This window comes from Oncorhynchus nerka, linkage group LG4 (assembly GCF_034236695.1).
Source record: "Oncorhynchus nerka isolate Pitt River linkage group LG4, Oner_Uvic_2.0, whole genome shotgun sequence".
NCBI lineage: Eukaryota > Metazoa > Chordata > Actinopteri > Salmoniformes > Salmonidae > Oncorhynchus > Oncorhynchus nerka.
In genome coordinates, this window is record NC_088399.1 from 48,796,610 (window position 1) to 48,940,329 (window position 143,720).

Consider the following 143,720-nt stretch of genomic DNA (forward strand, 5'->3'; position numbering starts at 1 on the left):
TAAAATAAAAGCCTATTTTTTTCTGTTTAACTGCATTGTTGGAAAAGGATCCCTAAGTAAGCATTTAACTGTTAGTCTACGAAGCATGTGACAAATACAATTTAATTAGACATAGCCTAGGCTACTACGACAACGATTGGAACAAAATATCAGAATTAGGCTGCCTGTCTAAACGCAGCCCACATTTCTTTGAAGACGTGTTGATTTTGAAAGACAGCCGATTTATCCAATCTTGGCACAATATTTTGTTATCTCGAATCTGCACTCTCCAATCAGTGAAAGAAGACAGACGCCCTATTTTGCGGCCGACTGTAATGGGAAGATTGTTCAACCAATTTCAGGACAAAAATTGGCTGTGAAGAACACGGTTTGGCTGCAGGTTTGTTTCATAATAGTTTAGCTAAAACAAATAATCAAAATAGGTTAGTGGTTCGCGTTCAATTATTTGAGGCTGTTTGTGAGTTAACGTTATTTATTTTACATTTTAATCAGTCAGTTTTGGGCTCATTTGGGGACACGCCTCGAACTGTATCGCTAATATTAGCTAGCTAGGAGTCGAGCCTAGTTAATTTAGTTACCCAAACGTTTGCGGTTACCTCCGTTGAGAAAAGTGTAGTTAACGTGGTCAGTCATTCCTCAAGCTAGCGTTTAGCTATGCAAAAGGGCCTTCGTTTTATGCTGTAGTTGGCTAACTAGCGTGAATTAGCTAGCTTGCTAACTCGCCTAGCTACATACAGCGCATGTAACGTTACACATATGGATTTAGCCAATAATCATAACTACCTGGTTAACGTTATCCAGATAACAGGTTCAGACAACGTTAACAGAACCATAACAGCTGACTTATTGACAACAACAACAAAAAATGCGCTAGATAACGCGTTACTGTACATGTGTTTGTGCAGAAGTAGCTAGCTAATATAGGCCTTCAGAGCTACCAAGTAATCTAGTTGGGTGGCAAGCTAACGTTACTAGCTAGATTACTTCCAGTGTTGCCACGCATTAGGTCATTGACTGGCTAACGTTAACTAGCTTTATAAATAGCTTGTCCACATCAGTATTAAGCAGACGTTAACTTGCTAATGTCATCCCTTTCTTACACAACACCCACACCAGAAGTAACTTATCTAGCTCGTTACAATGAGGTGGCAAACTACCCCCTACAAATTGTCGGGCGACTGTAGTGTTAATTTTAGACCCGTTAACATTACATTTAGCTACGTCATCAAGTGGCAACCACTCGTATTTAGGGCGGTGATTTGATGTTTTACGTTAAATTACAGTATAGTAAGTACACTTGTGTATTCTGTGGCACAGCAATAATGAATTAAAGTAGCCTAAAGACCGGCAGATGGCGATATTAAGTTGTGCCATCTTACCGTCCAAATGCATTGTATGCAGCCGGCAATACATTCATATCCTCTGTGCATGAAATTAAAAACGGGGGAAAGTACTATCCTCTGTGCATGAAATTAAAAACGGGGGAAAATGTGTACTTTCCTTTCCCACCACGCTGCTACTGGAGTGGCTAAAAGCCAATGCCGGATGTTTTCAATCACGTTCAGCCAATCGGGTTTAAACTCAGACCAGGGGGTCAGTTCATTTTAAGCAAGCCTGTTGAGTTGGCAGCGTCGCATTAGTGGAAACCAAGACTGTTCTCAAGGCAGTCCTGGATGTAACTAGATATGTTGAGTCCGGGACAATTTTAGCTAACCCTTTTCCTAACCATAATCTAATCGTCCCAACCTGCCACTAATTCTCCTAACCTGCTCCATAAGGGTTTCCTCACCTGCTACGAAAAGTAACTTCTGCTAGTCCAAACCAGCAGACCTGCCCAGAGAGTCTTGGTTTCCACTAATGAGATACAGCACTGCATTAGGTTCGGGGTGGGAAGACTGCTGCAACGTGATACAGAACATTCAGGATTATAATTTAGCTAGGAGGAAATCAAAGCCTATGCTGTCTGAATTGAGAATGTTGTAGGTAAGAAACGGTCCACGAGGGATACGAATGTATTGCCGGATGCATACAATGCATTTGGACGGTAAGATGACACAACTATCGCCATCTGCCAGCCTTTGGGATATAATTTTAGTTGTATGCAGGGGCAAGGCAACAGGTTTGATTAGTGACAGGATTGGTGAAGTCTTGTCTGACAAATCCTCAGTCCTTAAGGGGCATGGTCTTATTTCCATTGTTGCCTCCCCACAGCAGATCCACAGAGAGGAGCCTGTTCACATTTCACCGCTGGTGCAAGACAATGGAGACAGAAATCGAGCAGCAGGAAGAAGAGACCACGTTCAGCAACACTGACACTAACGGTAAGACATGAAGGCTATTCTGTCAGTGCACTCAGCCATATCAACTATTGGAGAAAATCAGTGTTGTCAGTCTTTACAGAAGGGACTACTGGTATAGCTGCATGCTGGCACCATGACTGCATGTCAGATGGCCATGTTTTTTTTGTTGTCCAATTCACTGCTGTTTTGGGAGCAGTTCTGCCCAGTTTTGATCCAGGAAGGGGAGTGGTAGGGGCTGAACACATGCTGGGTGTATGCTGTTGCCTGGCTGGAACATGTATAGGGCACAGTGTAGCATCAGGCTAACGCTCCAGGTTTCTCCCATCAGGTAAACGCCCTGCCGAGGACATGGACGAGGAGCAGGCCTTCAAGCGCTCTCGCAACACAGACGAGATGGTTGAGCTGCGGGTACTGCTGCAGAGCAAAGTAAGCCTTTCAACAGAAATGGGATTTTAGGCCTATTCCTTTTAAAAATCAGAAATTCCTGATAGTCCGCTGAATGATAGACACAACAATCTGACCCATTATTCTGTCCCTAAGTAAAACCCTCGTTTCCCCTCAGAATGCTGGCGCCGTTATCGGAAAGGGTGGCAAGAATATAAAAGCCTTACGCACAGACGTGAGTATACAGAATTGGCATCATCAAATCTTTTCCTCGACTAGGGGATTTGCTGTAAAGCTATAATTATTAGGACTGAGAATTGCTAGGGACCTCAGGATACGATATCACAATACTTGGGTGCCAATACAATATGTATTGCGATTCTCATGATTGTGAGAATTCTGTGTATTGCGATTGGACGTTGCAAATGTATTATTGTTCACCATGTCTGCTGCAGAGACGAGGGGGAGCATAAGGACGAGTTTTGATCACTCACGGAAATAAATTTGCTGGCTTACTACCTAAAAATTGGAGAACAACCTATAGGATGAAATACCAGAGTTTTGACACAGCAGACTAGCGTGAGCTAATGCTACCTACAGTAGCAAATAAATATGTACAATGCATTCGGAAAGTATTCAGACCCCTTGACTTCCATTGTTAGATTACAGCCTTATTCTAAACTGGATTACCCCCCCTAAAATGACAAATCAAACAGTTTTTTAAAAATGTTTGCTAATTTAAACTGAAATCACATTTATATAAGTATTCAGACCCTTCAGATCACTACTTTGTTGAAGCACCTTCAGCAGCAATTACAGCCTTGAGTCTTCTTGGGTATGACGCTACCAGCTTGGCACACCTGTATTTCCTGCGTTGTCTTGGCTGTGTGCTTAAGGTCATTGTCCTGTTGGAAGGTGAACATTCGCCCCAGTCGGAGGTCCTTAGCACTCTGGAGCAGGTTTTCATCAAGGATCTGTCTCCCAGTCCCTGCTGCTGAAAAACATCCCCACAGTATGATGCTGCCACCCCCATGCTCCACCGTAGGGAATGTGCCAGGTTTCTTCCTGATGTGATGCCTTTCATTCAGGCCAAAGAGTCTTGTTTCTCATGTTCTGAGAGTCCTTTAGGTGCCTTTTGGCAAACTCCAAGCGTGCTGGCATGTGCCTTATACTGAAGAGTGGCTTCTGTCTGGCCACTCCACCGTAAAGGCCTGATTGGTGGAGTGCTGCAGAGATGGCTGTCCTTCTGGAAGGTTCTCCCATCTCTGGACTCGAGCTCTGTCAGTGACCATCGGATTTTGGGTCACCATTTAGGTCACTATCGGGTTTTGGGTCACCAAGAAGAGTCTGATGGAGGCCACTGTGTTCATGGGGTCCTTTAATGCTGCAGAATGTTTTTGGTAGCCTTCCCCAGATCTGTGCCTCGACACAGTCCTGTCTTTGTGCTCTACATACCGTTTCTTCAACCTCATGGCTTGGTTTTTTCTCTGACATACACTGTCAACTGTGGGACCTTATATAGACAGGTGTGAGCCTTTCCAAATCATGTCCAATCAATTGAATTTACCACAGGTGGACTCTAATCAAGTTGTAGAAACATCTCAAGGATGATCAATGGAAACAGAATGCACCTGAGTTCAATTCTGAGTTTCATAGCAAAGGGTCTGAATACTTATGTAAATAAGATTTCTGTTTTTTATATTTGATACATTTGCAAAAATGTCTAAGCCTGTTTTCGCTTTGTCATTATGGGTATTGTGTGTTGATTGATACATTTTAGAATAAGGCAGTAACGTAACAATGTGGAAAGAGTCGACGGTTTTGAATACTTTCTGGGTGCACTGTATATGTATAGATATCATATTGTCCAAAAATATTGAGATATGTAACTTTTTTTTCTCCCATCACTAATAATTGACGTTGTATATCTAACATTTTCATAGACATTATGGTATCCAGCAACCCCATTTCTAATGACAACCCTAACGAGCCCTATTAAACAAATGTGGTCCCTGTAATTAAATGGTTTTCCTCTGATAAAAGTAATCTCCCATCTATAGACTGACTGTCATTGTTTGACTTGATTGGTCAAATGGTGCATGTCTGAAAGTTTGAGGTACAACTGCAGCTTTATTTTATACAGTAGTCAGATTCTCGCTTTCCCAAATGGCACATCTATAGGTTGGCTCATGTGGACAGACATGGTTTGGCTCGATTGGACCAGATTTGGGTTCGAGGGTCGTTGGGGCATTCTCATGGTTCAGATAAAAGGAAACGATCCTCCCTACTGAACTCTGAATGTGATTTCTAATGCCCCTTACAGCCTTGAAACTATACCGGACTGTGGCGATGTCCCTTCAACTGGTGTCTCAAAGCCTGAGCGGACCTATAGTCTGTTACAACCTCTATAGCCATGCAGTCCATTTAGCTAACAGTGTGTTGTTGTTTGTTAGAGCTGGCTCAGTCTAGTCGCCGTTGTTCTTTTAAATTTTTTTTTAAAGCAGTATAGTGATGGAGTATAGCGTGTATTCAATTAAAATGTATTCCTTCTCCCCCTCTTCCCTCTCCTTTACTTTTTTATTTTTGGCCACCTTCCTCCGTTGCCCATGTACTGGATCGACATGCCCCTCCTGCGTTGCCCACCTTGACGTTGGCCCAACCTCCGCCCCTGAACGCCCGCCCACCTGACACCCCGGTTGGCCCCGCCCCACCCCGCCGCCCGCCCACAAACGTGCCCCTCCTTAAACGGGCATCTTACTTGACATCATGTGATTGAATGCCCTTGCCCAATGCCAACCTCCACGGCCAATGCAGTACAATGCCAGTGTATCAGTCCCTGACAGCAGTGGCCCAGAGCGGTATGTCCCACCAGTTATTGCCTCACTGCCTGATTAGAACAGAGAAACATGTCTTTGATAACCTGCCTTCTGTTTCATTTTAACATTTTTTTACATATAGAACCCCTCCCCTTCCCCTTTATCAGGAGACGTGTATTGTTCCATTGAATTTTTCTGTCTTCTCCCCCCACATTTAGGTATTTCCATTTAATTTAGACCTTTTTTTGTCACTACAAATGAAGTCACTTGTCCCGTACAGGGGGAGATTTCAAAATAATAATCCTCCACTTTCAGTAGTTCTTGTTGAACTGTTGGATGTTTCCTTGCTGTGATATTATTCGTCTTGAACTGTGGAAAGGAAAGCCAATGATATTTCTCGCTCTGTCCTTCTGGCCCACCTTGCTCCCCCCTACCCCCTGCGCCCCTCCCCCACCCCACTGTTCTCAACATCACTGTTCATGATCTGAGCGCTCAAGCTCCGCCCACTCTGTCACTCATCACTGTCGTCTCTTTTTTCCCCCCCTTGTGCTGCATCTCCCTGTTTGGTTTCTCTCAGGCCCCCATCGGTCCAGACTGCCTGCCAAACCTCTCATTCCCCCCCGCTCCTGTCCGCCACCTACTGGTTACCACTCGCATCCCCCCACCCCCTGCTTTCTTTATTTGTTTCTGTTCTACCCCCGACCCCCTGTCACTATGAGAAGTTTCACGATTGTGATGGCGAGTTTATTCTATCTTTTTTAAATTGCTGCACATGATGGTTAAAAGAAGGCTCCCCCCTGACTGTGGCCAGCCTTGTGCCTCACGTTGTAATCTAACGCCCTGCCAAACCTGCCCCATTCCAATCTTCCTGTCTTTCTTTGTTGAATGTGAGATAAGCGAGTGCATGTCAAGTTGCTCGTATTTCAGGGAAAGCCAAAATATGTACTGTATACAGCAGTCCTCTTCTTCCTTTGCTTTTAGTTTTTTAAACTCTTTGTGTGACCTTCACGTGAGTGTTAGTCTTGAAGTAAGTTTTCTTTTACTTCTGTTTTTTCTTTTCTTTCTGTTTTGCCTCATTACCTGTGGCCACATGCCATTCCCTAACAGGATCCTGAGTGTGAGTGCAGATATTGACACTATCGGAGAGATTCTGCTGAAGATCATCCCTACTCTGGAAGAGGTGAGTCCCCCGCGGCCTCCAAAGACATACAGCACATGTGTAGGTTTGTATTTTTCCGGATCCTCAGTCGAGAGTCAAAGGCCGTATTTGACCTGACTGATCTGTACCTGTTTTTTCCTAGTACCAGCATTATAACGGGATTGATTTTGACTGCGAGCTGCGTTTGCTGATCCATCAGAGTTTGGCCGGGGGAATCATCGGGGTGAAAGGTGCCAAGATAAAGGAGTTAAGAGAGGTAAGATGGGATCCTGTTGTCTGTCATGTGTACACCACTGGTTTCAAAATGCTGACTTGACTCAGTCCATAGTCATGGGTAAAGATAAGCTGAAATGTAGAGTGCATGTGCTTGATCAGTCTTTAATCGTTGTTGCCAACTTGTCCTTAGATGGCTATGGGCAGTGTATTGGAAGATGTATATTATTTCATGCTCAAAGCTGAAGAAGAGTCAAACCCATTTTGAACATTTTACATTGTGTGGGTGTATTTCATGCTGAGCTTCCTCTGTCTCCACCAGAACACCCAGACCACCATCAAGCTGTTCCAGGAGTGTTGTCCTCAGTCCACTGACCGTGTGGTTCTGGTTGGAGGGAAGCCAGACCGTGTTGTTGAATGCATCAAAGTTATCCTGGACCTGGTATCTGAGGTGGGTGAGAGTTCAGTTCTGAGCCAGTGACCACAACACACTCACCCATCACCAGTGTCTAAACATGGAAACTCACTGAAAGTCAGTCACTTATACTAGAATTGTACCGATTTTTAACAGCAGACACTTTTTTTTGTTTTGTTTTACATATTCCATTTACAACAGTTGTGGACATTGTAGTCATTTCAGAGCTACATTTCTTCACAGGGCTACATACATATAGCATCTCAATAGTATTATCCATCTTTCTGTAGGCTCCTATCAAAGGGCGCGCCCAGCCCTATGACCCCAACTTCTACGACGAGACGTATGACTACGGCGGCTTCACCATGATTTATGAAGAGCGGGGCCGGCGGCCCATGGGGGGCTTCCCCATGCGGGGCAGGGGGGGCTTTGAACGCATGCCCCCCGGCCGCGGGGGACGACCTATGCCCCCCTCCAGGCGGGACTATGACGACATGAGCCCTCGTCGGGGACCGCCCCCTCCCCTGCCAGGTAGAGGAGGGCGTGGAGGGAGCCGGGCTCGAAACCTGCCCCTCCCCCCACCACCACCCCCAAGAGGAGGGTAAGGAGCTTAGCTTCCTTTTTGTTCTTTCATTGACTTGTTTGTTTATGGCTACCTCTTTTTTTATCACATTCAGTTACTCCGTTAAAAAAATCTAACCGTGTACTTTCCCTGTGTGTAAGTGCCACAGCTTCCCCACTACTGTTAGGAGAAATCCCTGAGATGATGTATATGACTATGTTAACGCGATCATATGGCCCTAAGTCATACTATTAGACTAGTCCTTAAAGTCATCTTTAAGTTCTCAGTTCCACTGAGTCATGTTGCCCGTGTTGTTTGTTTGCAGAGGGGACCGGTTCTCCCACCAGAGTTATCACGGCAACATGGACGACAGACCAAAGTAAGTCATTTGTGTAAAAGGCAGCAACTGCAAAAGTGGTTAGGGTGAAACTTTTCCACTTCTCCAAATCAGCATAGTTTTTTGGAGAATGGAGCTCTCGGCTGTGGAGTTGAAAATGTTGGGTTTACTCTTCTGTTGATTTAATGGGCGTCAATATGATTTTAACCATGGCACAGTAGCTATTCTGTCAACATGACCTCTTTTCCTATAAGTGGATGACTATATGAACACCACATCTGCATCGGTGTCCACCAATGAATACTGATTCTAAAACAAGTTGTTGTGGCTCTTCACACTCTCGGGTGGCTAAACGACAAGCCAAGAAGGACTTGTCACACTTGTGTTGTATGGACTTGTCAGCCCGTTGGTTTGGGGGACACTGTCTGTCCACTAAAGGTGGTAAACTGAACCCTCTCCATCTCATGCCATGTTAACCCTGACAACCTCCCATCTTATCGAAGCAGCGACAGGAGAGGAAGACCAGGAGACCGCTACAACAGCATGGTGAGTGACCTCGGCATTTATGTGTTTGGATAAGGGTTTACGCATGGTAGAGCGAGTTAGTCTGTCAATTGCCTGGTGTTATAATAGTAGGCAAGTCGACACAGTTTGGATTGTCGTAGCTACTCTACTTATGGAAATGGATTGGTATTGTTTTCCTGTTCTAGTGAAAGCACTGTGGTTTGGACACTGTGGCGCTGCTCTTCAACGAGCGAGCGCACTGGTTAGGCCTCTTGTTGCCTGGCAACAGTTGTCTCCTTGGTTACCAAGGAGCAACTGAGTACATAGTCTGGAGCTGCTAAACTAACAAATGAACTTGAGGTGAAACCAACGCGATTTCCGGGCAGGGTTGGTAGGGTCGTACCAATAATGTACATAGTCGAAAATGAATAGGGCAGCTAAGATTCATATGCGCAAATTATGGAGCTCAATCTTAAATGTAAACTAGTATTGACTTGATGTAGGTTTCAGTGTTGTAATAAGCTTCTCATTTTGTTTTTCTCTCTTCCCCATGTCCTGCTGAATACAGAGTGGTGGATATGGTGGTGAGTCTCCGCTCTTCCACATTTACTTTTGGTCATGGTAGTCTCTACCCTGTTTGAATGTCTCTTAGGTCGGTGTAAAGACCTTTCTGTCCAGTAAGCACCACCAGCTCTCCCCCTGCCCTTTGTCACCCTGTTGGTCTATGTTGTCTGTCAGCCACAATGTGACGTATTGTTATTCTTTTCCTCCATCTTTTCAAAGACAACAATTCTTCGTGGGAGCCCTTTCAGTCTGGTGAGTGAAAAAGGATCACATTTGTATCATGTCTCATTTTGTTGCTTCTGTATTTTGTTGTAGTTTTTATAAAGGGAAGACTTTCCCCACAACAGTGGATAAATTCTAAATGATATCTCTTGGTCTCTCCAGGTGGCCGAGGGTCATACAGTGACATCGGGGGTCCCGTCATCACAACACAAGTGACCATCCCCAAAGATGTGAGTAAAGGATCAAATAGCAGTCCCAAGCATAATCTTACCACCACACACACACACTTCCATAAAATATGTACTGGAGAAAAAAAGAGTTGAGATTATTTCCAATTGATCAGAAACTCCTCACATAAGCCTCTATTCATACATTGTTGAAATTGCCCCTATACTTGGTTGTCATTGTGCCAATCACATTGTTGGGGAAAAGTAACCCTGGCTCCTCACTTGTCGTAGCTGGCCGGCTCCATCATCGGGAAGGGCGGCCAGCGGATCAAGCAGATCCGTCACGAGTCGGGAGCGTCCATCAAGATAGACGAGCCACTAGAGGGCTCAGAGGACCGCATCATCACCATCAATGGAACACAGGACCAGATCCAGAACGCCCAGTATCTACTGCAGAACAGGCATGTGCTAGCACCCTTTCCTCTTCTCCGGTGAAAGCAGTATGGTGGAAACCTATTCAACCCGTCACCTATCAGTGGTAATCAAGGAAGAAAAAAAATAGTTGTTCATGACTAATGGAAATGAAATTGAACATAATGGAGTTTTAGAAATGATTCCTGGGGTTCCTTTATTCACTTTTCCACTGTTTTGTGTTGCAGTGTGAAGCAGTACTCTGGTCGGTTCTTCTAAACAGGAAAGTGGAGTGAAGCCAAACTGCCATGCGCATTCTCTCCCTCAGAGCCAACATTCCCCTGCTTTGGGTAGATGTGCTCTCCCCCGGTCATTTAACACACCATCTTTTAATTAGAAGAAGTTTGGAAATTCTCTCAAAGCTGTTGAATGAATCCCTGTTATTTTTTGCGCTGCTTGTTTTTTTCCTGGATTCTTGTGCTGTTCTGTACTTGGAGTAAACTCATGTGTTCTCTCTCTGCCTCCCCTGAGCCACTCCTCCCCCCAGTCAGTACAGCATGCAGAATGTAATCTTGTTTTGTAAGGAACATTTTATGATTAAAAAAATAAATGTAGGTTCTTTTTGCTTATTTTTTTTTTAACTGAAAGACTAGGTGCTGTATAAAAACTGAAATATACAGTAATCATTGTTTTATTTTGTTGGTTATCTGATGGGGCCAAAAGGAAAAGTACTGTTGATTTTAATTTCAGTGTAAGTTTTCTACCTGATTTCAGATGTTTAACAAGCCACTCATAGGGATTTAGACTTGCTTTTGAGTCAGTTTGTAAGCATTTGTTACATTTTAGATGGGATCTTTGTAGACGCCAGTCAGTTTGCAAGGGAAATGTAGCCTTTCTGTCCATATGAGTGGCATGTTCGCTCTACCCCTGTCTGTAGTATCTGCTGGAAGTCTGAGTAATAAAATCTGTGCCACCTTTTACTGAACGTGTGGTGGGGGGCAGGCATAAACAATTATGACATGTAGGGCTAACGCATCATAATTACAAATGAACTGTTTACTTGCTAGTCGAAACTTGGACATTTCCGACTTGCTGATTCTCTGAACGCTGCACGTGTATAACTAAAACCAGTTAACTATTTAATCTAATATTTTTAAGATTGGTAAAATTAGCCCATAGGCCTATTCTTAAATCCAATATATGTAGGTAGTGGACTGCCCACCGTTTTAATTTGCCAACTAGGTTTCCATCCAATTGGCGACAGATTTTCATGTCAATATTCTAAAATCCGCTTAAAAACAATTGTACATTTCAATGATATTGACCTGTTGCGGATTAAAAGGGTGTACGCGATGACGTAGTTTACATAACTTTTTGTTTATGTACAGAATATAAGTTAAATGGGTTTCTATCGTGTTTACCTCTACTGATGGTTTGCGTTGTAGGCCTATTGCGAATGCGCACTTTGGTCTTGCCACATGCGCTTTAATTCAACAGCTAACAAATACGGTGCGGGTAGGATAGGATAGCCTACATGAGAATATTCTATATATTCAAAAGGCAGCCAAGCCTCGATAAAGTCTCCAGAATAAGACGCTCGATATTTATTGGAAAGTAGCATCGATCACCGCGTGCACTTTCACCACCTTGTGAAGTTAATAACAAATCTGTAACTTAATCTGTAGCCTAAACTGCATTTTTTCAGTCGTAGTGGGAGGACCACACAACATATTGTATAACTAAGTTTACTTCGATATGATTCGTATATCAATATTTCCGTATAAAGCCAAGGCGTTATACCATCGCCATTTCTTGCATCATTCATTTTATCGACCGTCTGGTGTGTGTTGTCGATATTTGGAAAGTTTACCGAAAAATGTGCTGTTATCCGGCCTATCGTGAAATGTTTTATCAGACATACTTTACACTCGTAAAATTGTTGGATGGAAACCTGGTTATAGTAACGTGCTGGCGCGACATGCCCTCATGAGCCTTTCCCATCTAAACACACCCTCCTAACGTCACATGGATCGGGTCTTGAGTGTAGTTGCGTTACGCCGGCACAACACGGCAGCTGCAGCAAGAATGGCTAGAATTGTGTCAAAATAAGAGTCCTCTACTACGAGAGACTGTCCGACCCTCCTTCACTCTCATGGGCCAACACTTTTTAAATTTGGTGAAGATGATTACGATGCATGATGTGGGAAAATGCAAATAAAGACTAGGATGAGTGATGAAGTTGAAGAATGAAGAGGGTGTATGAAGAAAAATGTTTTACATGTACTTTTCTGTGTGGAGCACTTTTATTTGGAAGGCTCTTGCCTTTTTGCTGCTAGGTTCACATAGCCTGTATTCTGTACATCATGAAATTATAAGATTGGACAAGCAAAGGTGAGAATAGAAAAAAATGGAGCAAAGTTAAACAGACTATTTTCAAGAAGACAAATTCAAACGCACCATATTGTGGCATGAGATACTTTTTTTGATATTCCCGTGTAATGATGGAATTTAGTTTTTTATACATTTGTGGCGATATGGAGTAAAAGTCCGCCATAGTCACCCACCACGCCCGGAGTTCAACATTTGGAGGTAAAGATGTGCTGGTATTAAATTATTCATTCTCCCACAGATTGACTGCTACCCAATTTGGCTGCTACTGCATTTCTTTGGAGGACCGCAGTTTATATAAAAAGAAAAGAACGTGGTCTATTTCTGCCAAAGGTTTTTTTTTTTTTTTATCTGTGAATTGCATTTGCGTTATTATTGCGCTTGGCTTTTACTGCCTGTACGGCACTGTACTGAACATTCAGGCTGAGCTGAGGGAAGTATTTTTAGAAATATAAATATCTTTTAAAATTATAATTGTTTTCTTTCACTTTGGGAATATAGGTTTACCTCTTCGACCCGAAAGTAGCCAAAGTGTTTTCAAGGGAGTCATGACTTTGAACTCCATAGGGGCCTGTTGCCTCAGCGAAGAGGGAAAGGAGGCTCGGCGGATCAACGACGAGATCGAAAGGCAGCTTCGCCGGGACAAGAAAGACTCGAACCGCGAGTTCAAGCTGTTGCTTCTCGGTAAACTAAGTTCTGAATCCCAATCAAAGCACTGATATGACATTGAAACAATGTTTAAAATAATGATACATTTTATGACTATCATTGTTACACGGTTGGCTCTGTTATTTCATGTACACGCCTATAATAAACTTGGCAATTATATTCAAATGAGATATTGCCAAGAAAACAATGTTTATTGTTGTGCATTGTCTTTAGTACTCTTTGATGTTTATATAACTTGAATATGTTCACACAACCAGCTCAGCTTGCTGGGAGTAAAATAAATGATAACTTAATGTAAGAATGCTGACAGCAAATGGGCCAATATAGTTTGTTAGGCAACTAAGGAAGTGTTACAATTGCTACAATAATCACTAGGTTGTTAAATTGCAGAGGGGGACACATTTCTTAGAAATCATCGAATCTTGTCATGGATCACCACCCATTTAAATTAGTAGATCAGAAATCTATTCCAGTGGCATACTGTACATACAATGCACACACAGTAGCCAAAACCTCAGACACTTTTGTATCAACATTTAATGGCCAACACAGTCCCTCTCTTCCGTAGCAGGTGACAAATTGCAATTGCTTTAATCTAAATTTAACTTATTAATGAAATTAACAATATAAAGATGACACTATTATAAGCTTAAAATGTGCCTCACTTTCATCAGCAACCTCCGGCTACTGTGTGGGTTAGTGAGAAGAGAGCCACTGCACACATTAATGGTGTTTAAAAGTAGGGATTTAAAAGTGAAACTGAGTTCATCTCTGAGCTTTTTTTCTCCCCAGGGACTGGTGAGAGTGGGAAGAGCACCTTCATCAAGCAGATGAGGATCATCCATGGGACGGGCTACTCCGAGGACGACAAGCGAGGCTTCACCAAGCTGGTGTACCAGAACATCTTCACTGCCATGCAGACCATGATCCATGCTATGGAGACCCTGCAGATCCTCTACAAGTGTGAAGGCAACCAGGTAACCCTTTTGTTGTTTATTCTATACCAACTTTTCCCGTTTATTGTCAACATTTGGTGTTGGTCGCCCACAAGTCTGTTGGTGAGGAGTTTTTGCACCATAATACATTTTATGGACCTGTGTTTTTCTAGACTTTGACACCTTGTAATCTCACCTGGAAAAACTATGAGCATTAGTCATAGCCTCTAGTCTAGAGCAGGGATATTCAACCTCGGGTCTGCGGACCACTAGGGGTCTGCGGAGGTACTGCATGAGGTCCCAAAAATAAAAACATAAAAAAGTATATTCCCCCCAAAGTTTTTATGAATATCGCTAGCAATCACATACTAAACACATTTTGAATTACATACCTACAGTATAAAATAGGAGACTCTTATTTCTAATGATAACTTTAGTTCTCAATTCCTAATATTGAGCGAATTACATTCATTGGAGCTATTTACACTCACTGGAGTACATGACATAGTCTGTTAAAAAGTACCTGTGAGAGCACCAATCGCTGCAAAATAATGAGTAACAATCTACCATGTCTATTAATTTTAAAATGTTGATTAATTCTCCTTGCCATTATCATTCAACTTATTATAAAACATGAAACGTATTTCTAACGTATGATCGGGGTCCCTGGGCCGCCGGTTTGGCTGGGTGGGAGTGCCTGGGCAAGAAAAGGTTGAAGACCCCTCATCTAGGGGCTTTCTGGCAGGTCACATTGTCAGAAAAAACTCCCGACCCTAGCTGTAATGACCAAGCCCATGTTTGTACAGACCTTTTATTCGTTTCTAGAGGCTCTGTGAGGCTTGTAGTAAGGGGTTAGATGATGCCATTATGATATATGTAACTTTGTTTACTTTCTGCCTAGCTGGTGATGTCATTAGTTACTGAGCAGGATGACAGACAAGGTCTTGTAAAAGGTACACGTGATTGACTGTTGGCCCACACAAAGTAGGGAATCTCCACGAGAGAGACAAATATACTTTGCTGACCTTTCTATCCCGTAAAATCTCCATATAATAATCATAGAAATCCACTGCTATGTGCTGCCTGCCTCACACTAACACCCATTTCAATTCTAGATAGGTTTGGGGCCAAGCTAACACAATCCCTTGCCTGCCGTTTACAAGAATGTGATCACTCAGACAAATGCCTCTCTACGTCTCTCAAGTAATGATCTCTTTCCCCTTCTCTTTGTCTTTCTCTCACCTTTTTCAGGGCCATGCAAATATTGTCATTGAAGTGGACGTGGAGAAGATCACGTTTACAAATCCGTACATTGACGCCATTAAGAGTCTATGGAATGACCCAGGGATCCAGGAATGCTATGATCGGAAGAGGGAATACCAGCTCTCAGACTCTGCCAAATAGTGAGTAAAGCAGTCACCATTACCCGCCTCTAGTCTAGACTGCCAAACAGTGACTAGACACAGAGACCAGTAAATAACTACTCCCTAACTCTTGCCAAATAGTTTCCCCTGTGTCCAATACCAGTTATGTTAAGAAACATCTCATTCTCATACATAACAGGCTGTGCAGATTTAGGTAAGCAATGAAGAGGTACAATGACCAGATTGCTTCCTATTGTGATGCTCGGGTGAAAGATTACATATCTTATGACCTCTGTGTTTTTCTGAGAAGTGATATAATGAGTAACAGAACTGTAAACAGAATAATAATGATACTAACCCCAGCCCTCTCATGCCCTTTCAGCTACCTGAATTCACTGGACCGTATAGCTGAGTCATCTTATGTGCCGACCCAGCAGGATGTGCTCAGGGTCCGGGTCCCCACCACAGGCATCATCGAGTACCCCTTTGATCTCCAGAGTGTGGTCTTCAGGTAAACATCCACATAGCCTACTACCTACCATCTCCCTGTCTGGTGAACACGAGTAATCAAGATTATCCTAGAAGATTAAACTGTTATCAGAGGCATCATTTTGATTTACTCAAATACAAATTGACATTGTTCCATGCATAGTAATGGCATTTTAATAACTCATCATAACCCAATAGAAAAAGAGTTTACTCTGTATTCTCTATACCTGCTTGTTGAGCGTTTTCCCCTAAACCTCATCGTGCTGTGCTGCTGTTCTCAGGATGGTGGATGTGGGTGGTCAGAGGTCCGAGAGGCGGAAATGGATCCACTGCTTTGAGAATGTCACCTCCATCATGTTCCTGGTGGCTCTCAGTGAATACGACCAGGTCCTGGTAGAGTCTGACAACGAGGTGAGTTTGGCCATTGCGGTTTCAACAGTCCAAAGCATTATGATGTTTTTAGAGGACATTGTATCAGTCCACGGCAGCCATGTTGGAGCCTCCCGGATAATGCCGACCAATGATAGTCAGCTAAATATTGACCATTTTAAACTGTGCTAACCAACTGTAATGCTTGAACTCGTGAATGGGGTAGATGGACTGCTAAGAGGCAGAAGCATGACATCTTACTCGAAAGTTGGACAAACTCTCTGCCTCTTGCTATCTCTCTATGACTCGCTCTGTTCTAGTGGAGGAGAGGATCAACCGAGAAAGACAATCAACCAGTCAGTCCTAACACAGAGACACATTGTTCCAGCGCTAATGTTTAATAAGCCACAAACCTGTTATGTGAAGATGACCCAGATTTCCCCAACCCCCCCCAGCTGATCTCCATTCATACTCATTCATAGGGTTGGAGTTGGACCTTGCCTGCTCCCAGATCTCTATTTTAGCCAACCCCTCTGACTGTTGTTGCACGACAACTCCGATAGTTGTAGGAGTTGGCTAAATGCACATACAGATCTACGTGTTCTCTTTTTTGGTAACACACCTGCTACTTGAACTGGACTTTGACCAACTCAGGGTTTGCGCTCAGTGTTCACCTGCAGGGGGAGCCCTTCAGTCACTGTAACAAATATTGGAACACACTCGAAGCCTGGCTGTTGCACAGTATTTGCATCATGCACAATCACTGCAAAGTAATTGTCCACACTGACTGTGTAGATCAGTGGGTCCAACACCACCTTGATGGAATAAGAAAAAAATGAGTTCAAATACCAGTAGTCTCTTTAACATTGTGTGTGTGTTCATTTTCTTTACACAGAATCGAATGGAGGAAAGCAAAGCATTGTTCAGGACAATAATAACCTACCCATGGTTTAAAGATTCCTCAATCATACTATTCTTAAATAAGATTGACTTATTGCAGGAGAAAATCTTGTTCTCACATCTGGTGGATTACTTCCCTGAATATGATGGTAAGAAGTCCTTCTTTTCATGGACCTAATGACAAGAGCTTCATTTCCATGGACCAGCTAAATGTGATCATAAGCTACCAATGCAAAATGGAGTAGCATTCAGTGATTGTATTACTGATATAGTGTATAGATAAAAACACCCTAAATAAACCCTATTAATAGCATACTCACCATAAAGTATTGTATATACGATGTAGCCGTCTAACATCATTTACATGACCTTGCCCCTTATGGCCTATAATCGATCCTTGAAAGTGCAATTTGCAAACTCTTTGTCCCTTGTGGCCACAGAAGGACATTCACAAACAATCATGTTTAAACCTCAAACAGCACACACACTGTTCCAGTAAAGGAAATTGGTGGGCCGTACACTTTCAAAGACCCTCCTCTTCAGTCCTGTTGGGCCAATACCTTGTTCCATTAACCGGAAATGAAACAATATTTAATATGTATCGCTTTAGACCGATATAATAGTAAAAAAAAAAAAAAAGCATGTCATAATTTCATGCATCATAACTAATCGTATCTCCTCCTCTCAGGACCCCAGCGGGACCCACAGGCAGGAAGAGAATTCATCTTAAAGATGTTTGTGGACCTGAATCCAGATAGCGATAAAATCATCTATTCCCACTTCACCTGTGCCACCGACACGGAGAACATTCGATTTGTCTTTGCCGCTGTCAAGGACTTCATCCTGCAGCTGAATCTCAAGGAGTACAACCTGGTTTAAAGACTCCAGCCGACAGCAGTTACAGACTTTTAATGCAATCTGCTCCAACAGCTGCAGCCAGAGACCAGGGCCCGGAGCCATAGTACAAACTTCTTCAGTATGACTGGTTGTCTTCCACTACGCTGAAACCCTACTACCCACAATGGGAGTTGAAGACTGCATCTACAGAGCATTTCCATAAATGGCTGGATTATTTCCAATGGATCAACTGCTCACCCCTGCATTTAGTTTTAAACGGGCATCTTTGATTTTGTTCACGAGGTGTGTCATGATGATGAATAATACGGTGCCTTTTTGAGGAAAGATGATTCTGGTGTACATTGAGAGTTATTAGGAACTCTTTGTAAACCATTCAAAACACATTTATAAACAGTGTAAACACACTTCAGATGAGAGTTAAAGTGCTTTGATGTGCCACCTGTCTCTCTGAGGACTGTTGACCCATGGCTCTCTTGTCAGAGAATGTCTGGTTGACATTTAGATAACTGCTATGCAGCTCTTCACCTAATATCCTCCAGCGGGTCACAGTCGCAGTCTATACATTGTTTACGTATTTAAATGAGTAGTCATTCTCTGGGTCAGAGGATAGAATAAACAATCATAATCATCACCTAGGACGTGTAACCTAGCATACAGGTATTATTTGCACAATTGACACATTTTGTTGTTTTTCTATTGGTGTATACATTGTAAGTGGGGCTTATGTGTTGCCAAAATAGTATTACCTCTATTGACTGAATAGCCTGTACTGAAGTGTGAAATCTGAAGCTGTACCACCACATTTTTAGCTGAAATGCTGCAGTTGTAATACTGTACACGTCAACTACCAGTGTTATAACATAACTATATTTGCCCCCGCTAAACAGAGCATCATGATACTGTTCCTCATCCAATAAGGGAATGTTATCCACTTAGACAAGGTCTATCGTTGATCCGTAACATTGCTTTTTGTCGGTCCTTTGTATTCTCAGTGGAGATGTACTGTATTGCTTTGGCACAGTTTCAGTTCAGGGACAACTTTGATTAGCATTATTGAGTCACTCTCTGGTTTCAAGATCCTTTGTGAAAAGGGCTGAAAATGATTCCCCATATTGTGTGTGTCTTTCTCGCGCTCTCTCTCTCTCTCGATATATATATATATATATTGCACTTTGTAAATACAAACTGGTACAGTGACTTCCTGTGTGTTCTCTTGTTTCAAGGTCCCGTAAAATGAAAAGTGTCGTAATTCTTACCTGCTGAATGAGAACGTTGGGTCCAATGACCTGCTTTGAACACATGCGTTCATTTCTTGAATCATATATGTAATATGAGAGTACAAATAAATACTAATCAGAAGGTTCTCTGCACTGTTTAATTTGTGTCAATCAATCTGTCGTTACGTGCCATTTTTAAAGTCTGTTGAAAATAAAGCATATATATTTTGCTTTCTTGTCAAATTATTTTTGGAGCAATGTACATGTTTTGAAATTGTGATGGAATAAATCATTCCAATTTACGCAACATCTTTCTCTGTGTTTTTTTTCTGCACTACGGTGTATATTTGTGTGATTATTGCCACAGAATCTATGGCATAGAGGGAATGCCATAGATGGTGTTGGAGGATTACACTGCCACTCATTGTTTGTCATGGGTTTTAATGTCTGCCTGCCTTCTCTCCCAGCTCATCTGTGAGAGTTAATGCTCTCTAATCCTTTCAGTGATATCCATCTGGTCAAAGACAGCATGGCTGCAGGGAGAAATGTACTGCTACTGATTTAGAGAGCATATTTTCTGTTGTGGATACAATGTTGTTCACATTGACAGGGGCATGTGTGTAGGCCTATAGGATGTGTGTGTCAGCTTCATATTATTTGCACCAAGGAGACCAGGGTGGCTGCTATCATAGTAACACTTTCCTGTAGACTTCATAGGGCTAGGCTACTCCTTTTATGATGTCCTTGTTTCATTGTTCAACTGGCAGGCACACGCGCCTATAAACCCAATGTGTTTCAAATAGCAACAGATCAACCCAGCCTGTGTGGCACTGGTGAGAAACCTTCTCTACTTGGCACAGAATACATGTGACATAGTGGTCAAATTATAAAGAAATATAACATAACTTTTTGTGGGCGGGTTTAGTTTACACACTACTCCAGGTTTCGTTTACTAACCCAGACAGTATAGCCCTAATAGAGAATGTAGCTTCGGTAATTTACCTCACCTTAACTCACTGGCTTTACCTGCACGGTAGGAATGCCACCCGGTCAGACCGCTCAGCTCTTCATACAGGTAGAATGACTTCTGAATTTTGAAAGGCCACCTGTTACGAGAGAGAGGACGTTCCCTCTCAGGGAGGTCGGTTGGAATATAAATCATTTATCCATCTACCTCACCTGAAATACGGACAGCTACAACACAGCACCAAAATGGGCGAATGCTGTATGTCAGCTGAAGACTCGGAGAGACTAAGGATACACCAGGAGATTGAGAGACAGCTTCGCAGGGAAAAGAATGAATTTCACCGGGAGAAAAAGTTGTTGCTTTTAGGTGAGTCATGGCGTATGCTATCATGGGTAATTGGTCATTCAGCGAGACCTACAACTTTTTGCGCTTGGTGTGCCTATTCAACTAGGCTAATTCATGTTGACTGAGTTATGACATCAAATAATTGTTATAGGAATAGCATAGATAGCGTTTCCAACAATTATTTGGATCTTGCTGATGAAAGTGTGTCTTTCCTCAAGTGGTATAGCCTACCACCCTCCTCTGTGCGATGCGCGTTAGTGTAAACCTGGCTATTTATCAGGTATTCCCAAACTGGGGTACGCAATGTCCGCCAAATAAAAATGTGATGAAAAATGTGATGAAAAAAAAAAAAAAATTAAACCCCCCAAAAGTATCTTTCTTTTTTTCCTTCACTTTTTCAAACAGTCCATTTATATTTTCCAACGGGGCTATACACTCGGGTGAGTTTTTTTTCTCGCCTGAGTAGCCTCGTTTCACTGCCAAAAATAAGTAAAAATTAAACAGCGAAATAACAATATAAATACAGGTTGCCAAATAATTAACAATAACAATAATTAACATCCAATCACATCAACTGTTACTCTCTCGCGGGAATTCCACTAATTCCATGTTGCCAAACGTTCCTGCTGCTCTTTCAGATTGTTCAAAAATTGATAAATGGTTGAAAAAAGTGAGGCCTGCGTCCATAGAGACACATACCAGCTCTACTGGTACTACCAGCAGTACTACACCTGCCACTTTCGACTACACAAATTGTTCTGCTTCCACGAGCACATCCAATGCTAGCATCAGTAATTCTACATTTGTTGTTAGCCCAGCTAGCATGAACACTTCAGGAATCTGATGCAGCCAAAGAGCTACTGCCCCCTTACCCTGGAAAGCACCGAACAACAGACATAGACGTTGGACCATCGAAGAGGCACAAATATGACGAGAACTACATTGATTTGTGGTTCACTTATATTGGGAGCAGTGCCTTTCTTCAGCCACAGTGTGTTGTAATGTGCATAAGTACTATCTCACAACTCAATGAAACCTTCACTCTTGCTCCGACATTTAGAAACAAAACATGGCAATTTGAAAAATAAGCCACAGGCGTTTTTTGAGCGAGAATTAGATGACTTTCGAGTAGCAACAGATACCATTAATAAGACATGGCTAGAAGTGTCTTATATGGTGAGCTACCGAGTGGCTAGGACAGGCAAGCGCCATACTATTGTGGAGGATTTAATTCTTTCTGCTGCCGCGGAAATGGCTGGGACAATACTGGAGGAAATGGCCAAATAAACTATACAGACAATGACTTCATCAAACAACACTGTTTCATGACACATCAGTGACATGGCAGGAGATGTTTTGAAACAATTACTGCTTCGCATACAAGCCAGTGAATTCTATGCGTTACAGCTGGATGAGTCAACAGACGTGGCGGGCCTGGCACAGCTCCTGGTGTATGTCCGTCACATTTATTGCGGGTTAATTAAGGAAGACATCCTCTTCTGCAAACCAGGACAATAGGAGAGGATATATTTAAAGTACTGGATAGCTTTGTGACATCAAATGGACTTTGGTGGGCAAGATGTGTTGGTATCTGTACTGATGGAGCAAAAGCCATAACAGGAAGATATATTGAAGTGGTAACGCGCGTGCAAGCAGTTGCTCCCGACGCCACTTGAGTACACTGCAGCATCCACCGAGAGGCTCTTGCTGCCAAGGGAATGCCAGCTTGAAAGACGTTTTGGACACTACATTGAAAATGGTTAACTTTGTTAAAGCAAGGCCACTGAACTCTCGTGTATTTTCTGCACTATGCAATGATATGGGCAGCAACCACGTAACGCTTTTACAACATACAGAAGTGCGCTGGTTATCAAGGGGCAAAGTATTGACAAATTTTTTTTTTTAATTGAGAGATGATCTTAAAGTTTTCTTTACTGACCATAATTTTCACTTGTCTGACAACTTGCATGATGACGAGCCAATCTGGGTGATGTTTTTTCTCGCCTGAATCATCTAAATCTAGGATTACAGGGACTTTCCGCAACTATATTCAATGGGCGGGACAAAATAGAGGCTATGAATAAGAAGTTGGAGCTCTTATCTGTCTGCATTACCAAGGACAACACACAGGTCTTTCCATCATCGTATGATTTTTTTTGTGTGCAAATGAACTCAAGCTTACCGACAATGTCAAATGTGATATAGCGAAAAGCACCTGAGTGAGTTTGGTGCGCAATTAAGCAGATACTTTCCCGAAACAGATGACACAAACAACTGGATTCGTTATCCCTTTCATCCCCTGCCTCCAGTCCTCTACCAATATCTGAACAAGTGAGCCTCATCGAAATTGCAAAAAGTGGTTCTGTGAAAATGTAATTTAATCAGAAGCCACTGCCAGATTTCTGGATTGGGCTGCGCTCAGAGTATCCTGCCTTGGCAAATCGTGCTGTTAAGACACTGATGCCCTTTGCAACCACGTACCTATGTGAGAGTGGATTCTCGGCCCTCACTAGCATGAAAACTAAATACAGGCACAGACTGTGTGGAAAATGATTTAAGATTGAGGCTCTCTCCAATACAACCCAACATTGCAGAGTTATGTGCATCCTTTCAAGCACACACTTCTCATTAACCTGTGATGAGTTATTCACTATTTTCGAGGAACAAATAAAGTTTTATTTGTAAGATAGCTAAATAAAGAGCAAAATTATTGATTATTATTATATTATTATTTGTGCCCTGGTCCTATAAGAGCTTTTTGTCACTTCGCACGAGCCGGGTTGTGACAAAAACTCACACTCATTCTTATGTTTAATAAATGTATCGTACAGTGTGTGTATGGCAGGCTTACAATGATGGCAACAAAATGTTGGGTCCTACATACCATTTAATCGGTCAATAATAGCTCACTTGAAATCATGGATGAACAAAACAATTTCATAGTTTGGTAATCCACCATATTAATGTTTATATTAATTTAACTAGGAAAGACAGATAAGAACAAATTCTTATGTACAATGACAGCCTAGGAACAGTGCTGCCTTGTGCGCCTTGTTCAGGCGCAGAATGACAGATTTTTACCTTGTCAGCTCAGGGATTTGATCTAGCAACCTTTCGGTTACTGGCCCAACGCTCTAACCACTAGGCTACCTGCCACCCTAATCTGGATAACGCTGAGCCAATTGTGTGCCGCCCTATGGGACTCCCGATTACAGCTTGGGATACAGCTCGGGATCAAACCAGGGTCTGTAGTGACGCCTCTAGCACTGAGATGCAGTGCATTAGACTGCTGTGCCAGTCGGGAGCCCAAAATAATAACCTGGGTGGTTTGAGCCCTGAATGCTGATTGACTGACAACCGTTGTATATCAGACCATATACCAACGGTATGACAAATCATTTTTCTTTACTGCTCTAATTACGTTGGCAACCAGTTTATAACAGCAGTAAGGCACCTCGGGGTTTTTGGTATATGGCCAATATACCACGGCTAAGGGCTGTATCCAGGCACTCCACGTTGCATCGTGCATAAGAACAGGCCTTAGCCATGGTATATTGGCCACCTTATTGCTTAAATATAGGCCTACTGTAAGGTAGCCTACTCTATATTTGAAAGAAACAACGTAGCCTCTAAATGACCTTATTTAGAAATGATACATTTAATTCTTTAGAAATGAGTTCAATATCTAGTCAGTGTATCACCTCTATGTTATAGCTACTGCTACCCTGACAGGACACGTTTTATGTCTCTCTGTTTCCATCATAGTTGTTTTCTGTAGAACCCCTAGACAGCTAAATAGGAATGAGTCACTAAACCCCATTCTCCACATATTTGACGGAAACCTGTTGAACCAGTGAGCGATTGAGCTGACACTCAGAACAAGGCTACACCATTTGCCTTGGTGATTTTCAGCCCGGAAAAAGATCAGGAATACCATAAGCATTATTGGCAGAGTAATTACCGTCAGGCAGAATAACAGTGGGCTACATTTTATTGATATTACTGTGTATCTCAGAATGATGTAGTTTCAATGTACTGTGCAAAATGTGTGTGAATGAGTCGTCTACTGATTGGTGAGTGGTCCTTATCATTCATCGAACAAGCTACTTGGAGAGTACCTATGACCAAGAAGCACCTATTAAAAGTCTCCCATCCTATCATTACACGTATCTATTAGCTGAGTCACCTGCATCACGCTTCTATCCGCACTGGGAAAGAACATCTAGCACATTTTCACTCCCTGATCAGCAGATATGGATATGTTGACGAGTGGCAGTAGTTGGTCCCGGTTTGCAGTTGAATGCAACAGTCATGAGGCTAGTAGGTCAACAAGAGAGTGATTATACTGTCCGAATTTCTCACAGTTAAATATGTGTCGGAGGAAACACCGTACGTACGTACACCTAGCGACCTGGTCAGCGTGCACTGCGCCCGGCCCGCCACAGGAGTCGCTAGTGCGCGATGTGACAAGGATATCCCTACCGGCCAAGCCCTCCCTAACGACGCTAGGCCAATTGTGCGTCGCCCCATGGACCTCCCGGTTGCAGCCGGCTGCGACAGAGCCTGGGCTCGAACCCAAGGCCACTGGTGGCACAGCTAGGACTGCGATGCAGTGCCTTAGACCACTGCGCCACCCGGGAGGCCCCCTAAGAAAGCTCAAAAGGTCATGTTAATGGCCAACAAGGCAAAGCAAAGAAATACATGTGGATGAAGTGGTGTTTTTATGTAACATACACCCACATGTTGCACACACATTCTCACACACATTCTCTCACACACACACACACACACACACACACACACACACATATTGTACGTACACAAACACACACATACACAGACGAATGTCTCTCCTTTTCCAGGGACTGGTGAGAGTGGAAAGAGCACCTTCATCAAACAGATGAGGATCATCCATGGGACGGGCTACTCGGATGCAGACAAGCGAGGCTTCACCAGGCTGGTTTACCAGAACATCGTCAATGCTGTTCAGAACATGATCCAAGCCATGAAGACCCTACATATTGATTTTAAAGATCACCAGAACATTGTAAGCAGCTTGTCAACAGATTCAATGGCAGCTTGTGTTATAAATTGGCTTGTTGGTTCACAATATCCATTTCCTGGAACATCTACTCGGTGAATGGGTTTTTATTGCCATGTCTGAAGCTGTCTGTGTGTGTGTGTTCTAGAGCCATGCAGACAGACTGAGCATGGTGAAGGCAGATCTAGTGACCATACTGGAGCCATGGCAGGTGGATGCCATCAGGAGACTGTGGAGCGACCAGGGAATTCAGAAGTGCTACGAGCGCAAGCGAGAGTACCAGCTCTCTGACTCTACCAAATAGTGAGATTTGCCTATAGTCTTCACCGACTTACTCAGACTAAGCTAAGGTAGACATAAATGTACACCTAACAAGTCCCAGCTTCCTGATTTGGCCAAATAGTGAGATTTGTCATGTTTATCGATTTTCTTAGACCAAGCATATATAGATAGATAGATAGCTAGATAGATAGAGATAGATAGACTACTGTTCAAATGTTTGGGGTCACTTAGAAATGTCCTTGTTTTCCTCACTAAAAATAAAATATTAATATGGTCAAAAGAACACAGACACTGAACAGAGGAAGATTGGAAAAAAAGTGAAATGGACAGACGGATCTAAGTTTGCGGTGTTGGATCACAAAGAAGAACATTTGTGAGATGCAGAAAAAATGAAAAGATGCTGGAGGAGTGCTTGACACCATCTGTCAAGCATGGTGGAGGCAATGCGATGGTCTGGGTCTGGGGTGGTCTGATGGTCTTTGGTGGTGGTAAAGTGAGAGATTTGTACAGGGTAAAAGGGATCTTGAAGAAGGAAGGCTATCACTCCATTTTGCAATGCCATGCTATACCCTGTGGACGGTGCTTAATTGGACCTAATTTCCTCCTATAAAAGGACAACTATTTAGGGAAGAAGCAGTCAGCTGGTATTCTGTCTATAATGGAGTGGCCAGCACAATCACCGGATCTCAACCCTATTGAGCTGTTGTGGGAGCAGCTTGACCGTATGAAGCACCCATCAAGCCAATCCAATTTGTGCGATGAGCTTCAGGAAGCATGGGGTGAAATCTCTTCAGATTACCTCAACAAATTGACAACTAGAACGCCAAAGGTCTGTAAGGCTGTAATTGTTGCAAATTGAGGATTATTAGACGAAAGCAAAGCTTGAAGGACACAATTATTTCAATTAAAAATCATTATTTATAACATTGTCAACATCTTGACTATATTTCCTATTCATTTTGCAACTCATTTCATGTATGTTTTCATGGAAAACAAGGAAATTTCTAAGTGACCCCAAACTTTTGAACGGTAGTGTGTGTATATACATATATATATACATATATATATATATAAATAAAGATAGATATTAATACGCACTCCACAATAAGTCAGGTATCTAGCTAGGGTGTTTAGCAAAGTATATGCCATTGCCAATTCATTTTATTGTTATTTTCATGTCAGTTACCTGAGTGATCTGGACAGAATCACTGCCCCCTCATACCTCCCCACCCTGCAGGACATCCTGAGGGTCAGGGTCCCCACCACAGGCATCATAGAGTACCCCTTTGACCTCAAGACTGTCATCTTCAGGTAAATGTCCATTGGAGTAATGGTGTCAGAGCCTTGTAAATTTGGATCTGTGAAAGCTATGTCCTGTAGTTGTCTATGTCCTGTAGAACCCTAGCTTCTACTTATTTAGTCATGTTAGATCAGTGATTACTTCGAGGAAGGGTGGAGGAACTGAGGAATGCAAGTATTCCCATGTCAGCATTTCAAATGACACCCTACAAGTTGTGCCTTATAGGGGGAATAGAGTGTCATTTGACTTTTTCCCCATGTTGTCTTGATCAGGCTGGTGGATGTGGGAGGTCAAAGGTCAGAGAGGAGGAAGTGGATCCACTGTTTTGAGAGGGTCACCTCCATCATCTTCCTGGTGGCCCTCAGTGAATACGACCAGGTCCTCTATGAGAGTGCCAACGTGGTGAGGATAAACACTTTGACTCGAAGGGGCCTCTTAAGTCTCACTATTCTACCACTAACAAACAGAAAAGTAGCTGTATCTTCACACAACAGTAGGCGAGTGTCAAAGTTTTGCTCTTTATATGTGATGGAGTGTGGATTTCTTTCCCTTCCAGAATCGACTAGAGGAGAGCAAAGCCCTGTTTACAACCATCATCACATACCCCTGGTTCCAGGAATCCTCCATCATCCTCTTCCTAAACAAAGCTGATCTTCTAGAGGAAAAGATCTACCACTCCAACCTGGCAGACTACTTCCCAGCGTTCACAGGTTAGTACACTAGACTAGTTAGTACACTGGTTAGTTATACATGTATGTGTGTATAAGCTATAGGCTACTCCAACCTTACAGACGACTTCCCTAAGTACTATTGTTAGTCATGCCTTGATATGTGTGTGAATATCATCTATCTGTCACATTCATAGTTGTGGTTAATTCCATCTAAATTCCAGTGAATTAGAATTCATTCCTAGAAAAAAAAATCCATATTCAAATCAAGCAACAGGAACTGGAATTGACCCCAAATCTAACTGGATTATAGGCTGCATGAAATTATTCCTAAGGCTCTAGTTTAACAAACCTAAAATGCTGACCATACCGCTCATGCGCATGTTGATTTTGTCCACCCACACCAGACGCCATCAGGACACGCAGGTTGAAATATCAAAACAAACTCTGAACCAACTATATTCATTTGGGGACAGGTCGAAAAGCACAAGCATTGTTTCTAGTAATCTCTCCTTTAGGCTTCTTCTTCTTCTTTGTACTTATACTTATTTTCCACCATAATTTGCAAATAAATTCATAAAAAATCCTACAATGTGATTTTCTGGATTTTTTTTCTAATTTTGTCTGTCATAGTTGAAGTGTACCTATGATGAAAATTACAGGCCTCTCTCATCTTTTTAAGTGGGAGAACTTGCACAATTGGTGGCTGACTAAATACTTTTTTGCCCCACTGTATGTGTGGGATCAATATCATGCTAAATGTATTGTGAACACACAGCATGCATTTTGTATTCGTGTATCATGATCTGTACAATTAAGTACCAATCCACAAATGTAAATCACCAATCCACAAATGTAAATCACTTTCCACAAATGTAAATCACTATCCACAAACAAACACATTTTGATTTGTATTTGTAAATCGATATATTGCATTAGATTTTTTTTTATAACAGCAGATAGTCAGGCCATTTCCAAGGGCCTTAAGTAAAATGACTGCCATAAACATTTGCACATAGGAGAGATATGCGCAAACATGACAGCTATTGCAAACCTGCAACTCCATATTTGGAAGCGCTTAGGTCACCTGACCTTTGGCACGGATTTGATGACAAGAAAAATACAAAAAGTTCTCACGCGTAGAAAGCGATTTGTAGTCGTAGAAAAAAGGTTATCACGTCTAGAAAGCGATTCCTGGGGAAACGGTTAGAGGCCTCAGGAATACTTGTTTCTCCTTAATCGTCTGTGCAACATGAGACAGCAGATGGATTATAATCACTTACAATGTATGTCATATCCTTCACATTTAGTGGTGCTATCACACTGGCCAGCTAATTCAACTATTTGGGCGATGAACGGGTGTACACCGCAATAGTGTTGCAAATATAGAGTAATCTAGGGCTAGGATTTCGATTATTTACGTTAGACATACTATGGTTACACATGGTTAACATACTATCATTTCTGCAGCATTGAAAGGCAGGCATCAACATGGTTGAACGAGAGGCTGCCAGCGATTTATAGGAATCGCTTTCTACAAGTACAAACTTTTTTTCTACGACTAGAATTCACTTTCAACGCGTGAGAACTTGTCTTTTTCTCGTTGTCAAATCCCTGCCCAAAGTCAGGTGACCTAAGGGCTTCCAAATATGGAGCTGGTTTGCAATATCTGTCATGTTTGCGAATATCTCTCCCATCTGTAAATCTTTATGGCAGTCATTTTACTTAAAAACTACAACAAAAATACATCGCAAGGATAAAAAAGACACAGCACATTGCCGTTGAACCAGCCTTCATTATAGTAGGCCTAGGGTTAAAGTAGCCTTGAACATATGAATTGGAAAATAAGCAATAGTTAGCAGAAAATTCACTGGTATTCACCAAGGTTCTTATCTCTCATTTCATGATGGGCATGGACACATGTATCCTACGTCATGGAGGGAGTTTTACACAAGTCCAAAATGGGAGCTGAGCTGCATTGCTGAAATAATGTAAGCCTGCCTACAATACATAGGTAAAAACAGAATGTCAGCTCACTGTTTTGCTCCTCTCGAACTTGATATTTTAATAAAGATTTGGAGATTTGCTATTTGGTATTTTATTAGCAAAAGCAACAGCAACAGCTAGTCTTCCAGGGGTCCACATGAAACATGACATAATACAGAATTACATAATACAGAACATCAATAGTCAAGAACAAGGACAGAACTACATAAATTAAAAAAAGGCACATGTAGCCTACATATCAGTGCATACACACAAACTATCTCGGTCAAATAGGGGAGAGGCGTTGTGGCGCGAGGTGTTGCTTTATCTGTTTTTTGAAACCAGGTTTTCTGTTGATTTGAGCAATATGAGATGGAAGGAAGTTCCATGCAATAATGTCTCTACTCTATATAATACTATACGCTTTCTTGAATTTGTTCTGGATTTGGGACTATGAAAAGACCCCTGGTGGCATGTCTGGTGGGATAAGTGTGTGTGTCAGAGCTGTGTGTAAGTTGACTATGGAAACAATTTGGGATTTTCAACACATTAATGTTTCTTATAAAAATAAAAAAGTGATGTAGTCAGTCTCTCCTCAACTCTTAGCCAAGAGAGACCGGCATGCATAGTATTTATATCAGCCCTCTGATTACAATTAAGAGCAAAACGTGTCGCTCTGTTCTGGGCCAGCTGCAGCTTAACTAGGTATTTCCTTGCAGCACTGGACCACATGACTGGACAATAATCAAGATTATGTTATGCAGATGAGTGAGGACCCAACAGCGATTCAACAGAAACAGAGTCTTTTAATGTCCAAACAGGGAAAACATAAATCCTCAATCTTTACAGGAGATGTCCAAACAGGGAAAACATAAATCCTCTATCTTTGCAGGAGAGTCCTCCTTCTAGTAGTAGAGGAGAATTGCAGGGCTAGCGGCAACCGACTGCAGGTCCCTCTGGGTAGGCGCGGGCCGTAGAGGACAGAGACACCTGCTCACACGCAGCATCTGATGAAGAGGCAGATTACGACAGGACGGGACAAGGGCAAAGCAAACAAGAATCCGACAAGGACAGAAGCAGAAACAGAGAGAGAAATAGAGACTTAATCAGAGGGCAAAAGAGGGGACAGGTGTGAGAGAGTAAACGAGGTCGTTAGGAGAATGAGGAACAGCTGGGAGCAGGAACGGAACGATAGAGAGAGAGAGAGTAACCAATACGACCAGCAGGGGGAAACGAAGAGAAGGGAAAGCACAGGGACAAGACATAACATGACAGTACCCCCACTCACCGAGCGCCTCCTGGCGCACTCGAGGAGGAAACCTGGCGGCAACGGAGGAAATCATCGATCAGCGAACGGTCCAGCACGTCCCGAGATGGAACCCAACTCCTTTCCTCGGGACCGTAACCCTCCCAATCCACTAGGTACTGATGACCACGGCCCCGAGGACGCATGTCCATAATCTTCCGAACCCTGTAGATAGGTGCGCCCTCGACAAGGACGGGGGGGGAAGACGAACGGGGCGCGAAGAAAAGGCTTGACACAGGAGACATGGAAGACCGGGTGGACGCGACGAAGATGTCGCGGAAGAAGAAGTCGCACTGCGACAGGATTAACGACCTGAGAAATACGGAACGGACCAATGAACCGCGGGGTCAACTTGCGAGAAGCTGTCATAAGGGGAAGGTTACGAGTGGAGAGCCATACTCTCTGACCGCGACAATACCTAGGACTCTTAGTCCTACGCTTATTAGCGGCTCTCACAGTCTGCGCCCTATAACGGCAAAGTGCAGACCTGACCCTCCTCCAGGAGCGCTCACAACGTTGGACAAAAGCCTGAGCGGAGGGGACGCTGGACTCGGCGAGCTGGGACGAGAACAGAGGAGGCTGGTACCCGAGGCTACTCTGAAAAGGAGATAGCCCGGTCGCAGACGAAGGAAGCGAGTTGTGAGCGTATTCTGCCCAGGGGAGCTGTTCTGCCCAAGACGCAGGGTTTCGAAAAGAAAGACTGCGTAAGATGCGACCAATCGTCTGATTGGCCCGTTCTGCTTGACCGTTAGACTGGGGGTGAAAACCGGAAGAGAGACTGACGGAAGCCCCAATCAAACGGCAAAACTCCCTCCAAAATTGAGACGTGAATTGCGGACCCCTGTCCGAAACGGCGTCTGACGGAAGGCCATGAATTCTGAAAACATTCTCAATGATGATTTGTGCCGTCTCTTTAGCAGAAGGGAGCTTAGCGAGGGGAATAAAATGAGCCGCCTTAGAGAACCTATCGACAACCGTTAGAATAACAGTCTTCCCGCTGACGAAGGAAGACCGGTAATAAAGTCTAAGGCGATGTGAGACCACGGTCGAGAGGGAATGGAAAGCGGTCTGAGACGGCCGGCAGGAGGAGAGTTACCGGACTTAGTCTGCGCGCAGTCCGAACAAGCAGCCACGAAACGACGCGTGTCACGCTCCTGAGTGGGCCACCAGAAACGCTGGCGAATAGAAGCAAGCGTACCCCAAACGCCGGATGGCCGGCTAACTTGGCAGAGTGAGCCCACTGAAGAACGGCCAGACGAGTAGGAACGGGAACGAAAAGAAGGTTCCTAGGACAAGCGCGCGGCGACGGAGTGTGAGTGAGTGCTTGCTTTACCTGCCTCTCAATTCCCCAGACAGTCAACCCGACAACACGCCCCTCAGGGAGAATCCCCTCGGGGTCGGTGGAGGCTACTGAAGAACTGAAGAGACGGGACAAAGCATCAGGCTTGGTGTTCTTTGAGCCCGGACGATAAGAAATAACGAACTCGAAACGAGCGAAAAACAGCGCCAACGAGCCTGACGCGCATTAAGTCGTTTGGCAGAACGGATGTACTCAAGGTTCTTATGGTCAGTCCAAACGACAAAAGGAACGGTCGCCCCTCCAACCACTGTCGCCATTCGCCTAGGGCTAAGCGGATGGCGAGCAGTTCGCGGTTTCCCACATCATAGTTACGTTCCGACGGCGACAGGCGATGAGAAAATACGCGCAAGGATGGACCTTATCGTCAGAATGGGAGCGCTGGGACAGAATGGCTCCCACGCCCACCTCTGACGCGTCAACCTCGACAATGAACTGTCTAGAGACGTCAGGTGTAACAAGGATAGGAGCGGATGTAAAACGCTTCTTGAGGAGATCAAAAGCTCCCTGGGCGGAAACGGACCACTTAAAGCACGTCTTGACAGAAGTAAGGGCTGTGAGAGGAGCTGCCACCTGACCGAAATTACGAATGAAACGACGATAGAAATTACAAACCGAGAAAGCGCTGCAGCTCGACACGTGACTTAGGGACGGGCCAATCACTGACAGCTTGGACCTTAGCGGAATCCATCTGAATGCCTTCAGCGGAAATAACAGAACCGAGAAATGTGACGGAGGAGACATGAAAAGCGCACTTCTCAGCCTTCACATAAAGACAATTCTCTAAAAGGCGCTGGAGGACACGTTGAACGTGCTGAACATGAATCTGGAGTGACGGTGAAAAAATCAGGATATCGTCAAGGTAAACGAAAACAAAGATGTTCAGCATGTCTCTCAGTACATCATTCACTAATGCCTGAAAGACAGCTGGAGCGTTAGCGAGACCGAACGGCAGAACCCGGTATTCAAAATGCCCTAACGGAGTGTTAAACGCCGTTTTCCACTCGTCCCCTCCCTGATGCGCACGAGATGGTAAGCGTTACGAAGGTCCAACTTAGTGAAAAACCTGGCTCCCTGCAGGATCTCGAAGGCTGAAGACATAAGGGGAAGCGGATAACGATTCTTAACCGTTATGTCATTCAGCCCTCGATAATCCACGCAGGGGCGCAGGGTCCCGTCCTTTTTCTTAACAAAAAAACCCCCCGCTCCGGCGGGAGAGGAGGAAGGGACTACGGTACCGGCGTCGAGAGCTACAGACAAATAATCTTCGAGAGCCTTACGTTCGGGAGCCGACAGAGAATATAGTCTACCCCGGGGGGGAGTGGTACCCGGAAGGAGATCTATACTACAATCATACGACCGGTGAGGAGGAAGGGAGGTGGCCCTGGACCGACTGAAGACCGTGCGCAGATCATGATATTCCTCCGGCACCCTGTCAAATCACCAGGCTCCTCCTGTGAAGAGGGGGCAGAAGAAACAGGAGGGATAGCAGACATTAAACATTTCACATGACAAGAGACGTTCCAGGAGAGGATAGAATTACTTGACCAATTAATAGAAGGATTATGACACACTAGCCAGGGATGGCCCAAAACAACAGGTGTAAAAGGTGAACGAAAAATCAAAAAAGAAATGGTTTCGCTATGATTACCAGAGACAGTGAGGGTTAAAGGTAGCGTTTCACGCTGAATACTGGGGAGAGGACTACCATCCAAGGCGAACATGGCCGTGGGCTCCCTAACTGTCTGAGAGGAATGTCATGTTCCCGAGCCCAGGCTTCGTCCATAAAACAGCTCTCCGCCCCAGAGTCTATCAAGGCACTGCAGGAAGCTGCCGAACCGGTCCAGCGTAGATGGACCGACAAGGTAGTACAGGATCTTGAAGGAGAGACCTGAGTAGTAGCGCTCACCAGTAGCCCTCCGCTTACTGATGAGCTCTGGCTTTTACTGGACATGAAATGACAAAATGACCAGCGGAACCGCAATAGAGACAGAGGCGGTTGGTGATTCTCCGTTCCCTCTCCTTAGTCGAGATGCGAATACCCCCCAGCTGCATGGGCTCAGCACCTGAGCCACTGGAGGAAGATGGTAGTGATGCGGAGAGGGGGGAAACGGATAACGCGAGCTCTCTTCCACGAGCTCGGTGACGAAGATCTACCCGTCGTTCTATACGAATAGCAAGTTCAATCAAAGAATCCACGCTGGAAGGAACCTCCCGGGAGAGAATCTCATCCTTTACCTCCGCGTGGAGACCCTCCAGAAAACGAGCGAGCAACGCCGGCTCGTTCCAGTCACTGGAGGCAGCAAGAGTGCGAAACTCTATAGAGTAGTCCGTTATGGATCGATTCCCTTGACATAGGGAAGACAGGGCCCTGGAAGCTTCTTTCCCAAAAACTGAACGATCAAAAACCCGTATCATCTCCTCCTTAAAGTTCTGATACTGGTTAGTACACTCAGCCCTTGCCTCCCAGATTGCCATGCCCCACTCACGAGCCCGTCCTGTAAGGAGAGATATGACGTAGGCGATACGAGCTGTACCCCTGGAGTACGTGTTGGGCTGGAGAGAGAACACAATATCACACTGGGTGAGGAACGAGCGGCATTCAGTGGGCTCCCCAGAGTAACACGGTGGGTTATTAATTCTGGGCTCCGGAGACTCGGAAGCTGGTGGATCAAGGCGGAGATTGTGAATATGTTTCGAGAGGTCGGAGACTTGGGCGGCCAGGGTCTCAACGGCATGTCGAGCAGCAGACAATTCCTGCTCGTGTCTGCCTAGCATCGCTCCCTGGATCTCGACGGCTGAGTAGAGAGGATCCGAAGTCGCTGGGTCCATTCTTGGTCGGATTCTTCTGTTATGCAGATGAGTGAGGACCCAACAGCGATTCAACAGAAACAGAGTCTTTTAATGTCCAAACAGGGAAAACATAAATCCTCAATCTTTACAGGAGATGTCCAAACAGGGAAAACATAAATCCTCTATCTTTGCAGGAGAGTCCTCCTTCTAGTAGTAGAGGAGAATTGCAGGGCTAGCGGCAACCGACTGCAGGTCCCTCTGGGTAGGCGCGGGCCGTAGAGGACAGAGACACCTGCTCACACGCAGCATCTGATGAAGAGGCAGATTACGACAGGACGGGACAAGGGCAAAGCAAACAAGAATCCGACAAGGACAGAAGCAGAAACAGAGAGAGAAATAGAGACTTAATCAGAGGGCAAAAGAGGGGACAGGTGTGAGAGAGTAAACGAGGTCGTTAGGAGAATGAGGAACAGCTGGGAGCAGGAACGGAACGATAGAGAGAGAGAGAGTAACCAATACGACCAGCAGGGGGAAACGAAGAGAAGGGAAAGCACAGGGACAAGACATAACATGACAGATTAGACAAAACTAGAGCCTGCAGAACTTGCTTTTTGGAATGTGGTGTCAAAAAAGCAGAGCATCTCTTTATTACGGCTAGACCTCTCCCCATCTTTACAACCATTGAATCTATATGTTTTGACCATGACAATTAACAATCTAAGGTAATGCCAAGTAATTTAGTCTCCTCAACTTGTTCAATAGCCACACCATTCATTACCAGATTCAGCTGAGGTCTAGCACTTAAGGAATGATTTTTACCAAATACAATGCTCTTAGTTTTGGAGATGTTCAAGACCAGTTTATTACTGGCCATCTATTCCAAAACAGACTGCAACTCTTTGTTAAGGGTTTCAGTGACTTCATTAGCTGTGGTTGCTGATGCGTATATGGTTGAATCATCACCATACATGGCTACACATGCTTTGTTTAATGCCAGTAGTAGGTCATTGGTAAAACATAGAAAATAGTAGAGGGCCTAGAGAGCTGCCCTGTAGTACACCACACTTTACATGTTTGACATTAGAGAAGCTTCCATTAAAGAAAACCCCTTGAGTTCTATTAGATAGATAGCTCTGAATACACATTATATGGCAGAGGTTGAAAAGCCATAGCGATACGTTTTTTCAACAACAGGTTATGGTCAATAATATAATAGGCTGCACTGAAATCTAACAGTACAGCTCCCACAATCTTCTTATTATCAATTTCTTTCAACCAATCACCAGTCATTTGTGTTAGTGCAGTACATGTTGAATGCCCTCCTCTATAAGCATGCTGAAAGTCTGTTGTTAATTTGTTTACAGAGAAATAGTATTGTATTTGGTCAAACAATTGTTTCCAACAATTTCCAAGTGGTCTAAAGAGCCAAACAGTTTATCAACAGTCTTGACTACTTGGGGATTGCATTGGGCAGGACAAAAAAAGGGCCGTCATTGAGAGGAGGGGAGGCTATGTTTGGTTTTTAATCAAACATTTACATTTACATTTAAGTCATTTAGCAGACGCTCTTATCCAGAGCGACTTACAAATTGGTGCTTTCACCTTATGACATCCAGTGGAACAGCCACTTTACAATAGTGCATCTAGGTCTTTTAAGGGGGGTGAGAAGGATTACTTTATCCTATCCTATGTATTCCTTAAAGAGGTGGGGTTTCAGGTGTCTCCGGAAGGTGGTGATTGACTCCGCTGTCCTGGCGTCGTGAGGGAGTTTGTTCCACCATTGGGGGGCCAGAGCAGCGAACAGTTTTGACTGGGCTGAGCGGGAACTGTACTTCCTCAGTGGTAGGGAGGCGAGCAGGCCAGAGGTGGATGAACGCAGTGCCCTTGTTTGGGTGTAGGGCCTGATCAGAGCCTGGAGGTACTGAGGTGCCGTTCCCCTCACAGCTCCGTAGGCAAGCACCATGGTCTTGTAGCGGATGCGAGCTTCAACTGGAAGCCAGTGGAGAGAGCGGAGGAGCGGGGTGACGTGAGAGAACTTGGGAAGGTTGAACACCAGACGGGCTGCGGCGTTCTGGATGAGTTGTAGGGGTTTAATGGCACAGGCAGGGAGCCCAGCCAACAGCGAGTTGCAGTAATCCAGACGGGAGATGACAAGTGCCTGGATTAGGACCTGCGCCGCTTCCTGTGTGAGGCAGGGTCGTACTCTGCGGATGTTGTAGAGCATGAACCTACAGGAACGGGCCACCGCCTTGATGTTATTTGAGAACGACAGGGTGTTGTCCAGGATCACGCCAAGGTTCTTAGCGCTCTGGGACGAGGACACAATGGAGTTGTCAACCGTGATGGCGAGATCATGGAACGGGCAGTCCTTCCCCGGGAGGAAGAGCAGCTCCGTCTTGCCGAGGTTCAGCTTGAGGTGATGATCCGTCATCCACACTGATATGTCTGCCAGACATGCAGAGATGCGATTCGCCACCTGGTCGTCAGAAGGGGGAAAGGAGAAGATTAATTGTGTGTCGTCTGCATAGCAATGATAGGAGAGACCATGTGAGGTTATGACAGAGCCAAGTGACTTGGTGTATAGCGAGAATAGGAGAGGGCCTAGAACAGAGCCCTGGGGGACACCAGTGGTGAGAGCACGTGGTGAGGAGACGGATTCGGTAGGAGCGACCTCTTCAGGTAGGACGCAATCCAAGCGTGGGCCGCGCCGGAGATGCCCAACTCGGAGAGGGTGGAGAGGAGGATCTGATGGTTCACAGTATCGAAGGCAGCCGATAGGTCTAGAAGGATGAGAGCAGAGGAGAGAGAGTTAGCTTTAGCAGTGCGGAGCGCCTCCGTGATACAGAGAAGAGCAGTCTCAGTTGAATGACTAGTCTTGAAACCTGACTGATTTGGATCAAGAAGGTCATTCTGAGAGAGATAGCGGGAGAGCTGGCCAAGGACGGCACGTTCAAGAGTTTTGGAGAGAAAAGAAAGAAGGGATACTGGTCTGTAGTTGTTGACATCGGAGGGATCGAGTGTAGGTTTTTTCAGAAGGGGTGCAACTCTCGCTCTCTTGAAGACGGGAGGGACGTAGCCAGCGGTCAGGGATGAGTTGATGAGCGAGGTGAGGTAAGGGAGAAGGTCACCGGAGATGGTCTGGAGAAGAGAGGAGGGGATAGGGTCAAGCGGGCAGGTTGTTGGGCGGCCGGCCGTCACAAGACGCGAGATGTCATCTGGAGAGAGAGGGGAGAAAGAGGTCAGAGCACAGGGTAGGGCAGTGTGAGCAGAACCAGCGGTGTCGTTTGACTTAGCAAACGAGGATCGGATGTCGTCGACCTTCTTTTCAAAATGGTTGACGAAGTCATCTGCAGAGAGGGAGGAGGGGGAGGGGGAGGAGGATTCAAGAGGGAGGAGAAGGTGGCAAAGAGCTTCCTAGGGTTAGAGGCAGATGCTTGGAATTTAGAGTGGTAGAAAGTGGCTTTAGCAGCAGAGACAGAGGAGGAAAATGTAGAGAGGAGGGAGTGAAAGGATGCCAGGTCCGCAGGGGAGGCGAGTTTTCCTCCATTTCCGCTCGGCTGCCCGGAGCCCTGTTCTGTGAGCTCGCAATGAGTCGTCGAGCCACGGAGCGGGAGGGGAGGACCGAGCCGGCCTGGAGGATAGGGGACATAGAGAGTCAAAGGATGCAGAAAGGGAGGAGAGGAGGGTTGAGGAGGCAGAATCAGGAGATAGGTTGGAGAAGGTTTGAGCAGAGGGAAGAGATGATAGGATGGAAGAGGAGAGAGTAGCGGGGGAGAGAGAGCGAAGGTTGTGACGGCGCGATACCATCCGAGTAGGGGCAGTGTGGGAAGTGTTGGATGAGAGCGAGAGGGAAAAGGATACAAGGTAGTGGTCGGAGACTTGGAGGGGAGTTGCAATGAGGTTAGTGGAGGAACAGCATCTAGTAAAGATGAGATCGAGCGTATTGCCTGCCTTGTGAGTAGGGGGGGAAGGTGAGAGGGTGAGGTCAAAAGAGGAGAGGAGTGGAAAGAAGGAGGCAGAGAGGAATGAGTCAAACAAAACAGGGACAAAACATATGTTTTTTATGTTTCTAAATACGAACTATACAGGCACCAAAAGCACGTTACTGTTTTTCCATGCGCATATGGGCAGTGTGCATCACGGCTGGGTAGACTCTGTTTCTGGTTTCAAAATGAATGCCGTAACCAACCGCGTTACAGCTAAAACCAACTTTTGGTTGGTCTTAAATATCCCTACCTGTGCTGCCTGAAATTAGCACTTCAGATCATGTTTTTACGGACACATCTGAAATATTTCCACCCCTCCCATCTGAGTGCAAGCGAGCTGATATAAGACAGGTCGATTATCAATCGTTGCGCAACAGTTTGAAAATAGCAGAGCACTGGCTTTAACCAAGCCAGCCAGCCAGCAACAGGTTGAAATTTCCAACGAACGTGTGTTTGAACACTAGCGGCGTCTTAATGCCAGATGAAAATAGAGCCCCTAGTGTATTTTACTTACGTTATTTTTTTTCATACATTTCTTCTTTAAAAGGTCCCCGGAAAGATGCAGAGTCTGCTAAGAAGTTCATCCTGAATATGTACAAAGAGCAACATATGGGGCGTCACAAATCCCTGTACAACCACTTCACCTGTGCAACGGACACAGAAAACATCAGAGTTGTCTTCAAAGCAGTCAAAGACACCATCTTCAGAGAAAACATGACTAAGTACAACCTGGGTTAGGGGTTTAGGACTCGTGTGATTTCAGATCTGTATATGGTGCAATTTCACATCCGATTTACAGTTTTGGTACAGACATTTAAATAACTGTGGTCTTGAATTATACGCTTTTTTTTACGAAAACAAAGCCAGGGATCACAGTCATAGCACCAACAGAAGCACATCAGAATTATTTTAATATAATAATTTCAAAACGTTAGAATCGTAACAACTCCTGAACATCTTCCATGTTACAAGATGGATGGTATCAGTAGACTATCCCATCTGTATGACATAACTACTGATGAGAGAAATACCCTGAGGAATGTTGTGGACCCTGAATCTCTGCCTGGGGTTCCTGCCATTAAGAGTTCCTTGGTTTATATTTGTGTTGTAATGTCATGTGTGTGTTTCATATATATGTTTCATGATTTACACTTTCCTTATTTTTTTAGGTCTTTTTAAAACTTTAAATGAATGATTAACTCTAGTCATTCAAAGGATTCTGGAGCGGTCACTAGTTTGTTGTAGTTTGTTAATGTATGTGTTAGCAATAAATCATTCAAATCTACCTTTTGGAGAGTTCTGTCATACTCATTTCAGACAGGACAGAGATAGAAATAGATAAATAATGCATGGTTTAATACAGTAATAGTTTATGATAGCCTATGTAATATAATACAGTTGAAGTCGGAAGTTTACATACATTTAGGTTGGAGTCATTAAAACTCGTTTTTCAACCACTCCATAAATTTCTTGTTAACAAACTATAATTTTGGCAAGTTGGTTAGGACATCTACTTTGTGCATGGCACATTTTTGAGACCTCCACAAGTCTGGTTCATCCTTGGGAGCAATTTCCAAACGCAATTTCCAAACGCAAGTATAAACACCATGGGACCACGCAGCCGTCATACCTCTCAGGAAGTAGACGCGTTCTGTCTCCTAGAGATGAAGGTCCTTCGGTGCGAAAAGTGCAAATCAATCCCAGAACAACAGCAAAGGACCTTGTGAAGATGATGGAGGAAACAGGTACAAAAGTGTATTTCCACAGTAAAACGAGTCCTATATCAACATAACCTGAAATGCCGCTCAGCAAGGAAGAAGCCACTGCTCCAAAACCGCCATAAAAAAGCCAGACCACGGTTTGCAACTGCACATAGGGACAAAGATGGTACTTTTTGGAGAAATGTCCTCTGGTCTGATGAAACAAAAATAGAACTGTTTGGCCATAATGACCATTGTTATGTTTGGAGGAAAAATGGGGAGGCTTGCAAGCCGAAGAACACCATCCCAACCGTGAAGCACGAGGTTGGCAGCATAATGTTGTGGGGGTGCTTTGCTGCAGGAGGGACTCGTGCACTTTTCAAAATAGATGGCATAATGAGGCAGGAAAATTACGTGGATATATTGAAGCAACATCTCAAGACATCAGTCAGGAAGTTAATGCTTGGTCGCAAATGGGTCTTCCAAATGGACAATGACCCCAAGCATACTTCCAAAGTTGTGGCAAAATGGTTACGGACAACAAAGTCAAGGTATTGGAGTGGCCATTACACCAGCTCTGTCAGGAGGAGTGGGCCAAAATTCACCCGACTTATTGTGGAAAGCTTGTGGAAGGCTACCTGAAGCGTTTGACCCAAGTTAAGCAATTTAAAGGCAATGCTACCAAATGCTTATTGAGTGTATGTAAACTTCTGACACACTGGGAATGTGATGAATTCTCACTACTATTATTCTGACATTTCACAATCTTAAAATAAAGTGGTGATCCTAACTGACCTAAGACAGGGAATCTTTACTAGGATTAAATGTCAGGAATTGTGAAAAACTGAGTTTAATGTATTTGGCTAAGGTGCATGTAAACTTCCGACTTCAACTGTATATAATGGAAGGGTTATAATATTGAATATTGCCAGTCACCTCATTATTTGCTTTGTGAATAACCCAGATTGTGTGTTAATTAATTACTGTATACAGTACTCCCAGTTCTTTGTCTGACACTCCCTCTTTTGCACACACCCACTTGCGTACACACACACACACACACACAGGTGTGGCGGTGGCAGGACATTGTGGCAATGAACTTTGTGCCAAACAGGTAAAGCTCCTTTCTCACCCTCTTCCCGTTTAACTGGTGAGACTGAGACCAATAACAGAGGTGAGTGACTAAGCAAACAAACATGCACCTGTCCAAAGAGGATCTCCACAGGGAAAGGTGTTCCAACCATGTAGAAGGAAGGTTTATGGTTTACTAACCAGTGTGTGCGACTATTTAATGCACAGAATATTAGATAGTGTTGATTCTTCAGTGTTACATTTCTAGTGTTGATTCAGGTGGTAAATGAACGTTGTAAGTGTTGGTGTAAACAACCAGTATCAAACCAAAACCACGCCCATCAATATCATATTTCCCAGCGTGCTATATTGAAGGTTGATTTTTTTTATTGCTTATGTCAACAACTATGTTTTTGCATGTACATTGATTGATTATGCCTCTGAAATAAACTCAGCAAAAAAAGAAACATCCCTTCTTCAGGACCCTGTCTTTCAAAGGTATTTTGTAAAAATCCAAATAACTTCACAGATCATCATTGTAAAGGGGTTAAACACTGTTTCCCATGCTTGTTCAATGAACAATAAACAATTAATGAACATGCACCCGTGGAACGGTTGTTAAGAGCCTAACAGATGGTAGGCAATTAAGGTCACAGTTATGAAAACTTAGGACACTAAAGAGCCCTTTCTACTGACTGAAGAACACCAGAAGAAAGATGCTCAGGGTCCCTGCTCATCTGCGTGAACGTGCCTTAGGAATGCTGCAAGGAGGCATGAGGACTGCAGATGTGGCCAGGGCAATAAATTGCAATGTCCGTACTGCGAGATGCCTTAGACAGCGCTAAAGGAAGACAGGACGGACAGCGGTTCGTCCTCACAGTGGCAGACCACGTGTAACAACACCTGCAAAGGATCGGTACATCCGAACATCACACCTGCGGGACAGGTACAGGATGGCAACAACAACTGCCCGAGTTACACCAGGAACTCACAATCCCTCCATCAGTGCTCAGACTATCCACAATAGGCTGAGAGAGGCTGGACTGAGGGCTTGTAGGCCTGTTGTAAGGCATCTCCTCACCAGACATCACCAGCAACAACGTTGCCTATGGGCACAAACCCACCATCGCTGGACCAGACAGGGCTGGCAAAAAGTGCTCTTCACTGACGAGTCGCGGTTTTGTCTCACCAGGGTGGATGGTCGGATTCGCGTTTATCGTCGAAGGAATGAGCATTACACCGAGGCCTGTACTCTGGAGCGGGATCGATTTGGAAGTGGATGGTCCGTCATGGTCTAGGGCGGTGTGTCACAGCATCATCGGAAGCTTGTTGTCATTGCAGGCAATCTCAACGCTGTGCGTTACAGGGAAGACATCCTCCTCCCTCATGTGGTACCCTTCTTGCAGGCTCATCCTGACATGACCCTCCAGCATGACAATGCCACAAGCCATACTGCTCGTTCTGTGCGTGATTTCCTGCAAGACAGGAATGTCAATGTTCTGCCATAGCTAGCGAAGAGCCCGGATATCAATCCCATTGAGCACGCCTGAGACCTGTTGGATTGGAGGGTGAGGGCTAGGGCCATTCCCCCCAGAAATGTCCGGGAACTTGCAGGTGCCTTGGTAGAAGAGTGGGGTGACATCTCACAGCAAGAACTAGCAAATCTGGTGCAGTCCATGAGGGGGAGATTCAATGCAGTACTTAATGCAGCTGGTGGCCACACCAGATACTGACTGTTACTTTTGATTTTGATCTCCTCCCCCCCTTTTTTCAGGGACACATTATTCCATATCTGTTAGTCACATATCTGTGGAACCTTTTCAGTTTATGTCTCAGTTGTTGTATCAGCATCCTGGAGTCGCCAGCATCCTGGAGTTGCCTCTTCACTGTTGACGTTGAGACTGGTGTTTTGTGGGTACTATTTAATGAAGCTTCCAGTTGAGGACTTGTGAGGCATCTGTTTCTCAAACTAGACACTAATGTACTTGTCCACTTGCTCAGTTGTGCCCCGGGGCCTCCTACTCCACCTTCTATTCTGGTTAGAGCCAGTTTGTGCTGTTCTGTGAAGGGAGTAGTACACAGCTTTGTACGAGATCTTCAGTTTCTTGCCAATTTCTCACTTGGAATAGCCTTCATTTCTCAGAACAAGAATAGACTGACGAATTTCAGAAGAAAGTCTTTGTTTCTAGCCATTTTGAGCCTGTAATCGAACCCACAAATGCAAATGCTCCAGATACTCAACTAGTCTAAATAATGCACGTTTTATTGCTTCTTTAAATCAGAACAACAGTTTTCAGCTGTGCTAACATAATTGCAAAAGGGTTTTCTAATGATCAATTAGCCGTTTAAAATGATAAACTCTGATTAGTTAACACAACGTGCCATTGGAACCCAGGAGTGATGGTTGCTGATAATGGGCCTCTGAACGCCTATGGAGATATTCAATTAAAAATGTGTCATTTCCAGCTACAATAGTTATTTACAACATTAACAATGTCTACACTGTATTTCTGATCAATTTGATGTTATTTTAATAGACAAAAAATTTGCTTTTCTTATGTAAATGTGAAATTCCATTTTTTTTATATACATTTGCTAACATTTCTAAAAAACTCTTTTTGCTTTATCATTATGGAGTATTGTGTGTCGATTGATGAGGGGGAAAAAACAATTTAATCCATTTTAGAATAAGGATGTAAAATTCCAGGGGTCTGGATACTTTCCTAATGCACTGTATATTGAATGTCTTGTAAATAGTACTGGCAAGGAATTCATTGTAATTCTACTGCATTCATTAGCTTCCTTTCAACTCATTGTTTCTCTTTTAGCCCTGAGGGATAATAAAACCTCTTTCAGTTGTACAAAATTTTACACATCTCCTCTCAGTTGGCCTCAAATAATAACACTCACACTCACAGCTGCACTGCCAGAGCCAGCTGCTGCACAGAGCTGTAGAAGCAGGTGATTGGCCTTATTTGGAGCTAGCCTGGGTCATGTGACCACAAAATGGTGGAAGCTGTTAGCTTTTTCTAAGCTGAGCATCTCTACCAAGAGCCTGGGAGGAAGAGAGAAAAAGTGTGAGATACAGCTGAAATACATCCATGCTCTAAGACAGAGAAGGACAGAGATTCCTGTGCCCCAGTAGTGGTGAGTAGATGGATTTAATGTGATGAAAAATAAAGAAAAAGGAGAAGAGAGACGTATTTATTTTCTAGAGACAGGAAGAGATAATGGAGAGGGAGGGGCTGCTGTCATCAGCACTGTGGTCCTGTACTGCACTATGTATGAGGTGGCTCAGCATCCTCCCTGAAGTAAAGCAGCTGATGCCGATCTTGTTATACCTATCGTATGCATGCACGCGTGTGTGTCTGTGTGTGTGATTCAGCATCAGCAGAAGCTTATGTAATTCATCATTGCTGTTCAGAAATCAGCTATTCTGATCAGCGTTTTTCTTTTTGTCGTATTTGCTAATGCAATCAGATTTGTCTTCTCCCATCTGAAAAAGAAACCAGGATCATTTTAATGTGCGTGAGTGCACGTGTCGGTTGGTTTACTTACATCTGTGCCCAATCTGTGCTCGAGTAAGCGTGTGGACATTTGAGTCAGCAGATGAGAGACGGAGGAGAGAGAGAGAGAAGGGGCTGCTGATGCTGTAACAGCCTTACCCTCTTCCCTCCCCATCCATCTCTCCGCCTCCTGCTAGAATAGATGGATTATTCACAGCGGAGAGATCTGATGACCTTTATCCTCAACACTCCTTCCACTGCCCTCCCTCTCCCTCTCTCCCCCTCTGCTGTGGTCATTGAAATCATCCCGGCAGCAATGATAGAGACACAGTCCTGACAGTGTGCCTGTAGGAAATGGCTTGCATGTGACTGTGTACTGTACAATACTGCCAACTGAGTTCACTCATTTCTGTGTGTGTGTGTGTGTGTGTATGAACAGACTAACACAAAACACAGTCAGGCTCTCACTGGTACGCTGTATTGAGTCCTAGATTAGGGACTGTTGTGTATGATGATTCTCCACAGCAATGTAGAGGTTGAAGGACCACAGTAGGGGGGATTGTGTCTGTGTAACCTGTCAAAGTTCAAATTCTATTCGTCCTTGTGGTGCGAACCGCATACACACACACACACACACACTTGCCTCTCCTGTGTTTATTGGGTCTGTATTCAATGTCACTGGTCTGCTATGTGTTGTCTTAATGTCCCCCTGGGTGATGAAGGGATGGACCTGGCGTCTCACAGTAAGACGACCTCCGAGGGGGCCGAGGGCAGACCAGGTGAGCCTCAAACCACCGGCAACTCCGTATGGGATGAGGGTTTGTTATGCCGTCATTACTCTGCGGCTGCCTGCAGAACTAAGCTGTCAGTTAATTAGACACACTCTCACATTCACATGCAGCACCATGATGAGGTTAGTTACTCACACAGGCATTAACTCATTCATAATACGTACACACAAGCTACTTACAGCTATATCATGTTAAGGTTAAACTGTTTTTCATCTTTAGCACAGGTTGGTAGCTTTTAAGAGGACAACTAGCCAAAATGCCATAACCCTACACTCCATGGAGAGTATGGAGAGTCAGCAAATGTTAGAAGGCTTCATATATATATATATATATATATATATTATAGAGCCTTCTAACATTTCCACTGACTCCTCCCCTTCCCTCCCCTCTAGCCCCTCCCAATTCGCTGCCCCTGCAGGGTGCTCCAGGTGGCCCGTCCCAGAGGAAGAAGCTCTCCGCCCCATGTATCAGCCTCTCATTGGACCAGAGCGAGGACGACGCCCTAGAGACGCCCGACGACCTTGACATTAACGTGGACGACCTGGACACACCCGATGACGCAGACTATCTGGACTACACCGACAATGAGCTGGACTGGGAGGGTTAGTCAGTCTAGGACCTCCATACTCAACTGGCAGACCGCGGTCCGGATCTGAACCCAGAATGGGGTCAATACGGACCGCGGGTCCCGACACCCACTTTTTTATTAGCTTTAAAATTGCAACATTTTCTCTCCGCCAACAAGAGGGGTCGGTTTGGTTGCAAGGTGGAGGTTTGTTATGTTGATAAATGACCAAATCCATCCAGACCTTTGCCACATAGGAAATTTGTGTCACCGGACATTCTCAAATAGTACTTGAGTACCCCTGGTCTAAGAGTACGTCCCAAATGGAACTCTATAGTGCACTTATGTAGGGCTTTTTCAAACACAGACTAATACACTAAATAAGATATTACGCCACTTGGAAGCTGGAACTTCAGAGCGTCTGCTAAATGACTTAAATGTAAATGTAAAAAAAATGTTATTCCTTATACTTAATTTCTCTGCAATCATATTTCTGCTGTGTAGATTAGAAATCGATTTATAGTGCATCTGGTTTTTGTAATAGCTGTGTTTCTGCCTTTTGCCCCAAACCAGAACCCCCAACAGGGGAGAAGGAGCCGTGCGAGCCGATTCCCACATGTAGCACGGAGGAGGAGCGTCGGGATGGGAAGCTGTGTAGGGCAGTGGTCATCGGAGAGCAGGAACACCGCATTAACATGGAGATCATTGAGCCCTACCAGAGAGTTATCTCCCATGGAGGTACAGGACAGTTCTGGTCGTTGTTCTCCGTTTTATACCTTTATTTGGTTTTATAGACCTTCTCTTGCCTCCTTTCTCTTGATGGTCGTCTTCCATACAAAATGTGTTTTAATCTCATAGAACGTAATAGGGCTTAATTGCAGGATAATACATTAAAAGGGCTAATCAGACACACAGTGATATATACTGATGGCAGATGACAGAGAAAAACAAACAAACAGCCAAACACCACACCCCAGCACCAAGCCTCTCGACAGGGCGCTCTTATAAACTGTTGTGCTGTGGGTCATATGTGAATATTTCTTTACACGTTTTGGGTTTCCTTCATCAGGGTACTATGGAAATGGAGTGAACGCCATCATAGTGTTTGCGGCGTGTTTCCTCCCTGACAGCGACAGTGAGGACTACCATGAAATCATGGAGCATCTCTTCCTGTGAGTTACACCTAGAATCCTCCTCATCCTCAGAGCTCCTGACTTGAATCTATTTCCTTGTCTGAACCCTACAACGTACCCCTGACAAATACACCTTTCATTGAAAAGTTCTTAAAGGATATATTGCATGTTCTTAAGTCTGTCTGTATTCCCCCCCCCCCAAAAAAAAATCCCTTAACCCTGCGAGACCCATCATTGAACTTTTCCTAAATTGCATCCTGTACCGTTCCTAAACTAAAAAAAACAATGTCAGACACTACATAGTGCATCTTCTTAGACCCAGATGCACAGTACCAGTCAAACGTTTGGACACACCTACTCATTCAAGTGATTTTCTTTATTTTTACTATTTTCTACATTGTATATAATAATAGTGAAGACATCAAAACTATGAAATAACACATATGGAAACATGAAGTAACCAAAAAAGTGTTGAACAAATCAAAATATATTTTATATTTGAGATTCTTTAAAGTAGCCACCCTTTGCCTTGATGACCGCTTTGCACACTTGGCATTCTCTCAACCAGCTTCACCTGGCCATAAGACTGCTAATTAGTTCATTAATGGTTACCCAGACTATCTGCACTGACTCTATGCACACTCACAAAGACTGTATAAACACTACTTATAAACTGGGTGTTTCGAGCCCTGAATGCTGATTGGCTGACAGTATAGACCGTATAGCATGGGTATGACAAAACATTTATTTTTACTGTTTTTAATTATGTTGGTAACTAATTTATAATAGCAATAAGGAACCTTGGGGGTTTGTGATATATGGCCGATATATCACGGCTAAGAACTGTGTCCTAGCACTCTGTGTTGCTTCGTACATAAGAACAGCCCTTAGCCGTGGTATATTGGCCATATACCACACCCCCCATGCTTTATTTCTTAAATACACACTCACACTATACTGACACTCTCACACAAAGCCCACACACATTCACTATATATGCATACGCACACAAGCACACATGCTGCTGCTGATACTCTGTTATTTATTTTACTCTTATTATTATCTATCCTAATGCCTAGTCACTTTACCTTGCCTGTATGTACATATCTACCACAAATACCTCATACCTCTACATATTGATCTGGTAATTGTACTCCCTGTATATAGCTCGATTCCTGTGCATTTTATTCCTCATGGTACTATTTTTATTTTTATTATAACTTTTTAAAAACTTCTTCAGGATCGATGGGTCCCCCACGGGACGGTTGAGTTAACGTAAGCTATATCAGCTTAAATTCTTGTTAATCTAACTGCACTGTCCAATTTACAGTAGCTATTACAGTGAAATAATACCATACTATTGCTTGAGGAGAGTGCACAGTTATGAACTTGAAAAGTTATTAATAAACCAATTAGGCACATTTGGGCAGTCTTGATCCAAAATTTTGAACACAAATACAATGGTTCATTGGATCAGTCTGAAACTTTGCATATACACTGCAAAGTTTCAGTTTGTTTTCTTTGTATTTTCTTTTACCAGATCTGAATGTGTTATATTCTCCTACATTCATTTCACATTTCCACAAAAAGTGTTTCCTTTCAAATGGTATTAAGAATATGTATATCCCCGCTTCAGGGCCTGAGCTACGGGCAGTTAGATTTGGATATGTCATTTTAGGCGGAAACAAAAAAGGGACCGATTTTATTATTAACTCTGCATCGTTGGGAAATGCTTGTAAGTAAGCATTTCATGATTAAGTCTACACCCGTTGCATGTGACAAATAACATTAGATTTGATCAGTAGCTTCTGAAACATTAGAAAACTGTCCACTCGCCTGAGACCACACTGGTCCCCTACAAAAGCATATAGTGTAAGTCATCCATGCAAGTACATAACTTTTTTCCCTTGATTTCTCTAAGATGTAATGATTATATAGAAAAAAGAAATAGAGAAACAAAGATTATCAGCTAGAGGTGGTTTTGTAAGTGTTGCAGAAACACAACATTGGGCTTAAAGGGTTGCCAAACAGACATTGGGCCACATTCATATATTGATAGACAAGTTAAAGAGATTGTTTTCCTTCCAAATTCTGCAAATATGGACAACCAAATACTTCAAGACTAACTTTGATCTCCCCTCTACACATTACAATAAATACTTTAAAAAATATATATATGTGTGGTTTATGAGATCAGAATACTGCCATTGATGACCATCTATTTTATGGTAAAGTAGTAAGATAGGAGGTTACCTCTCGAAATGAAGCCAGAAAGGACAACCAAATATTACTAAAAGTAAGTTAGATGTTCTCCATACATAGAAAACCCTAAACATAGTTTATCCTTTCAAAAAATATGTTCTTGACAACAATATAAAATCGGTCGAGTTGTTCAAATATATATATTTTTTTGCCATTAGACAGTGTAAATGCTTTTCATCCAACACACATTTTCCCTAACATTGAAGCCCAATGTTGCATTATTGCAATGTTTCAAGAACATGTCAAAAAATATATTATTTTCATAATCAGAGGCCTATTACAAGTATTTCTGAAGGGTAATATGTTGTTCCTCATTTGGATCTATGCCTGGGTCTCACAGGGTTAAACGGCGATAAGGTTCTAATCTAACCCATGTAGCGCAATCATTCACCATGATGCTCGTCTCTTTACCTTTTACCTGTACGCGTTCTAAATCATACACTCGGTTCATGATTGACGTGTACCTCCCCTACTGTATATCCTGCCTTCAGGTATGTGATCAGCACGTTGGAGCTGATGGTGGCGGAAGACTATATGATCATCTACTTGAACGGAGCCACGCCCCACAGGAGGATGCCTGGACTGGGCTGGCTCAAGAAGTGTTACCAGATGATTGACAGGAGGTCATTTGACATATGGTTGATTTATGGATGAGTTGATGGATTTTTTGTTGTTGTATGGAAAAAGTGTAAGGGGGGGGGAGATAGTCAGGCCCACAGGGTAATATGTGAAAGGATTTACGTGTACTTATTTCCCATGTGGTCAACTGTAATAACATCGTAGCATGCCACATCACACAAATGTACTCAATATAAGAATGTTGATGAATGTTTGGTTTCAGGCTCAGGAAGAATTTGAAATCCTTCATCATCGTCCACCCGTCCTGGTTTATACGGACCGTACTAGCCCTCACTCGGCCCTTCATCAGGTAAACACACACAATAATTACTCTGTTCTAAGTAAAGAAATCTCGGAGCATATTTCATTACACAGGGATTGAAATGTAGCATACATGACAGTAATTTATTGTTGATCAGTCTCTCACATCGCTGTGGAGAATTGTTTTGCCCACTCTTGCATGCAGAACCGCTTTGACTCAGTAACATTTGGGGGTTTTCAAGCATGAACTGCTCGTTTCAAGTCCTGCCTCAACATCTCAATTGGGATTAGGTCTGGACTTTGACGAGGCCAATCCAAAACTTCAAATTTGTTGCTTAAAAAAAAAAGAGTTAATGTCGACCTGATTGTGTGTTTTGAATCATTGTCTTGCTGCATGACTTCAGCTTCAGATCACAGACGGATGGCCTGGGTCCCATTTTTTGACATAGGTCCCATTATGCCTGTCGGAAATCAAACACTGCATTCCACAGTAAGAACCTTATACCAATGGTCAAGCATGGTGGTGGTAGTGTGATGGTTTGGCCTTAACCTTTTTAGTGCAGGAGTTCCGCTAGCGGAACCCCTCGACAACATTCCAATGAAAAGGCAGCGTGTGAAATTCTAAAATATTTTTTAGAAATATGTAACTTTCACACATTAACAAGTCCAGTCAAAGATAGGAGTCACAAAAAGCAGAAATATAGATAAAATGAATCACTAACCTTTGATGATCTTCATCAGATGACACTCATTGGACATTATGTTACATAATACATGTATGTTTTGTTCGATAATGTGCATATTTATATCCAAAAATCTCAGTTTACATTGGTGCGTTACGTGCAGTAATGTTTTGATTCAAAAAACATCCGGTGATTTTGCAGAAATACTCATAATAAATATTGATAAAAGATACAAGTGTTATTCACAGAATTAAAGATAGACTTAATGCAACCGCTGTGTCAGATTTCAAAAACACTTTACGGAAAAAGCATACTAGATCAGAGAATTCTACAGGAGAATGTCAGGCCATCTGTCTGTGAGCTGAAGCTGAATGACAATGACACAAAACACACAATTAAGTCTACACAAAACTGCTTTTTTGTTTGTTTGTTGGAATGGCCTTGTCAATGTCCAGATCTAATCCCAATTGAGATGGTGTGGCAGGACTTGAAACGAGCAGTTCGTGCTTGAAAATCCACAAACGTCGCCGAGTTAAAGCAGTTCTGCCTGGAAGAGCGGGCCATAAGTCCTCCACAGCGACCTGAGAGACTGATCAACAGCTACAGGAAGCGTGTGGTTGGAGTCATTGCAGCTAAAGGTGGCACAACCAGTCAGTGTAAGGGGGCAATTACTTTTTTTCACACAGGGGCATTGGGTGTTGCATAGCTTTGTTTATGAAATAAATGAAGTAAGCATGTACAGTGCCTTGCGAAAGTATTCAGCCCCCTTGAACTTTGCGACCTTTTGCCACATTTCAGGCTTCAAACATAAAGATATAAAACTGTATTTTTTTGTGAAGAATCAACAACAAGTGGGACACAATCATGAAGTGGAACGACATTTATTGGATATTTCAAACTTTTTTAACAAATCAAAAACTGAAAAATTGGGCGTGCAAAATTATTCAGCCCTTTTACTTTCAGTGCAGCAAACTCTCTCCAGAAGGTCAGTGAGGATCTTTGAATGATCCAATGTTGACCTAAATGACTAATGATGATAAATACAATCCACCTGTGTGTAATCAAGTCTCCGTATAACTGCACCTGCACTGTGATAGTCTCAGAGGTCCGTTAAAAGCGCAGAGAGCATCATGAAGAACAAGGAACACACCAGGCAGGTCCGAGATACTGTTGTGAAGAAGTTTAAAGCCGTATTTGGATATAAAAAGATTTCCCAAGCTTTAAACATCCCAAGGAGCACTGTGCAAGCGATAATATTGAAATGGAAGGAGTATCAGACCACTGCAAATCTACCAAGACCTGGCCGTCCCTCTAAACTTTCAGCTCATACAAGGAGAAGACTGATCAGAGATGCAGCCAAGAGGCCCATGATCACTCTGGATGAACTGCAGAGATCTACAGCTGAGGTGGGAGACTCTGTCCATAGGACAACAATCAGTCGTATATTGCACAAATCTGGCCTTTATGGAAGAGTGGCAAGAAGAAAGCCATTTCTTAAAGATATCCATAAAAAGTGTTGTTTAAAGTTTGCCACAAGCCACCTGGGAGACACACCAAACATGTGGAAGAAGGTGCTCTGGTCAGATGAAACCAAAATTGAACTTTTTGGCAACAATGCAAAACGTTATGTTTGGCGTAAAAGCAACACAGCTCATCACCCTGAACACACCATCCCCACTGTCAAACATGGTGGTGGCAGCATCATGGTTTGGGCCTGCTTTTCTTCAGCAGGGACAGGGAAGATGGTTAAAATTGATGGGAAGATGGATGGAGCCAAATACAGGACCATTCTGGAAGAAAACCTGATGGAGTCTGCAAAAGACCTGAGACTGGGACGGAGATTTGTCTTCCAACAAGACAATGATCCAAAACATAAAGCAAAATCTACAATGGAATGGTTCAAAAATAAACATATCCAGGTGTTAGAATGGCCAAGTCAAAGTCCAGACCTGAATCCAATCGAAAATCTGTGGAAAGAACTGAAAACTGCTGTTCACAAATGCTCTCCATCCAACCTCACTGAGCTCGAGCTGTTTTGCAAGGAGGAATGGGAAAAAATTTCAGTCTCTCGATGTGCAAAACTGATAGATACATACCCCAAGCGACTTACAGCTGTAATCGCAGCAAAAGGTGGCGCTACAAAGTATTAACTTAAGAGGGCTGAATAATTTTGCACGCCCAATTTTTCAGTTTTTGATTTGTTAAAAAAGTTTGAAATATCCAATAAATGTCGTTCCACTTCATGATTGTGTCCCACTTGTTGTTGATTCTTCACAAAAAAATACAGTTTTATATCTTTATGTTTGAAGCCTGAAATGTGGCAAAAGGTCGCAAAGTTCAAGGGGGCCGAATACTTTCGCAAGGCACTGTAATTGTTGTGTTATTTGTTTACTCAGGTTCCCTTCAACAGAATCATAGGTTTTGGTTGAAGACCTGATAACATTCAGTATCAAAAATATGCAAAGTAGAGAACATTAGAAAGGGGGCAAATACTTCTTTCACAGCGATGTATATCTTGTTTTGTCACAGCACCAAGTTCAGCAATAAGATCAAGTATGTGAACAGCCTGGCTGAGCTGCAGGAACTCATCCCCATGGAACACGTCCACATCCCAGAGTGCATCATTAGGTGAGCCCAGTCCACCCCCCCCCCCACTCCCTTTCATCCTCCTCTCCCCTCCTCGCCTTCCATTCCCTTCCTCTCCCCCTCTTCCATATCATTCCATTTCCCCTCCTCTCCTGTGACCTGTAACTGACTCTCAATTTATCTTCTGTTGTCAACTCTCATCCCCAGTCTTGACGAGGAGCTGAAGGAAGCGGCGGTGAGCTCAACGTGAGCATAGATTTTTGCCCCTCATTACTATATGGCTGCAGAAACAGAAACTATGTATCCCCACTTCTGTTCTCTCTTAGCCAGACTCCCATTTATCAAGTGATCCTGTTTAAGATCAGAAATGCTTTTATGTTGGATGAGAGCCTACTCCACTGCTGTGGGTTTTGCTCTGACCACTTTCATAATGCAATTATATGAAAATGTGATAAATGCACCTCGCAGCGCATTTGTCATCCACATCAACAAACCATAGATTACGATCATATGATTAATAATGGTGATATATCACGGATGGTAAATGAGACAAGTCTGAGAACATGATGTAGAATTCCAATGAGAAACATACTCATTTGACCATATTTGGCTCTGCCTTCCTGACAAAAGACACATGCATACCATCGATTCAATATGTAGCCCACGACATATTTTACCACTGCACCGTAGATTCCCGTCTGACGTTTATTCTTTCTCTTCCTTTCTTCTGCAGAGTGAGCAGTTTCCTCCAGGGACCCGAGCCGACGCCGGGGAGACCTGAGTGAGTAAGTAAGACCACTAAAGCTACTTGTTTAAGTGCAGTCTGAAGAGAGATGGCCTTGTCTGGCTTGTCTGTCCTTCATATAAACATTCCAACAGTGCATCCCATACGGCACCCTATTCAATATATAGCACACTACCAGGACCTGATCAAAAGTAGGGCACTATAGAGGGGAATAGGGTCCCACGTGGGATGCATACTCTAACATTAATGCCTCTCGTTTCCTTGGCGTCTCTTCCTCTGCAGAGCCGATAAAACCAACGCGAACAACTCCTAGACAAAGTGGCATTCAACAACGGTGGAAATGAATGCTCGTCTCGAAATGGAATGTCACGTTGTTTGAAAACTCATGATTGTCTTGTGTGCTGGATGCAGTAAAAACAGATGTACTGTAAGGTCTATTCCCGTGTGTTTGTGCGACGTGGAGTCGACTATGAAGACTCGCCATATTCCCTGTTAGCACTCAGACGTAGATCCTATGAAGACCACTGTAAAATCCATCTATAACACCTCTGACAGACCAGAGATGAGCATGTGGGGTTTCTTAATGCTGGTCTTTGGGACCCACAGGTTGCACTGTTTTGTTTCTTCCCAGCACTAACGTACCTGGTAGCACACCATGGTCTTGATGATGAGTTGAATAATCAGGTGTGTTAGTGCTGGGTTGGAACAAAAATGTGCACTCATGCAGGTTGCCCAGGACCAGTATTAATAATCCCCACGATGAGACTACTGGGATACTTGACAGTAAATCCACATTACCATGATAGTTTGTGAAGGACATAAATATGATGTGGTCACTCACAGTGCAGTACACACGTCCATTCAAAGTTTTAATGTTGTACTTTGGTAATAATGCATGAGAAGTGGTGAAGCACTAATATTGTCCATCTTGGATTTAGACAAGTCATTATGTCCTTGAGACATCACATCAATGACGGTACGTCGAAATCAATCTCACATATCTGTGACATGCTAAAATCCAATCCCCTTAGGAAACGACCAAGTAACGCGTCTCATCAATCTTTTTTTACATCTGAAAATCATTTGGATCTTGATGAGAGTGTTGGACAGATAAATCCCTAGATGTTTTCACTTTGAATCAATCTGACGAACAGTGGATGACAAGAGTAACCACGGAAATATAATGAATTATATTTGTGTGTAACTAAGTGAATGTGTGAAAACAAGCTATCATTACATTGTGAGAGCATGTCTTTTCAGGTCCTGTGAGAGTCGAGTCTGATGTGTGTGTGTGTGTGTATGTGCGTGTGTCCTGTCAGTGTGTTTCCGTCAGACATATTCACCATCTAGGGCTCTTGTCTCTGCACCAAACAGGATATGACCTCAAGTGGAGGACAGAGAGAGAGAGAAGCGGGGGTCTCTGTGTAAAGCACAATATCGCGTACTGTGTGTGTCAGTGTGTGTGCGTGTTCCAATGCATGCTTCCTCAGATGCTCGGTGGCTCTTTGACCCAGGGCTCTTCTACATTGTGTGTAAAATGTGTTATATGATGGAACACTATATCAATAAATACAACTTTTACTCCGAGCATTGCTCCTGTGCTTTTCCCTCACGTTCCATCTATCCATCTATACCATTGACCTTTCTACCACAACACCAGGGTCATATTCATTAGGGCGTGCGATGAAAATGAGCATTTCTTATTGAATAAGTACAGGTTGTCCCGTTTTCTTTCTTTTGGTGCCGTATCAATGCGACACATTTGTGTCTCTATTAGTGTTATCGCATATCATTTCTTCAAATTCAATTCAACTTTATTTGAATAACAACACAATATTTGCTAATCAAAAGTCAATGACTGCAAAGTAAATTATACAATAGACAAGTGGCAAAACCATAGGTCTGAAAGTGTTAGGACTCCACTCCATCAGCGTCACAGCTGGGTTTAAATGTAAAGGCAGTGTTCCCGAGTTAGCGGAGACTGCGTTCAGGGTAAACGCTGCATATGTCGGCTCAATCGGAAATGACCTTAACATTTATTTTGTGAAATCTGTAACGCTTCATCGATTCCAGACTGAATAGAGCCCGTATTAAAAACTTCAAAACCACCACAATTACAAAGAGGAGTAACACCATTTTGAAACCAATTTTTACGACAAATAGGATATTGTTTTACGGGCTTCATGGTTGAAGCCACACACAAAATAAACCAAAAGACACAACAAAATAAAATATACATTTCCCATAAATGTTAAAAATAACTGGTCATTGACTAGAACATACAGTTTTGTGAATGAACAGCATTTGTTTTAAACACCCCTCAGTATGAAATAGCTATTCATTCTTGTTTTAACTGAATATCGAAGGAGGACAAATAAAATGGATGCAAGCCCGGAGGGAAAGATCTAGTCAGAGAGAGAAAATAAAGAGGTAGAGAGAAAAAGGAAGAAAGAGGTAGATCTGTAGAAAAAGTGTAAAATCACTCATCAGCGAAATGTATAGCTCTCATCATCGTACTCCAGCTCGTCGTCATTATCATTCCCTGGCTGTCCGTACCTGAACTTCCTGTAGACCGTTCCATCCTGACCCATGTACACAATGTCCTCATCTTCGTCCTCATCTTCCTCATCCTTATTCCCGTAGCGCTCAGTGAGATCCACCAACTGGGCCTCGCGGAAATGCCCGCTGGAACTGGCGTGCCCGGCGGATGTGGTATTATGATGCCCGCCACCCAGCTTCTCGTAGCCACGGGGGGCCGTGATGGGGTCGGGGAGGGAGGGGCTCTTGGAGCGGGAGCGCCGGATGAGGAAAACTATGGTACCCAGGCCCAGCAGCAGTAGGATGGAGGTGATGATGAAGAGCGCCATGTTCCCGGCTGACTCCTCTTCATCATTGCGGAAGGCCAGGTTAGTGCTGAGGACGCACTCCCTGTAGACCGGAGAGAAAGACAACAGACGTGATCGGGTGGTTGAATACATGAACATGATACCTGTTACTATAAACTCATTCCAGACCTGGGTTTAAATAAAATCGTTCAAATCCTCTTAGTGTTTGCTTTAACCATGGCTGGATTGCCAGATGGGTGAGGTTTGCACTTTTCTACCTGTTCGACAGCACCAGGTAAGTTCAATCAAGCACAGCTAAAGTACTTTGAATGTTATAGTATTTGAACTCTGGTCTGCTTCATTCTAAGTGGTATGTATATTGGAACAGAGCCCTGAGCCCACCTCTTGTCTCAGTGCAGTTGCAGCATTCTTGCTGCTGCTGCTGCTGCGCTTTGGAATCTCCCTCTACTAGCATGTCGTTCTGACAGCAGAGCAGACAGCGTCCCCCGGCTGTGAGGATGGCATGGGCAGGACAAATGGTGCAGTTGTATGGACCAGGTCCGCGACAGTCCAGACAGGAATCGTCACAGTCCTCACAATCCTGGCCAGAAGACCACAAGTGGACAGGCTGTCACACAAACAGGATGAATCTCAAATCTATTTTCCTTGATAACTCAACAAAGAAACAGGGGGTGAGTCTCAATTCTCTATCCTTGTGTCCTCTTCCCTGCCTCCTCCTCAGAATATTTCTCCCCTTGGACCTTCTCCAATGTGTTTTGAGAAGGAGTCAAGGAGAGAAGACGCGAGGAATCAGCACACAGGCCCCACCTCTAACTCCTAGCCCCGCTACATGCTATAATGCACATGTGCAGATGTGAAAGGACAAGGTAAGTTTAAGTCAAGGGTGCAGAGCACCGGTCCTTGAGAGCCACAAACCTGCCTTTTAACTAGGGGCACATTTCTACCCGGTAACGAGGTACCGTTCTCCAGCCAAACAACACTAACAACTATCGATCAAACACGTTTAAGTTAAATCAGTCATTTAACACTGCACTCATTTCTGTATTGACATCAGGACGTATGCAACTTTTTTTGTGACTCATTGACATCAGGGAGTGTGTCAAGCCTGACATATGTGACTAAAGCACATTATACAGTACAGAGATGGTGAGTGGTGAGTAAATGGGTATTCGTGGTTACCTGTAGCACGGGGTATTGACCCATGTTGCAGTGGGACTCACACATTCCGTCTGACAGCGTGTAGCCCATGTGACACAAGTCACACGCCTGAGATCCTTTTCCTGGAAATATGGGACAATTACAATGTTGGGCACTTGGACTGTAGCGTAGATGGCATGACATTCCAGTGCATTGTTTTTTTTTTCCTGTTGGATTTAGTTAGTCAATTTAAAGACACAAATCAGCTAACAGATAACATTCTGAGAACCATATGTTTCTGAGAGCTTGGTGAGAGTGTGGTTGTCCTATGGTTATTTTGCATACAACTTTCTGGGAATGATGCAGGATAGATGCTTGGCTTCTCAACACGTTTGACAAAAACTAAAATGTTCTTGGTATTTCATTTACTTGGACAGATTTTTCTTAAAAAGTTCAAACGCGGTGACGTTTCATTTCAATTTTGGTCATGTTCTAAGAACATTCTCCCAATGGTTTGACACTAGGAAATGTTGTCAAATAGTTCAGAGAATGTTCATTCTCCTGAGGGAATTTCAATCTTTCTGGATAACGTTTTCTACAGGTTTCCTCACGGTTCTATTTAAAGCCATGTTCTCAGAACATTCAGAGATTATTAAGAAACAACTTTCTTCTGCGGTAATTTCCAGTCGGGCCACACAAATCAGTATTCAACGTCCATCCATGTCTGAAGATGTCAGGGAATGACGTGGAAACCGGCCACTAGGGGCATTAGTGAACTCTGTTACTCTGTTATGGTTATGGTTTTGCTAGGGCATTGTGGGCGGGGATGGCAGATGGGCGTAAGCATCTGCCTTTGGTTCCAAAGGTTGCACCTTCGAATCCTGCGATAGAAAGTTGTTTTTGAGATGTGTTTTAAGCCTATCCCAAACCTTAACCATTCAGAATGAATGCCTAACCTTAAGATTTTGGCGTAAATGCCTAAACTTAACCCTAACCTTAAAACATTTTGGAGTTAATGCCTAAGCATCTGACTCTGGTGCCAAAGATTGCATGTTTGAATCCAGTGATACAAAGTGGTTTTAATTTTTAGGTTTTAGCCTATCCCAAACCTTAACCCTTACCTTAACCATTAAGTTAATGTCTCAACGTAACCTTAAAAACACTGAGAAATGTGATGTTTGGAACAACTTCAAAATGTGAAGAATGTGAACTCGGAGACTGAGAGCTGGTTGGGAATTTCAGTACTTTAGCATAATGTTTTCTGCAGGTTTCCTCGTGGTTCTAGTTAAAGTCATGTTTTCCAGAACATTAAGAAAACTTTCCATAAAAAAAACACAAGAAAACATTATTAAGATTCAAAGAACACTTTAAGAATCATCAACCAAATTCTTAAGGAGCGCTTGTTTCTGTTGAAAATGGGGTCTATTTGAATAGGCTAAAATTAACAGCTTTGAATGAGTAAAAAAAATAAACAATTCTACTGACTAATTCCATGGATACAGAACAGAAGATCAAAAGTTTGAATTTCACTGACACTGTGCCACAGTGAAAAAATAAATGTGTTTGCATGATTAATGCCTAAGCAAACACATTTTCATGTGTCCCATCTGTGCTTAGAGGTTAAAACAATTAACCCAAACTAAGCTAACAGTGTTATTGAAACGTTCTCAGAACGTAATTTAAATACCTTAAAACCACCTATAATTTCCATTCTCAGAACATTAAAAAAACGTCCCAGGAAAGGTTTTGGGAACGATAGTGAAACATTCTCAGAACCCCCCTGCAACCTAAAAATGTACGTTCCCAAAACAGGGAAACATGTTCACTTCCATTCTCAGAACGTTTTGTTTTACCGGTCAGGAAACTTATGGCTTTGTTCCCAGAACCAATGGGAAACGAAAAACATACGTTCCCACAACTTCTAAGGAATCAGATGTGCTAACTGGGAAATCTGTCTCGTCGTTCTCTGTTTTAGGAATAGGTCGATATTCAATCACTTGTGAATGCCAAAAACAGATTGATGTACTTTTCCCAGACCAGATTAAGGCTAATTCTGGACTAAAATGCATACTCAATGAAAAATCTCCATCGAAAGTACCTTTCAGTCCTCGAATAGGCTTAATCTGGGTCCAGGTCCGGGAAACAGCCCCTTCATGATTATGGTAACAAGTATTGACTGGGTTTCAAAGTATCTTGTGATCCAACTGTGAAAAAATGACTCACACACACACACACACACACACACACACACACACACACACACACACACACACACACACACACACACACACACACACACACACACACACACACACACACACACACACACACACACACACACACACACACACACACACACACACACACGTCTCTTGTCCTCCCTACCTGAGCAGGTTCTGCAGCTCGAGTGACAGGGCTCACAGGTGTGGTGCTGGCTGTCCTGATAGTGGCCCTGGGGACAGCTGGAGTGACAGTGTCCCTGTTTCCTCAGGTAGAGCAGTCCATCTGCACAGTTCAGACAGCCATCAGCCCTGCCCCCGGAACACTCACCGCAGCTTGGGTCACACCTCTCACACGTCCTCGTGGTCATGTTTCCATAGTGACTGCGAGACAGTGCAAGTCAGACAGGGACACCCATCATTGACGGTGTGTAGGGATGTGTGGATGTTTAGAAGGGCTTTGTGTGTGTGTGTGTGGGACTGTCTATTTATTGGTGTGTGTGTGTGTGTATGTGGATGTGTGTCACTGTTTCCAGGTGTCTGCATGGGAGATGTGTGTTTTTTTAAGACAATCATTGTTCCAATATTTGCTTCTAATACGCCAGATGTATGTCCTTGAACCGATTATTTTAAAATCCCACACAGTAGAAGTTACAGGCTAATATAGTTGCTAATGGCAGCCTGCAGTACACTGGTCCGACTTCAATTGGAGTTACTCAATGAGAAGTTGCAGCAATGAGCTAGCCTGCAAGGTTACTTCCTGGAGTAGCTCAAACTGTGCATGTTATGTCTCCATAGGACACCATCTTAACTGACATAAGGAAAGTATTCAGACCCCTTTGTCCACATTTTGTTACATTACAGCCTTATTCTAAAATGTATGAAATACATGTTTCCCCTCATCAATCTACACACAATATACCATAATGACAAAGCGAAAACAAGTTTACATTTTTTCCAAATGTATTAAAATGAAAAACAAATACTTTATTTGAGCTCAGGAGCATCCTGTTTCCATTGATCACCCTTGAGATGTTTCTACAACTTGATTGGAGTCCACCTGTGGTAAATTTAATTGATTGGCGCACATCTGTCTATATAAGGTCCGACAGTTGACAGTTCATATCAGAGCAAAAAGCTAAGCCATGAGAGACAGGATTGTGTCGAGGCATAGATCTAAGGAAGGGTACCAAAACATTTCTGCAGCATTGAAGGTCCTGAATAACACAGTGGCCTCCATCATTCATAAATGGAAGAAGATTGGAACCACCAAAACTCTTCCTAGAGCTGGCCGCTCGGCCACACTGAGTAATCGAGGGAGAAGGGCCTTGGTCAGGGAGGTGACCAAGAACCCAATGGTCACTCTGACAGAGCTCCAGAGTTCCTCTGTGGAGATGGGACAACCTTCCAGGACAACCATCTCTGCAGCTCTCCACCAATCAAGCCTTGATGGTAGAGTGACCAGACGGAAGCCACTCCTCAGTAAAAGACCAATGACAGCCCGTTGGGACTTTGCCAAAAGGCACCTAAATGACTCAGACCTTGAGAAACAAGATTCTCTGGTCTGATGAAACCAAGATTGAACTCTTTGGCCTGAATGCCAAGCATCACGTCTGGAGAAAACCTGGCATCATCCCTACGGTGAAGCATGGTGGTGGCAGCATCATGCTGTGGGGATGTTTTTCAGCAGCAGGGACTGGGAGACTAGTCAGGATTGAGGGAAAGATGAACGGAACAAAGTACAGAGAGATCCTTGATAAAAATCTGCTCCAGAGTGCTCAGGACCTCAGACTGGGGGCAAAGACCACAACCGTAAGCACACAGCCAAGACAACACAGGAGTGGCTTCGGGACAAGTCTCTGAATGTCCTTGAGTGGCCCAGACAGAGCCCAAACTTGAAACCGATCTAACATTTCTGGAGAGACCTGAAAATAGCTGTGCAGCGAAACTCCCCATCCAACCCGACAGAGCTTGAGACAATCTGCAGAGAAGAATGGGAGAAACTCCCCAAATACAGATTGTAGCGTCACACTCAAGAAGACTCGAGGCTGTACTCGCTGCCAAAGGTGCTTCAACAAAGTACTGAGTGAAGGGTCTGAATACTTATGTAAATGTGATACTTCAGTTTTATATTGTTTAAAAACCTGTTCATGCTTTGTCATTATGAGGTATTGTGTGTAAATTGATGAGTGAAAACAATTATTTAATACATTTTAGAATAAGGCTGTAACGTAACAAAATGTGGAAAAAGTCAAGGGGTCTGAATACTTTCTGAATGCACTGTCAGTGGTGTGTCCCAATGCTTATACCTGTGTGTTTGGGAAACGTCACAGCAATAAATATGAGTTTTTACGATTTGTGTGCCTTTTGTAGCCTCTTTGAGATATTTAAACTGGGCATCAATTGAACAGCACATTACATGTAACCGTCTCAATCACTCCTGCTCAAATACTATCTGGTCTACTTAGAATTCATATGAAAGGCCATTTCAATCTCAGTCGTGAGCTCCATTGTTATTCAATGGACTGTACCTGTTGTCTGAGGTCTCAATATATTACACAGCACAGAAGACACGAGTGTGAGTGAAACAACACAATATGATGGATGGTCTGCCCAGACTCCATTGGTCCGACGGAGCATGGTGATACAACACTAAAATGTTGTGTTTGTGAGTTGCTGTACATGAGCCACATATACTGGAGTTAATGTTAACTGTTCATAAATTATAGAACTGTCATAAATAATATAAGTTGTTTTGGATCAAATAAAAATGGATCAAATAACTAAGCAACCATATCATACCATTATCTTCCAAAGTCAAAGTGACAACTAAATAACAACGCTATAATTAAACCTTGGTTGGCAGGTGTCCACACACTCCTTGCCCTCTCTGAATAGGTGGTCCTTGCAACTGAGACACTCGTGGCTGTGTCTGCCCATGCAGGTGAGACAGGCTGGGTGGCAGCCTTCACATCTCTGGCTTGACTCATCTTGGTAGAACCCAGTAGGACAGAAGTCCATACAGGTACCATCTACACACACACATACACACACACACACACACACACACACACACACACACACACACACACACACACACACACACACACACACACACACACACACACACACACACACACACACACACACACACACAACATGAAATGGTGGCTCAGGCAAAATTAACAATTTCCGATCACGACGGCTGGCATGGAAAAGTGTCTGTTTGTTAAATTTGCTACTCATGAATTAAACATCTAAACCAGAGGTGTCAAACACAGGGTCTAATCTGGCCGGCAGGGGTTTGAGCAAAAAATAGGGGGGGGGGGAACTAATTCAATATACTTTAAAAAGACTAAAACCAAATCGAAACTGTGTAGAAATGATAATGGACCTATATTCAAACAGTTTCTTGACTGTCCAGCATGCTAATAATTACTAGACAGCCGGGGGAGCATTTTTAATTCCAAGAACGATGGATAGAAGACTATGTTTTAGCCAATGTTGACGGCAAGGAAATATAACACATTATCACAGTCGCCCTCCGGACCCCAATGAAAACCGAATGCGGCCAACACGACAAAATGAGTTTGTCACCCCTGTTCTAAACCAAAAACGACTTTCAGTGACAGTTTTTTCCTCTTCTCTTCTATTCTTAGCATTGCACTTAGCATGGTCTTATCCACAGCTAGCGTAACACTGTATGATCAAGGGTTGAGGAATGAGAATGACTCCACTCACTCAGTATAAAATGGTTCTGGTTGCAGCTCAGACAGTGGCTCTTGCCCGGCCCATTGCACTGCTGGCAGTACTTGTGGCATGGGTGGCATTCTCCAGTGTAGTGGCGGGGGGTGCACCTGTTAACCAGGGGGTCACACTGCCCGTGGGCGTCCAGTCTCTGGCCCTCTCTGCAGCTGGAGCAGGAGCCAGCGTGGGGCCCCGAGCACGTAAGACAGGAGCCATCACAGTCTGGAAAAAGTTGACACAGAGAAACGAGATATCACACAGAAACCAGATACGTCACAGCACTGGGTTGCATGGAATCTAGATGACCTAGCCAAGAGTCTAGATGACCTATAGTACACTGGAGAAGTGCATACTTTTCCCCTTATGGTTGGCTTTCTTTATTTGGTGGGTCACATTAAACTTTCAAAGGGTTTCAGGGGATCTCAGTCCTAAAATGCTTGGGAACCACTGTGTCAAGATCCAAGCCTCCTCACCTTTGCACTGCCCAGTCCTGCTGTCCCTGTAGGTGTGGGAGGGGCAGTTTGGCAGACAGGCTCCGTTGTGCAGGGTTGCCTCTGGGTCTGCACAGGAGTCACAGTCGTCCCCATCCGGACCGTCACACTGGGCACAGTCAAGGTGACAGCGGACACACACGCCCTGCTCAGAGTCCTGGAAGAACCTCTCGGGACAGTCCGTCACACAGCGGCCCTCGTAGAGGAAGTGGTACTCCTCACAGCCTGGGAAGGAGGCGAGGGAGGGAGGAATGGAGAGAGGGAGAGAGAGAGAAATGAGGGAGAGAGAGAAAGGAGACTGATGGATTAAGATAGGGAATTTCTTGTTCCCTGTCTGGCTACCTATTGATTTTTATATTTATTTCTCTCTCTTTGCCCTTTATCCTGATAACGTATGTGACATCAACAGAGAGGTATATTTTCTGGGTGATTTAAATATTGACTGGCTTTCATCAAGCTGCTTCAAACTGTAACTGGTGTCTGCAACCTGGTCCAGGTTATCAGGCAACCTACCAGGGTAGTTACAAACAGCACAGGAATGAAATCATCAACATATATTGATCACATCTTTACTAATGCTGTAGAAATGTGCTTTAAAGCAGTATCCAAATCCATTGGATATAGTGATCACAATATAGTAGCCATATCTAGGAAAACCAAAGTTCCAAAAGCTGGATATAGTGTATAAGAGGTCATAGAAGACGTTTTGTAGTGATACCTATGTTGTTGATGGTGTGTAATCCGGAGCAACCAGATGCTGCACTTGACACATTTATGAAATTGCTTATTGAAGTTACTAATAAGCATGCACCCATGAAGAAAATGGCTAAAAACCTTTAAATCCCCTTGGATTGATGAGGAATTGAAAAATGTTATGGTTGAGAGGGATGAAGCAAAAGGAATGGCAAATAAGTCTGGCTGAACAACCGATTGGCAAATGTACTGCAAATTGAGAAGTCCTGTGACAAAACTGAATAAAAAGAATAAACTATACTATGAAACAAAGATACATGATATAAAGAATGATAGTAAAAAGCTTTGGAGCACCTTAAATTAAATTTGGGGCAAAAAGGCAAACTCAACTCAAAACCCACTGATAGGCATTTACTTTAATTCTTTTTTTTTAATTGGCAAGATTAGCAAATTTAGGCATGGCATGCCAGCAACAAACGCTGCCACTATAACTGATCAAATTATGAAAGACAAGCATTTAAAATTCTGCAAAGTGAGTGTGTAAGTGGTGATTTTTTTTTAGACATTTAGAAGCACAGCATTTACACAAATTACTGATCATTGGCTGAGAGAAATTGAAGATAAAAAGATTGTAGGAGCCATTTCGTTACACTTCAGTGCGGCTTTTGACATTATCGATCATAGTCTGCTGATGGAAAAACGTATTTGTTACGGCTTTACACCCCCTGCTATATTGTGGATAAAGAGTTACCGGTCTAACAGAACACAGAGGGTGTTCTTGAACATAATCCAGGTAGAATCAGGAATTCCCCAGGGCAGCTGTCTAGGCCCCTTACTTTTTTCAATCTTTACTAATGACATGCCACTGGCCTTGAGTAAAGCCAGTGTGTCTATGTATGCGGACGACAACACTATACACATCAGCTACTGCAGTGAGTGAAATCACTGCAACCCTTATCAAAGAGCTGCAGTTCGTTTCAGAATGGGTGGCAAGGAATAAATATTTAAAAAACTAAAAGCATTGTATTTGAGACAAATCATTCATTAAACCCTAAACCTCAACTAAATCTTGTAATAAATAACGTGGAAATTTAGCAATTTGAGGTGACTAAAGTGCTTGGAGAAACCCTAGATTGTAAACTGTCATGGTCAAGTCTGTCCTTTTTAACAACACTATCAACAAGGCAGGTCCTACGGGCTCTAGTTTTGTCACACCTGGTGTGCTGTTCAGTCGTGTGGTCAGGTGTCACAAAGAGGGACCTCGAAAAATTGGCTCAGAACCTTAAATGTACACAGAGAGCTAATATTAACAACATGCATGTAAATATGCATGTAAGCGGAAGAGAGATTGACTTCATCACTACTTGTTTTCTTGTAAGAAGTGTTGACATGCTGAATGCACCGAGCTGTCTAAACTACTAGCACACAGCTCAGACACCCCATGAGTACCCCACAAAGACATGCCACCAGAGCAGAACAGAACAGAACAGTCCAGAACAGATTATGGGAGGCACACATTACTACATAGTGCCATGGCTACATGGAACTCTATCCCACAAGCAGTAGAATCCGATTTTTTTCAAACAGATAGAAATATACACCTTATGGAACGGCGGAGACTGTGAAGAGACACACATACACATGATAAGAAGCCCTCTACACCCACGTACACATAGACTGTAGATATGTGATAGTAGAGTAGTGGCCTGAGGGAACACACTTTATATGTTGTGAAAAGTGTCACGAAATGCAATGTCATGTCATATTGAAATGGTACATAACTGCCTTAATGTTGCTGGACACCAGGAAGAGTAGACCTGTAATTGGGATCCTTAATAAATGACAAATATGCCATCACTACTCTCATCTGTGTGTGTCTCACCTGTGCACTCGCTGTTGGGGCTACACTCCTGGCAGGCTGTGGGACAGTGCTGACACTCCCCGTCTCTGAGCGTGTGTGCAGGCGGGCAGGCCTCCACACACTGGTGTTGGTAAAGAAGGAAGGGCTCCACACAGCTCAGACAGTGGGTGCCATTTTTCTCACAGGAGGCACATCCTGTCGCACAGCCGCGACACACCTGGCCCGCTGCATACCCACTAAAAGTACACAGTGGGAGAGCACAGCAGAGAGGACGTTAAGTTGCACACTGGGGTTCCCGGGATCATTCTCTACCCTTCTCCCCAAAGTGTGCACTCGTTCACTCCCTCTCGTGGACTGGTGGTAGAAGTATGGTGTCAATTGCCTAGACCAATCCAAAGCTTCTAAATCCACAAGGGGGAGTGAGCAATTGGAGTCAATCCACGACATTGTGATGGAGAAGAGCATCTCCGGGAAAGCTGTCATGACAACTGAGAGGGTTTGAGTAGGTACAGTAGAGTTCAGCAGGCACTCCAGTTCTGTAAAATGAAAGATATACACGCCATTTAGATAAAGAGGTGAATACATCACCATGTCATACAATATATCATCATTTTCCACAGCAATGATGTGTGGGGAGAGGAGCAATGAATCATGATCAAAATGGTGTATGAGCCCTGGGTTGGAACAGAAACCTGCAGACTCTGGGAGTTTCTAGGAGCAGGATTAAAGATGGATTTTTTTTTTTACATTGCAGCCTTATTCTAAAATCAATCTACACATAATACCCCATAACGACAACGTGAAAACAGGTTTTTAGAAATGTTTGTCAAATGAAAAAAATAATAATAATAAAGTATTCAGACCCTTTGCTATGAGACTCGAAATTGAGCTCAGGTGCATCCTGTTTCCAATGATCATCCTTGAAATGTTTATACAACTTGGTTGGAGTAAACCTGTGGTAAATTCAATTGATTGGCACACATCTGTCTATAGGGGTTGATGAAATTGTCTGTAGAGCTCCGAAACAGGATTGTGTCGAGGCACAGATCTGGGGAAGGGTCCAAAAAATTTCTGCAGCATTGAAGGTCCCCAAGTAAACAGTGGCCTCCATCATTCTTAAATGGAAGAAGTTTGGAACCACCAAGACTCTACCTACAGCTGGCTGCTCGGACAAACTGAGCAATCGGGGGAGAAGGGTCTTGGTCAGGGAAGTGACCAAGAACCTGATGGTCACCGACAGAGCGCCAGAGTTCCTCTGTGCCGAAGGACAACCATCTCTGCAGCACTCCACCAATCAGGCCTTTATGGTAGAGTGGCTAGACGGAAGCCACTCCTCAGTAAAAGGCACATAACAGCCCGCTTGGAGTTTGCAAAAAGGCACCTAAAGGACTCTCAGACCATAAGAACCAAGATTGAACTCTGGTCAGGTCAGGAGGAAACCTGGCACCATCCTTACGGTTTTCATGTTCTTTCTTCAAGAGGGGTGTTATAGTGCACCGGGCGACGCAAAATGAACTCGCCCATTGTCAGACTCTGGTTACCGGTCCGTATACATGCTCGGCTGCCTGGAACGGCTGCCTAGTTGAACAGCTAGGTATCCAAGTCGTGCAGTACTTGCATGATCATTGAGAAGCAAAATAGCAGTTAGTAGGGCCTCTGCATGGTTAAGACACAGATAGTTTTTTTTGTTGCCCCAAACACAAAACTCAAGCAGGAAGTTGCATGCCGCTGTCTAGACAGCATATCAAACACCAGCAAGACACAGACACGAAGTCTAAGCAGCGATATAAATGTTCATTTTTCATCATCATTGCACGCATTGGCTAAGCAGGAGGCAGACAGGCAGTCTAAGTAGTAGTGCTCTTTTTTCAGGAACTCTGTCTGGTGGCTACGATATGGCAGCAACTATAAAGATAACCCTACACCCTGACACAAAACACTGATTGGTTTTGCGCCAATGCAACGTGTAGGGACTGTATGCTGCTTGTGCAACTGCAATACCCGTCACAGCGGACAGGATGAGGTTGTATAGCCTTCATAATATGTATGTTTGGGAACGTTTGTTCATCTCGCCGCAGGGTTTTTGTTTCCGCTGTTCAGAAATACGAGGCAGAGACATAGGCTACGTCATCACGGTTCAGAAGAGTAAAGAGAGAAACATGAAGGGAGGGGTCGAGTGTGAGCAGTAGTTACATAGTGTGCGTAAAATAACGCAGGCACAGAAATGTGACCCAGTTTCCCGGAAGGGCGGGAACGAGGGCAAAAGCTCCGTACTAGCAGCCACAGACTACATAAAAATGCTATCCACGAGTTCATCTGACTAAGTAGATCAAGGGCCTCTTTGACTAAATCCCGAGCTATCACCTTTACCATACTCATATGAACTCTGACCTCTGGCATTGACGAACACACTGTCCGTCTTGCAGGTAGAGCGGGGCCTTGCGTACCACCTGACAGCGGGTGCAGCGATGCTCGTCCACACACTGCACACACCCCCGAGGACACGGCTCACACACACCGCTCAGCCGGCCAGCGAACGAGCTCGCTGGGCACTTCAACACACACACCTGCTCTGCTGACAGGAACCGCCCTGGGAGGAGCACAGGAAGGATACGGTCAGAATACACACAGACGCACACGCAAGCACGCACACTGTCACGGTCTGCAATCAGGACCAGAACTGAACCAGTGGGATGTGCTTATCTTTCTCTTTTTCGCAGGGTTTAAGGCGACTTCACTGGAAACAGACGAGCACACACTACACACATTCTGACAAATTGACAGGCAGAAATATGGTCAGGCAGACCTTTCGCACAGGTTTTACACTGGCTCTTCTCCTCTCCTGAACACGAGTCACAGGAGGCATGGCAGGCCTCACACTCTCCTTCACCTGCAGGGAAGAACACGAGAAAAGACCAAACAAGTCAATATCATACAGTACCAGGGGATTTATTCTCATAATAATCATAGCCTACAACTAAAGTTGTTGGGATTAAAAAGTTACATTTTCGAAATGGCTTTCCTGCAGCAAGGTGCAATGTTAATGTAACAAACTCCCTCACAGGGTAAAGTGAAGTGCCAAGGTCATTAGCAATCGTCTAACAATAACTTGTGTAATAAAATACATTTCTGAAGTACGCCCTAACAGTGTGGTAACATCCATCTATTTTTCGGTAAATTGATCCTTTAAATCTCACCAGTGAGGAAGGTCTTAACAGGGCAGGAATCCTGTTTAGAGACACACTCCCCCTCTTCCCGGCTCTTCCCCTCCTCACACGACACACAGTCGTCACTGTCGGGACCGCTGCATGTCACACAGTCAGAGTGACACTCTTCACACTCCTGGGTGTCTTCGTCTCCGTAGAAACCGTCCGGACACTCCGGCACACACTTCCCCTCTGGGTGGAACAGAGCACACTTTAAAACATAAGAACACACACACGCAAGCACGCACACACACAAACAAGCACACACACAAACCCCCAACACACACTTCCCCTCTGGGTGGAACAGAGCACACTTTAAAACATAAGAACACACACGCAAGCACGCACGCACGCACGCACACACACACACACAAACAAGCACACACACACTTCCCCTCTGGGTGGAACAGAGCACACTTTAAAACATGTCAAGAACACACACACGCAAGCACACACACACCACACACACACACACACACACACACACACACACACACACACACACACACACACACACACACACACAGTTACACCGACCAAACCCTTACCTGATAAGAAGAGGTCGGTTTCACACCAGTAGCACTCATGTTCGTCACAGCTGACGCACTTTTCATCACACGGCACACAGGTCATCTCCTCCTCTACGCTGAACGTCTTCGCTGGGCAGTTCTTGTAGCAGCCATCTTGGAATCTAAACTCAATGCAAGAAGTTGGTTTGTGTCGTCTTCCTCCCCTGTCACCCATTCATTTACATATCACACACGGAGATATTGACAATTGAGGTGATATTCCATAAATTAAGGGGAGGGGAGGGGGGGTTCATTAAGATTAAAACAAGATTTTTATTCCTTGCTCTACTTACTTGTAAAAGCCGTCAGTGCAGGATAGGCAATGCCTGGGGTTATCTGAGGAATAGAGAAAAAACACACTCAGACATCTTCTCATCCTATTCCTCTCCCTGTGGCCCTCGCCAACCGTGTTCAAACTGTTAGATAGATAGGGTTCACATGGGTAGACTAACTTACACAGTACACACTTCTTACAGCCTTCTTCACAGACCATACAGTCATCATACTCTGGATCCTCCACCTCACCTGTAGAGGGAGAGAGGGGCAGAGACCAGAAAGACAGACAGATAGAGGGGAGCCAGACAAAGAGAGCGAGAGAGAGTGAGTCAGAGAGAGAGATGTTCATGTTCATACCTGTAGCGGCAGATATGACATAAGAACACAACATTCTGGCTACATCTGTCACCTTCTCCACACTCCAGCCGGGTGCAGCCTCCATCAGTGGTGTAGTAGGAGGAGTTACAGCGCAGGCAGTGTGTGGCGGAGGAGCAGAGGTTGCAGTTGTCGGAGCAGGCCTCGCAGCTCTTCTCCTGGGTATGGTAATGTCCTTCCGGACAAGCGTCGACACAACCCCCCTTGTACAAGTAGCGGTCCATGTTGAATTTATCTGAGGGAAACGCATAGGGATGGATGGCAGGCAGGCAGACAGACGCACAATCGTTACACACACACACACACACACACACAACACACTATTAGTCTATTACCGTAAAACATCGTTTTTTTAGTGGTATAAAGTGCAATGTGTTTGTTGTCCCAGAGCCAGAGCACATGTCCACTGGACTGTGTCAGTTAGAATGACAGGTGTCCCTTCCCCTCACCGGTGTCACAGCTGGTGCAGTTGGCAGGCCCTCCATCCAGGCACATGGCACAGGTGTGGTCACACAGGTGGCACTGGCCACCTGACTGGTACTTCCCTCGGGCACACTGAGCCACACAGCAACCCTGATCCAGAGACCTGAGACAATGAGGCAACAGCACCTAACTATTAAACTCCATGTGCTTCCGGTGGAGCATGCTAGCGGTACTTGTACACTTCCAGTCATTGCGCTGACGGCAGTAAGCATTGGCTCGCGAAACTACCTCCAACTTGCTTCAAACTGCACGCAGAGACATAAAAATGGTCTCCACCACGAGTCCATCTGACTCTGAAGAAGTAGAAAAACTGCTTAAATGGCCAGATTCTCGCACTATCGATTTAAAAAAAAGGTGCAATCTGGAACTTTCATTGCCTGTAAAAAGTGCTGGCTCTTTTTTTTGTTGCCTCTAGGCTAATTCTGTTTTTGAATTGCCTTGTGTTACCAAAAGGGAATGTACAGTTACCAGAATGCACCTTTTATATGTAAAAAAAACAAGTGTCTCAGACAGGATGACACAGGAAGAGAGCATTTTATATCCAAGGCTGAACTGTACAGTATGTCACCTGAATCAACCTCTTTGTTATGACATCTGCTCCAGTATATCTATATATTTCTCAGACTATAGACACATCTAGAGGGGCCACAGATGATGCCAATGATGATACAATCCTAACCATAGATTAAAGGGATACTTTGGGATTTGGCAACGAAGCCCTTTATCAACTATGGCCCCTCTTGGTTATTCTATGGTGAAGACTATCAGCTGTGAACCTTCTAGGTGAGTCGATGGTTAGGACTGTATCAACTATGGCCCCTCTAGGTAAGTCTAATGTCAGGACTGTATCAACTATAGGCCTCTAGGTAAGACTATGGTGAGGACTGTCTCAACTATTGCCCCTCTAGGTGAGTCGATACCATTTTTATGTCTGTGTCCAGCATGAAGGAAGTCAAGAGGTAGTTTTGTGAGCCATTGCTAACTAGCGTTAGCGCAATGGCAATGACTGGAAGTGTGTGGGTATCTGCTAGCATGATACCTCTAACTTCCTTCATACTGGACACAGTGACATAAAAATGGCATCCACGAGTTACTCTACTGTAACTCTGTGGATGTATATAGAGGGAGTCATTGCCAAAATCCCAAAGTTTCCCTCTAAAGACATGAGGAGATGTCATTCATTTTCAATGCAGCTAGACGGGGGGGGGGATTTCTATCCAGGCGGAGCGATCGACGGTGCTCATGCATGTGAAAGCCACTCAGCCAAGGCGGAGAAAATAAGAATCTGCTCCATTTTTGGGAAATCTGCTCCGCCCCATCTCTTCTTGTATGGAAATCTCTTTACCTAGAGGGGTCACAGCTGTTATAGTTGATACAGTCCTCCCCATAGACTTACCTAGAGGGGCCATAGTTGATACAGTCCTCCCCATAGACTTACCTAGAGGGGCCATAGTTGATACAGTCCTCCCCATAGACTTACCTAGAGGGGCCATAGTTGATACAGTCCTCCCCATAGACTTACCTAGAGGGGCCATAATTGATACAGTCCTCCCCATAGACTTACCTAGAGGGGACATAAGTTGATCCAGTCCTCGCCATGGCCTTACATAGAAACCATAGACTTACCTAGAAGGCTCACAGCTGATATAGTCCTCCCCATAGACTTACCTAGAGGGGCCATAGTTGATACAGTCCTCCCCATAGTCTTACCTAGAGGGGCCATAGTTGGTCCAGTCCTCGCCATGGCCTTACATAGAAACCATAGACTTACCTAGAAGGCTCACAGCTGATATAGTCCTCCCCATAGACTTACCTAGAGGGGCCATAGTTGATACAGTCCTCACCATAGACTTACCTAGAGGGGCCACAGCTGATACATTCCTCGGACTTTGGGCCTGTACACTTCAGACACGTGGCGTCACATGCATGGCACTTCCCATGGCTATCCTGGTACTCTCCTGCATGCAAAACACAAAGACAACATTTTACATTTACGTTGCACTAATTCAATGTAAATACCCTGTAATATTTTAATACAGAACATAAGTATTCAGCTGTACCTAGCAACTGCAGATGAGGCATATACAACTATATTTGATTTGTAATGAAAGGAAACTGATCAGATTACGTTTAATTACTTCTATGTATAGTTACTTTGTAATAATAATACAACGTGTGACCTACACTAACACAGTAGCTATACGATACACTATCTGAATAGATCAGGGGTGAAAGTAGAATTCATTCGTCGCTGTAAGTGCTGTTATTGTGAAGTGGAAACGTCTAGAAGCAATAATGGCTCACCCGCGAAGTGGTAGGCCACACAAGCTCACAGAACAAGACTGCGGAGTGCTGAAGTGCGTAGAGTGTAAAAATCGTCTGTCCTCGGTTGCAACGCTCACTACCAAGTTTCGAACTGCCTCTGGAAGCAACATCAGCACAAGAACCGTTCGCCGGGAGCTTCATGAAATGGGTTTCCATGGCTGAGCAGCTGCACACAAGCCTAAGATCACCATGCGCAATGCCAAGTGTCGGCTGGAGTGGGGTAAAGCTCGTCACCATGGGACTCTGGAGCAGTGAATACATTCTGTGGAGTGATGAAATCACGCTTCACCATCTGGCAGTCCAACGCCCGAATCAGGGTTTGGCGGACGCCAGGAGAACGCTAGGCCACTTAGTTCCAGTGGAAGGAAATCTTAATGCTATAGCATACAATGACATTCTAGATGATTCTGTGAACTTGACTGGCTTACACAGAGCCCTGACTTCAACCCCATCGAACCCCTTTGGTGATGAATTGGAACGCCCGACTGAGAGCCGGGCCTAATCGCCCAACATCAGCGCCGACCTCACTAATGCACTTGTGGCTGAATGGAAGCAAGTCTCCGCAGCAATGTTCCAACATCTAGTTGAAAGCCTTCCCAGAAGAGTGGATGCTGTTACTGTATAACAGCAAAGTGGGGACCAACTCCATATAAATGCCAATGATTTTGGAATGAAATGTTCATCGAGCACGTGTCCACATACTTTTGGTCATGTAGTGTATTTCCAGCCTCCAAACAGTGGTGAATGGAAAGAGACATCTGCTACACAAAACACCACAAAGTGTAATGACATTTGGCGAATGTCATTAGGCCAGAATTTATGCATTCACTGCTGTCCGTGCGCGTCTCTGTGTCTCTGTGTGGGCCACTCATCTCTGCCTTGGCAAAATGTCCGTGTTCTCGTGGAGCCACATGGCATTTTGGAGCATAGGCTACACAACACGTTTTCATGTCCATTCGCTCATTTTTCCTGCCTCTGACATGCAGTAATGATAAGATGTGGTGTAATAGCCTACAGTTTACTTTAAAATGTTGTTTTAATAATTGTGATAGGCTCACGTTTTAAGGTATGGTGTACCCCCACTATTTATTTTGCTAGGATGCCGTGCCGTACCGCCTTACTTTCACCCCTGGAATAGACACTGGGTTGTACGAGTGAGTTTAAGGAGAGTGATTGATTGATTGACTGACCATCACCACAGACAGTGCTGACCATACACACTTTGTCCAGAAGACTGTATCCACCAGCACAGCTGCTGCAGTTCCCCTTCCCCGCTCCCACACAGGTGAGACAGCTGGAATCACACCTGAGGAGGTACCAGCAGACTGGCTGAGATTTCATAAACAGACACATGTGCACAGAAATAGGCAGGCAGGCAGACACACACACACACACACACACCACACACACACACACACACACAGAGAGAGAAAGGTCACTAGTTCGAATCGCCAAGGTGAAAAATCGGTCAATGTGCACATGAGGAAGGCACAACCTTAAATTGCTCTGGGGTCACCTTGGAAAATGGCAGAACCTGGCTGTGACCCCACTCTCAGGGGGAGTTGGAATATGCAAAAAAAAAACGCACTGACAATTCACACGTGTGTATTAACACACGCATGTGTAAAATAGGACAAATAAGCAACCCAGCAAATGATTATTATACACATGTTGGAATGAGGCCAGCCATAATAATAATGAACAATCCACCTACACCAAGACACAGAGCTCACTCACCTCCTGCATATCCTGGGTCCATCACTAGTTTTCTGTGGGCTGCTGTCCGTGGCATAGAAGCCAACACTACAGGCGGAAACACACCTCCACTCCTCCATCAGGTACCCATCAGCACACTGGTTACATGCCTCAATGCCCGCACCTGTGATAACACACAAACAGACGCACACTGTACATACTTTTTTCTTTATAGTTGAATGTGCTGACAACAAAATCATACAAAAATGATCAATGGAAATCAAATGTATCAACCCATGGAGGTCTGGATTTGGAGTCACACTCAAAATTAAAGTGGAAAACCACACTACAGGCTGATCCAACTTTTATGTAATGTCCTTAAAACAAGTCAAAATGAGGCTCAGTAGTGTGTGTGGCCTCCACGTGTCTGTATGACCTCCCTACAATGCCTGGGCATGCTCCTGATGAGGTGGCGGATGGTCTCCTGAGGGATCTTCTCCCAGACCTGGACTAAAGCATCCGCCAACTCCTGGACAGTCTGTTGGTGGATGGAGCGAGACATGATGTCCCAGATGTGCTCAATTGGATTCAGGTCTGAGGAACGGGCGGGCCAGTCCATAGCATCAATACCTTCCTCTTGCAGGAACTGCTGACACACTCCAGCCACATGAGGTCTAGCATTGTCTTGCATTAGGAGGAACCCAGGGCCAACCGCACCAGCATATGGTCTCACAAGGGGTCTGAGGATCTCAACTCGGTACCTAATGGCAGTCAGGCTACCTCTGGCGAGCACATGGAGGGCTGTGCGGCCCCCCAAAGAAATGCCACCCCACACCATGACTGACCCACCGCCAAACCGGTCATGCTGGAGGATGTTGCAGGCAGCAGAACGTTCTCCACTGCGTCTCCAGACTGTCACGTCTGTCACATGTGCTCAGTGTGAACCTGCTTTCATCTGTGAAGAGCATAGGGCGCCAGTGGCGAATTTGCCAATCTTGGTGTTCTCTGGCAAATGCCAAACGTCCTGCACGGTGTTGGGCTGTGAGCACAACCCCCAACTGTGGACGTCGGGCCCTCATACCACCCTCATGGAGTCTGTTTCTGACCGTTTGAGCAGACACATGCACATTTGTGGCCTGCTGGAGGTCATTTTGCAGGGCTCTGGCAGTGCTCCTCCTGCTCCTCCTTGCACAAAGGCGGAGATAGCGGTCCTGCTGCTGGGTTGTTGCCCTCCTACGGCCTCCTCCACGTCTCCTGATGTACTGGCCTGTCTGGTAGCGCCTCCATGCTCTGGACACTACGCTGACAGACACAGCAAACCTTCTTGCCACAGCTCGCATTGATGTGCCATCCTGGATGAGCTGCACTACCTGAGCCACTTGTGTGGGTTGTAGACTCCGTCTCATGCTACCACTAGAGTGAAAGCCACTAGAGTGAAAGCACCAGCATTCAAAAGTGACCAAAACATCAGCCAGGAAGCATAGGAACTGAGAAGTGGTCTGTAGTCACCACCTGCAGAACCACTCCTTTATTGGGGGTGTCTTGCTAATTGCCTATAATTTCCACCTGTTGTCTATTCCATTTGCACAACAGCATGTGAAATTTATTGTCAATCAGTGTTGCTTCCTAAGTGGACAGTTTGATTTCACAGAAGTGTGATTGACTTGGAGTTACATTGTGTTGTTTAGGTGTTCCCTTTATTTTTTTGAGCAGTGTATATATGGCTTTTTGATCCAAGTCACCCCTCCCTTTACCTGCACAGGTGGCGCAGGCCTCGTGGCAGGGCTCGCAGGTGCTCTCCTGTTCGTTGTGGTAACTTCCTGGTCCACAGCTCCTCTGGCAGCGGTTCCCCAACAGACTGGAGGGGGGGGGAGGGGAATAGATCGATAGTGAGATACTCATCATTATCTGGGCTCTGTGTTCCGACCCAGAGCGCACGCACTCATTGAGAAGTTTCATCTCATAACTCTCAACACTGCAAAATACAAAAAATATTATAATAGGAGTTTGCTTTGTTGCAATAGATTTAGAATGTGTGTGCGTGTGCAAATTAGTATTCTCTGTGGCAGAGATGGAGAATCACTGTGTACAGAGAAGAAATGCATGAGTTGGTAATTCGGGCGTCATCAGAGGGATTGGTTCACCTTGTGCCTGATTTGCATTCTGTGCAGATGTTCGCCGAGGTGCATCTCAAGCAGTTTTCACTGCACTTCCTGCACATATTTGCACCTGTGGGGAAAACAACAATGCAAGCATTCATACCTGCCAAATATAATTCCACTCCAGTTGAAGTAAAAGCATTGTTCATTAAGCACATATTCAGTAGAGACATCGGCTTGGTTTTTACAACAATACAGCATAATATCCTTAAAACCCTTTACACTTGGGGGAATTGGCCTATATGGATGGGGCTAAATTGAAATGTTTCTTACATAAGAAATATGAAAAGCATGTGCATAACAATCTTGGCAATTGAAAAGGGAACCGTTTGGAGATGATGGGAACATTATTAGACCAAAAGGTGAGGACACAACAGTTCACCTGACAAGTCTGAAATACTGTTGATTTTATTTCTAGTTTACATTGACGGTACTTTGCCGCATTTGTTGATTAAATCGGAAAATATTCTGCATACCTTCAGTAACACGATAAGAATATTACTGGACAATGTGGGGAATTGCAACATAAAACAAATAAATGACAAGGGTTTAAAGTGAGAGGTCAAACTGGTTGTCTCCAGGTGGCCACACACATCTCCAAAGTGTGCACAAAGAAGAGTCTTCAACTACAAGGTGTTTTTGGAGCTGTGCCGTTGAGGAACTAGAGCAAGCACACTTGTAGTCGATTTGATTGGAGCACAATCCTCCATCACAGCCATCACACAATCCAAAAATGGTCCATTATAAATCCCAATCTGGCTCAGGTGGGCATCATTTGAAGGCTTGTTCTATTGCCAACATGACTAGCTGAGTTAGAGAGTACGATATTACAGTGTGAGGCTTTCAAAATGCAAAATCAGGGAAACAGATCATCATTTTGGTGTGCATAGAAAGGAGTGCATTCAGTTGCGTGACGCAGCAAATTTTCATAACAACAGACAAAAATAGTCTCATTCGGTTCAGAACAACCCAGGGTATAACAACGATATGATATGGAAATGTGAAGTGCACATTTTGATTCATGGGTGTTTAGCTTGCTTCTATGACATCAAAGCAGTATTTATTATAATCCTCAACGTCTCATCTTTAAAAATACATAAAGTCCTCCTAAAATGTACAGAATTTCCCTCACTCAAACAACAAAACATTTGCAAACGCTTTGCCCAAACAGCGGGAGGGATGGGGCAGCTTCTTGTCATGCGAGTTGGGTGTAGTAATAAAGGCCTAGTTCACACATTTTATGGATTTTTTAATTTATTTTTTATATTTTTTATATTTGATTTTGATATATCAGAGGATTCTGCAGCACCCTCAGCACCCTTGCTTACTGCAGCTATGTGTATGCGGGAACGAGGGCTACCCTGTTGAATGTTAATGTTAAGTGGATGGCCATGTTAAACATTTCCTCATGAGTTATAAAGCTCAGATAGATAAATAGTAAATAACAAAATATATATATGTTTTGCATGCACTTTTTGTACCAGTATGCAATGCTATAGTAAATAGTATTAGAAATAGTACAATGTAGATTTCACGAAACAAAATACTCCACAATGCAAGTAACCATTTCACTGTACTGTTTACACCTTCTGTATCCTGGGCATGTCCCAAATAAACTTAGATTTGATTTGATATAGTGTGTGTTTACCAGAGATGGTAATGTGAAGAACAAAGTCAAATTTGGATATAAGTTTAGGCAACGAGACAGTTTCCAAGTTCAAAAATTCTCAGTTAGAATGCCCTGCTTTTATTTCGTCACACTCACAACCGTAAGCCATTTTCTGTAATTAGCTCATCATTAACTTGTGAGTTATTTTCCTGTAATAATAAATATAAATTAGATAAAGTTAAGACGTTGTCAACTATATGATATGGTCATTATTTTAACTGGCTAGCCAGCTAACTTAATGTTAGCTAGCTAATAAGCTAGAAACAAACCAAAACATTGTTTAGAAAGTTGCTTTTAGTTGCCTAGTTTGCTAGATTGACATATACCAAATACATTTTTAAACGGATGGGTTTATTGGTGTTAAAATACACCAGCTATGTTATTTTGGACCACGTTATTGTGTTTATGCAAATTTTATATCACTGCGACATATGTCTACAGACCTGTCAATAGATTAGGTATAGACCAGCCTTTAGTCTTGAAATCTTTGGTTGTTTAGTACACTACCATACTCACTTTGTTTAGCACATGGCCTCACATGTGAATCGTTAAAGGGATGGGTGGGGCTAAGGCTTAAGAGGGCGTGAACAATGCTGAATGGGTGTAGACAAACAAGAGCTCTCCAGTAGGTACCAAAACATTCAAAGGCCATTTTTTCAAAAGTGGGGTTACAAGTGAATCAACTTTCAAAGCAGAATTACTTTCCCATTGTTCCATAACTGTAGTGTATAATATACCATTTTCTATGTAAAAAATACAATTTCAAATGTTGTCTACATAAGACCGAATCGAGCTGGTTGGTCACATATACTAACCATCAATTTTACAATTGACATGCAGTAAGATTTCAGCTGCCTTATTACTGTAATTATTGTTTTTAGAAGTAGTGGTCAGGGAAAATCCGACAAATTTCCCGGTGCACTGCTCTAATTCATTGTTTTCTCGTTCCCCTTGTGAACATACCGCAGAGTTGGCTAGCAAGTCTAACGATTCGTCACGATATCACCTTACATCTTCAATAAAGTGTGTCCCTCTGTGATGAACACAAAGTAGTTTTGTTTCGCATCTTCAAATCTTGTGTTCTAGTTTTTAAAATGAAATTCGATATAGATCGATGTATGTTTGTCGTAGAATGATGATGAATGCCTCACAACGTAGGTGGCAAATCCTGAATCGCATCCTATTCCCTAGACAGTGCACTACTTTGGACCAATATTCTATGAGAGTCTAGCCATAAGTAGCGCACTACTTGGGCATTCGGGTGCCATTTGGAACACACACAGGGACATACCATGGTCCAAGTAATAATTGTCACCACAGCTTGCCGTGCAACTATTGGTTCCCTCGGTCAGGTAGTGTCCAGCGCGACATGTAGTACACTGGTCACTGCGGCTGCCCGTGCAGATTTCACAGGAGGAGAAACACCTCTTACAGCGACGCCGGTCGCCCCAGAATCCCACTGGGCACACAGACACACACGTCCTGTAAGAGAGAAAGCACATGCCTTGTTGGTTGTTTAGTGCAACACTAGGATTGTCTCCACATGGGACACATACTAAATGCATGTGTTAACTGTGTGTCCTACAGAGTTCAAAGCTGGAAAGCCGGAGGGCTACTGTGAGAAACATCTGTGACTCGATAACAGCCAATTAAGTGAGGTTCGTAAATATGTAATAATGGGCCGCCGGACTATTGCGGCAGCCCATGATTTAAAGCACGAGTGGAAGACCTAGTACAACGTCACTGACTCCAACCTATACATTTAGAGTGAATAGTCTTGACCTGCTGTTGTTCTTGAACTTGAGGAAGAGGTGTAGACATGTGACACACTGCTGGGGGCCTGGTCCCTCACAGCCATCCTCACTGCACTCGGGGTCACATCGGCCTGGATGGAACGAAACAAAACGTACATTTCTCATCATGCATTTTCATAGCCTGGAATAATTCATTTGACAAAGCAAGATAGTCAGAATAGGGAAAGCATCTCTTACAAACACAAAAGGTGGTAGAACTCTTAAGACTTGGTGAAGCCTGAAGACTTATTAGCTTTGACGTAGGCTACTAGTTGAACAAATGGAGCTCGATACAGGCCACAATTAGTAGTTAGATTCCGGTGTCTAAGCTATAAAAAGGGTGTGATAATTGTGTGTCGTCTTGTTCCAAAGCTGCTCTGTGAGAAAGGGGAAAGTGACTCACCGTTGTATTCCTCAGTGAGGTCATCACCGTCAGTTGGCAGCTCTGCCGAGCGGGCTTGCTCACGCCGCATGGAGTATGGTTGCTCTGAGGTGCCATAAAGCACTAGAGACCACTCTCTCAATTCCCCTGTAAATCAAGAAAAAGAAAAAAACGACCTGTTATCAGGTTTTTACTAACTACATGACTTGACCAAAATCAACTAGGTCCCCAGGTCTTTCCTGGTCAGGTCACGTGATCAGAAAAAAAAAGAAATCAGGACTCCACTCATGTGTAACAGTATTTGATATCTGGTGTAATTCTTGTGGTATTGAATGATGGTAAAAGTATAGCATGGCAAACCTGTTTCACTGTTGTCCCTTTGTTGAGATGGAGTATCCAGGACCTCCAGACTCCACTCTCCTGATGCCTTCTCCCCCCAGCAGTGAGTGGTCATGAACTCCCAGCTCTGGAAGCCCTCAATGGAGTGGTCAAGAGGCCTGGACCAAAATACAACCACGGTATAATAAACTCAGGAAAAAAAGAAACGTCCTCTCACTGTCAACTGCGTTTATTTTCAGCAAACATGTGTAAATATTTGTGTGTACATAACAAGATTCAACAACTGAGACATAAACTGAACCAAGATCCACAGACATGTGACTAACAGAAATTGAATAATGTGTCCCTGAACAAAGGGGGGGGGTTGTCAAAATCAAAATAACAGTCGGTATCTGGTGTGGCCACCAGCTGCATTAAGTACTGCAGTGCATCTCCTCCTCATGGACTGCACCAGACATGCCAGTTCTTGCTGTGAGAGTTACCCCACTCTTCCACCAAGGCTCCTGCAAGTTCCTGGACATTTCTGGAGGGAATGGCCCTAGCCCTCCGATCCAACAGGTCCCAGACGTGCTCAATGGGATTGAGATCCGGGCTCTTTGCTTGCCATGGCAGAACACTGACATTCCTGTCTTGCAGGAAATCACGCACAGAACGAGCAATATGGCTGGTGGCATTGTCATGCTGGAGGGTCATGTCAGGATGAGCCTACAGGGAAGGTACCAAATGAGGGAGGAGGATGTCTTCCCTGTAACGCACAGCGTTGAGATTGCCTGCAATGACAACAAGCTCAGTCCAATGAGGCTGTGATACACCGCCCCAGACCATGACGGACCCTCCACCTTCAAATCGATCCCGCCCCAGAGTACAGGCCTCGGTAAAACGCTCATTCCTTCGACGATAAACGTGAATCCGACCATCACCCTTGGTGAGACAAAACCGCGACTCATCAGAGAAGAGCACTTTTTGCCAGTCCTGTCTGGTCCAGCGACAGTGGGTTTGGGCCCATAGGCGACGTTGTTGCCGGTGATGTCTGGTGAGGACCTGCCTTACAACAGGCCTACAAGCCCTCAGTCTAGCATCTCTCAGCCTATTGCAGACAGTCTGAGCACTGATGGAGAGATTGTGCTCTCCTGGTGTAACTCGGGCAGTTGTTGTTGTCATCCTGTACCTGTCCCACAGGTGTGATGTTCAGATGTACTGATCCTATGCAGGTGTTGTTACACGTGGTCTGCCACTGCGAGGACGAGCTGTCCGTCCTGTCACCCTGTAGCGCTGTCTTAGGCGCCTCACAGTACGGACATAGCAATTTATTGCCCTGGCCACATCTGCAGTTCTCATGCCTCCTTGCAGCATGCCTAAGGCACATTCACGCAGATGAGCAGGGACCCTGGGCATCTTTCTGTTGGTGTTTTTCAGAGCCAGTAGAAAGGCCTCTTTAGTGTCTTCAGTTTTCATAACTACGACCTTAATTGCCTACCGTCTGTAAGCTGTTAGTGTCTTAACGACCGTTCCACAGGTGCATGTTCATGAATGGTTCATTGGGAAACAGTGTTTAAACCCTTTACAATAAAGACCTGTGAAGTTATTTGGATTTTTACGAATGCCCTCTGAAAGACATTGACCACTATGACCAGGACCACAACACGACCATAGTGTAATATAATGCAAATGTTGACCAGGACCACAACACGACCATAGTGTAATATAATGCAAATGTTGACCAGGACCAAAATACAACAGAGCCATGTTACACTGTCATTTCTGGATTCTCTCCATAACCAAAGTGTGTCGATACGTTTTCAGACCCAAAATGTCCTCCAATGTCCACAATAGTCCACGTCCCATGCCCTCTGTTGTGTAGATCCTATGTTTCCAATTCATTTAGCATTGAGGGATGTATCTGGGATCTACGGCAGATGGGATATGGACTCATCTCCACATTAGACCACTTTTTTGGTGAGAAAACTTTGAGGTGAACTATCACTTTAAGTCACTCGGCACATCAGCCAGTTTCTATCATCAACAAATATTTTGAATTTGTTAAGAGTGGGTGAAGCGACCAATCCCACTTGTATTGAGTACTACAGCACAACACCCTTTTCACACTATCATGCCAACCTGAACCGTACTGTTCCTTTTCACATTGTCCTTTCCACAGCTCCAGGAACTATGGTGGATGTGTAACCAGGCCAGTGCAATACAGTTCATCTTGTCTTGGCTCAGAAGTGTGAAAAGGGACTTACCTGTTTGCCAGTAGCTGTGACTTGGTCCCAGCGGGTGACGTGAGTGTGACGGAGAGGTCACCTCTGTGACTGTGGGTGATGGTGACACGGATGACTACATGTTCCAGATAAACAATGTGCTGCAGGGGATGATGGGAGCAGCCGGTGGACTCATACACAGACCTCAGCACAAGGCCTGGAGGAATGGTTCTGTAATGTGACAGAGAGAGAAAGAGAGAGAGAGAGAGAGAGAGAGGAGGGGACAGGGGAGCGGAAGAGAGGTGAAAGAGAATGTGGGAGAGAGAGTGAGAGAGAAGGACAGAGATACAGAGAAAGAGAGAGAAAGTATGAGCGAAACACAGAGAGATTGTGAGGGAATTCCCATGCCGATGGATTCTCTGTGGAGATGGATAGATGGATATGCTTCAAAGGGAATAGAGGATTGTGTCCATGGTGGGAAGCAGTCAGTCAAGTACCTGCTCTCTTGGGTAGGAGCCTCCTTACACACATGCTGGGAGGGGACCAGTCTCCATCGCTCAGCCTCCTTCACCATGCTCTCTGCATCCAGCAACCCAAAGCCGTACAGGTGGCTCACTGCCAATTCATAATTGAATGAATTGAATGAATGGACAGAAGGAATAACAAATACACTAACAAACAAACAAATGAATGGATCGATGACTTAAGTAAGCCATCCATGATGCAATTAGTCGGTCAATCTAGCAATTAGTCGGTCAATCTAGATAGGAATGTCTTAAATGTGGTTGTTTGTCGTTTGATGTGTAGTGGTACATAAATAATTGTTCCCTTGTATGTGTTTTGGATGTCAATGGAAATGATTATAAAGGAAGGAAAGCCCTTTTAGTTTTCTGTAGCCAAGCGTTAAGGAAACACAAACTCATTTGTGGACAGGATATGGGAAACAAATTCAATCAAATCAGATAGATACCCTGGTATCCAGCTCCGTTGGTGTGCCAGTCAGGGGAGGTCAGGTGACTGGCCTGTGACGTTCTGACAATAATGTGCTGCACGTCCCTCCAAGTCAGCAGTGGGCTGGATCAGGGCCCCACAGACACAAGTTAACAACACTGTATATAGTATATCATCTTAGTAATACTATAAAAACATTATCAATAGCTTATAACTAGGGCCATGAGTTTTTCTTGACCACGTGACCTGACAAGGAAGAATTTTCAGTCCAAGTTTTAGCCTTTAACTAGGGCCCAGAGTTGTTCCTGGTCAGGTCGTTCTTGACGTGGTCAAGAAAACCTCCTTGTTACCTATAATATTATCATTAGATTTAGATATCGGTGATGATATCTCTAGGAAAGTAGGTTACTTGGCTTCCAGGGTGAGTGCGATGACCCCTGCTGCCATTGGAGCGGAGACTGAGGTCCCAGAATGCTCCTTGCTACAGCCTTGTTTCAGGTCCAATGTTACCTGCCAGATAGAAAGTATTGTTGTGCGACTACAAAATGGTACAGTAGATGTGCTATTATGCCTTATAAACATCATACAGGGCTTTAAAGATAAACTTTGTAACTTTCAGGTCATTTAATTTCCCCTGTGACAACGACAAACACATTCTGTCAAGAAGCAAAATGTTAAAAAAAATAATGGATACATTCACCCCATCCTTTCCTTTCACAAACAAGCGCTGCAGCTGAAAAGAGCTGAAGTGGCTGCACCTTTGACACGGGTTTAAATCACTGTCATATGCAGCTATTGTATCAAATCAAATAATGAAATCAAATCTAAATGTACTCATCACGCATAGCCGGGTTGGGGCCGATATACAGCTTGACTCACCATCTTGGCTCCCTGTCTGTCGGTGGAGAAGGAGCTGTAGGTGGAGGCCAGTGTCGAGGGGCATGGCTCCAAGTAGTCGGGTCTGGCCCCGCTATGGGTGGTGCTGCTGATGGAGATGGTGTAGATGCTGTTGGTGTAGCCATCACAGGAGCAGTGATCCCTGTTCCGCCCACCGTTACCCGACGCCCACACGAAGATGGAGCCACGCCCCTTCCTTCCCTGGGAGTGGGGGTTCATGGGAGTAGTAGTTTTGGTCAAATTACCTTCATCAAGGTTTTATAGGATTTGGATTCTAGACACTGATCTAAGGTTGTTCTTGCGTATTCCCTTCACCGTTGGTTTACATTAGGGGGGGTGCAAACTGATCCTAGATCTAAGGGCACCCTTCTCCCCTGTGATTAATGCCAAGCGTGAAGAGCCACTAATGATTCATATTTGTATGTTATTTACATATTGATATGAAGATAAAGATAAGCACTAGAAGTAAACATACAGCCTGAGGCCAAAGACAGACAGACAGACAGACAGACAGACAGACAGACAGACAGCTTTATTTTCTTGAGATTTCAGGACTTTTTGTGGAGCAAAATTGTTTGACCATTGAAAATCCTATTTTCAAGGTAGAAAAACAAGTATACACACATGTGCACATGCACACACACATAGTGGAGAATACATGTTTGACTGTACTGATGCAGAGAAGTTAGACAGACACACACACACACTCACAGTGCGTATGCCGTTGTCTAATGCGAGGCGAGCCAGAGGGCCAGGTCCTTCCACAGTCCTCCCATCATCCTCCGGCCCCCAGCTGGCAGAGTAAATATCAATGTGCTGCTGCCTGAAGCTCAGGGATTGGGCCTCTACTATGTCCGTCACATCTCCGTCCAGCATACGAATGCCTGCAGATACAGGAGTGGGATGGACCTTCATAACCTTAGTATTCACTACATAGGATGGATCACCCATAGGAATAGTCCGACTAGAATGAGATTATATTTTTATGGGACCGCCTGATTTTGAGGAGACCTTCAGCACCATACAGTATGTATGCATCTTCAATTTACAATATACCTTCTATTTAATATTTGTAAAACTGAACTTGGACTGAATATACAGTATTTGTCCATATTTAATGTGCTGGCACCAAGGAGATACATTTTTTTTTTAAATACCTTTTTCTCCCCAATTTCGATCTTGTCTCATCTCTACAACTCCCCAACCGGCTCGGGAGGCGAAGGTCGAGTCATGGGTCCTCCAAAACATGCTCGGCCTAACCACGCTTCTTAACACCTGCCCGCTTAACCTGGAAGCCAGGCGCACCAATGTGTCGGAGGAAACACTATTCAACTGATGACCGAAGTCAGCATGCAGGCAGCCGGCCTGCCACAAGTAGTCGCTAGAGTGCAATGAGCCAAGTATAGCCCCCCCTGGCCAAACCCTCCCCTAACACGGATGACGCTGGGCCAATTGTGCGCCGCCCTATGGGACACCCGATCACGGCCGGTTGTGATACCGCCCGTGATCGAACCTGGGTCTGTAGTATCGCCTCTAGCACTTCGATGCAGTGCCTTAGACTGCTCGGGAGTCCCCTGCATTTCATGTTTTTATAAACGTGACTAATAAAGAACTCAAAACTCACCACCTATCCGAGCATTGAAGGAGATTCCAACAGTGCACTGAGAGTTATTTGCTGCCGCGGCAACCATCCCAGCACATTTTGTCCCATGGCTTACCCGGAAAAAAAGGGAATGTATACCACATTAGCTTAGTTGCATATGTATGAGGAGACAGGCTATATGTACAACATCAAACTGGCAAAGAATAGACACATTCAAACAAGTGAATATGCATATTCATATAATATGAACATAATATATGAGTGTAATTGTGGGGAAAGATGTAAGTTGCTTCATAAAATGGGCTAAGATTCTGCAAAAAGCTGCAATAAGTAGGGCCTGGAGTTTTTCCTGACCACATCAACTTACCACGAAAAAACTCACAGCCCCAGCTATGAGCAATATGCATATTGAAAATAAGAATAACCTGTTGTCATTGCTGGAGTCGTATCTGGGCGTGGGGTCATCATCATTCCCATTGAAATCATAGCTTGCAAAGGGGTCCTAAGATACAGTGACACATAAAAAAAACAAAAGTCAGTGGCTAATTGGCCTTTAGTGTCTTCCAGTCTAGTCTGGTCTGGTCTAGCCTGGTCTGGTCTAGCCTGGTCTGGTCTGGGTCTGGTCTAGCCTGGTCTGGTCTAGCCTATACTCCACCAGTCAGAGCCTATTGACTCACAAATCAACTAGGCGTGTCTGAACACTAAAGAGGACAAGACGTTTAGCCTGTATTTTAATACTCTGCGTTGACCTTTAAAAGCTCCGGGCCAAGAGCTTTGACTGCATATTGTCTCAGCTCTGGACTTTTACATTCGGGACATATGCCAAATTGCTTTTAATAAATGTCCTTGTGAAGTCTTCAGAAGAGACGGTTCCCGAGGCACTTACAAAATTTGGCCTGAGATCAGGATGCTCTCTCTCGATGCCGTCATCCAAGATGGACACCACCACTCCCTTCCCTGTGTGTCCTCTCCTCCAGGCCCCCTCGATGTTCATGTAGGAAGGACAGCCCTGGGAGCCCTCACTGCAGTGCTGTTGATGGGGGAGGGGGGGGATCAGCACATGTCATGTTTACTTGTTTATTTGGATCATTAGCTGTAACTTTAATAATAGTTATAACTACAAGGTGTCCTCGCAAAGCACAATACAAAACAATGGCGCAAATGTGGGTAATGCACAGACACCTGTAGCATGTTTGTAAATGTATGTTTGACCCTGTTTAAATATACCTTTTAAACTCATCCTTCCTTCCTTCCTTGAGGTAATTACTGACCTGTTTCGCTTACATTGCTCTCATCAATCATGTCATGTCATGTCAGATTAGGTAAGAGAAAGGATGCATTTTAAAAGTGTTGGAACGAGGCCATTACTGTATATCTGCGGTGCAGCTGTGCCCTCTCAGCTGAGAGATACTCACAATGTACCACAAGCTGCACCACTGGGGGTCATTGAAAACCAGTGTCTGGGTCTGGTTAGGTTGGACGGGGCCTGGGTGAATGTGTTTCGTCCGAACGTCAATGGAGTAGATGTGACTGGCTCTGGAGTTCCTCTTGGTCCTCCAATGGACCACCTGTTGCTGCATCCACTCCACCTGCAGAGGAATAGAGGTTGTAGGACTCCTGGTGTAGGCTACTCACAGTAGTATGGAATGCACACTATAGACAGTACAAGGTGGTGTTTCACGTGTTTGCTGAGTCTGGTGAAAGGTCAAATGATATTCATATCGATTCTTGTTTTTACATCAATTGAGTATGTATTTTCTGTGCGCGTGACTGCTTGCTTGTGTGTGTGTGCTCGTTCATGTGTGTGTGTGTGCGTGTGTGTGCAGCATGTCATGCAGCTAATAAATTATATAGGAGGGTATCAATAACACCTCCAATGGGATCTAGTTACTGTACCTTTGTCTCCTTGGCGACGAGGTCGGTAACGTCTTTGTTGGACAACGTGGACCGATCCACCGTCCCACTGTGGTGGAAACTATAGAAGTTGTTCAAGTCTCCAATCTGGGCAAAGTAGGAAACCATTTTTTAAAAAGTTAACTAAGCAAGCCAGTTAATAACAAATTCTTATTTACAATGACGGCCTACCAGGGGAACAGTGGGTTAACTGCCGTGTTCAGGGGGAGAACAACAGTTTTTTTTACCTTGTCAGCTCAGGGATTTGATCCAGCAACCTTTTGGTTACTGGCCCAATGCTCTAAACACTAGGCTACCTGCCGTGTATAATCGTGTATATGTATACTAACGAGATCTGCCGCTTTTTCAACTGTGTCCCCCATGTCTAAATGGCTGATAAATTATGAAGCTGTCATTGACATCAGTCATTGAGAAGGTTACTTTACACCCCTACTAGACTTTCAGGCCCAGGGCAACCTGAACCCCAGGTACGGAGCCATGGGCTGGGCTATACCCTGTGGGTACACTCCTTTCTGACACCCAGGTTGATCATAATACCACCATTAGGTATGTGTGCCTGGACCTGAACAGAATGGAATTTAGGCTAGGCTACACAAAACAGACCATGTTTCCATCAGCGTGCTAATAGAGGGAAGGACAAAACAGTAAGAGTAGTGCTTTGGCTATTCTATCTAGGACCATAATGCTGTTGTAATCCATGAGTAGAAATTATGACTCCTTGGTCCCATTCAAATGATGACTCCTTGGTCCCATATCATACATCGAACTACTGAGTTGTGAGGTGACTGAACTCAATCTCTCCTTGAACCAGGGTGGCAAATTGTAGCCTGAGCCTTCCTTTCCGCTCTGAAAAGATGTAGGCCTGGGTCATATGAAAATAGGGCTTTTGGCCTGCATCTTCTGATAAGGAAGATAGTCTGATGTGGGTGCTCACTACAAGGTCAATGACTTGGCTAATTTGATATGGGGGCCACATGACTGTTTGAAGTCTCAGAAACGAATCTGATGTATGCCCCAGCCAAACGACCGTGAATGATTCAGATCCAATCCAGCATTTCATGCAAAAAGCTTGTCATTCACATGGGATAGAAAACGTCTTTCATCCAAATTAGGCGTACTTTAAAGGAAACAGCTAATAAAAATAGACTTAGGCTATGTATCAAAATACTGGGTCGATGGACAAATTTGACAAAGGTAATGATGGTGCATAAGTAAAGTTAGATATCATGTTTAGGCCGAAGAATAGCGGACTAAACTAAACGGTGAATTTAATTCTGTCACCAGGAGTTTAGTCCATTGGCCCACTAAACTTCTCTTTGGCTTTGGCTATAGACCGGTGTAACGTTTTTCCCCATTTGCATTGCAGTCGAATCATGAAACATTAGGCTACAGTAGAAAAGTATAATGATCATATGCAACTTTGATAATTTACCTGGCCCAAATTGTGAAATCCATATTTCTCCGCTATACTGTCTGCAGAGGCGGGTGCCCCATCTATCCTGATCGCCCAGTCATTTGTGTATATTATTGTTTGACAGAGTGGCATGAGACTCCCCATCCAAACAAACGCGAAAATAGTCATCATTCCGGTTGAAAGAGGTAAATTCCGTGTCATCTCGCTCAAAAGTTTTTACAAAAGTTCTCTCGGACTCCTTTCACCGTCTGAAGCGCCGTCACATAGCGAGGAAGTTGTCATTTACTATGATAGACCTATGTTCGTAAAAAAAGAGAATATTATCGGTGAATGACTGCGTTCAAAACGTGTCCTGCAGAAAATGTAATTTCCCTGTTGAAATCTACCAGTGAGGACCAACTTAATTTAGAATGCAGACTAGCCTAGATATCAGATTGCCATCTTCAATGACCCCGTAGTATCTCCTTTCAGTCACTCGTTGGTGACACAAATCAAATAGGCCTATTATTGGTCAAACTGTAGGCCTATATTGCACAATGTTTACAAAGTGATTTGATTGACAAAAATGATATCATTTACAAATGCTTGATGAATCATTAGTAATGGCCTAGTCTATGAAGGATTTCCTGACTGAGACATGTTGACTGTGTACTTTCATTTCAATTACTCCCCGAGAAGTGTTAACTTGTATGATTAGGCCTAGACTATTTTGTGTGGCAGATGAGTAGCCTTCTTAGTGAGGAGTTGACACCACTGTCCTTGGGAGTTTTTTTTTAAAACAATGTAATTATGTCAGACTCGGAGTTCCTAATTAGATTGACAATCCCTCCTATTCATTTAGGATCACTTCAAGACAGAGGCCTGCAGATTTATTGCAAAGCATTTACATTTACATTACATTTAAGTCATTTAGCAGACGCTCTTATCCAGAGCGACTTACATTTACTGGGATCGACACATCAGTGGCATATGGATCTTTGGCGTACACTTTTGAGGTATGAAGTCATCTGATATACAGTGAATAATGTTCCCTTCAACTATCTGTTATCCATTGAAAACACCATTTGTCTGTGCAATACCTTGACCTGACACCCTTTGAATGAACATTAGACAATGAAGTCTCAATCCATTCCTAAAATGTGATAATGTTTGAAATGTTTTTCTGATCAAATATATACTGAACAAAAATATAAACGCAACATGTAAAGTGTTGGTCCCTTGTTTCATGAGCTTAAATAAAAGATCCCAGAAATTTTCCATATGCATTAAAAGCTTTTTTCTCTCAAATTTTGTGAACAAATTAGTTTACTTCCCTGTTAGTGAGCATTTATACTTTGCCGAGATAATCCATCCACCAGATAAGTGTGGCGTATCAGGAAGCTGGTTAAACAGCATGCTCATTACACAGGTTCACCTTGTGCTGGGGACAATAAAAGGTCACTCTAAAGTGTGCAGTTTTGTCACACAATGCCACAGAGGGAGAGTACAATTGGCCTGACTGAATGTCCACCAGAGCTGTTGCCAGATAATTTAATGTTATTTTCTCTACCATAAGCCGCCTCGTTTGCGAAAATTTGGCATTATGTCCAACCGGCCTCATAACCGTAGACCACGTGCAACCGCGCCAGCCCACATCGGGTTTTCTTCACCTGCGCGATCATCTGAGACCAGCCACCTGGACAGATGATGAAACTGTGGGTTTGCACAACTGAATAATTTCTGCACAAACTGTTGTTTAAAAAAAAAAATTGAACCTTTATTTAACTTGGCAAGTCAGTTAAGAACAAATTCTTATTTACAATAACACCATTCCCTGGCCTAACCCGGACAACACTGGGCCAATTGTGCACCGCTCTATGGGACTCCCAATCACAGCCGGATGTGATGCAGCCTGGAAACCGTCTCAGGGAAGCTTATCTGCGTGCTTGTTGTCCTCACCAGGGTCTTGATCTGACTACAGTTCAGCGTCGTAACCGACTTCAGTGGGCAAACGCTCACCTTTGATGGCCACTGGCACGCTGGAGAAGTGTGTTCTTCACAGATTAATCCCATTTTCAACTGTACTGGGCAGATGGTAGACAGCGTGTCTGGCGTTGTGTTGGCGAGCGGTTTGCTGTTGTCAACATTGTGAACAGAGTGCCCGATGGTGGCGGTGGGGTTATGGTATGGGCAGGCATAAGCTATGGACAACAAACACAATTTCATTTTATCAGTGGCAATTTGTATGGATAGAGATCCTGAGGCCCATTGTCGTGCCATTCATCAGCCGCGATTACCTCATGTTTCAGCATGATAATGCACGGCCCCATGTCGCAAGGATCTGTATATAATTCCTGGAAGCTAAACATGTCCCAGTTCTTCCATGGCCTGCATACTCACCAGACATGTCACCCATTGAGGATGTTTGGGATGGTCTGGATCAACATGTACGACAGAGTGTTCCAGTTCCCACCAATATCCAACAACTTTGCACAGCCATTGAAGAGGAGTGGGACAACATTCCACAGGCCACAATCAATAGCCTGATCAAATGATGGTCACACCAGATACTGACTGGTTTTCTGATCCCCGGTTTCCTGATACTTAAAAATATATATATCATTTTTTACCCCTTTTTCTCAATTTCATGATATCCAATTGGTAGTTACAGTGTTGTCCCATCGCTGCAACTCCCATACGGGGACTCGGGAGAGGCGAAGGGCGAGAGCTATGTGTCCTCTGAAACACGACTCTGCCAAGCCACACTGCTTCTTGACACACTGCTCGCTTAACACGGAAACCATCCGCCCCAACGCATCAGAGGAAACACGGTCCAGCTGGCGACCGAAGTCAGCGTGCATGCGCAAGGGCCTAATGTATTTATTTCAATTGACAGATTTTCCTTAAATTACTTAACTCAGTAAACTCTTTGAAATTGTTGCATGTTGCGTTTATATTTTTGTTCAGTGTATATTCTTTCATCATCGAGCCATTGCAAGTTTGTCTAATGATTTATTATTGATATGAATCATTCATTATACTTCTACATCATGTAGGCAGCGTGTTGTAATAGTTGTAATAGAATTCCCTTTATTCAGTTAAATGTATTCCTTTTGAATTGCACATTTTAATAAAAGGGTTGGTGATGCACTGTGCACATGGTTTTTATTATCTAGTATTTCACTTTGGAAAGAAAACAAACTGGATGAAAGCTGAAGAAAACAAAGAAAAAGCACCTCTCGGCAAGCAGTCACAGGACTTTGAAGTTATCTAACATGTCCTTGGAGAGACTGACTTTGATGTTTCGAAAAATTAAGCTCAAACAAACTGCAAATTCCCCTGGAAATAATTGTCAAACTGGATTCTTGAGCACCTAGACTACCCCGAGGGTAGCTCAGGCATCAGCCCTCCTACCTATTTATTTGGTGTTAAAATGTTTTTCTTTAATACTAACTCTAATGCACCTCTAGAGTACAGGTCCCAAGGGGGTAGTTGTTCAATGCAAATGCAAACAAACATCTTGAAGTTCTGACAGTCTGAAAGTCTTTAGTTTTGTTTTCAGCATTTGTTGCTTATTATTCAAACCTTAGAATTGTTCAATTGCTTGAACGCGTTCCACGGGACTTTCTCTGTCTGAGATTGCGTTTTCGGGTCTGCTGTTTTACCAGCAATAACAGCTCTTACTGAAAGAAATTGGGTTAGCCCTCATTTTGAACACATCCCCTTTCCCTTCCACTTTATGCAGTCTAATAAACAGGCTATAGGCCAGGTTGCTTTACCTCCACAACCCTCTAATTAAACTAACTAGCTACTGTGAAAATGGCTGCAGGTCTAGGCCTATGATTAGGACAGTTATTCATTACACTTCACAGCACAATAAATATCTCAACCCCATTTTCCTCCTGATAATGGAATCCAGAAAAATCACTCTGTATACCCCCCCGCGTCTCTTTAACTGGGCTTTATTTACATATAGTGATTAATGCCCTGGTCTTTCTTCACTGTGGTGATGTCGGGGGTGGCGGGGGAGAATTTAGCTCATATTTTATTAAACCAATCTGCGCCTGAATTGACTCAAACTTGGCAGGTCCTTAATTCATTATTCACTGTTCCCCTGTGACATAGCCACTGCAGCAGCACTACACATGTAGATGGCACTCCGATAAGTGCGGCGGTTCTGCCTTTGAAATCCCTCAATATGACTTTGTGCCAGCCGAGCTACGAGATGTGCAGAGGCAATGTTTAACTCCCTGCAGGCAAGAAAAGTTTATTTTCCATTTCCACTGTGTTTGTGTTTGTGTGTGTGTGTGCTCAAATCTTGCATGAAATCCCATTTTCTTCTGCAAACTATTCTCCATTGTTGGCAATACAGGGTCCTCATCTTTCAGCTTAATGAGAAAAATCTTTGTGCAGAATTACATTTACATTACATTACATTTAAGTCATTTAGCAGACGCTCTTATCCAGAGCGACTTACAAATTGGTGCTTTCACCTTATGACATCCAGTGGAACAGCCACTTTACAATAGTGCATCTAGGTCTTTTAAGGGGGGGTGAGAAGGATTACTTTATCCTATCCTAGGTATTCCTTGAAGAGGTGGGGTTTCAGGTGTCTCCGGAAGGTGGTGATTGACTCCGCTGTCCTGGCGTCGTGAGGGAGTTTGTTCCACCATTGGGGGGCCAGAGCAGCGAACAGTTTTGACTGGGCTGAGCGGGAACTGTACTTCCTCAGTGGTAGGGAGGCGAGCAGGCCAGAGGTGGATGAACGCAGTGCCCTTGTTTGGGTGTAGGGCCTGATCAGAGCCTGGAGGTACTGAGGTGCCGTTCCCCTCACAGCTCCGTAGGCAAGCACCATGGTCTTGTAGCGGATGCGAGCTTCAACTGGAAGCCAGTGGAGAGAGCGGAGGAGCGGGGTGACGTGAGAGAACTTGGGAAGGTTGAACACCAGACGGGCTGCGGCGTTCTGGATGAGTTGTAGGGGTTTAATGGCACAGGCAGGGAGCCCAGCCAACAGCGAGTTGCAGTAATCCAGACGAGAGATGACAAGTGCCTGGATTAGGACCTGCGCCGCTTCCTGTGTGAGGCAGGGTCGTACTCTGCGGATGTTGTAGAGCATGAACCTACAGGAACGGGCCACCGCCTTGATGTTATTTGAGAACGACAGGGTGTTGTCCAGGATCACGCCAAGGTTCTTAGCGCTCTGGGACGAGGACACAATGGAGTTGTCAACCGTGATGGCGAGATCATGGAACGGGCAGTCCTTCCCGGGAGGAAGAGCAGCTCCGTCTTGCCGAGGTTCAGCTTGAGGTGATGATCCGTCATCCACACTGATATGTCTGCCAGACATGCAGAAATGCGATTCGCCACCTGGTCGTCAGAAGGGGGAAAGGAGAAGATTAATTGTGTGTCGTCTGCATAGCAATGATAGGAGAGACCATGTGAGGTTATGACAGAGCCAAGTGACTTGGTGTATAGCGAGAATAGGAGAGGGCCTAGAACAGAGCCCTGGGGGACACCAGTGGTGAGAGCACGTGGTGAGGAGACGGATTCTCGCCACGCCACCTGGTAGGAGCGACCTGTCAGGTAGGACGCAATCAAGCGTGGGCCGCGCCGGAGATGCCCAACTCGGAGAGGGTGGAGAGGAGGATCTGATGGTTCACAGTATCGAAGGCAGCCGATAGGTCTAGAAGGATGAGAGCAGAGGAGAGAGAGTTAGCTTTAGCAGTGCGGAGCGCCTCCGTGATACAGAGAAGAGCAGTCTCAGTTGAATGACTAGTCTTGAAACCTGACTGATTTGGATCAAGAAGGTCATTCTGAGAGAGATAGCGGGAGAGCTGGCCAAGGACGGCACGTTCAAGAGTTTTGGAGAGAAAAGAAAGAAGGGATACTGGTCTGTAGTTGTTGACATCGGAGGGATCGAGTGTAGGTTTTTCAGAAGGGGTGCAACTCTCGCTCTCTTGAAGACGGGAGGGACGTAGCCAGCGGTCAGGGATGAGTTGATGAGCGAGGTGAGGTAAGGGAGAAGGTCACCGGAGATGGTCTGGAGAAGAGAGGAGGGGATAGGGTCAAGCGGGCAGGTTGTTGGGCGGCCGGCCGTCACAAGACGCGAGATGTCATCTGGAGAGAGAGGGGAGAAAGAGGTCAGAGCACAGGGTAGGGCAGTGTGAGCAGAACCAGCGGTGTCGTTTGACTTAGCAAACGAGGATCGGATGTCGTCGACCTTCTTTTCAAAATGGTTGACGAAGTCATCTGCAGAGAGGGAGGAGGGGGAGGGGAGGAGGATTCAAGAGGGAGGAGAAGGTGGCAAAGAGCTTCCTAGGGTTAGAGGCAGATGCTTGGAATTTAGAGTGGTAGAAAGTGGCTTTAGCAGCAGAGACAGAGGAGGAAAATGTAGAGAGGAGGGAGTGAAAGGATGCCAGGTCCGCAGGGAGGCGGGAGTTTTCCTCCATTTCCGCTCGGCTGCCCGGAGCCCTGTTCTGTGAGCTCGCAATGAGTCGTCGAGCCACGGAGCGGGAGGGGAGGACCGAGCCGGCCTGGAGGATAGGGGACATAGAGAGTCAAAGGATGCAGAAAGGGAGGAGAGGAGGGTTGAGGAGGCAGAATCAGGAGATAGGTTGGAGAAGGTTTGAGCAGAGGGAAGAGATGATAGGATGGAAGAGGAGAGAGTAGCGGGGAGAGAGAGCGAAGGTTGGGACGGCGCGATACCATCCGAGTAGGGGCAGTGTGGGAAGTGTTGGATGAGAGCGAGAGGGAAAAGGATACAAGGTAGTGGTCGGAGACTTGGAGGGGAGTTGCAATGAGGTTAGTGGAGGAACAGCATCTAGTAAAGATGAGGTCGAGCGTATTGCCTGCCTTGTGAGTAGGGGGAAGGTGAGAGGGTGAGGTCAAAAGAGGAGAGGAGTGGAAAGAAGGAGGCAGAGAGGAATGAGTCAAAGGTAGACGTGGGGAGGTTAAAGTCGCCCAGAACTGTGAGAGGTGAGCCGTCCTCAGGAAAGGAGCTTATCAAGGCATCAAGCTCATTGATGAACTCTCCGAGGGAACCTGGAGGGCGATAAATGATAAGGATGTTAAGCTTGAAAGGGCTGGTAACTGTGACAGCATGGAATTCAAAGGAGGCGATAGACAGATGGGTAAGGGGAGAAAGAGAGAATGACCACTTGGGAGAGATGAGGATCCCGGTGCCACCACCCCGCTGACCAGAAGCTCTCGGGGTGTGCGAGAGCACGTGGGCGGACGAAGAGAGAGCAGTAGGAGTAGCGGTGTTGTCTGTGGTGATCCATGTTTCCGTCAGAGCCAAGAAGTCGAGGGACTGGAGGGAGGCATAGGCTGAGATGAACTCTGCCTTGTTGGCCGCAGATCGGCAGTTCCAGAGGCTACCGGAGACCTGGAACTCCACGTGGGTCGTGCGCGCTGGGACCACCAGATTAGGGTGGCCGTGGCCATGCGGTGTGGAGCGTTTGTATGGTCTGTGCAGAGAGGAGAGAACAGGGATAGACAGACACATAGTTGACAGGCTAGAGAAGAGGCTACGCTAATGCAGAGGAGATTGGAATGACAAGTGGACTACACGTCTCGAATGTTCAGAAAGTTAAGCTTACGTAGCAAGAATCTAATTGACTAAAATGATTAAAATGATACAGTACTGCTGAGGTAGGCTAGCTGCGTTGTTGACACTACCTAATCAAGTCGTTCCGTTGAGTGTGAAGTTTCTACAATGCTGCTTTTGGGCTAGCTGGCTAGCTAGCAGTGTTGGTTACGTTACGTTGCGTTAGGAGAACGACAATAGCTGGCTAGCTAACCTAGAAAATCGCTCTAGACTACACAATTATCTTTGAAACAAAGACGGCTATGTAGCTAGCTATGTAGCTAGCTACGATCAAACAAATCACACCGTTGGGACTGTAATGAAATGAAATGAAAATATGATACCACCTGTGGAGCGAAGCGGAATGCGACCGGAATGCGAAAGTTCTATTCAGTAGACGTTGGCTGGCTATTGGCTAGCTAGGAGTGTCTCCTACGTTAAGGACGACAAAATAGCTGGCTAGCTAACCTCGGTAAATTAAGATAATCACTCTAAGACTACACACTCTAACTACACAATTATCTTGGATACGAAGACAGCAAAGACAACTATGTAGCTAGCTAACACTACACTAATCAAGTCGTTCAGTTGAGTGTGATAGTTATTACAGTGCTACGGTAGACGGTGAACGTGTTGGGCAGATAGGAGACGACGAAATACGATAATTACGCAATTATCTTTGATACAACGACGACTATGTAGCTAGCTAAGAAGAAATTGCTAAGATTAGACAAATCAGACCGTTGTACTATAATGAAATGTAATGAAATGTAATGAAAAAGTTATACAACCTGCAGACCGAAGCGCGGATGCGACCGGCTCGCTCCAACTGAATTACAGGTTAGTGATGTATTTAATCAAAGCACTAGTGAGGAAATAATAAAAGACATCTAGCTTGCTCCTCATCATTTTGTAGACTTTTGGCAAACAATGCTTTGTATAGCTGTCTAAGTGTCTAAGTGGATCACATTGGCTGTACAGTGGAAGGACCATATTTGTTGTCATCTGATAAGAAAGTGAAACATAATTTCTATATTCTTTAACAGCTTTGGCTAATGACTCATAATAGCATCCATCTTCAGCACGTACAAGGGCAGACATGGATTTCATGCACTTTTGTTGATGCCTCGGGTAAGAATTTGTCAGTGAAGCCTATTAGCTGCATTGCATTGGATTGCGTTGCGTGGGCCAACTTTGACCCTGGCATCGCTTTGAAGTGTCTCGAAACAGACATCGTGTTCATCCATTTGAACCCATCACTCCTGCTTCTCAGCCACTGTAACGCTACACTCTGACATCTGTCTTTAGACTCACACCGACAAAGCAGAGCCGAATTGATGTGAGGGGAGCTGCTTTTGTGAATCACCCTTATCTGTTCTGCAGCACTGACAAAATGTGTTACCTTTACCGTTTCCCAGTCCAACCTGGCTGTGTATTTGTATGTATTCTGAGCCAGTCTTCCTCTCTTTCCCTTTTGTTCCTTCCTCCCAGGCGGACCTCGGATCTTCTTCTCTGTTCTGTAATCCCTGCTCTGTCATCAGGATTACAGCTCACTGCTGTACAGGATTAATGACTGACAACTCTACACTCCTCACACAGAGCCAAGGAAGGGAGATGGGGAAAGGCCTCTGGATGTGTGGGTGAGAAACAACTGTGTTGCTCTGGGGGGGGATCATGTAATATCATCTGGGAGAAGCACTATACATTTGGGGTGTGTATGTTGGAGGGGTTGTGTGTGTGTGTGGGAGGGGGATTGTGCGTGTTTGTGTGTTTATATATTTTTTTTAGGACTGTGATACTTGCACAGCAAAAGCACTTCCACTTATATACCTCATTGGAGCACAACAGGATACAGGGTTCAGTTGGTGAGCCTCGGGCCTCTACTGAACTGAATTAGGCTGTGTGATGCAATGTCCCAGAATGTGTGTGTTTGTGTGTGTGTGTGTGTGTGTGTGCGAGAGAAACTTTGTCACTCTGTGTGTGTGTGAGGGTCCAGGTGCTCACCAGCAAGAACTTGGCAGTGCTTTCTCTCCAAATGTTCAACCAAGTGTCCTATCTATCAACACATGAGGGCATGTTGCTTGAAACCTGTTCAGAGTGGCAGCCTGAAACAGTTAGGCTGTTTGGTTGTGTCTGTGAATCCTTGAAAAATCAATTCTGTCTCTGCAACATCTGCCACATTACATCTGTTCCCAAACGAAACACTCCGTTCTCCTTCCTTCCTGTCTTGTCTGTATTGGGAAACTGCAAGAAAAAATAAGCCTAGGTAGCCGAGTGGTTAGAGCATTGGGCCAGTAACTGAAAGGTTGCTGGGTCAAATCCCTGAGCTGACAAGGTACAAATCTGTCATTCTGCCTCTGAGCAAAGCAGTTAAACCACTATTTCCCAGGTGCCGATTCAGAGGGGTTGGGTTAAATGCGGAAGACACATTTCAGTTGAAGGCATTCAGTTGGACAACTGACTATGTATCCCCCTTTCCCAATCAATTGCATATGATTTTGAAGAAAACAAAGTGACTGTTGTTGTCAAACGTTTGTGCAGACTTTTGACACAATATACACTGCTCAAAAAAATAAAGGGAACACTTAAACAACACAATGTAACTCCAAGTCAATCACACTTCTGTGAAATCAAACTGTCCACTTGGACTATGGAATAGTGGAATAGAATAGTGGAATGGAATAGACAACAGGTGGAAATTATAGGCAATTAGCAAGAAACCCCCAATAAAGGAGTGGTTCTGCAGGTGGGGACCACAGACCACTTCTCAGTTCCTATGCTTCCTGGCTGATGTTTTTGGTCACTTTTGAATGCTGGCGGTGCTTTCACTCTAGTGGTAGCATGAGATGGAGTCTACAACCCATACAAGTGGCTCAGGTAGTGCAGCTCATCCAGGATGATACATCAATGTGAGCTGTGGCAAGAAGGTTTGCTGTGTCTGTCAGCGTAGTGTCCAGAGCATGGAGGCGCTACCAGGACACAGGCCAGTACATCAGGAGACGTGGAGGAGGCTGTAGGAGGGCAACAACCCAGCCGCAGGACCGCTACCTCCGCCTTTGTGCAAGGAGGAGCAGGAGGAGCACTGCCAGAGCCCTGCAAAATGACCTCCAGCAGGCCACAAATGTGCATGTGTCTGCTCAAACGGTCAGAAACAGACTCCATGAGGGTGGTATGAGGGCCCGACGTCCACAGGTGGGGGTTGTGCTTACAGCCCAACACCGTGCAGGACGTTTGGCATTTGCCAGAGAACACCAAGATTGGCAAATTCGTCACTGGCGCCCAGTGATCTTCACAGATGAAAGCAGGTTCACACTGAGCACATGTGACAGACGTGACAGAGTCTGGAGACGCCATGGAGAACGTTCTGCTGCCTGCAACATCCTCCAGCATGACCAGTTTGGCGGTGGACCAGTCATGGTGTGGGGTGGCATTTCTTTGGGGGGTCGCACAGCCCTCCATGTGCTTGCCAGAGGTAGCCTGACTGCCATTAGGTACCGAGATGAGATCCTCAGACCCTTGTGAGACCATATGCTGGTGCAGTTGGCCCTGGGTTCCTCCTAATGCAAGACAATGCTAGACCTCATGTGGCTGGAGTGTGTCAGCAGTTCCTGCAAGAGGAAGGCATTGATGCTATGGACTGGCCCGCCCGTTCCCCAGACCTGAATCCAATTGAGCACATCTGGGACATCATGTCTCGCTCCATCCACCAACGCCACGTTGCACCGCAGACTGTCCAGGAGTTGGCGGATGCTTTAGTCCAGGTCTGGGAGGAGATCCCTCAGGAGACCATCCACCACCTCATCAGGAGCATGCCCAGGCGTTGTAGGGAGGTCATACAGGCACGTGGAGGCCACACACACTACTGAGCCTAATTTTGACTTGTTTTAAGGACATTACATTAAAGTTGGATCAGCCTGTAGTGTGGTTTTCAACTTTAATTTTGAGTGTGACTCCAAATCCAGACCTCCATGGGTTGATACATTTGATTTCCATTGATACTTTTTGTGTGATTTTGTTGTCAGCACATTCAACTATGTAATGAAAAAAGTTTTAATAAGAATATTTCATTCATTCAGATCTAGGATGTGTTATTTTAGTGTTCCCTTTATTTTTTTGAGCAGTGTATATACAGTGCACCATAATTTGCAAATAAATTCATTAAAAATCCTACAATGTGATTTTCTGGATTTCTTTTCTCATTTTGTCTGTCATAGTTGAAGTGTACCTATGATGAAAATTACAGGCCTCTCCCATCTTTTTAAGTGGGAGAACTTGATCAATTGGTGGCTGACTAAATACTTTTTTGACCCACTGTATATACAAAATATATATATTGTATATGTCACGATGAGAAGACCATCACTAACGAGGAATCTGCTGTGTTTTTGGTCGTTTGCAGTCGTCAAGCAGCTGTGGCTTTTTTTTTGTGAGACGAGCCCCGGAGCGTACAGGACAAGTGGGTCTGCAAAGCCATCTGGGGGACCATAATGCACTGCTACTGCATCTTCTTGTGTTGGGTTGCATAATGTTTCGGGTCCTGCATCGCTTGAGGTCAACAGGCGTTTCATCCCAATCGATGTATTGGCATGCAGAACAGTTGTTCGTTGAAACACCATTGTGTCATGACCACAGTCTTACTAAAGTTGAAGTGATTATTCACTCATAATATATGCCACCCAGCGCATACTTTTCCATTGCGACTTGCAATAAAGTAAGTACTAGTGCTATAGGTGCTATATACTTGTGTTCATCCTGTTAAAAGTCAATGAGAGGATAAAGGACATAAAGCAAACAAATTGTGGTAAAATAGTTTATAGACCAGTAATCCGTATCTGAAATATAGCAATTCAAGCAGTAGATCACTCTGTTTTATGTACACTTTCATCTTTTTTTTACCCTCACTTTTTCTTGTGGTGCATTTCTCAGCCTGACCTTGTGTGTGTAGTTTTTGAATGATCAATTCTATTAAAAGTTTGAAATAAGGGTCATCATAATAATTGATTGGCTGAAACATCTCTGGATATAAAAGCTGGTGTTCTGACCCTCATTTGTCCATTAGTGATGAGGATGGATCCTTCCTCTCTTCTCTCTGTACACTCATTCTTTTCCTCTCGTTTTGACTCCCTAGCCTTTTATACTTAGTCACTTCCCTTTCTTTTCTCCTTACCTTTTTCCTTTTCATCTTCTACACTTTCATTTCTATAATTGCCTCTACCAGGTAGGTCAAGTTTTTCAGAAGACTTCAGCACATTTTACAGTGCATCCCTCCCCGCACGAACAACTGATCTCAGGTGCTGAAGAGGCATCTTGGCGCTACGACAACACATGCATGTTCCACTCTCCATTCTATACAGTTCAAACACGTCAGGATCAAAACAGATTCCATTCACCACCACACTAGGGGTCTTCCAGGTCCTTTAACTGCCATCATACCTCTTTAATATCCCTTTTATACCTCACTTTTTTTCATTTTTTTTTCATTTTCCCTCTTGTTTGCTGCTTCTTCTAACACTTGTTTTGAGCGTCTGTTTGTATCTTTCTCTCTCCTTCCATATCTGGGCCCCACACTCTACACACTACCACTCAGTCCTCCGCAGTTTTTAGAAGGAGTGTCCTAATTCATGGTGTCCTTCCCTACTCTTCCCCTTTTTAAAATTCACAAGAACCAAAAGCACTTCTTCCGGCTCTTCTTGCCGCTGTGAGGGGGGCGTGCCGGTGTCACCGGCAGGGGTGAGTCCTGGCGGTGTGGCGTGGTGGGCTGGGGGGTCACAGCGGCTAGGGGGGAGCCCTCTGGAGGGTCTCCTACCCGCCACGTGCGGGTTACTGCCCCCTCCTGCAGCCGGAAGTCATGCTCCACACTGCAGAGAAGAGACAGAATGATTAAGTCACAAATACCCGCCTCTCACTATCATGTCAACCTGAACTGTACCATACTGGCTTGGATATTTTCTTTTCACATTGGGTGCGTTCATAAATTCACTCTTGCAATCTACTCCTTACTGAGCTCTGGTTTGAGAGTCCCAGAGCTCAGAATAATTGATGCATGTACAAACAACCTACACCTGGTTGTTATGACAGGTTTCAGTAAACATAAAAAAACTCAATTCAATTCTTGCCAGTAAAACAGTTAAAGTCACTGGCCCTCTAGATAACATGAAAACAGTCGAACCAGCTCTGCTAAGGTAAGTCAAATGTTCAGAGTAAAGTCTTCTCTCATTTACTGTATGTCTGGATCTAGCTACCAAGCTAGCCAGCTTTAGCCAGTTAGCGTCAGTGCTTGACTGCCATTGTGAGATCAGAATGCTAGAATCAACCCTACTCTTCACCCAGAGCGTCCAGTGTGTGGTCTGACCGCTCTCAGAGTGAAAAGCTCTGAATTTATGAACAGACAATCTGACAATGCTCTGAGTCTATGAACAGTCCAGAGCGCACTCTGGAGGCAATTTACGAACACACCCATTGTCCTTTCCTGCTTTGGTTCCAACAACTATGGTGGATGAGTAAGTAAGTCAGCACAGTACAGCCTGGTTCAGCTTGGCTCCATAGTGTGAATAAACCAAAAGAGGGGTAGAAAAATCAAGAGAAAAAGGAAGAAAAATAAAAGGCAGCTAAGATGCTGATTCGGTGGTGACTGTATAGCTTTAGGGCCTAGTATGTAGGAGTAGAGTCAGGTTTAAACGCTGACGCACCCCCTCCACAGTCTATAAGCTATTCAGGTGAGGCATTAATAAATAAACACATCATAGATAAAGAAAAGCCTATAAGGATCATATTTACCTGCAGCTACACATTCAGTAAACTGAATTGTGCCTCCCCCTGCAAGCATATTTTATATTTTTTTACTTTGCTGCTTGCTGTTCTTTCTGATTATTCAGTGAGTGTCCTAGTTAGGTGGAGTTTCTCATCACAGCATCACTCCTCCCTCTTTCAGTGGGAGGAGAGAGAGAGAGAGAGAGCGAATGAGTGGGATAGAGAGATGCAGAGGGCGAGACACAACAGCAGGACCCTGAGCTTCAACAGCAGAACAATGAGATGTATCAGGAGCTTCATATTCTTCTCAATTCATACTAGACATCCGGCTTAGCCCCCCCCCCCCCCCCCGCACACACACACACACACATATATATATATAGTCACTCGCTCAACAGCCACTTCAGTTATTCAAACGCACAAGAACACTCAGGAATTTAGGCACTCAGACAGACACAGGCAAGTAGAGTAATGGACAAAAGGCAGGCAACAGTACAGACAGAGTATCTCAAAGAGGATTTCATCCATCCCCACTGTATACTACTGTAGAAGAAGGTATACTACTGTACAGAAGGTGGGGAAAAGTCACTTCAAAACCAAACCTCTTTTCGCTCTGGAATGTAAAGAGTCTATCCATGGAAGCATAGGGGACTGCTGTGTGACTGACTGCTCAAAGCTTCAGATAAAAACACAGACCAACTCCAGCAGCGCTTAAATAGTGGTGAGACAGCCTCAAACACTAGCTGAGTAGCCTGCCCCATCCCAACACACACACACACACACACACACACAAACATGCCCCTCTGTACGTGCCACCACTATCCCAAGACAGCACCCCACCAGAGTTCCCCAGTGAGATGTCCTATGTTCCTGCTGTGTAAATGAAAAGCCCCAGTCTGTGGCCCCAGCGTGATCAATGCTCGACAGGCACTGGAGGGAGCTGTCCGCCCTCAACCTTAATTATCTCAGCTAGCATCGAGCATCAAGAAAGCCTACTTAGTGACTACGGTGCTGTGGCACCAAACACAACACAACACAACACACACACACACCGTGCATGCAAGCACACACACACACTCCTACCCCTTTGCTGTGCTACTGATGTGCTCTCCTAAAATATGTTTTAACCCTCAAGCTACAGATTGGTGTCAATTTGACACAAGAGGCATAATTTTGATCTTAGCCCAAATGTGGTTTATTCAATTCTTGATTTTTTTTCATGACTGTCAATCAACTTGTTCTTAACAAATCTAAATTATTGTTTTGTGTGGACTTAGTTTAGTGAGTCCTTTTGGGTCATTTTGACCGCAGCCAAAAACACCTATTTCGGCCTATAGTAATTTGATAGATTCCAAAAAATATGATAGTAATTTATGTTTTTTTATGGAAACATAATTACAAGTTATCCATATACAGCCAGAAGGTGGAGGGGGACCAGTATCAGTGATTGTGATCAGATAGACAGCTCATCTGCAGAGATACAGTGCCTTGCAAAAGTATTCATCCCCCTTGGCATTTTGCCTATTGTATTACAACCTGTAATTTAAATGGGTTTTTATTTGGATTTCATGTAATGGGCACAAAATAGTCCAAACTGGTGAGGTGAAATGAAAAAAATTATTTGTTTCAAAAAATTCAAAAAAATTTAAAAGGGAAAAGTGGTGCATGCATATGTATTCACCCCCTTTGCTATGAAGCCCCTACATAAGATCTGGTGCAACCAATTACCTTCAGAAGTCACATAATTAGTTACATTGCACACAGGTGGACTTTATTTAAGTGTCACATGATCATGATCTATCACATGATCTCAGTATACATACACCTGTTCTGAAAGGCCCCAGAGTCTGCAACACAACTAAGCAAGGGGCACCACCAAGCAAGCAGCACCATGAAGACCAAGGAGCTCTCCAAACAGGTCAGGGACAAAGTTGTGGAGAAGTACACATCAGGGTTGGATTATTTAAAAAAAATCTGAAACTTTGAACATCCCACGGAGCACCATTAAATCCATTATTAAAAAATGGAAAGAATATGGCACCAAAACAAACCTGCAAAGAGGGTGTCACCCACCAAAACCCATGGACCAGGCAAGGAGGGCATTAATCAGAGAGGCAAAAAAGAGACCAAAGATGACCCTGAAGGAGCTGCAAAGCTCCACAGCGGAGATTGGAGTATCTGTCCATAGGACCACTTTAAGCCGTACACTCCACAGAACTGGGCTTTATGTAAGAGTTTGTCAGAAAAAATACATTGCTTAAGAAAAAAATGAGCCAACACGTTTGGTGTTCGCCAAAAGGCATGTGGGAGACTCCTCAAACATATGGAAGAAGGTACTCTGGTCAGATGAGACTAAAATTTTGCTTTTTGGCCATCAAGGGAAATGTTATGTCTGGCGCAAACCCAACACCTCTCATCACCCTGAGAAGATCATCCCCACAGTGAAGCATGGTGGTGGCAGCATCATGCTGTGGGGATGTTTTTCATCAGCAGGGACTGGGAAACTGGTCAGAATTGAAGGAATGATGGATATGGCTACATACAGGTAAATTCTTGAGGGAAACCTGTTTCAGTCTTCAAGAGATTTGAGACTGGGGAGGAGGTTCACCTTCCAGCAGGACAATGACCCTAAGCATACTGCTAACGCAATACTCGAGGGGTTTAAAGGGAAACATTGAAATGTCTTGGAATGGTCTAGTTTAAGCCCAGACCTCAATCCAATTGAGATTCTGGTATGACTTAAAGACTGCTGTACACCAGCGGAACCCATCCAACTTGAAGGAGCTGGAGCAGTTTTGCCTCGAAGAATGGGCAAAAATCCCACTGGCTAGATGTGCCAAGCTTATAAAGACATACCCCAAGAGACATGCAGCTGTAATTGCTGCAAAAGGTGGCTCTACAAAGTATCGACTTTGAGTGGGGGGTGTGAATAGATATTCACGCTCAAGTTTTCATTTTTCTGGTCTTATTTCTTGTTTGTTTCACAATAAAACATATTTTGCATCTCCAAAGTGGTAGGCATGTTGTGTAAATCAAATGATACAACAAATCAATTTTAATTCCAGGTTGTAAGGTAACAAAATAGAAAAAAATGCCAAGGGGGTGAATACTTTCGCAAGTCACTGTATATAGCGCCCCATGTACTCACCTAAGATTGTACTTTTCTATACCACGTACAGTATCTTATAACTTTGTAAAAAAAAACAACTAAACTACCTTATTTCTGTGCACATAAAAATCTACTGATGGTATATAAAGTCTGCCATTTGTAATAAATAATTGATTGACCTGCAATACACTCCGAATCAACACATAGTCTCTGAAAAGTATTTCTAAGGCGAAACCAGGTTTCTCTGGTCATAATATTAAAGGGCGACTGCACTTCCTGATTTGGTCTTGACTGAAGGCAAACAAGAGTTGTCTTGAATGTCGGTCTTGTCTCAGCTCAGCTGTGCTACAACACAATATTCTATAACTGGCTAGTTTTGTCTCATCTCTCCTTATGTCCGCTGTTAGATCTTTCCCGGGGGACAAATCCCAGAACTACTAATATCTCTACAACAGGTGTAGGCTACATGTGGACATTGCACAAATATCGCCTAGCTTTAGTGTAGATACATTTAACAACGACAATCAATGAGTGTGTTGAGACTACAATGACACAAATGTTATGCTGTAAATATCATATTGATGTGCTTATGCAGCCTAGACTTAGCTAATAAATAATAATAAGTTGTGTGTAGAAGTTTGTAGAGTACAACTTCAGGTGTCTAACCAGAACTAGAATGGCATTCTATTTGTCCATTTGGACAAATCTAAGGATTTGTCTGTCTAACCACACACTGACATGCACAGCTCTTTGGGTGAGGCTCTCTCTCCAGTGGGTGAGGAAGTCCTTTCCATTTATGTAATGTATTACAGGTTATGGACAGGTGCAGTCAGGTGGCAGGAGGATTGGAGTGCATGACATTCCATCCTGGATATGACAGCGTTTTCCCATAGAGATAGCTAGAGGACTCATCTTTGTACCTGTGCCATTAAAGTGCCTGTGATAGCATGGGCAGAACCATTGAGGCTATCTCCAATAAGAAGTAATCCGTTTTCTTCTTCACGATTGGCTGATCCCTCCTGATGACCCAGTGGGACATGACTCTAACCGGGTCACCAGCAGGGATCAGCCAATGAATTTGGAAGTCCCATCCAGTTGACTACATTAAAATGGTGGAAGCCCTGTTGAAAAATGTTTCTTAAACGGAAGCAAACGGAACAAAACAGGGATAAACATACCTGAAATTGTCCAAAAGAAACTCTTGTTTGCAACTGTTGGACTAAAGATTACATCCTAGATCAGGTAGATGCAGGCAAGAGTGTGCAAGGCGGTATTGAATGTGTCACTGTCTGTCACCTTGATTACTCAAATGTTTCTTTTGACCTGTGCACCTACGTTGTAAACTTTCATTCATAGATTAGGTTGTAGCAACCTCATGATGGGTACAGGGAGAATTAGAGTTTCATGTAGTATCCTAAACCTATCGATGTTACATTGAGCTGGGTGAATGGAATGTGAATGACAGTCATCCAATATGCTGTAATAGCAATAAGGCCATGCTCATAAAAAATAAAAAACTGCGTCCCACATTTGAAATGGCACCGACCGCCACTGATCTATATACAGGGAGTACCAGTTCCCAGTGGGCAGGTTTGGGAAGTAAAGGATGACATGTAATCCGTTACATGTAAATGATTTTAAAAAACGGTCACTTTTATCTGTTACGTTACCAGCAAAAATATTGTAATCAGATCACCGATACTTTTGAAAAACTAGATTCATTTGGACGATTACTTTTAAATTCCGAAAGAACGTTTGCAAAAAAAAAACTTTGACACTTTTCTGTTTTCTCAATTATATTCAAATCAGCATTGAAAAAAAGGCGCAAGTTTAAGTTTGTTCGACCTGAGCGAGTCTGACCAGAAGTTAGAGACCAATATGATGACACACACCAAATGTGTTTGATGGATCGCGGGAAAAGAGCAGGAATAGGCTTTTGTGGGCTACAGTCCAAGCTATGTCTTCCAATGGTGCGACTGCTGTCGGCATACAAAGATTATCCAACTTGAATAAACGCTTGGAGGTAAGGATGACAGTAGTGGTGTAGTCTACGGCGATACGGATATCACTTATTATTGATATCTACATAGCGCATTGATGTGAATCACACTGCTGCCCTCTCATTTAGCTATTTGCGCCTTAAGGGTTGTGTTTGTTGTGGATGGCTGTTCACAAGTCTAAATGTGTATTTGAACCCAATAATGGTTGCATTCAAGAAGTTTAAACTGCCTATCGATCATTGTTTTTGAAACCAGTGGACAGCCAGTGAAAAATGTGCTCTTGCAACAGTTGCATAGTGCAGATAAAAGCCTATGGAATAAAAGTGAGGATTTTATTGCTCAATCTAAATCATTCCGATTAAAAAAAAATGCATAGGCCTAATGGACACATGCTCAAACTCGCACACTTTGATAGACTTAAAGGGACAATCTGTCGTTGCTACATCCATTTTTTGATTTATAAATTATACATACAGTACCAGTCAAAGGTTTGGACACAACTACTCATTCAAGGGTTTTTCTTCATCAAAAATATGGAATAATGTAGTAACCAAAAAATAGTAAAACAAATCAAAATATATTTTAGATTGTAGATTCTTGAAAGTATGGGACATTTCTCCAAAAAGTACGATCTTTGTCCCTATGTACAGTTGCAAACCGGCGGTTTCGGAGCAGTGGCTTCTACCTTGCTGAGCGGCCTTTCAGGTTGTCGATATAGGACTTGTTTTACTGTGGATATAGATACTTTTGTACCTGTTTCCTCCAGCATCTTCACAAGGTCCTTTGCTGTTGTTCTGTGATTGATTTGCACTTTTTGCAACAAAGTACGTTCATCTCTAGGAGACAGAACGCGTCTCCTTCCTGAGTGGTATAATGGCTGCGTGGTCCCATGGTGTTTATACTTGCGTAATATTGTTTGTACAGATGAACGTGGTTTCTTCAGGGGTTTGGAATTTTTTCCCAAGGATGAACCAGACTTGTGGAGGTCTTGGCTGATTTCTTTTGATTTTCCCATGATGTCAAGCAAAGAGGCACTGAGTTTAACGGTAGGCCTTGAAATACATCCACAGATAGACCTCCAATTGACACAAATGATGTCAATTAGCCAATCAGAAGCTTCTAAAGCCATTACATTATTTTTTGGAATTTTCCAAGCTGTTTAAAGGCACAGTCAACTTAGTGTATGTTATCTTCTGACCCACTGGAATTGTGATACAGTGAAATAATCTGTCTGTAAACAATTGTTGGAAAAATTACTTGTATCATGCACAAACTTTCCACAACTATGTTAACGAAATTTGTGGAGTGGTTGAAAAAAAGAGTTTTAATACCTCCAACCTAAGTGTATGTAAACTTCAACTGTATATAAAAATATATATTTTCTAAATAACATTTAGTTCACATTTCTATTTCATCTTTACAATCATTTGAATGATATTTTGATTTCATCTCTTCAGTTTGTGTTGGAAAGAGAAAGGTTCATGTCTAATCATTTTTTTCTTTCTCTTGTGGTCTCTGGATAGACAAACCTAGCTAGCTCAGCCATTGGCTAGCCCTCCAGAAGCTGGAAATAAGGCCTTTACCATTTAATTATATTAAACCAGAATTGTGCAGTGACAGTGGAATGAACCAATCACATTTTGACTTGCAATGGATGGAACCATTCAAAATAAGTCACGTGTGAGAGCACGAGCAAATAATCAGTGGTGCAAGCAGTACTTTTCCCACGCTAACGCTTGTAATGTTAGCTAGCTTGTGTTTGTAGTAGTGTGACAATGGTGACGCTGGCTTCCGCAGCTGTTATTAACTTCAACATGGATGTTGTTGATCATTTTTTAATATCACCCTTTTTAAGATGAACTTTCAAACTTCTTTCAAACAAATTATCGCCGTTTGGTGAGTGGCACTGTTTTTTTTGTTGCAGCTTACTTGCAAGCTAATTCTTTCTTTCTTTATTTTTCACCTTTATTTAACCAGGTAGGCCAGTTGAGAACAAATTCTCATTTACATTTACATTTAAGTCATTTAGCAGACGCTCTTATCCAGAGCGACTTACAAATTGGTGTGTTCACCTTAAGACATCCAGTGGAACAGCCACTTTACAATAATGCATCTACATCTTTTAAGGGGGGGGGGGGTGAGAAGGATTACTTTATCCTATCCTAGGTATTCCTGAAAGAGGTGGGGTTTCAGGTGTCTCCGGAAGGTGGTGATTGACTCCTGGTCAAGATAAAGCAAAGCAGTGCGACAAAAACAACAACACAGAGTTACACATAAACAAACGTACGGTCAATAATACATTCCAAAAAAAATAAAGAAAAATCTATGTACAGTGTGTGCAAATGTAGAAGAGTAGGGAGGTAGGCAACAAATAGGGGAAATACTTACAATGGTCTTTGAAAATAATGACTGTGTAACGTTGTTGAATTTAAACTTTAGATCACTGGTGTGATGAACGTGATAGAATATATTTGCAATCGGAAGTCATTGCTGGTATGTTCATTTCATTTTGGAAATGAAATAGTTGTGTCACGTTTTAGAGAAGACCCAAATTCGAGGTACAGAATGGCAGGCAGTCTTAGGGTCAGGGCAGGCAGAGGTCAAAAATCCAGTGTGGTGTGACACAGAACGGCAGGCAGGGTCAGGGCAGGCGGAATGGTCAAAACTGGGAGAACTAGAAAACAGGAACTAGAAACAGGAGCAAGCCCCCCTCACCTCTCTGATTCAGAGGGGTTGGGTTAAATGCGGAAGATACAGTTTGGTTGAATGAATTCAATTGTGCAACTGACTTGGCACCCCCTTTCCCCTGGTGTGATAGTGGTGTCAGGCTACCATAGGTTGTGCAAACAGTGTGATTTGTTTTGCTGGTCGCATTATGTTATACATGTGTCCCTGTCGGTTCTGTCTCTGTGTGAGCGGCAACCCGGCAACCAGGCCTGTTTGATTAATTCATGATGTCTTCAAAATGCATTGCTCCTCACTAGAACTACAATGGTCTATCACATCCTCACACGGTCTCACTTATCATTGCAATGCGGATGACACTCAACTACTTTTCTCCTGCCTGGCAGTTATCTCAGCTTGGATGTCGACAGGAGGTCAGGTCCAGCCCTGCCCAGTCCAAGCTCTTCTCTGTCCTGGCACCCCAATGGTGGAATCAGCTTCCCCCTGAAGCTAGGACAGCAGAGTCCCTCCCCATTGTCTGAAAACATCTGAAACCCTACCGCTTCAAAGAGTATCTTAAATAAATCCACAGCAATCCCCTCGCACCCCCTCCTCACCCCTGTTAGTCCAAGAACTGATGCTCTGGTAATGTTTGCTTCACCTGATATAGAGGTCCTGGATGGCAGGGAGCTTGGCCCCAGTGATGTACTGGGCCGTCCGCACCACCCTCTGTAGCGCTTTGCGGTTGGAGGTGGTGCATTTGCCATACAAGGTGCTGAAGCAGCCAGTCAAGATGCTCTCGATGGCGCAGCTGTAGAACTTTTTGAGGATCCGAGAGCCCATGCCAAATATTTTCAGGCGCTGTTGTGCCCTCTTCACGACTGTGTATATGGACCATGTTAAGTCCTTAGTGATGTGGATGCCAAGGAACTTGAAGCTCTCGACCCGCTCCACTACAGCTCCGTCGATGTGGATGGAGGCGTGTTCTTTCCTCATTCTCCTGTAGTCCACAATCAGCTCCTTGGTCTTACTGACATTGAGGGAGAGGTTGTTGTCCTTGCACCACACTGCCAAGTCTCTGACCTCCTCCCTATAGGCTGTCTCATCGCTTCAGTGATCAGGCCTTCCACCATCATGTCAGCAGCAAACTTGATGATGGTGTTGGAGTCGTGCGTGGCCACACAGTTATGGTGAACAGAGAGTACAGGAGGGGACTAAGCACGCACCCCTTAGGGGCCCCCGTGTTGAGGGTCAGTGTGGAGGAGATGTTGTTGTCTACCGTCACCACCTGGGGTGGCCCGTCAGGAAGTCCTGGATCCAGTTGCAGAGGGAGTACCCAAGCTTGGTGATAAGCTTGGAGGGGACTCTGGTGTTGAACGCTGAACTGACATTTATGAACAGCATTCTCACATAGTTATTTCCCCTCTTGTCTAAGTGGGAGAGGGCAGTGTGAAGTGCAATTGAAATTGCGTCATCTGTGGATCTGTTGGGGCGGAATCGGGATTGTAGTGGGTCCAGGGTGTCTGCAATGATGGTGTTGTGTGTTATGACCAGCCTTTCAAAGCAATTCATAATTACGGCTGTGAGTGCTGCAGGGCGACAATCATTTCGGCATGTTACCTTGGGAACAGGGACTATGGTGGTCTGCTTAAAACATGTAGGTATTACAGACTGGGTCAGGGAGAGGTTGAGAATGTCAGTGAAGACACTTGCCAGCTGGTCAGCGCATGCTCTGAGTACACATCGTAGTAATCCATCTGGCCCTGCGGCCTTGTGAATGCTAACCTGTTTAAAGGTTTTATTGGCTACGGAGAGCGTGATCACACAGTCGTCCGGAACAGCTGGTGCCCTCATGCATAGTTCAGTGTTTCTAGTCTCGAAGCACGCATAGAAGGTATTTAGCTTGTCTGGGCTTGCATCACTGGACAGCTTGCGGCTGGGTTTCCTTTTGTAATCCATGGTAGTTTGCAAGCCCTTGGTAAACTCTGATTTACCAACCCAAAATACTCCCGCACAACCTCTTCTTGTGTCTCCACCAGATGGAGACTACAAGTGTAATGGCTGCGCTAAATGCCCTGGCACTTGCAAATGTAGATCATTCAAAACAAACTATGATCGTATGTTATCCATTCACGCTTTTTTATATGTTCTATTTATTTCTGTAAATCAACCAAGTCACAGCCAGCCCTGATTACAGACACCTTTGTGTGTCCTTTCAAACCATATAAACTAGTGACCCGCAGTGCTTGTCAATATACCCTGAAGACAAAAGCTTTGATGTTGAAACGTTGGTTATAAAATGATTGCATCTGAGCTCCTGGAGTGTGCGGCTCTCCTTTTCTATTCAAGTTTGCAAGCCCTGTCACATCCGACGAGCATCAGAGCCGGTGTAGTAGGATTCGACCTTTGTCCTGTATTGACACTTTACCTGGTTCATAAGCGGGCGTAGCAGTATTTCGTATAAGCGTCTGGATTAGTGTCCCGCTCATTAAGTTGCAGCTCTAGCCTTTAGCTCAGTGCGGATGTTGCCTGAAATCCATGGCTTCTGGTTGGAATATGTACGTACGGTTACCGTGGAGACAATGTCGTCAATGCACTTATTAATGAAGCTGGTGACTGATGTGGTAAACCCCAGAACATATTCCAGTCTGTGCTAGCGAAACAGTCCTGTAGCTTAGCATCCGCTTCATCGGACCATTTCCATATTGAGCGCGTACTTCCTGTTTGAGTATTTGCTTGTAAGCAGGAATTAGGATAGAGTTACATGCTGACCACACTGCTCGCATCGCTTGTGCAAGCGTTACAAAATAAATGTACACATACATGTTATTCAAACATTGCACCCACACTGCTCGTGTGCATCAGCGAGCATCTGCGTAGACGGGCGCTAAAATAGAACTTGGTTCTATATGTGACGCTCAACGTGCTGCAAGTCCTGCCTCTCAAATCTCCTCATTGTTTTTTTTGGGCATATACTCACGTGCCATCTCCTCGTTGGTTTTTAGGAGCATATATCTACGTGGATGATTGAAAGATGAAGTGAGGTCCACACTCGGTTGTAGTAATGCACCATAAAGTTGGTTGCCAACTGCCATATCAAGTCCAAGAAGAAAAAGAAGCCTTAAAGAAGGAGGAGAGATGATGAGAAACTAATTTGGTTTACCGTTTTATCTGTGGATTAATTGTCAGAGTAGAGGACCTTGTGCATTTCAGATAAAATAACAACCCAATATTTATATCCCAGGACAAATTAGTTAGCAACAGCAAGCTAGTTAGCTAAATTACCATAAATGTTTAATGCTTTTCGACCAGTCCCCAGTCCCCCCTAATATAATTGGTTCAGAGTTTGTTTTGATATATCAACCTGCGTATCCTGATCGCGTCTAGTGTGGGGGGACAAAATCGACATGCGCGCCATGGTGCACGCAGACGCATGTGGGGTCTGGTCAGCATGTTATGATCATATTTGCAAAATGGAGGGCATATGGGGAGAGCTTTGTATGCATCTCTGTGTGTGGAGTAAAGGTGACAGAGTAGAAATTAAGTAAAAAGGATTTCAGTTTTCCTGCATTAAAGTCGCCAGCCACTAGGAGCGCCGCCTCTGGGAGAGCATTTTCTTGTTTGCTTATGGCCCTATACAGCTCGTTCAGTGTGGTCTTAGTGCCAGCATTGGTTTGTGGTGGTAAATAGACAACTACAAAAAATATAGATGAAAACTCTCTTGGCAAATAGTGTGATCTAGAGTTTGTCATCAGGCCAGCAGAACCTTGAGACTTCCTTAATAGTAGAGATTGCGCACCAGTTGTTGTTAACAAAGAGACACACCCCCTCCTCTGAGCTTCCCCGATGCAACCATTCTGTGCTGCCAATGTATAGAAAAAACTGCTAGATTTATATTTACCTTATTCAGCCACAACTTTGAGAAACATAAGATATTACAGTTCTTCAGATCACATTGATAGGATAGTCTCGAACGGAAGCTCATCCAGTTTATTCTCCAGTGATTGCATAGAAGGGAGGTTCGAGGCAATTTATACACTCTCGACGTAGTCTCGTCAGGTATCCAGCAAGCCAGCCTCTATAGCACCATCTCCTCCTTCTTCGGGTATTGGGGATTTGGGCCTGGTCCGCAATAATCAATATGTCTTTCGCCTCCGACTCATTGAAGTAGAAGTTCTCGTCCTAATGGAGGTTAGTGACTTAATTGTTCTGATGTGTAGAAGCCCTTTTCGGTCGTAGGAAATGATTTCAGAAACATAATGTACAAAAAAGTTACGATCAGCGCCAAAAAAGACACAAAATTGCACAATTGGTTAGGAACCGCAATTCCCTCCGGCGCCATTATGACTGCTCGTAAATAGCTATAACCATGTAAAAAAATCTAAATGACCTAAGATACACACTTAGTTTCACTCAAAAGAGCTCATAAAGGTATGTCAGTAGTATGAATACTTGGTATGAATACTTGGTAGAACTGTAATACAGAAACTAGCTACCCGATGAAGATACAGATTGTTCTAAAAATTATTATTCTACTGGAAATGTTACAAATACCAGAATTCCTATAATATCCTCTAATATTCTACATGTGCAACTTGTTGTGATATTTTGGGAGCTATAACATTTAGTTTTGAAGTGACATAGAAGATTTTGGCATGCTTTTTGAAGCATGCTCCCATAGCCCCTATACGACTCCCATTATTTCACTAACTAATGCTGGCTGTGGGGTTAATAAAGAAAACGAAGACATATTTTTTGGTCAATGTCTTCCAGGATCACTTTTTATGTGAATTGAATAACTTTTTTTTCAATACAAATTTAGTATATTTCAAAAGTTTGTATACTGCCCCTTTTAAATGGCAGTTTTTTTCACCACATAAATATGACAATTAATATTTACTTCAAAATTCTGAAAACTAAATGATACTAATCAAATGATGGTAAATAAGTGTCTTAGTACTAATGTGGATTGTACTTTGGAAGAATGCTGCACATTATATGAAGGAAAAGTGCATATTTTCATTCAGCAAAAATAAGTCTATTTTGGTCATTTTTATATCAGATAACATTCATTACATGTATAATGATGTTTCGATAAGAAATAAGATGATATTTTGCTATGATTGTTGCTTTTTCCAATAGTTTCTTCTTGGGGTCAAAATGACCCCAGTTGGTAATCTCTGTATGTATAATATGTTGGTAGCTTGAGGGTTACGGAAAAGCTGTGTGGGTACATACAATTCAGTAATAATGGTTGTGTTGCAAATTATACTTCACTGCAGAGTGAGTCTAGATTCTGATAGTGAGATCGTAGAGAAAATTATTGGTATGGGATTCTTTACATGGGATTGTATCACTGATATGCATCTATACAGTGTATGCATTTAATCTTTAATTGGATCTTTTTGAGAATTTCTGAAGATATCGTTATGTAAAAAAGTTTTTGAATATACTGTAAGATGTTATCATATAATGTAAAACAATATTTGACGGTTTTCTGATTTTTTCTTGATTCTCTTGAAGGGGGATTTGAGGTGAATACAGCCACAGCCGGAGAGACCTATAGGGACTAGAGATGGGCTCAAAGAGACAACCCCCCCCCCAAAATGGGAATGTTCCTCAATACTGAAAAGGTTTTAGCAGCAAACCATTCCATTCCTACTGAGTGGCCTGGCCTCACTTTTGCTTGTTTCCACAGCTGGGTAGTACTGTATGTTGAAACAAAACAAATAAGGTGACGAGTAGTGACCTTGCTCAAGGGCACCACAACAGCGTATCCCACCAGGGACTTGGATCAGCAACTTTCTGGTCACAAGCGCACTAGTTGTCCTAACCCCAAGGTCTTACGGTATGCTGTAAACACAATAACACAACTATATTAAGGGACAACCAAGGTGAATGTCAGATCGTCTGGGATGAAACATGATTTTGTCCTAAGAAAATGGGCTCTGGTGGATTGGATTGCAAAATGGCATCAGCATTTCCCCTTTATAATCACAGATCACTATGTTTATTTCGGTGTTTGCCTGTATTTTACAGTGCCTTCAGAAAGTATTCATACCCCTTGACTTATTCCAAATTCAAAAAACACAATACCCCATAATGACAAAGTGAAAACATGTTTTTTGAAATGTTTGCACATTTATTGAAAAATAAATACAGAAATATCTCATTTACATAAGTGTTCACACCCCTGAGTCAATACTTCGTAGAAGAACCTTTGGCAGCGATTACAGCTGTGAGTTTTCCTGGGTAAGTCTTGGATTGTGCAACATTTGCCCATTACTCTTTTCAAAATTCTTCAAGCTTTGTCAAATTGTTTGTTGATCATTGCTAGACAACCATTTTCAGGTCTTGCCATAGATTTTCAAGCAGATTTAAGTAAAAACTGTAACTCCGTCATTCAAGAATATTCCCTGTTTTCTTGGAAGCAACCCCACTGTAGATTTGGCCTTGTGTTTTAGGTGAACTTATCTCCAAGTCTCTGGTGGAAAGCAGACTGACCCAGGTTTTCCTCTAGGATTTTGCCTGTGCTTAGCTCCATTCTGTACATTTTGTTTATCCTGAAAAACTCTCTAGTCCTTAACGATTACAAGCATACCCATAACATGATGCAACCACCACTGCTTGACAATATGGATAGTGGTACTCAGTAATGTATTGGATTTGCCCCAAACATCACACTTTATAATAAGGACACAAAGTTAATTGCTTTGCCACATTTTTTGCAGTATTATTTTAGTGCCTTGTTGCAAACAGGATGTATGTTTTGGAATATTTGTATTCCGTACAGGCTTCCTCCTTTTTACTGTCAATTAGGTAAGTTATGTGGTGTAACTACAATGTTGTTGATCCAGCCTCTGTTTTCTCCTGTCACAGCCATTAAACTCTGTAACTGTTTTAATGTCCCCATCTGCCTCATGGTGAAAAATCCCTGAGTGGTGTCCTCCCTCTCCGGAAACTGAATTCTTTGCGAGACATTGGAAAACCTCCCTGGTCTTTGTGGTTGAATCTGTGTTTGAAATTCACTGCTCGACTCGGGGAGCTTACTGATAGTTGTATGTGTGGGGTACAGAGATGAGGCAGTCATAAAACAATAATTTGAACACTATTATTGCACACAGAGTAAGTCCATGAAACTTTTTATGTGACTTGTTAAGCAATTAATTTTGTCCTGAACTTATTTAGGCTTGCCATAACAAAGGGGTTGAATACTTATTGACACAAGACATTTCAGCTTTTCATTTTTGATGAATTTGTAAACATTTTGAAAAAACATAAATCCACTTTGACATTGTATGTAGGCCAGTGTTAAAAAAAAAACTAAATCGAATCAATTTTAAGTTCTAGTAACACAACAAAATGTGGAAAAAGTCAAGGGGTGTGAAATACTTTCTGAATGTACTGTATATATTGGAGATGAAATTAAAGATGGTAAAATTACAGAGGCCATAAAGTGTTATACTCACCATCTGTGCTTGGTGATAGGGGGCATCGCGTAGGCAATTGTTTGACTCAGGTGGGAGATTCCCCATGTCTCAAGGCATACATTTGATATTATATTCATATTTTGGAGTAGCTAGCAGTTACAGTACAGCAGGGGATGGCCATCTCTTATTGTCTTATTACGGCATTTGCCATACAAGTGAGAGGAGAATTTCTTACACATTTACCAGCAACAAGACACTGTATCTTTGTAGTTCTCTCCAAGGAACCCAAACTTAATATGCTAAAAGAAAATGTAATTTTATTTTAGTGAGAAACTAAACTGAACAGTCAATCTATTCAGAAAACCATTGTGTTTAGTGGGTCAGGGGCTTCAACTCTCCCTCTGTCCCTCCTTCTGTCCCTCCCTCTGTCCCTCCCTCTGTCTCTCCCTCTGTCTCTCCCTCTGTCCCTCCCTCTGTCCCTCCCTCTGTCTCTCCCTCTGTCCCTCCCTCTGTCTCTCCCTCTGTCCCTCCCTCTGTCTCCCTCTGTCTCTCCCTCTGTCCCTCCCTCTGTCTCTCCCTCTCTGTCCCTCCCTCTGTCCCTCCTTCTGTCCCTCCCTCTGTCCCTCCCTCTGTCCCTCCCTCCCTCTGTCTCTCCCTCTGTCCCTCCCTCTGTCTCTCCCTCTGTCTCTCCCTCTGTCCCTCCCTCTGTCCCTCCCTCTGTCTCTCCCTCTGTCTCTCCCTCTGTCCTCCCCTGTCCCCCTCCCCCTCTGTCCCTCCCTCTGTCTCTCCCTCTGTCTCTCCCTCTGTCCCTCCCTCTGTCTCTCCCTCTGTCCCTCCCTCTGTCTCTCCCTCTGTCCCTCCCTCTGTCTCTCCCTCTGTCTCTCCCTCTGTCTCTCCCTCTGTCCCTCCCTCTGTCTCTGTCTGTCTCTCCCTCTGTCTCTCCCTCTGTCCCTCCCTCTGTCCCTCCCTCTGTCCCTCCCTCTGTCTCTCCCTCTGTCCCTCCCTCTGTCCCTCCCTCTGTCCCTCCCTCTCTCCCTCTGTCTCTCCCTCTGTCTCTCCTCCCTGTCCCTCCCTCTGTCTCTCCCTCTGTCCCTCCCTCTGTCTCTCCCTCCCTCCTTCTGTCTCTCCCTCTGTCCCTCCCTCTGTCTCTCCCTCTGTCTCTCCCTCTGTCCCTCCCTCTGTCTCTCCTTCTGTCCCTGTCCCTCCCTCTGTCTCTCCCTCTGTCTCTCCCTCTGTCCCTCCCTCTGTCTCTCCCTCTGTCTCTCCCTCTGTCCCTCCCTCTGTCTCTCCCTCTGTCTCTCCCTCTGTCCTCCCTGTCCCTCCCTCTGTCTCTCCCTCTGTCCTCCCTCTGTCCCTCCCTCTGTCTCTCCCTCTGTCTCTCCCTCTGTCCCTCCCTCTGTCCCTCCCTCTGTCCCTCCTTCTGTCCCTCCCTCTGTCCCTCCCTCTGTCTCTCCCTCTGTCTCTCCCTCTGTCCCTCCCTCTGTCTCTCCCTCTGTCTCTCCCTCTGTCTCTCCCTCTGTCCCTCCCTCTGTCTCTCCCTCTGTCCCTCCCTCTGTCTCTCCCTCTGTCTCTCCCTCTGTCTCTCCCTCTGTCTCTCCCTCTGTCTCTCCCTCTGTCCCTCCCTCTGTCCCTCCCTCTGTCCCTCTGTTCCCCCCCGCCCCCTCTCCAACTCTCCTGGCCTATCTCCTTCTCCTCCTCCATCCCGCGCTCTCTCTTTCTGTCTGTCTTGTTTTGTTGTTTTTTTACTAAAGGGGACTGCATCCGCAGGGTTGCAATTTTTGTAGGTTGTTATCCTTTTTGTTTAGACTCTCCAACAGTATGTTATCAAGTGCTGCTGGACAACCGTGGCATTAGATATGACCTTTCAAACTGCACATTTAGTAAGTAGAACTAAGACAAGGGGGGGGCTGCACTTTCAGTATACAGCTTTAAGTCGGCAGCATCATGGGATTCTCCTAACATACTAAAGCACACACATGCGGTGGAATAGATGCAAGATGCCCTTGTGTATGTCTGAGACTAACTGCTGCGCTACTGAGCTATTGACTGATAGCTTCTGGAGCGGAAGAGGCTGATGGATGGATGAATGGGTGGATGGATACAGAGGATATTTCAGGGGGAGAGGTGTGACAGACACTTCACTGGTGGTATGGAGGAATGGGTAAGAGAGAGAGAGGTAAATATCACTTAGGATCTCTCCTTCTGTCTCTCCTATTCACTCACACATGAACACACTCTTAGCTACCATGTGGAGCTTCCTTTTTTTTTTTATATATATTTTTTTTGCCTTTTTACATTTTCGGGGTGTGAAGGTTAAGATGATCCCAAGGGAAGAGGCAGACATAGGGTTGAGGAAGGGGGGGGGGGGGGGGGGGGGGTGGAGTTGAGCGGTGTGCAGAGATGCAGAAAATGGGGAACAGGTTGAGAGGAATGAGCAGGAACACACTTAATGCTCCTCAACATTTGACATCCTCGGGCGACTGACAGCGGACGGCTGAGGGGCACGTCAATGTGACCACAGTGTTTTTAAAACGGTGCTTTGTCGAAGGGATGGAAGGGAGGAATGAATGCTGAGAACTAGGTAGGCTACAGTCCAACAGGGGCAATATTGATTTGTAAAAGGAAGAGTGAAATGAAATCACACTTGAATAATTTACCGAAAGCAATCAGACCTATTCTTACTATATTTAGACTTCAGATTGTTTTCAGCATCTAATACCTCTCCCAGACTCTCACCACCATAAAAATACTTTTAGATGGCTGAAGGAAGCACGCAAAATCTATTTTTAGTTATTGAATTGTTCACTGAAAGTCTTGGTAACATTTCCAGACATGTATGTAAATTAGAAGGGAATAAATCTGTATTGAGCTTACATGATTTATTTGACTTTATTCGACTAGTAGACCCATGTTTCTCATATTGCATCCAAATAGCCTATTCATCCTCCTATATTAAGATAGGAGTTATTTCCTATAGAGGCAGCAGATTGGGGATTGTGCTAATGTAAGCGGTTTAGCTAGGCTAAATTAGTTGTGGGTGTAATATGAGTGTGATTTAGTATTTATATGACACAGCCACATTATGCAGTTTATCCCTGTTCTGGACGCCACTCTTGATTTTCCCCTCGCTTCACTGTTTCAAAGACATGATGGCATGCATGACAAGGATGGATACCATCTGGCCTCACTATTGGCATGAGCAGTATCTGTGATTATTGCCAAAGACAGCATAAACAACCCAGCTAGCAAACAACGTTCTGAGAACCATACCTCACTATTGGCATGAGCAGTATCTGTGATTATTGCCAAAGACAGCATAAACAACCCAGCTAGCACACAACGTTCTGAGAACCTTACCTCACTATTGCCATGAGCAGTGTATGTGATTATTGCCAAAGACTGCATAAACAACCCAGCTAGCACACAACGTTCTGAGAACCATACCTCACTATTGGCATGAGCAGTGTCTGTGATTATTGCCAAAGACAACATAAACAACTCAGCTAACACACAATGTTCTGAGAACCATATGTTTCTTAGAGCTTGGTGAGAGCGTTGTTGTCCTATGGTTATTTTGCATACAACCTTCCCACAATGTTCTGTGAATGGTGCAAGGATACCCAGCTAGCATATAACATTCTCAGAACCATGTGTTTCTTAGGAGACACCTGAAACCCCACCTCTTTAAGGAATACCTAGGATAGGATAAAGTAATCCTTCTCACCCCCCCCCCCCCCTTAAAAGATTTAGATGCACTATTGTAACCTACACTCGATCCCTCCGGATGTCATAAGGTGAATGCACCAATTTGTAAGTCGCTCTGGATAAGAGCGTCAGCTAAATGACTTAAATGTAATGTAATGTAAAATGTTAGGTGGGAATTTCAGTACTTCAGCATAACATTTCCTACAGGTTTCCCAATGGTTCTTTTTAAAGTCATGTTCTCAGAACATTAAGAAAACTGTCCATAAAAACCACAAGAAAACATTAGTAACATTCAAATAACGTTCTAAGAATGTTATTTAATGTCATTTTGTTTTCAGTGTCAACAAAACTCTCTCTATCTTCTATCTTGTAGTGTGTTTAGGGGTTTTGGCCACGCCCACTCATTGGCCACACCTGATCTTAATGAGAGCTTGTTTCCTTTGAAATGGGGTCTGTTTGAATAGACAAAATTGAACAGCTTTGTATAAGTAACTAAAAATATATTTAACCTTTATTTATCCAGGTTTGGATCAAAGCTATTTTTCAAGAGAAACCTGGTCCAACCCAAGACAGCAACAGGGGGAACAATGTTTGAGACAAATATCAGACATACTGTAAGAACTTAGACATAGACACACCAACCTGGTGGCACAGTGGACTAATTTCATGGATAGAGAACAGAAGTTTATAGATTTGAATTTCACTGACTCCATGCCAGAATTAATGCATGATTAATGCCTAAGTAAATTAATTTCTATGTGTCCTATCTGTGCTTGGAGTTCAAAAACAGTTAACCCCAGCTAAGCCAGTGGTGTTATTAAAAGTCTTATTGAAACATGTTTCCAGAATGTTTAAAAAAAAATCTGTTTTATCATGGCTTTGTTCCCAGAACCAATGGGGAAACCAAAAACGTACATTCCCACAACTTCCAAGGAACCAAATGTGCTAGCTGGGAAGGGCTCTATATCTCACTCACTCTCTCTCCCTCTCTCTCTCACCCTCAGTGAACAGACTTTCACCACCCACACTCACATACCCACACCCACACAAATAACACACAAAGGAGCATAACCACTTTCAGAAATAAACGCATGCACTCACATACATACACATACTGTACAACAATGCAATTTTACAATGAAATACACCATTATATTAATGTGATTATGGATCCTTGGTTTAATGCAATATCAACATGTGCCATTATAATATGTCACAGTGTGCGTTATTGTATGCCATTAAGTTCAATTGAAGGTGTCTGTAGATGCTGTAACTCAATTATAATGCGTTGCGTATCTCGGTGTGTGAAGAGCCAGATCATGCTGGCTGAGCATTATATCCCTGTGTTATTCATCTGAATGGGAAGTGAACCTACAGTGTTTTCTCACCTCTTCCCTGTGAGCTGCCTGTTGCTTCATGGCCTGGATGCCTCCGAAGGAAAGATGGATTACATTAGGAGCACAGCGCACAGCCGACTCTGCCCTTTGCACACACACACACACACACACACACACACACACACACACACACACACACACACACACACACACACATGGTTGCGCACACACATACGCACACCATCTACTCCATTAGCAGCTTCATCCACAGGCTGCTAACTCAGACACGCTGGGTCGGAAATCCCTGACAGGGTAGTTAGCGAAAGGTCAGTGTGAAGAATCTGACAAATCCCTTTTTTAGAAAAACCTGATGCCTACACATCTAGTTCTGCAGAATGCCCACCACCAGTCTATCAGTCAGAGCTTTACTCTCTGCCTTTCTGGTCTTGACTTTCTTCCTCTAGCTCTCCCTTTCTCGCACGCACGCACGCACGCGCGTGCACGCAGACACAAACATTCTCTCTCTCATTTGTTGAAGCCTAATGTGATTTCCTATTCTGCCACGACTTTCACTACCGTTTACCATCATTTCAGGCACCGTCATTGTTGTCAATGTTTAATGAATGACTTTAGGGTTGGCACCGGGTGAGAAGCCTTCCTCCCAGAGATGTAGTCACACATAAAGTTCATCTTGGTCAGTAAGTGTCTGTGAGGTTGGTTAAATGCATAACCTACGAGACTAGAGGATGAGGAATATAGTGTTTTAGGCTGCTGTATTGTAAAGCAGGTTTTTGATTTGTCAGGGCCTAGGGAAATATTTGATTCTAATTCATTCCGATATCAAGGTGGAAAACAAACCAATAAGTAACCCATCCACACGGTACCCATTCCTCTCACCTCCTGTAGTCTCCCTTCAGCTATCCTCCCTTCCCCTCATCTCTTCTCTACTCCACTCCTCTCCTTTTACTCTTGCTTCCTCTCCTCTTCTTCCCCCTCTCCTCTCCTCTCTTCCCCTTCCCCTCCCTCTGAGTATGCACCGAGCTTTCCCCCCCATCATCCCTCATCCCTCTTTAGTTGTGAAATGTATATTCCACAGAGCAGAGAAGCGGGAGGCGAAAGTGACACAGCCAACCTAATGAAGGAGGTGGCCATCCCTGATGTCTATGAAAGACCATATTTCTCAGGATCAATCTGCTACAGCTGTCACATCCTATGGGCAATCCGCCTTGACAGAGAAACATTTCATGTGGTTGCCAAGCCCTGCTCCGACTCAGGCTCCGCACAGAGGAAGTGAGGGAGATGCCAACAAAGAGACGTGAACCCAAAACACGGGAACCATAGTAGCACTCTGGGTCTCTGGTGCTCTGCAGCCAGCCAGAAGCACATTATGGAGGTCATAAGAGGAGGAAAAGAGGTCCCTTGCACCACAGCTGATGTCCCTAAAGGCACTCTTGAGTGACAGAAGGAGATGCGGTGCTTTGTTTCTACTAGATTCTACACTTAGCAGTGCTCTCACATGCACGCACACACACACTCACACACTGCATTTTAATTACAGCACAGGAACTGGCAAGGAACCGAGACCTTGATGCTTTGAGTGAGTCGTGTCCTTTTAAAAATTCATTTAATTCAGTAAAAGTCTATCAATTCCTGTCATTCCTCTCAGGTTTTTAAACATGCAGAGAGCGTAGAGCGCTCAGTCACAAGGACAGCTCAGTCCAGCCCTCTGGCTCCTATCCTTCACACACCGACCAGACGGGTCCTGAGGAGAGAGGTTTTTACCTCTATTATTACTTTTTAAAATCTTTTAACGTGTTGATGAATATTTAATGCAGATGAATATTTCACTGCGGCACACGGCAGTCAGGAGTTGAGAAAAGAGATGCAGAGAAAGAGAGCGAGGGGAGTGAGAGAGAGAGAGTGAAAGAGACATTGAGATGCAAGGAGAGTCCACCTCTTCTTCCACCAACATGCAGACTCGCTACTCCTCTCTGCCCCACCCAGCTCTCCTCTCCTCTGGTGCATTATCAGTCAGAGGACAGGACAGTACAGTGTCGGAGAGCCGAGTAATGTCACCCAGGGTTGTATCAGTGGAGTTCTGCTGCGGAAAGCGCTGAGTCATGATGTGTGTTGAGTCATGATGTGTGTGTGCAGTGTAGGAGAGCGATGAGTTGGTAGGCGCTGTCAGGGGATGTTTATCTCAAACCAATGAGATGGATCATTACGAGTCCACCCTCACTCCAGTGATTCTACCCCCCCCCCCCCACCCAGCCGATACTGCTATTCTCTTCCACAGTCGCAAGACACTACACTTCAAGGGTACGTTGACGCGCTTCAAAACTTTGGAAACGTATTTGAGGTCAAAGGTTCACACAGGACTAAAGGAGTCTCAGACAGAGGACGATCTCCGAACCTGAATGAAAGCCATTGCTATCACACAGTGTATGAGCTGATAACAGCCAGCAAAGCAAGATGGGGAAAAAAACCTCAGCAGCCAGTCTATAGCGCTTATCTGCAGTTCACTGAGTACGATATGAAGGATTGTCCTCGCAAACCATAGCTAAGACTCTTAGGAGCTACTCACAGGAAATCGAAACTCACTCCAAAGAGTGGCTTCATTTTTTCTCAACATTAAACAAATGAATCCTAGTCTAGGGCCCCATCGGCTTCCACAAGAAAGGTGCATCATTAAACAATATCTTGTGAGGTGGAGACAGAGGTTTGGTCAGCGATGTGATTAGGCTGATGTCCCCGTAAACCCTGTAGGGATCGAAGCACAAGAGTTCGCTGCTATAACTCAAGCTTTGTTCCATAAATATGCCATTAGCAAAATGCATAATAGGGAGGACTTTTAGATTCCAAACTCTACTCACTAATTAACACTCCTGCATGCCTCACAATGATATTCACATATTAATATGCAGTTATTGCGCCACGGGTGCTGGATAAATAATATCAGATACAGGCGTTCCTGTACTTTTACAGATACCAACTTTAGAGGAAATACACTGGAAACAAATGTAGCATTTACTTGTCGAGCCGCAATGCAATTTGTAACTATGTTACATTTTTGGTGCAATTGTGTCTACATTTGCATTGCTTAAAGTTTTCAAATAGCATTTTTAAGTAAAGGGTTCTTTTAAAGGAAATATTCTGAAGAAACTATAGAACAAAGGTTTATGTCTGTCTATTAAGCTTATTGACCAACATTTCTCACACTTAAGAGTCATTCCCAGTGGCCAAAACTAGTAACAATGTCGTCAGTCTGGCATCTTTTCCTGGTGGGTTGGAGTGCACAGTATTCACCTGCATATAGGTGACGAGTTTCAGGAAACTAGGTGTATGTCGCGCATCACCACTTTACAGTAGAGGTGTTGTTTTGGGCAGAAATGCATTCTGGAACATGTGAACTTTCAAGTGCCTTAATAACAAACGTGTATTCCATCTGTAAATACAAATTAAATTTTTAAATTTAGTTGGTTTAGCCACGGAAAAAAACAGGGACTTTCCCGCTAGCCATGATTGGCTGAGATAATGGATGGGCTGGGCATGCCGAGAAATGAGTTTGGATGGGTCTGCCATGTAGCTCACTTCTGTCTATAACATGAGCTGGTCAGTATGTGTAGGTCAAATCAAAACTAATATTATTTGTCACATACCCATGGTTAGCAGATGTTAATGTGAGTGTAGCGAAATTCTTGTGCTTCTAGTTCCGACAATACAGCTAAAACCAACGAGTAATCTAACCTAACAATTCCACAACAACTACCTTATACACACAATGTAACGGAATGAATATGAATATGTACATAAAAATATATGAATGAGTGATGGTACAGAACAGCATAGGCAAGATGCAGTAGATGGTATCGAGTACAGTATATACATATGAGATGAGTAATGTAGGGTATGTAAACATATAAAACTGGCATTGTTTAAAGTGGCTAGTGATACATGTATTACATCAAGATGGCAAGATGCAGTAGATGGTATAGAGTAAAGTATATACATATGAGATGTGTAATGTAGGGTATGTAAACATTATATGAAGTGGCATTGTTTAAAGTGGCTAGTGATACATTTTTTACATCAATTTTTACATTATTAAAGTGGCTGGTGTTGAGTCAGTATGTTGGCAGCAGCCACTCAATGTTAGTGGTGGCTGTTTAACAGTCTGATGACCTTGAGATTGAAGCTGTTTTTCAGTCTCTCGGTCCCTGCTTTGTTGCACCTGTACTGACCTCATCTTCTGGATGATAGCGGGGTGAACAGGCAGTGGCTCGGGTGGTTGTTGTCCTTGATGATCTTTATGGCCTTCCTGTGACATCGGGTGGCGTAGGTGTCCTGGAGGGCAGGTAGTTTGCGCCCGGTGATGCGTTGTGCAGACCTCACTACCCTCTGGAGAGCCTTACGATTGTGGGCGGAGCAGTTGCCGTACCAGGCGGTGATACAGCCCGACAGGATACTCTCGATTGTGCATCTGTAAAAGTTTGTGAGTGCTTTTGGTGACAAGCCAAATTTCTTCATCCTCCTTAGGTTGAAGAGGCGCTGCTGCGCCTTCTTCACCACGCTGTCTGTGTGGGTGGACCAATTCCGAGGAACTTAAAACTTACTACCCTCTCCACTACTGTCCCGTCGATGTGGATAGGTGGGTGCTCCCTCTGCTGTTTCCTGTCCACGATCAGTCCACAATCATCTCCTTTGTTTCGTTGACTTTGAGTGTGAGGTTATTTTCCTGACACCACACTCCGAGGGCCCTCACCTCCCTGTAGGCCGTCTCGTCGTTGTTGGTAATCAAGCCTACCACTGTTGTGTCATCTGCAAACTTGATGATTGAGTTGGAGGCGTGCATGGCCACGCAGTCGTGGGTGAACAGGGAGTTGAGGAGAGGGCTCAGAACACACCCTTGTGGGGCCCCAGTGTTGAGGATCAGCGGGGTGGAGATGTTGTTACCTACCCTAACCACCTGGGGGCGGCCCGTCAGGATGTCCAGTACCCAGTTGCACAGGGCAGGGTTGAGACCCAGGGTCTCGAGCTTGATGACGAGTTTGGAGGGTACTATGGATATAGATATTCCTCTTGTCTAGATGGACCTATTGGGGCGGTAAGCAAATTGGAGTGGGTCTAGGGTATCAGGTAGGGTGGAGGTGATATGGTCCTTGACTAGTCTCTCAAAGCACTTCATGATGACGGAAGTGAGTGCTACGGGGCGGTAGCCGTTTAGCTCAGTTAGCTTAGCTTTCTTGGGAACAGGAACAATGATGGCCCTTTTGAAGCATGTGGGAACAGCAGACTGGGATAAGGATTGATTGAATAGCTAGCTGGTCTGCGCATGCTTTGAGGACGCGGCTGGGGATGCCGTCTGGGCCTGCAGCCTTGCGAGGGTTAACACGTTTAAATGTTTTACTCACGTCGGCTGCAGTGAAGGAGAGTCTGCAGGTTTTGGTAGCGGGCCATGTCAGTGGCACTGTATTGTCCTCAAAGCGAGCAAAGAAGTTGTTTAGTCTGTCTGGGAGCAAGACATCCTGGTCCGCGACGGGGCTGGTTTTCTTTTTGTAATCCGTGATTGACTGTTGACCCTGCCACATACCTCTCGTGTCTTAGCCGTTGAATTGCGGCTCTACTTCGTCTCTATACTGACGATTAGCATGTTTGATTGCCTGGCGGAGGGAATAGTATTCGGACATGTTTCCGGTCACCTTGCCCTGATTAAAAGCAGTGGTTCGCGCTTCAGTTTCGCGCGAATGCTGCCATCAATCCACGGTTTCTGGTTGGGGAATGTTTTAATAAACACTGTGGGTACAACATCACCGACGTACTTGCTAATAAACTCGCTCACCGAATCAGCGTATTCATCAATGTTGTTGTTTGACGCAATAAGGAACATACCCCAGTCCACGTGATCGAAGCAATCTTGAAGCGTGGAATCAGATTGGTCGGACCAGCGTTGAACAGACCTGAGCACGGGAGCTTCCTGTTTTAGTTTCTATCTATAGGCTGGAAGCAACAAAATGGAGTCGTGGTCAGCTTTTCCGAAAGGAGGGCGGAGGGGGGGGGGCTTATATGCGTCGCGGAAGTTAGAATAACAATGATCCAGGGTTTTACCAGCCCTGGTAGCACAATCGATATGCTGATAGAATTTAGGGAGTCTTGTTTTCAGATTAGCCTTGTTAAAATCCCCAGCTACAATGAATGCAGCCTCGGGATATGTGGTTTCCGGTTTACATAGAGTCAAATGAAGTTCGTTCAGGGCCATCAATGTGTCTGCTTGGGGGGGAATATATGCGGCTGTGATAATAATCGAAGAGAATTCTCTTGGTAGATAATGTGGTCGGCATTTGATTGTGAGGAATTCTAAGTCAGGTGAACAGAAGGACTTGAGTTCCTGTATGTTGTTATGATCACACCACGTCTTGTTAATCATAAAGCATACCCCCCCGCCCTTCTTCTTACCAGAAAGATGCTTGTTTCTGTCGGCGCGATGCCTGAAGAAACCAGCTGGCTGTACCGACTCCGATATCGTGTCACGAGTGAGCCATGTTTCCGTAAAGCAAAGAATGTTACAGTCTCTTATGTCTCTCTGGAATTCTACCCTTTCTCGGATTTCATCTACCTTGTTGTCAAGAGACTGGACATTGGCGAGTAGTATGTTCGGGAGCGGTGCGCGATGTGCCCGTCTCCAGAACCTGACCAGAAGACCGCTTCGTCTGCCCCCTTTTACGGCGTCGTTGTTTTAAGAGAACACACGGAAGGCTGTTGTATAAAACACCTGTCTCCGGATTACATCTTCAAGGGCAACCATGGAATTCCGGACAGAGGAAGAAGTGTCCATCCATGTATACGATAGTCTAGCTCGCTCCATTTTCAGATATTATACTTTTCTAAGTTTGTCAGAAAGTTGTTTTAATTTTAAGTTAAAGCATAGTGTTAGCTAGATAGCTACCGTTAGCTGTCTGGCTCGTTAGCTAACATTACGTGTACAATCTAAGTAGTAATATTATTTGTATCTCAGAGCCATTTGCATTGCTAGTTATAGCCTAATGTTAGCTAGTAACTAAAATTGAACCTAGTTGGTTAACTACCAGCAGATTCATGATGGATAGTAATGTTATGAGTTGGGACTATGGTTCATTGTTTACCGAGTTCCATGTCAAAACAAAAGACTCCACTACGCAAGTAACCATTTCACTGTACCTTCTGTATCCTGGGCATGTGACAAATAAACATACATTTAATTTGATATAGTGTGTGTTTACCAGAGGCGGTAATGTGAAGAACATGACCTGCACCAAAGTCAAATTATGATATAATATTAAGCCAACGAGACAGTATCCATGTTCTAAAGTTGTCTGGTAGAATGCCCCGGTTTATTTTGTCACACTCGCAAACGTACGCTATTTTCTGTAATTGGCCCGTCATTAACTTGTAAATAATGATCTTGTTGTGAGTTTATTATCCTGTAATAATGAAGAAAACTAGCTAAAGTGAAGACGTTGTCAGCTACAGTAGCTTGCGAAATATTCAACCCCCTTGGCATTTTTCCTATTTTGTTGCCTTACAACTGGCAATTAAAAAATATTTTTTGGGGGGGTGGTATCATTTGATTTACACAACATGCTTACCACTTTGAAGATGCAAAATATTGTTATTGTGAAGCAAACAAGAAATAAGACCAAAAAACAGAAAACTTGAGCGTGCATAACTATCCCCCCCCCCAAAGTCAATACTTTGTAGAGCCACCGTTTGCAGCAATTACAACTGCAAGTCTCTTGGGGTATGTCTCTATAAGCTTGGCACATCTAGCCAGTGGGATTTTTGCTCATTCTTCAATGTAAAACTGTTCCAACTCCTTCAAGTTGGAGGACTTCCACTGGTGTACAGCAATCTTTAAGTATTTTAAGGTCTCTCCAGAAATGTTCAATCAGGTTCAAGTCCGGGCTCTGGCTGGGCCACTCAAAGACATTCAGAGACTTGTCCTGAAGCCACTCCTGCGTTGTCTCGGCTGTGTGCTTAGGGTTGTTGACCTGTTGTAAGGTGAACCTTTGCCCCAGTCTGAGGTCCTGAGCGCTATGGAGCAGGTTTTCATTCAAAATCAATAAATATCAAACACACACCAACCTATTTCCACGGATCTAACTCAACCGAAACACTGAGATATATTGATATTCAATCAGAATAAGAAGAACAAGAACCTGTGAGTCTTTCGTGTCTTTTATCTCTACCTCCTTTCTCACCTCTCTTTTTTGACACCTCTTTCCATCCACTGCCAGACCATGCTCAACTAAGCTTCAAAGCAAAGGAATTTCCTGCTCACTAAAGCCTGTGAAATCCACGTCGAGCTCAGCAGAGGCCTTGACAAGACAATATGGTGACAAGTGTTCCTTTGACCAGAAAACAATAGTATTGTGTGTAACGGTAAGTAGTAATAGAGAGACACCAGACCCGCCTGGGTTACCTAGATCACATGGTGAGGATAATATGCCTGTCTAAACTCTCCATGACTTATCTCATATTCTAACTCTTTCTCTCTACACTCTCTCTCTCTCTACACTCTCTCTTTTTACACTCTCTCTCTCAGAGGCAGACTTTTCTCGCTCACTTAATCTCATCTCACTATACTGCCAGTCTCAGGGCTTCCTCTTTTGTGTGCGTCTCTTGCCTTTTCTCTCTCTTTCTCTCTCTCTCTCCCTCTCCTCTCCCCCACTCTCCCCACTCTGTCTCTCCCTCCCTCCCTCCCTCTCTTTTCCTCTCTCGCTCCGCTTTGCTTAGATTTCAGTAGGGACCTGACAGGCCAACTTCCAGCATTTTCTCTGTCTCTCTCTTTTCTTTTCCTCCTTCTCTCCTCTCTCCCTCCACTGCTCTCCTGTCTTTCGTACTCCCCCTTGTTCTCATGATTTTGACATTTACAACTAAGAGACATGGGTTTCCATTTCATAGTAATCCTCCAGTGCTCACCCGCCTGTTATTCATCTTACTGTAAACTGTGAAATCCTGTTTGTTAATTGACTGATTTCAATTCACATTTCCAACAGCCACGGGGTGATTAAGCAGTATTTGTGACTTTTCGTGTATGTGTGTGTGTGCGCGCGCCTCTATCTCTTTAAGAGTCTTCTGCATTTTTGTTCATGTGTCAGTGAATGTGTGTGAGTGTGGAATGCCTGCCTTCACCAATCCCCCTCACTGGGCTCAGTGAACAAACCTGCTGCAGCATTATTCACACCTAAGACTTGAAAGCGTCGGATGAATAGCCTATATCCTAAATGTTGCGGCCCGTTGCTCGATAATCTTGCTCTGCACAGAGACTGCCTCATGGATGTCGTAATCCTGCCGAGCCATAAAACTGACTGAATCGCAAATATGGACGAGATTTGAAGTGACAGTGAACCAACCGCATGTTACTGTAGAATAGGATGCCCACAATCTGCTTTTACAGCAATACTTAGGCACTCATATGCACACACATGCACACACACACATGCACACACATGCATACACTTCCAACCCCTGCCTTACCTGTATATGATGCAGGCACAGTCTCTGCACGTGCCACAGTTCTCTATGTCCTGACCCGTCCGGTAGGAGTGTCTCCTGGAGGGGAAAACACAAATGACATCATCACCAGGGGACCATTACAGCTGCCACCTTGGCTTGAGTCACAGCGTCAGGAGAGGGGATGCGTGTGTGTGTGTGTTGTGTGTGAAAGAGAGAGAGAGAGAGAGAGAGAGAGAGAGAGCGAGCGAGAGCGAAAGGGACTGGAAATAAGCAGGATCTCAGTCTTATCATCCCTGGCTAGGTTTCATCACTTCATCTGAGAAGTAGCTAGCTCTATTTTTATCATGATGAAGTGTTGCCTCAGTCCCATGATTCTCCTCCTGCTAACTCCTCATCCAGAAATCCACTCTTGATCATATCTTTTGAATGATTTTACCCCAACCGACTCCCCGACGTCTACGTAAAGCATGACTTTATCTTTAGGGGGAAAATTCTGTTTATGAGGTAAAAGTCAAGTCTGAATTCCTTACATGTAGACCCATCTCAGAACAAGAGAATTTATGAGAGAAGAATACATGATTATATAGGCTTTAAAGACCATTAGAAACATCTTTGATTTGAAAGATAGGTCAACCCTGTGATATACACCCAGGGGCAAAACTGGTTGCTGTGACGACAGGATGACGTCTTTTACCAGTGTTGTAGTCGAGTCACTAAACATTGAGTCTGAGTCGAGTCCCAAGTCTCCTGTGCTCAAGTCGAGTCACGAGTCCCTATGGCTAATGTCCGAGTCCAGGTCCGAGTCACAAATGGTCAAGTCACGAGTCGGTCTTATGTAATGTTTTTGTAGTCGCCACCAGATTGGCAGTATATTGCCACTCCCTCATTTAAAAAAAAAAAACGAATTTACTATTCATCACTACCTCACAAGTTCTACTCAATTACCTGTGTTTCACTAATTATTTACTTCATAAATGAATGGTAAGTCAGGCTCTCAGCTACATTTTTGTAATTGCAGACTGATATTTGTGTAGGTTTTTTATTGCAGAGTGAAAACTAAAGAGGACTTGAACCTGGCTATGGGATGCAGGGGGAAAGTCTGAGGGTAGAGCGAGACATATTCAAAGACAGGCTACTTTTCTATACTCAAGCAGAGAGAAAGAGAGAGCCACATAAGCTAGACTGTAGTTTTACTATTAAACTCAATACTAATATTGTTTTCAATTTCGTGAAGCAGTTTGTGTTTCTTAATAACCAGGTAAAGCTAAATAGTAGGCTGGTGACTGGTGGTTGCGGGGAAGCAAGAGAGTAGCTTGCACGATTTGTAGCCTGCTACGATCGGAGGCGGAGCCGGAGAGGAGCTTGGCTGCCTGTCTGCTCACAATAATCACTTGCTCCCCCGCAGCTTAGCAGCTGATGTAGGCTGCGTGTGTCTGGTGTGCATCCTTCCCACTGCTAGAGAACAGAACTTCTCGCTGCTCTGCGCACCCAGTGCTGCTAATACTCTGCTTATCGTAGGAGACTATCCAGTCCGAGTCACCAATGGTCGAGAAAGCGAGTCCGAGTCCAAGTCACCAACGGTCGAGTCCAAGTTGAGTCAAAAGTCATGAACTTGGTCCTGGACTCGAGTACTGCAACTCTGTCTTTTACTACGTCCGTTTGACGTCATGGTCTGGTTGTATACTGTTTGTATAATAAAGAAGATTTGTTCACGTCTTTTTAGCAACCAGGAAAATACGTCTTTACCTGATCGTAACCTGGTTACAAGACAAGGATGACAATCAAAATATGACTTCCTTCCCCCAACGTTTGATCTTGTTCGGGAAAAATACATCTTTACCTGGTTGTAACAGAGACCATCTGGTTACATGACGTATTTTCAACGTTTCCCGGTATATAAATATGGCTCTGAGTACAGTCATACATATGTCATCCCACCCAAGCGTTCATATTAGCAACCACATTACATTGGTGATTACACCGTTCATGATTACAGACTTTCTCTCCATAGACCACATGCATGTCTTCTCCTCTCCTGGAGTTTTCCTAACCTCCTCTGATCTAACATGTTGGTATGATAACGATGGTGGAGAAATCCGTAAGCAGCTTAGAAACGTGGGAAGTAGATTAATTAAAGTGCTGATGGGAATCATAAAGGGTTTACAGTGAGAGCCTGCGCCGCAGCTAAAACCAACGCCCGCACTCGCATTACCTCATCATCAGCACTGATCGCTATCGCTACTCGCCAAATTGAGGAAATTGTGGAGAAATTAGGTGTAACTCATCCCACAAAAAAAAAAAATGCTATGTATTTATTTATCGTTTTGACGTTTCGGAAATTTGGGTCGGAATATGTATGGAAAGAGTTTTGACTTGTTGTTGACGTGTTGGATTTAATCACAGATTTCATCTCTTTCTCTCTCCCTTCCCATCTTTCTTTCATCTGTCATATCCTCCTCATACCCCCCCTTCTCCTCTCCTCCTCATTTTCACCAAATGTACATTTCATAATGTCTGCACTGCACAGTCAGGTTGCCAAAGCATTTACAGCATCACAAGGCTGGACTGGCCTACAAATAGATGGGCGGTAGAACAGGAATGCTCAAACAAAACAAATGTCCATCTGTAATACGAAGAGCGCAACGTGAGTGATATCGGCCAAGGAGTGATATCTACCAACAATAACCCTCAATACGATTCCAGAATGAGAAAGAACATGCTATCGTGTCAATATGATCACATTGTATCGGCTGGGGCCGATTCATTTTCGCAATGGACAAATTCTTTGCACAAACAATTACCTCTTGAAGCAGAGCTATGACAACTTATGTGTGACATTTACTTTCCAGGCCTTCGTGTTCCTGTGCTCCAAGGCATTCCTTTATTCTTATTCCAACTTTCGAACTGTTTTCTAATGCCAGCAGCATACCAGCCTGCGTCCCACTGCTGGCTTGCCTCTGAAGCTAAGTAGGGTTGGTCCTGGTTAGTCCCTGAATGGGAGACCAGATGCCGCTGCAAGTGATGTTGGAGGGGCAGTAGACGGCACTCTTTCCTCTGGTCTAAAAAAAAATCTCCCAATCTCCCAGGATGCAGTGATTGGGGACATTGCCCTGTGTAGGGTGATGTCTTTTAGATGGGACGTTTAAACGGGTGTCCTGACTCTCGGTGGTCACTAAAGATCCCATTGCACTTATCGCAAGAGTAGGGGTGTTAGCCCTGGTGTCCTGGCTAAATTCATGATCTGGCCCTGATACAATCATGGCCACCTAATCATCCCCAGTTTCCAATAGGCTCATTCATCCCCTGTAATTATTCCCCAGGTTGTTGCTGTAAATGAGAATGTGTTTTCACTCAACTTACCTGTTAAAATAAGTGAAATACACTGAACAAAAATCTTTACGCAACATGTAAAAGGTTGGTGCCATGTTTCATGAGCTGAAATAAAAGGTCCCAGAATTGTTCCATATGCACAAAAAGCTTAATTCTCTCAAATGTTGTGCACAAATTTGCCAAGATAATCCATCCACCTGACAGGTGTGGAATATCAAGAAGCTGATTAAACAGCATATTTATTACACAGGTGCACCTTGTGTCGAGGACAATAAAAGGCCACTCTAAAATGTGCAGTTTTGTCACACAATGCCACAGATGTCTCAAGTTTTGAGGGAGTGTGCAGTTGGCATGCTGACTGCAGGAATGTCCACCAGAGCTGTTGCCAGACAATTTAATGTTCATTTCTCTACCATAAGCTGCCGCAAACATCATTTTAGAGAATCTGGTGTAACGGATGTGAAACGGCTAGCTTAGTTAGCGGTGCGCGCTAAATAGCGTTTCAATCGGTGACGTCACTTGAAGTAGTAGTTCCCCTTGCTCTGCAAGGGCCGCGGCTTTTGTGGAGCGATGGGTAACGATGCTTCGTGGGTGACTGTTGTTGATGTGTGCAGAGGGTCCCTGATTCGCACCCGGGTATGGGCGAGGGGACGGTTTAAAGTTATACTGTTACACTGGCAGTACGTCCAACTGGCCTCAACCGCAGACAACGTGTATGGCGTCATGTGGGCGAGTGGTTTGGTGATGTCAATGTTGTAAACAGAGTGCCCCATGGTAGCGGTGGGGTTATAGTACGGGCAGGCATAAGCTGCGGACAACGAACACAATTGCATTTTATCGAAGGCAATTTGAATGCACAGAAATTCCGTTACGAGATCCTAAGGCCCATTGTGAAGCCCATTTTTTTAAGGTATCTGTGACCAATAGATGCATATCTGTTTTCCCAGTCATGTGAAATCCTTAGATTAGGGCCTAATTAATTTATTTCAAATGACTGATTTCCTCATATGAACTGTAACTCAGTAAAATTTTAAAATTGTTGCATGTTATGTTCAAATGTTTGTTCAGTGTAAATAAAATTAAAATAATTCCACTAACCAATCCCTTATTTGTCTCATTTTTTCCCTCCTCTTTTTTCAAAGTAACCAATTTAATAAAAAATGTATTCTCAAAATTCAAATAGGCTTATATAATTACAATATTGTCTTATTTTTTATTTATATATATACATTTTTTAAATAGTGCCGAGCAGGCATTATGAATATGGTCCTGAGTTTTTCATGGTCATCGCCCTTTCATTTATATTTTCAGGAAATATTCAGAGCTGAATGCCGAATCTGCGTTGGCACAACAATGTATTATTGTAGCTGACTGTAATTGAATGGCTCAGTGGGACTCACTCACCCATCTCTCTCTGCCTCCTTCTTCTCCAGGTCCTGTATGACATCCAGCAGGACCTTGATGGTGTTCTGGCTAGTCTCTAGGACCCCCTCCATGCTGTGCAGCTGGGTCTGCAGGCTCCGGATGTCGTGCAGGGGCCCGTTGGGGCCCATCAGTTTCTCTGCTACCCAGGTCGGATCCAGTTTACTCCTGGCCCCCGACACTAGCCCCCCCAGGATTTCCTGCACCTGCCTCAGGGTGTCAGCCTGGGTGGAGGTCAGGGGCCCAACCGTGGGGCCCCCTCCAGAGCCAGAGCAGCCACGGGCCCCGGACAGGCACTGGCCAGGGGGGAGAGCTTGCTGGCTGTTGGGGGTGTTGGTCCCAGAGCAGAGAATTTTATGGAGGGCCCCAAGCTGAGCCCCTAGCTGAGCCTGAGCCTGGCCCAGGCAGGTGGGTCTGGAGATGGTCTTGGTGGGCGAGGAGCCCTGGTCCGCCTGGTTCCCTTTCAGAGGGACTGCCAAGGGTGTTTGAGCTCTCTGTTTCAGAGAGCTGGCTCGAGGACAGGGCAGGAGTGACCCTGATCTTCCTGACCTCTCCTTCTCACTCGCCCGCCTGAGCAGGGGCGCTTGGCAGGCCGAGCCTGGGGTGCAACTCACCCCCTCTTTGCGTGGGGTGTACGGGGGAGGGGGCGGGGGTGGTGGTGGAAGTATCCTCCTCTCCCCCCTACACTCCCACTCTATCACCCTCTTGTCCTGAGTGCTGCAGTGTTGGGCCTGAGGCGGGGGGGTGTAGGGGGGCGCAGGGCGAAATGTGGAAGCGTAGAGGGGCACAGTTTTCGTTGGAGTTGCACAAGATGGCGCCGTTGGAAGTGTATGGTAGGGTTTTACCATTGGAGGCGGGGAGTTGCAGCTTTTTACAATGGGAGAGGGAGAGGAGCAGTATTTTATTTGAATGTGGGCGGAGTAGGAAGGTACTACTGGAGGTTGGGAGGAGCAGGGTGGTACGGTCTGACATGGGGGGTTCCCAGGTGGTATGGTCTGAATTAAGGAGATGTAGGCAGGGGCAGTTTGGGCTGGGGGGTGGCATGATGTCACAGTTGGAGGTGGAGATATGACTTGATTTAAGGAAGAGCAGGATAGGGCAGTTTGTGTTAGGATGGTGCAGGGTGCTATATTTGGAGTTGGTGTTGGGGTGGGGCAAGTTGGGGCAGTGGAGGGGGCTAGAACAGGAGTTGGTTTTGGGTCATGGCCATTAGGGGCTGTACAGGGGGCTATCGTTGGAGATGGTGGTGCGGTGGGACAATTTGGATTTGAGGCTGTGGTTGTAGTTCTGGCGGTGCATGTTAGTTTGGGTGGGACCGTTTCAGTTTGTGTAGCGAGAGGTGGAGTGGTTTGAGCTTTAGATGGAAGAACAGTTGGAGGAAGCGCTGATTTTCTCGGGGGATATTTACAGATAGACCGGGGTGGGGAGGCGCAAGGCAGAGCCACCAGTGGTGGTGTTTCACAATATGGATGGGTGGAGGTTGGCACAGTTTTAGGTACGGAAGCATAGAGAGGCACAGTCTGAGTTTTGGGGGTGGAGGGTTCGACAGTCGAGGGAGGTGGGGAGGCACAGTGCTGCACGGTGGGAGGAGGCGGGGAGGCGCAGTGCTGCACGGTGGGAGGAGGTGGGGAGGTGCAGAGACTGTCAGTTTGTGTTTGGGTGGTGCAGGGCTGCACAGTTGAGGGAGGTGGGGAGGTGCAGGGCTGCACAGTTGAGGGAGGTGGGGAGGTGCAGGGCTGCACAGTTGAGGGACGTGGGGAGGTGCAGGGCTGCACAGTCGAGGGAGGTGGGGAGGTGCAGGGCTGCACAGTCGAGGGAGGTGGGGAGGTGCAGGGCTGCACAGTCGAGGGAGGTGGGGAGGTGCAGGGCTGCACAGTCGAGGGAGGTGGGGAGGTGCAGGGCTGCACAGTCGAGGGAGGTGGGGAGTTAGGAGGGGAGACACAGGGACTGTCTGTCTGTGTGGGAGTGGTACAGTAGGACACCTCCCTTCCCGGGTCACTGATACCACGGTTCATGCGCCATCTCCTCCTTACTTGGGACAGAGTTGCACTCCCCTGGCGTTTAGATCCCTCCCTCCCACAGGTCACAGAACCGCAGTAGCAAGGCTCTGCAGTGTGCCGAAGCCAAACTGGGGGAGGGGAAGAAGAAGAGTCATGCCTGGAAGAGTCCACGTGATTCCCAACAGCAGGGGAGCTGGCGTTAGCCTCAGTGTTAGCCTCGCTAGTACTGAGGCAGTGGGGTTGGTCCACCAATCCTTGTTTAGCCTTAGACCCAAGGCCGTTTCCATCTATAGATGCAGGTTCTGAAATGTGGTTGTGGGTAGTGTAGTACTCATCCTTTTTATCGTCCTGTTCGTCATCCCCATTTACCCCCACCGAGTCCCCCACATTTCGGTTGCGAGTGCTGACAGCCGAGGGCGCCCGTGGCTTGGGCTTCTTGAGGCAGGAGGGGGTCTGAATGGCCATGCTGGCGCACTG

The 143,720-nt window shown here is 44.3% G+C and overlaps 6 protein-coding genes across 14 annotated transcripts in view; 4 read left to right on the forward strand and 2 right to left on the reverse strand.

Annotated features, from left to right (window-relative positions):
• Positions 1–272: 272 nt before the first annotated feature.
• On the forward strand, positions 273–11,034 carry LOC115126753 (heterogeneous nuclear ribonucleoprotein K-like). Of its 6 annotated transcripts, none has more exons than XM_065017622.1 (16): positions 273–379; positions 2,212–2,321; positions 2,629–2,726; positions 2,863–2,919; positions 5,499–5,542; positions 6,608–6,680; positions 6,802–6,915; positions 7,195–7,323; positions 7,578–7,888; positions 8,175–8,228; positions 8,690–8,732; positions 9,259–9,274; positions 9,474–9,506; positions 9,639–9,706; positions 9,935–10,181; positions 10,303–11,034. In XM_065017622.1, the coding sequence occupies exons 2-15, from the start codon at positions 2,261–2,263 to the stop codon at positions 10,136–10,138; spliced, it is 1,305 nt and encodes a 434-aa protein (XP_064873694.1). In that variant the 5' UTR covers positions 273–379; positions 2,212–2,260; the 3' UTR covers positions 10,139–10,181; positions 10,303–11,034. The 6 variants fall into 6 exon arrangements, with proteins under 6 accessions (XP_064873694.1, XP_029512256.1, XP_064873696.1 ...); XM_029656396.2 differs by having other exon boundaries at positions 9,935–10,104; XM_065017624.1 differs by having other exon boundaries at positions 8,693–8,732.
• Positions 11,035–12,449: 1,415 nt separating this feature from the next.
• Positions 12,450–19,550, forward strand: LOC115126762 (guanine nucleotide-binding protein G(q) subunit alpha-like). 3 transcript variants are annotated; one of them, XM_029656408.2, is made up of 8 exons: positions 12,450–12,643; positions 12,944–13,126; positions 13,904–14,088; positions 15,298–15,449; positions 15,793–15,921; positions 16,181–16,310; positions 17,164–17,317; positions 17,857–19,550. In XM_029656408.2, the coding sequence occupies exons 2-8, from the start codon at positions 12,991–12,993 to the stop codon at positions 18,045–18,047; spliced, it is 1,077 nt and encodes a 358-aa protein (XP_029512268.1). In that variant the 5' UTR covers positions 12,450–12,643; positions 12,944–12,990; the 3' UTR covers positions 18,048–19,550. The 3 variants fall into 3 exon arrangements, with proteins under 3 accessions (XP_029512268.1, XP_064873701.1, XP_029512273.1); XM_065017629.1 differs by having other exon boundaries at positions 13,010–13,126; XM_029656413.2 differs by lacking the exon at positions 12,450–12,643 and adding an exon at positions 12,694–12,775.
• Positions 19,551–20,105: 555 nt separating this feature from the next.
• LOC115126779 (guanine nucleotide-binding protein subunit alpha-14-like) lies at positions 20,106–40,559 on the forward strand. The gene is made up of 7 exons (XM_029656422.2): positions 20,106–20,576; positions 25,418–25,602; positions 25,745–25,899; positions 27,061–27,189; positions 27,451–27,580; positions 27,735–27,888; positions 39,822–40,559. Exons 1-7 carry the CDS (start codon positions 20,456–20,458, stop codon positions 40,010–40,012), a joined length of 1,065 nt encoding a protein of 354 aa, XP_029512282.1. The 5' UTR covers positions 20,106–20,455; the 3' UTR covers positions 40,013–40,559.
• Positions 40,560–43,473: 2,914 nt separating this feature from the next.
• LOC115126799 (protein prune homolog 2-like) lies at positions 43,474–56,782 on the forward strand. 2 transcript variants are annotated; one of them, XM_029656441.2, is made up of 11 exons: positions 43,474–45,192; positions 46,274–46,330; positions 46,735–46,944; positions 47,481–47,645; positions 47,977–48,079; positions 50,794–50,925; positions 51,144–51,230; positions 54,394–54,492; positions 54,658–54,696; positions 55,184–55,231; positions 55,478–56,782. In XM_029656441.2, exons 2-11 carry the CDS (start codon positions 46,276–46,278, stop codon positions 55,506–55,508), a joined length of 969 nt encoding a protein of 322 aa, XP_029512301.1. In that variant the 5' UTR covers positions 43,474–45,192; positions 46,274–46,275; the 3' UTR covers positions 55,509–56,782. The 2 variants fall into 2 exon arrangements, with proteins under 2 accessions (XP_029512301.1, XP_029512308.1); XM_029656448.2 differs by having other exon boundaries at positions 43,476–45,192; positions 55,184–55,235.
• On the reverse strand, positions 56,757–92,809 carry pcsk5a (proprotein convertase subtilisin/kexin type 5a). Its single transcript, XM_065017631.1, has 37 exons — positions 92,459–92,809; positions 91,009–91,113; positions 90,528–90,701; positions 89,999–90,142; positions 89,538–89,614; positions 89,134–89,222; positions 88,221–88,393; positions 87,492–87,710; positions 87,022–87,122; positions 86,632–86,735; positions 86,159–86,276; positions 85,704–85,892; positions 83,482–83,618; positions 83,143–83,268; positions 82,729–82,831; positions 82,238–82,428; positions 79,263–79,347; positions 78,873–78,976; positions 77,161–77,302; positions 76,614–76,729; positions 74,954–75,056; positions 73,065–73,201; positions 72,650–72,850; positions 72,421–72,489; positions 72,258–72,300; positions 71,944–72,086; positions 71,387–71,587; positions 70,996–71,079; positions 70,581–70,779; positions 68,211–68,425; positions 65,618–65,860; positions 65,139–65,366; positions 64,252–64,429; positions 61,564–61,781; positions 59,221–59,321; positions 58,407–58,621; positions 56,757–58,123 (listed from the first exon to the last, which is right to left on the reverse strand). The coding sequence occupies exons 1-37, from the start codon at positions 92,639–92,641 to the stop codon at positions 57,682–57,684; spliced, it is 5,700 nt and encodes a 1,899-aa protein (XP_064873703.1). The 5' UTR covers positions 92,642–92,809; the 3' UTR covers positions 56,757–57,681.
• Positions 92,810–104,808: 11,999 nt separating this feature from the next.
• The window catches only part of LOC115126827 (mucin-2-like), a 48,002-nt gene continuing 9,090 nt past the window's right edge, over positions 104,809–143,720 (reverse strand). The window contains exons 2-4 of the mRNA XM_029656469.2: positions 141,226–143,720; positions 136,513–136,587; positions 104,809–105,862 (exon numbers count right to left, since the gene is read on the reverse strand). The exon at positions 141,226–143,720 is cut by the window's right edge and continues 1,623 nt beyond it. Of these exons, the coding sequence (XP_029512329.2) occupies positions 105,661–105,862; positions 136,513–136,587; positions 141,226–143,720 (2,772 nt within the window). The 3' untranslated portion in view covers positions 104,809–105,660. The remainder of the gene's footprint in view (positions 105,863–136,512; positions 136,588–141,225) is intronic.

Excerpts from the sequence above, each read along its gene's own strand:
- LOC115126753 (XM_065017622.1), top strand. The coding sequence starts at position 2,261 with ATGGAGACAGAAATCGAGCAGCAGGAAGAAGAGACCACGTTCAGCAAC. Across the intron at positions 6,916-7,194 it reads AGATAAAGGAGTTAAGAGAG|AACACCCAGACCACCATCAA; the intron begins GTAAGATGGGAT and ends TGTCTCCACCAG. Across the intron at positions 9,707-9,934 it reads AAGTGACCATCCCCAAAGAT|CTGGCCGGCTCCATCATCGG; the intron begins GTGAGTAAAGGA and ends CACTTGTCGTAG.
- LOC115126762 (XM_029656408.2), top strand. The coding sequence starts at position 12,991 with ATGACTTTGAACTCCATAGGGGCCTGTTGCCTCAGCGAAGAGGGAAAG. Across the intron at positions 14,089-15,297 it reads ACAAGTGTGAAGGCAACCAG|GGCCATGCAAATATTGTCAT; the intron begins GTAACCCTTTTG and ends CACCTTTTTCAG. Across the intron at positions 16,311-17,163 it reads TGGTAGAGTCTGACAACGAG|AATCGAATGGAGGAAAGCAA; the intron begins GTGAGTTTGGCC and ends TTCTTTACACAG.
- LOC115126779 (XM_029656422.2), top strand. The coding sequence starts at position 20,456 with ATGGGCGAATGCTGTATGTCAGCTGAAGACTCGGAGAGACTAAGGATA. Across the intron at positions 20,577-25,417 it reads GAAAAAGTTGTTGCTTTTAG|GGACTGGTGAGAGTGGAAAG; the intron begins GTGAGTCATGGC and ends CTCCTTTTCCAG. Across the intron at positions 27,581-27,734 it reads TCTATGAGAGTGCCAACGTG|AATCGACTAGAGGAGAGCAA; the intron begins GTGAGGATAAAC and ends TTTCCCTTCCAG.
- LOC115126799 (XM_029656441.2), top strand. The coding sequence starts at position 46,276 with ATGGACCTGGCGTCTCACAGTAAGACGACCTCCGAGGGGGCCGAGGGC. Across the intron at positions 46,331-46,734 it reads GGGGGCCGAGGGCAGACCAG|CCCCTCCCAATTCGCTGCCC; the intron begins GTGAGCCTCAAA and ends CCTCCCCTCTAG. Across the intron at positions 54,697-55,183 it reads GAAGCGGCGGTGAGCTCAAC|AGTGAGCAGTTTCCTCCAGG; the intron begins GTGAGCATAGAT and ends TTTCTTCTGCAG.
- pcsk5a (XM_065017631.1), bottom strand. The coding sequence starts at position 92,641 with ATGACACGGAATTTACCTCTTTCAACCGGAATGATGACTATTTTCGCG. Across the intron at positions 89,615-89,998 it reads CTGATCTCAGGCCAAATTTT|GACCCCTTTGCAAGCTATGA; the intron begins GTAAGTGCCTCG and ends ACTGTATCTTAG. Across the intron at positions 72,087-72,257 it reads TGCACTGACGGCTTTTACAA|ATTCCAAGATGGCTGCTACA; the intron begins GTAAGTAGAGCA and ends CATTGAGTTTAG.